The sequence below is a fragment of the Electrona antarctica genome, assembly GCF_951216825.1.
Source record: "Electrona antarctica genome assembly, chromosome: 12".
NCBI classification, from domain to species: domain Eukaryota; kingdom Metazoa; phylum Chordata; class Actinopteri; order Myctophiformes; family Myctophidae; genus Electrona; species Electrona antarctica.
Genome location: NC_136793.1, coordinates 28,393,749 through 28,516,942, shown reverse-complemented (window position 1 = coordinate 28,516,942; position 123,194 = coordinate 28,393,749). Strand labels below are relative to the sequence as shown.

The 123,194-nt window shown below is 42.6% G+C and overlaps 6 protein-coding genes across 9 annotated transcripts in view; 5 read left to right on the top strand and 1 right to left on the bottom strand.

The window, feature by feature from the left end:
* The first annotated feature begins 25,131 nt into the window (after window positions 1-25,131).
* Window positions 25,132-34,982, top strand: LOC306934241 (mothers against decapentaplegic homolog 4). 4 transcript variants are annotated; one of them, XM_079516807.1, is made up of 11 exons: window positions 25,132-25,476; window positions 26,416-26,451; window positions 26,560-26,874; window positions 27,740-27,914; window positions 28,264-28,509; window positions 28,794-28,901; window positions 29,008-29,058; window positions 30,145-30,328; window positions 30,807-30,975; window positions 31,258-31,396; window positions 33,495-34,982. In XM_079516807.1, the coding sequence occupies exons 3-11, from the start codon at window positions 26,635-26,637 to the stop codon at window positions 33,704-33,706; spliced, it is 1,524 nt and encodes a 507-aa protein (XP_079372933.1). In that variant the 5' UTR covers window positions 25,132-25,476; window positions 26,416-26,451; window positions 26,560-26,634; the 3' UTR covers window positions 33,707-34,982. The 4 variants fall into 4 exon arrangements, with proteins under 4 accessions (XP_079372933.1, XP_079372930.1, XP_079372931.1 ...); XM_079516804.1 differs by having other exon boundaries at window positions 28,246-28,509; XM_079516806.1 differs by having other exon boundaries at window positions 25,148-25,271; window positions 28,246-28,509.
* A 2,978-nt stretch (window positions 34,983-37,960) lies between these two features.
* LOC306933438 (RNA-binding protein MEX3B-like) lies at window positions 37,961-46,404 on the bottom strand. Its single transcript, XM_079515660.1, has 5 exons — window positions 45,620-46,404; window positions 44,450-44,697; window positions 44,208-44,253; window positions 42,238-42,956; window positions 37,961-42,019 (listed from the first exon to the last, which is right to left on the bottom strand). Exons 1-5 carry the CDS (start codon window positions 46,218-46,220, stop codon window positions 41,609-41,611), a joined length of 2,025 nt encoding a protein of 674 aa, XP_079371786.1. The 5' UTR covers window positions 46,221-46,404; the 3' UTR covers window positions 37,961-41,608.
* A 1,081-nt stretch (window positions 46,405-47,485) lies between these two features.
* tmed7 (transmembrane p24 trafficking protein 7) lies at window positions 47,486-57,660 on the top strand. Its single transcript, XM_079516795.1, has 4 exons — window positions 47,486-47,569; window positions 47,862-48,061; window positions 52,859-53,104; window positions 53,416-57,660. The coding sequence occupies exons 2-4, from the start codon at window positions 47,903-47,905 to the stop codon at window positions 53,650-53,652; spliced, it is 642 nt and encodes a 213-aa protein (XP_079372921.1). The 5' UTR covers window positions 47,486-47,569; window positions 47,862-47,902; the 3' UTR covers window positions 53,653-57,660.
* A 287-nt stretch (window positions 57,661-57,947) lies between these two features.
* Window positions 57,948-72,592, top strand: fem1c (fem-1 homolog c). The gene is made up of 6 exons (XM_079516793.1): window positions 57,948-59,539; window positions 64,856-65,025; window positions 65,683-65,871; window positions 67,726-68,237; window positions 68,897-69,073; window positions 69,768-72,592. Exons 1-6 carry the CDS (start codon window positions 58,996-58,998, stop codon window positions 70,030-70,032), a joined length of 1,857 nt encoding a protein of 618 aa, XP_079372919.1. The 5' UTR covers window positions 57,948-58,995; the 3' UTR covers window positions 70,033-72,592.
* A 23,123-nt stretch (window positions 72,593-95,715) lies between these two features.
* Window positions 95,716-105,923, top strand: ccdc112 (coiled-coil domain containing 112). The gene is made up of 14 exons (XM_079516280.1): window positions 95,716-95,778; window positions 96,457-96,551; window positions 97,030-97,151; window positions 97,350-97,439; window positions 98,998-99,073; window positions 99,352-99,478; window positions 99,987-100,103; window positions 100,300-100,437; window positions 100,752-100,864; window positions 100,994-101,135; window positions 101,846-102,013; window positions 103,363-103,461; window positions 104,657-104,775; window positions 105,185-105,923. Exons 2-14 carry the CDS (start codon window positions 96,505-96,507, stop codon window positions 105,213-105,215), a joined length of 1,389 nt encoding a protein of 462 aa, XP_079372406.1. The 5' UTR covers window positions 95,716-95,778; window positions 96,457-96,504; the 3' UTR covers window positions 105,216-105,923.
* A 1,244-nt stretch (window positions 105,924-107,167) lies between these two features.
* pggt1b (protein geranylgeranyltransferase type I, beta subunit) overlaps window positions 107,168-123,194 on the top strand; it is a 26,325-nt gene continuing 10,298 nt past the window's right edge. Inside the window, exons 1-6 of the mRNA XM_079517232.1 lie at window positions 107,168-107,340; window positions 107,915-108,033; window positions 112,449-112,513; window positions 112,890-113,041; window positions 114,262-114,394; window positions 119,445-119,490. Coding sequence (XP_079373358.1) covers window positions 107,213-107,340; window positions 107,915-108,033; window positions 112,449-112,513; window positions 112,890-113,041; window positions 114,262-114,394; window positions 119,445-119,490 — 643 coding nt within the window. The 5' untranslated portion in view covers window positions 107,168-107,212. The remainder of the gene's footprint in view (window positions 107,341-107,914; window positions 108,034-112,448; window positions 112,514-112,889; window positions 113,042-114,261; window positions 114,395-119,444; window positions 119,491-123,194) is intronic.

The window sequence follows — 123,194 nt, the reverse complement described above, 5'->3', positions numbered from 1 at the left end:
AATCGGCATAGTGTATTTTTGTCCTACACAAACATTAAATTCCCATTGACCATGAATGGAGAATTTCACGTTATAGTGTCTGAGCAAATAGGCATAATATCTATTTTACGATATGATGATGTACGATGATAAGACTCAGAGCGCCCCTCACTTCACACAGGTGTGATTTCTAATTGTTTATATGATGTTTTTGCAGAGTACTGTATATTTGCATGTCATTAAAGTTCAAATTAATTGAATATGAAGGACCCCAATGGAAACAAGCCATAGTGCTGATTTGCAATGATTGTTTTTTACTTTTGGGACTTTAAGTAGTCTATATTTTGATTTTGACTTTTGTACCAAGACTATATGTTTCCTCCACACAAAAGTGTTGCATTGCATTATGAGGCACCTTTTTTCCTCCTTCTTCTTTTCTTTCCATCCCATCATCAAGCACATGAAAGGACAGTTCTCTATCCAGCTACCATGCTGTGATAGAAGGCTGCCTGCATGTGTGGCTGCTCACTGCAGCATTAACACCAGTGAACTATCACTGCATGACATTAAAGCACAGTACAGTTCAAAGCCTATTATTATAAGCCTGATTCATACTTTGTCGTATGATGGTGATGCACGCTTAATATAGCTGATCCACAAGCTCACAATGGGTCACGATACAACAGAGTATAAACTAAGCATTATGGAAACTGCAGTATACAACTTTAGTATCCATGGAGGTCAAACATAGCACGAAGCATGGTCATATTTAGAGAGTCACACCGCCGAGGATCACAAATAACATTTTGATGAGGTAAGGTGAGGCTATTGCTTCCTTCTAACCAGGTGTTCTTTTTTAATGTCCTTTTATGAACCTGGTGGCCGGCTACCTCGACTTATAAGACCTTTTTAATAGCTCAAAAGAAAAAGACCATTACTGCATCAAAAGTAATCAACAAACTACAGTATAGTATGACCAAAATTGACCAAATTGTCAATTAATATAAGAGGCATAAATTGTGAAAATACCCGATCTACAAGCTCACGGCTCATAACTGAGCTTGTACATCTGCTATTATTTATCTGTAGAACCGAGTCGAAAAAAAGTTGAATGCCTCAACTCCTAAATTCCAAGTGCTTGTCAGTGTGGGGGCCTGGGGGTGTCCACACTTCAAATATGATTATTGGGGGGGGGTCACGTCCTGAAAAGGTTGAGAACCACTGTACTGGGTTAATTTACCGCGTGGGTCGTTTAGCTGGCAAGCTCCACAGATCAGTGTTAATTCCATTATAATAGTTTAGCACACATACAGGCTATGTATTGCCGAGCCTATGGGTCTACTGGGATCTTGGGTGTTAACGCTAGCTAGTGCTGATACCATAATGAGCATTAGCCCAGCCTTGGCAAGCACCGAAAGCCATTATAAAACCTAGATAGCTTTAACAAGGTCAGTACATGTGGGCCAATCGCTAGGCCTGCCCGGAGGTCACATGATAAAGACAAGGAGAGGGAGCTAAGCAGAGTGATATTGACTGATGTAACAAAATGTAAAATGTAGGTGAGAGGTGGCATGATACACAGAAACATACATTATTCATGAGTCTGGTTAAAGTGAAATACTGATAAATAAAGGCAGACATATCCACGCACGCACGCACGCACGCACGCACGCACGCACGCACGCACGCGCACACACACACACACACACACACACACACACACACACACACACACACACACACACACACACACACACACACACACACACACACACACACACACACACACTTTCTCTCTTTCTGCCTCACCCCTCCTCTCTTTCAAACAGGATATTGAGCTATAAGACTTGAAAGGAGGAGACAAACCTTTTCTGAATTAGCAGCATGTTGGACTTATTCCGCTCTTTAATGTGGAGGAAAGAGTGGGCTGAGGGGAGAGGAGAAGAAAGAGAAGGAAAGAGTGGAGGGAGAGATTTCAGCAGCTTTGTGGTTTTGAATGGAAAACCACTGTCCACATTTTTAACCCTTATTTAACCAGGGGAGGATACTGGGAAAACAGTGTTATAACTAACTTACTTATAGTCGTTCTCAAAGTGGGGTCTGGGGACTCCCCGAGGGGTCCATGAGGACGTTCCAGGGAGTCCCCGGCAAAATGAGGAACAATATCTCTTATAGTTTGCATGGATAAAAGTTCAGTCATTTGGATTCCATAGAAGCCAGCATGTCTTAAGTGGAAGCATGCTGCGCAGCTAAAATCTACAAGCTCGCAATGTGCTTGTTGCTATTGTGCTATTTTTGGTTATTATTTTACGGTTAGAGCATTTGGGACACTGCTGGCCCAAATGCTGGCCACTGATTAAGTCACAACCTTTGCTGCGTGTCACTCCGTTTCCTGTCTCTCTGACTCTCTCTACTGTGTACGAGCCCCTACAAATATATTACCTAAAAGAAAAAAATATTACAGCATTTGAGGTGGTCAAACTATAGCAATATGTTCAGAAGCATCTTTCATAAAACCCTAATGCTCTCAGCTACAGTACATCACAAAAGCAAAGGTTAAAAGCCTCAATCTGTGATTTCTTCGTCTGGTTGCCGCTATGTAGCGGCCGAGCTACACCAGGCTTTTCAAAGCGTGTGTATGTTGCGGACTTAAGCAGTTGCAGTTGCAGTTTTCTGGTCTGGAGGTTCAAAGCTGAGTGACCTTCCCACACAAACACACTTCTCTAAGGAGAAAGATAACCTCACCACAGAACAAGCTGAATCCCATATAGGGAACTACCAACAGCAAACAGATTCAACTCAGCAAGGAGGCACTGGGCAGGCACTGGGGAGGCACTGGGCAGACACTGGGGAGGCACTGGGCAGACACTGGGGAGGCACTGGGCGGACACTGGGGAGGCACTGGGCAAACACTTGGGGGACACTGGGCAGACACTGGGGAGGCACTGGGGAGGCATTGGGGATGCACTGGGGAGGCACTGGGCAGACACTGGGGAGGCACTGGGGAGGCATTGGGGATGCACTGGGGGGACACTGGGCAGACACTGGGCAGACACTGGGGAGGCACTGGGGAGGCATTGGGGATGCACTGGGCAGACACTGGGCAGACACTGGGGATGCACTGGGCAGACACTGGGGATGCACTGGGCAGACACTGGGGAGGCACTAGGCAGACACTGGGGAGGCACTGGGCAGACACTGGGGATGCACTGGGCAGACACTGGGGAGGCACTGGGCAGACACTGGGGATGCACTGGGCAGACACTGGGGAGGCACTGGGCAGACACTGGGGAGGCACTGGGGAGGCACTGGGCAGACACTGGGCAGACACTGGGGAGGCACTGGGCAGACACTGGGGATGCACTGGGGAGGCACTGGGCAGACACTGGGCAGACACTGGGGAGGCACTGGGCAGACACTGGGGAGGCACTGGGGAGGCACTGGGCAGACACTGGGCAGACACTGGGGAGGCACTGGGCAGACACTGGGCAGACACTGGGGAGGCACTGGGCAGACACTGGGGATGCACTGGGCAGACACTGGGGAGGCACTGGGCAGACACTGGGCAGACACTGGGGAGGCACTGGGGAGGCACTGGGCAGACACTGGGCAGACACTGGGCAGACACTGGGGAGGCACAGTCTTCAAGAACCCCCACAATCAAAACTGCATATTGCTATTTTTGAATTAGCATCTTTATCATGATTTATTATTCAGTCTTAGCACTGACTGCATTGGAGCTAGACGACAAACAGTTGCACCTATGTTTACAACATTATGAGATCTGCCTCTGCTCTTGTCCTATATATTATTATCTTCGTATAATATGTAAAATTATTTCATAGACCAGTGGGTCGGGACCCAGATGATAATGTGCAACATTGTTTTCTCACTCAACAGTAAACAAACCATCCATCCATCCATCCATCTTCAACCGCTTATCCGTAGTCGGGTCGCAGGGGCAACAGCTCCACCAGAGAGCTCTAGACTTCCCTCTCCAGAGCAACATTAGTAACTTCCTCCTGGGGGATCCCGAGACGTTCCAAGGCCAATGAGTCGATGTAATCCCTCCAACTGCGCCTTGGTCTGCCCTGGGGTCTCCTCCCACGCAGTGGGACGTGCATCGAGGACCTCCCTAGGGAGACGCTTGAAAGGAGCGTCTGGTTCGAGCATCGAACCCCTATCCCCTATCTCTAAGGGAGCCTAGACCCAAAAAAATTCGGCCGTATTTGCAACCTTTTTGTTTCGGTCATGACCCACACTTCATGAGCATAGGTGAGAGTAGGAACGAAGATTACTCGGCAGACAGAGAGCTTTGCCTTCTGGCTCAGCTCTCTTTTCGTCACAACAGTGCAATACAGTGACTACAATACCACCCCTGCCGTTCCGATTCTCCGATATTTATCTGTGGAACGAAGTCAAACTAAATCTCAGCTTTTACAATTCCAAGTGCTTGTCAGGGTGAGGGGGTCCCCTGTTCAAATAATATTATTTTGGGGAGTTGCAGCCACACGACTGACTATTGTGCTCTAGTGTAGCCTATTAATGCTACATGTGTCAGTTAGACTATTCTCTATGACACATACTGTATACACACTGGATATCATATCACTGATGAAGCTATTATTTCCAAAAGGTGGTTGCATCATGTGGCCCAGGGCCTTTGGTGTAAGTTAGCGTTTGTGTACATTCATGATGTATGTGTGTGTGTGTGTGTGTGTGTGTGTGTGTGTGTGTGTGTGCGTGTGCGTGTGTTCTTTGAAGACAAGGTTCTCACAAAGATCGAAAGATACAACATGAAAGAAAAGACATCTTACCGGGCCCTTAAGGTCATTCTTTATGCTTTAGTATAGGATCCCCCATTAGCTTCCACAAAGTGGTCGCTATAGTCTTCCTGGGGTCAGGTTGGGGTTATTTTAAGGTTAAGGTTAAAGGAAGACGTGCGGTTAGTAATGTATTGTTGAATATGACCTCTTGGGTTGAGGAATGAATGACTGTATGTGGGGTGTGGGGTAGCTCTGTTATTTGCACCCTGCCGTGGGCTAATCCGCCAAAACGGGAGCTGGCACAGAGCTGTATCACATCAAACGTGTGTGTGTGTGTGTGTGTGTGTGTGTGTGTGTGTGTGTGTGTGTGTGTGTGTGTGTGTGTGTGTGTGTGTGTGTGTGTGTGTGTGTGTGTGTGTGTGTGTGTGTGTGTGTGTGTGTGTGTGTGTGTGTGTGTGTGTGTGTGTAATCTCTATCACACGTGTGGTGGTTAAAGAGAGATTGTCCGTGTTGAGAACAAAGTGTCTCACTGACTGAGAGAGCGCATGCAAACACTGTTGACACAATGTGTGTGTGTGTGTGTGTGTGTGTGTGTGTGTGTGTGTGTGTGTGTGTGTGTGTGTGTGTGTGTGTGTGTGTGTGTGTGTGTGTGTGCGCGCGCGTGCGTGCGCGTGCATGGCCGCACTCGTGTATGTGTGTGCGTGCAAACTGTGCATTTAGGGAAGTGTGGTTTGCGTGTGCAAAACTCTCGCTGGGGAATCACAACCTAATATTACACAGACAGTCTGAAGTCCTAAGCAGACTTGGACAAGTGGGGTCTGGGGACCCCAGGGGCATAGACATATATAAAGGCTAGATGGCACAAGGCCTTGTCTCCGTTGTTGTTCACCGGCGGCCATCTTGCTACAGTCCTACATTCTGTGGTAGCTGGTGATCAGCTCAAACAAATATACCGATAACTTGCTCAAATGTTGACGGATTCACAAACGGTTTGGTTTATTACAAACGTTATCAACGTGGCTATGATTCAGGATGCTTATCTGCTTAATATTATTTTTCATATGAACGTCATATAAAAGCATATAAGTATGCTGACATCTCTGACGTTGTGACAACAAACCAAACCGTTTTAAAATCGGTTGAACATTGAGCAAGTTATGATTATTCAAAAAGTACATGCCCCATAGACACAATGTTATGAGCGGCGAGCTATACCTGAAGCAAGATGGCCGCCACATAGCGATGTCGCTCTCCATTGGCCAGCAGCCATCTAGCCTTTCTTCTATGCCCAGGGGTCCCTGAGGTGGTTCCAGGGAGCCCCCAGCAAAATGAGGAGTATAAATGATGAAGTATAAAAAAATCCCTATTTTATACTAAAAAATCACACCCGTGTGAACTGAGTGGTGTAAGGTCTTATATAGCCTGATCAGCTGTGGTCTGACCGTCGTAATGTCTGACGTAATGAAATCACACCCGGGATGACCGTAGCAACCATGCTCATTTTTTGAGCACAGACAGACAGACAGACAGACAGACAGACAGACAAACAAAGCCAGTCGTAGGAGTGGTTTACACCACTCAAAAATGGTGGAAATAAAAGATACAAACTCGATACATGTCGCGATGTGATGCTTTTCAAAATGGGTTTCCACAGCCTAATAGGTTATCTAGGTTAACCACTGAACTGGGAGATGGTATGATAGTGCAGGGGCTAACACAACAGGGGCCACTTTTCATGAATTGGTACCACCACCTATGGTGACCGTAACATTTCTATATTTTTGTATTCCTGCATGTCTCTAGTTTATATTTTGGTATGATAAGTCTTCCAATTTAGTAGCTTAATGACAGTTATCGCCAGTTATATGTGACCATACAAGGCCATACAAGGCACATTTTTCCAAATTTCATTATGCATGTGACATGTCAAACTAGGGGGTTTTCATGATTCTGAATCCATTCCAAGCATTAGTTTTGCACAAAGAACACTCCTTGGGCTAAAAACGGCCATAGCCTTCATCACAAATGTGATGAGGTCATCACATTTGGGCACATTTGGGCAAATGGCTATGGCTGAATTTGGGCCAAGGAGTGTTTTTCGTGCAAAACTAATGCTTGGAATGGATTCAGAATCATGAAAACCCTAGTTTGACACATCACATGCTACTTAAAGCATAATGAAAATGTAATGAAAACGTTGCCTTGTATAGGTTGTTAATAGTATAGTCACATGTAACTGGCGATAACTGGCATTAAGCTACTGAATTGGAAGACTTATCATACCAAAATATAAACTAGAACATGTAGGAATACCATTAGTGGTACCAAAATCTGTCTCTGCCCCTGGACTATGACAATTTGCTAATGGAGAGGTTTTTCAGTTTTTTGTTTTTCAGTTCCAAATCCTTAGCTATAGAGACCAGCAGCAACAACAAACACACATCATGCTTACATTTTTTTGACTTGAGAGCTACTTTCAAAATGACCAGTTCAACAAGATAAAACCAGAATAATGATTATCCCTTTGTTTGAAATATTTTAACGTTACGTAAGACACCACTTGGAACAGGAAATAGAGGGGGGGAAATGGAATTGGTAGGTTTTCTTGTATATAACTTTGTATAATGCTACTGACTTTGTGAGCGTGTGTGTGTGTGTGTGTGTGTGTGTGTGTGTGTGTGTGTGTGCATGCGCGCGTGCATGTCCGCGTGCATGAATGCGTGCGTGAATGCGTGCACAAATGTGTGTCTTTCAAAGGAAGCAGTGTACCTTTGACTCATAAGCCCCTTTATGAAACCCTGAGCAGTCAGATCCATTACAGAACCTGAAAACTGAGTCTTCAAGGAGGTTGGACGGTGGGGTGTTCACTGATGACGCACTGTGACTGTACCTATAGTTTCAGCTGCATCCCCGTCAGGGATATTGAATTTCAGCAGTCAAAACAATGTGCAAAACTCACTGTCAAACGTCCAGGCAGCCAAACACAAGCATTAACTTATTGTCCTTAAGCTAATGCCCGGACTGACCTCAACAACAGCTTCAGTGTTATTGTGATAATAAAGAGTGTATAGTACAAACGCTTACATTTGGTAACATTTGTGCACCCTATGTGGACAAAGTAACACTTTTACTGTGTGTGTAATGTTGCCGACCAAAGTTATGGGATTAAAATAACTTTTCACTTAGAGTTGAGGAAGAACTGCTTCCCTTACTTATTGTGCTTAGCATGTGCTTGGCATAAGCATTATAGCCTACAAATGCAACAATGAGAATGGTGTGGCCATTTGTCTGCATTCACATGCATGTGTGACTGAGCTTGCATGCGTGTGCATGTGCGACGTGCGTGTGTGAGCGTATGTGTGTATTTCCTGATTGTGGGTGGGCCCATTACCTCTAACAAGGGGGGGGGGGCACAACCTCACATTGCATTATGGGTCGGTGGTTTAGGAAAAAATGTTCCAAACCACCGCAACCACATACACACACTCACGTCAGGGTGTTTGGTTTATGTGAGCAATGTTTGTTATGATGTGTGTAGTTTGATCAGCGAGGAATGTGGTGTGTGTGTGCGTGCATGCATGCGTGCGTGCGTGCGTGCGTGCGTGCGTGCGTGCGCAAACACACACACACACACACATGCGCGCGCATGTGTGTTTGCACAAGCATGTCCTTTCACCAGTTTGTGTGTGTGTGTGTGTGTGTGTGTGTGTGTGTGTGTGTGTGTGTGTGTGTGTGTGTGTGTGTGTGTGTGTGTGTGTGTGTGTGTGTTGTCTAAGTCCTCCTTTATTGGGGTTTTATGATGAAACATGAAGACTGACCTTAATTCAAGCCATATGACAACGCATGTGTTTGATCTCTGCATGCTCTCTGAGTCACACAAGGGCTCACCGTGTGTGTGGTCACACGCTCACTCTCCACATGTGATAGGTTACTGGTCTCGCTCTCTAACACACACACACACACACACACACACACACACACACACACACACACACACACACACACACACACACACACACACACACACACGAGAGAGAGAGAGAGAGAGAGAGAGAACACAATTCAAGCATGCTGTGGTCATGGAGCAGACCAATGATATTAGATCAGTGGTTATCAACATTGGGTCTGGGGCCCACTGGTGGGCCATGAGGATATTGCAAGTGGGCCCCCAAATAATTGGCAAAACTAAGATTTTAGTTAGGCTAATCCAAAATTATTCTAAATTATTTTAAAAAATCTGACCCGTCTGAACTGAGTGGTACTGTACTGTACCTCCTCCCTGGCCTATGTGTGTGTGTTAGGCTGCGCAACAGTGACACTTGGTGATCAACAAATGCTATTTCCGTACTCGGACGGACATAGGGAGAGACATATGGACACACTGTCGATAGGAGTGGCTAACACCACTCAAAAATCATAAGAACTTAAAGTATACTGTTATAGTTTCATTGATCCAAGCGATCCACAATCGATTGATTGATTGATTGATTGATTGATTGATTGATTGATTGATTGATTGATTGATCGATCATTAAAATAACCTCATAATGCTCACGACCTGCATGTTAACTGGTCAGATGGGTGCAGGGCTCTGAGTACTGTTGGTTTTAATCTCAGGTCCGTGCCAAGTGTGAACATGTGAACCCATTCCAGTCTGAAGAACTCTTGAGGAAGGCACTGAAACAATTATCAGCTGCTAACCCTGTGCTTTCATCTCCCTTTGGAAATAATGTGCATGGCAAATGTTGTACTGTGTGTGTGTATGTGTGTGTGTGTGTGTGTGTGTGTGTGTGTGTGTGTGTGTGTGTGTGTGTGTGTGTGTGTGTGTGTGTGTGTGTGTGTGTGTGTGTGTGCGTGCGTGCGTGCGTGCGTGCGTGCGTGCGTGCGTGCGTGCGTGCGTGCGTGCGTGCGTGCGTGCGTGCGTGTGTGGTTGAGGATGATCGTTTGTATGTTTATCCGTCAATGTGTGCACATGGGTAACTGTATAACATGCTTTGAATGTGCATGTGTACACTGTAAATATTTGCCTGTTCATCCTGTTTTGTGCATGCATGTGTAGTGTGTCTGTGACTGTGTGTGCGTGCGTGCGTGCGTGCGTGCGTGCGTGCGTGCGTGCGTGCGTGCGTGCGTGCGTGCGTGCGTGCGTGCGTGCGTCCGTGCGTGTATATAGGTGATACTGTGTGCACGCGCATGCATGTGTGTTTGTGTAGTGTGTGTGGCTGTGTGCTTTACTCTATGAATACTAAAGATTATATTGTGTAGAGTCTACACAATATAATCTTCAGTATTCATTTAGGACCCTAGGAACCTTACAGGTTTGTCACTTTTCCGTTTACTACCTGGGAAGGAATATGCCAAGTGAGTGCGGTGCCCACTGTCGAGTCGTTCGGATATTTGTCCAGATGGCTTATTCTGAAGCTTATTCTGAAAACTGAAGCCCTTCTTGTTGGCACACCACACCAGGTTGATCATTCATGCCCCATGTCCCATCTCACCTTCGACGGCCAGGTTATCCCCTTCTCCTCCTCAGTCACAAACTTGGGTGTCAAGTTTGATCCTCACCTGACATTCAATGACCACATAAAGCATCTGTGCAGAGCCGCATTCTACCATCTCAAAAACATCTCCAAACTCCGCCCCCTTCTAACCCAGTCAGATGCAGAGAATCCATGCCTTTATCTCCTCTAGACTAGACTACTGCAACACCCTCTTCATTGGGATTCCTGGCAAAAATGTACAGAAGCTGCAGTACATTCAGAACAGCGCTGCCAGATCACATACAACTGCATAAATGGACACGCCCCTCCCTACCTACAGAAACTAATCAACCCTCCAAAAACAACCTCCACCCACACCCTCAGATCTTCAAACTAATTTCTGCTCCAGGTTCCTGACACCAATCTGCGCACCATGGGGGACCGGGCCTTTTCCTCGGCAGCACCACACCTATGGAACAGCCTCCCCATGGACTTGAGCGTGCCGCAGACTGTGGAATGTTTTAAAACAGGCCGGAAAACGTTCCTGTTTCGGAAGGCCTTTTCGTGTTGAACTGTTGTTTGATAACCCTGTTTTTAACCTTCTATGATTGATTATATGTTTTTAACCATGTAGCACTCTGGGATGTCTTGTGAATGAAAAGTGCAATACAAATAAAATTCATTATTATTATTATTCAACCGATATATCCATATAGGAGCATGCCAAATATATGGGCATATACTAGAGACATCAGGGATCTCCATATATGGGCATATACTAGAGACATCAGGGATCTCCATATATGGGCATATACTAGATACATGCAGCGATCTCCATATTATGAGCATATAAAAGGGACACAGGTCGACAGACAGATACAGAGTACTCCATATATGGGCACAAAGGGATGGGCTGTGCAACGTAGGGCCAGACTCTGGATGTGAGGGCTGATTTGGGACCGAACCTCTAGTGTGTACAAAATGTATCCAAATGGGCCTTTACAGAGTTTAATTTAACACAGAGGATTTTGATGGCTCCTCCTTGATGATGCCTTGCTTAAAAGATTAACCACTTGCACGCACGCACGCACGCACGCACGCACGCACGCACGCACGCACGCACGCACGCACGCACACACAGGGATATATACACAGAGAGACACACAAACAAAAACAATCGGTCCCAGAGGCACACAGCACTGCATGTTGTGTGCGTGTGGGGGGTTGGGTAAGAGAGAGAGCATGCACTTGTCTGTTCATATTTATTACACATTGGCTCTGAGCAACATAGTAATGATGCTTGTCATGTCACATTGGGATCACGCACGCACGCACGCACGCACACACGCACGCACGCACGCACGCACGCACGCACGCACGCACGCACGCACAGTCACACACACACAGTCACACACACACAGTCACACACACACACACATGCATGCAGTCAGTTGCGCGTGCATGTGTGTGTGTCATGGTGATGTGTCACCCATAGGTTCTCTCACACACAATGTCATCAGTGAAGGATGAGAGAGAGAGAGAGAGAGAGAGAGAGAGAGAGAGAGTTTATTTGTAATTTTATGTCTAAAAAAGAGAACGCTTTGCTATCGGCTGATTAGGGGATGCATGTGGTAGCCATTAGGAGGATTAGATCTGTCATAGACGTCAAGCACGACTAATTATTCTGTTAACACACTACACCGCAGGGAGGATGGATGGATGGATGGATGGAAGGGTGGGTGGGTGGATGGGGATGGATGGGTGGGTGGGTGGGTGGATGGATGGATGGATGGAAGGGTGGGTGGATGGATGGGGATGGATGGATGGATGGATGGATGGATGGATGGATGGATGGGTGGGTGGGTGGGTGGATCGATGGATGGATGGAAGGGTGGGTGAATGGATGGATGGATGGATGGATGGAGGGGTGGATGGATGGGTGGGTGGATGGGTGGATGGAAGAATGGATGGAGGCAGAAATCGAGAAGAGTGAGCTGTATAGCAGAAAGATATAATATAAAGTGTGTTGTGTGTGTGTGTGTGTGTATGTGCGTGCGTGCGTGCGTGCGTGCGTGCGTGCGTGCGTGCGTGCGTGCGTGCGTGCGTGCGTGCGTGCGTGCGTGCGTGCGTGCGTGCGTGCGTGCGTGCGTGCGTGCGTGGCTGCGTGCGTGCGTGCGTGCGTGGAGATAGAAAGCATCACTTGCACTCCAACCCTGCTTGGGGTGTTTGTGATGTTGAACTGTGAGTAATGCACACATACTTGTGGAACTCGTAAACAAACCGCACCACCACTCTCTCTCTCTCCGTCTCTCTCTACCCCCCCCCTCCCACACACACACACACACACACACACGCACAGACACTGGTTATATGTCCTGCCACGTTAGTACTAGTTGTCATAGACAGTGTTGTCCTCATGAAGCGATGAAAAGAGCGACAGAAAGAAAGAAAGAAAGAAAGAAAGAAAGAAAGAAAGAAAGAAAGTGTATGTCTGTACATATGTGTGTGTGGGGGGGTGACCTAGCTTATATCTGCACGGTTGACTGCATTTGTATCCAAACATCCCAACATGCAATGCTCTGCTCACCCCACAGCATGCCTTGCTGTGGGGCGCAAAGTGTGCATCAGCTGCATCTCTGTGTGTGTGTGTGTGTGTGTGTGTGTGTGTGTGTGTGTGTGTGTGTGTGTGTGTGTGTGTGTGTGTGTGTGTGTGTGTGTGTGTGTGTGTGTGTGTGTGCACACGCATCACACATTATTTATTATTTTCATAATGTTTAAGTGTCACTCTGTCTGTGTCTGCATGCATATGTGTGTGAAAATTACATTAGCGCACGTGCACACGCACACATAAAGGGGGCTTATGAGGCAAAGGTACACTGCTTCCTTTGAAAGACACACATGTGTGCATGCACGCACGCACGCACGCACGCACACACACACACAAGCAATTCTGCTTATGAGGTGTGGATGTCAAGGTGATATACTGTAGACATATAATCATCCAGTCAACCGTTGTACTATCACAATATTTTCCTCACTATTGTGTGTGTGTGTGTGTGTGTGTGTGTGTGTGTGTGTGTGTGTGTGTGTGTGTGTGTGTGTGTGTGTGTGTGTGTGTGTGTGTGTGTGTGTGTGTGTGGTAGAGCTGTTTACATTGCATGCTGTTAGATCATCTCTGACCAATGTGTCGGTAATCAGTAAACTGTCTGCTCAGTACTGATATTGACAGTGATGGAAGAAGTACTCACATGTTTTATTTAAGTAAAAGTACTGCAATGTAGCAGTACAATTACAAGTAAAATTCCAGTATTCAAAATTTATTTGAGAAATGGAAAAGCATTGGCATCAAAATATACCTAAAGTACCAAAAGTATAAGTTCTCATTGTGCAGAATGTCTCATTTCACAAGTTCAAAATGTCTTCTCTTGAAAATAGCAGATCTACAAGCTCACAATGCATCACATCGTGACACATTGACATTGTGAGCTTGTATATCAGCTATTTTCAAATGACCGAATTTTTTTTATTCGTGATAATAATCTAAATCGGCAAAGTAACTAGTAACTAAAGTTGTCAAATAATTGTGGTGGAGTAAAAAGTACAATATTTGCTTCTGAGACATATAGTGGAGTAGAAGTAAAAGTATTGAAAATAGTCAATACTGAAGAAAGTAAGAAATAGGCCTACCTCAAAATGACAGTACAGTACTTGAGTAAATGTACTTTACATCACTGGATATTGATAGGATGAGCTGCATTGATAACTTCAATTGTAGGCCTAGTTGGTCATTTGGTCATATGTTCCACCTGAAATACAAGATAACATTGCCATATCTTGGGACTTGGATCATATGTCTGCAAAGTAAAATACCTAGTGTTAATTTGACTCCGAAAGTGTAAAATTAGACCTGGAAGGGGACACTCTCAGAGTTACAAATGGATAAACTATGAGGATTGTAATCTTTTTCTGTCTGCATTCCCTGCCGGAGTGAGCGTGCATGCATTTGCGTGCATTTGTTGTGATATGTCTGAATAATTTGGCAATTGCTTGGGTTACACATACAGCCTGCATGAGTTCCTCGACAATGGCTCTTGATAAATTCACAGGAGCCCAGTAGCCACCCTTTCATCAATTTACAAACACAATTTGATTGATACTAAAAGAGGAAAACTGCAACGTAACATAATTATATGGAGTCTATTCTCACTCACAGTTAAAGTAAAACAGTTAAAGTGTGTTGTCACTGAGGATTTTACGTTCTAACATCGTGCAGTCAGACCCACCAACTGGCAATGTGCTCAATAACCTTTGCACCGTACAGCATCCACTTTATGAAATTAAATTATTTTGTTATCAGCACATCAACAGTTTTATCCATGTTCAGTATGGAAACCTTGTTGACAAAATACGCCATACTGGCTTAGTCAAATACACTTCATTCGTTTCAATAAAAGAAGAACATTTAGACGTTTTGCCCATAATGTAGGCTATAGCCTACGGAAGACCCAGCCTTACCAGCTCGAAACGTCATGTCCAATTGTGTAAAAGGAAGGAACTAATACATTGTAAAGTTTGGAGAATGGTCCAGTGTGTGGACTTCATTGTATGTGGATTCTGACCACTGCCCAGCTACTGGCTTTTAGTGAGTGCATGATATGCTTCCTTTATTTTGTTTCAGTAGCCTACTGTTTACAGATATTGTTGTGGGTTGTAAATATATTTGAGATAAGTGACTGGGAACACTCCATGGGCTGGTTATTACTGCCCTCTGCTGGTCATATAATAAATAATAATGAAAAACAATTATTCCTCATCATTCTCTAGCCCCTCTCAATTCATGCTACACTGTAGGGCTATATCTTGCGCCACCGCTTATCCCTTAACTTATTTTCCATTTTTTACTATTTTGAAAAACCTTTAATTTCTTTTAGGAATATTTATAAAATTATATGCACGTTTTTCACTGATTTTGCCCCCTATAGGGACCCCCTATAGAATGTTGCTCTATCTATCTGCAAAGTGTTTGTTTCATAAAAATCCACCATAGACATGTTATGAGCTACTTTATGTCAAGAAATTGCTTGCAGTGTTGGAGTTTGGAAGCGCTCCCTTTTAGTAACGCAACCTCCTGCTGCCTCCTGCATTATGTGCAAATTCAGAACAGGTGGTATGCAGGGCCGTTGAGTGATTATTCAATGAGCGCTTCCAAACTCCAATATTTAGAAAAAAATCACCTGCAAGGAATTTCTTGACATAAAGTAGCTCATAACATGTCTACTGTGGATTTTCATGAAACAAACACTTTGCAGATAGAATGAGGATAATTAAAGCTTTTCATACAGGTGCAATGTTGGTGAGTTTGACATAATTTAATACAATTAGATAGGACTTTGTCTGTTTGGATGTATGGGTGGTCATTGGCAAATATGGTCTATTGAGTATTCAAACATGAGTATTCTGAACATTTTGAGCATCTCAGAACATCTGTAGCTCCAACAGTTTAGAAGATAGAGGCATGTTTTAAGTGGTGGTTATTTTAAAAAGGGCGTGGTCATTTTTGGGTATTTCGCCCCGGATAAAGAATTTTTCACAGTTCCTAAGTTGTTCGCAGCGGTCATATTAGCCAAGAACAGTTGAGATATTCTCCGCTAAATGAAGCGCATACATATCTTAGCCAGGTCCTGGAGTATATTTATTTTGTTTCTTTTCCCTTTTTACCTCCTTTATGATGAATTCCTGTTCTGTCCTTTGTCTATATAGAAGTGTCTATTTGTACGTCTCTAAATGTTTTTGATGATTTGAACATGGTGGACCCTATTGGAAACAAGTGTAATTGGGTCGTCCACTCACAGTTAACAGCCTTTGTATTGAGTTTGTGCTTGAAATGTACTGTAATTCTGCAAACTGTTAATACATTTTTCAATCAATAAAAAAAAAAGATGGAAAACTCTGCGAAGACTCCAGGCGACTTCCTCTTTGCGGACGACTGCGCATTAAATGCCTCAAACCAGCTGGAAATGCAACAGAGCGCCGATAACTTTGCCACAGCATGCACAGACTTTGGCCTTTACTGCAATTCAATATACTCTGGTATGAGCAAGAAAGATATATCTCGCCTCCAGATGGTGCAGAACTCTGCGGCTCGCCTTCTCACCAACACAAGAAAACGTGAGCATATCACACCTATTTTAGCTACTCTTCACTGGCTCCCTGTGAGCTACATAATTGATTTTAAGATTTTATTGATTACTTTTAAAGCTCTACATGGTCTAGCTCCCATTTATATAACAGACTTGCTGAAACCCCATAACCCTGTGCGCTGCCTCAGATCTTCGGATATAGGGCCCTCCTAGTTCCTCTTGCAACACGTCTGGTCACTCGGGGTGACCGGGCCTTTGCGGCTCGGGCACCTTTGCTTTGGAACTCCCTGCCACTGGCTCTTAGGTTAGCAGAATCAGAGGGCCCTATTAAGCAAGACGAAAAACCCATGCGGTAATACAGATTTCGCCCTCGCTCTGCGCCTTTTCGTATTATGGAAGCCGTGGTGAGCGCTCACTCATATGGAATACCACGTTCCTGCATAATTTAGCATTGGGGGAGTGTCCATATGTTAATTATTTTCGCTTTGCGCTATTTTGCTATTAAGCCCCTTGACCTAAAAACACTCAGCGCATACCGATTCCGCCTGGGTCTGACCACGTCTTAAAAGCAAAAAGCACTGTTTGATTTTACACTTGAGCGGCTCTGGAGTGCTGCTGGAGTGTTGCCATGTCTGTTTGCTGTTTATTATAAGCGGCTTCTTTTTCTGCAAAGTTGCTTGTAAATATTGGTAGTTGTGGTTGCTTTTCTTGTTTCTAAAGTGCTTATTTGGGCTTTTCTCCTAATGTTGTTTGAACCAGTGATCCTCACACAGCGACATTCCCATGTCAAGGACCCCCAGATGAATGCATTTGCCCAACTAAGCCAGTGACCCCCATGACAGATTTGTGTTTTTAAATGTTTCAATAACATTTTTCAAAAATATTCTTATTGTCACTTTTTTCAAAGATTACTTTTGAAAATAGCAGATCTACCAGCTCACAATGCATCACATTCATTCATTAAAACAATGAACTCTGACTGCAGGGGGATATATATTTATATTTATAATGATCATTATAACAATGTGCAAGAAAATATGTAAAAAGAAGGAAGAACTTTTTATTTGTGGACAATCAAAATATGCTGGAAATTTTAATGTGGTGTCATTAAAAGGAATCTTGATATGGCAGACTCACTATCTAGAAAATAAAAACATGGCACTTAATTTAAAATAGGTTGTAGACCCCTGTTATATGCGATTCTTTTGGGAGTATGTTTATAGACCTATTTACTTGTTTCTATGAGACATGGCAACAGCGAGCTTTCTGGCTTTCTCGTTGAGATTATAAAGGGTCATATATCGCTCATTTCTAAACCTTTTTTAAAAATTAAAACATCTCCATAATCACTGGGAAGTTTGCTTTCATACGCTGTATCACACCCGACTCAATTCTTCTTCAATAAAATGCTACGAGCGAAGACCATAACATTGGGGCCGCAGCAATACGCATGGCGCACGTATGGCATTTCAACTCATTCCTTCTTCGTGACTCGAATGAAATAAAATAAAATAAACGTTATTTTACTGGTGTTTTTCAATAGAAACAAATAAAGAGCGTGTGTGCAACAGTCAGTGCATATACGTGCATGCACTATAGGCTATATTTCCTCCTTGTCGGGATGGTGAGCTGAGCTCTTCACAGCCCGTTTGTCTTTCATATTATTCTTATAATATTTGATATTATAAACACTCATGGTTCTCTCATTTCTCAACCGTTTTTTAAAATGTAAAAATCCCCACATTCCTTAGGAATCTTGCTTTCATTCGCTGTATGGTACATGGTTCTATTTTTATCGAATTAAACAATATCAAACGAACTTGTATGTTCGGGGGTTAGACGATTCTGGGAACATTACGCATGGATTGCCAATTTGCCAGCCAATGCTGCGTATCTACTCGCAGTTCCATTCCGATCTGAAAGGTATAGGTAGGTGCCATTTCAAAGGCTTAGTTATTCATTTATGAATCAAATGAACTAGAATAAAGATTTTTACAGCTGTTTTTCATGCTTAGAACAGAAACAAATGAAGTGATGATGTGCGTATATCTCCCTCCCTTAGCATATGGCTGCGCCGCTGTAATGACTTTCCAATGAACACTGCAAGTTACTTAACAAAATAGAGACATAGGCCTACAAGCTATGCACATCATGGCTGTGACAGCTTGTGGATCTGTTCTTTTGAGGCATAAAGGTGACAGCATGCAGTGCAATAGGAATAATTAACCCAAATGTGACAAAGTCATGTCATGTCTATGGTGCCAGTCTGCAGAAATGTAATACCACTTGCCGAAAAGGGCGCATTCCATGAGGACATCAGCTGGTGTCGTAAAGAGAATAGTACGGACATGTTCATTGGGTAAGCCTCAAAACTCCCTGAAACACTCCCATGACTAATTCAAGGCCGTTTTGCTCACACCACGGGGTGTCGAAAGCGCTTCTTACCTGGCCCATAATTGTAATATGACATTGCACACGCCCCCACGTCTTATAAACTGTAAAATGATATGTAATTAGATTCCACTTGCTTAATAGGGCCCTGAGAGTGTCTTCTTTTAAAACGCTTTTAAAAACACATCTATATGCCAAGTGTTTTTCCTAATATTGTTTTTAATTGTTTTATTGACCTGTTCTTTTCTTCATATTTCATTGTTTCTGATGTTTTGTTGTTTTGATGTTTTGATGTTTTTATGATTCCTGTTTTATAACCTGTCTGTAAAGCACTTTGTAACTATATGTTTGGAAAGGTGCTATACAAATAAAATTCATTCATTCATTACCATCAGTACCAAGAAGACAGAGGTGATGCACCAACCTGCTCCTGGTGCCTTGTACACTGAGCCCCTCATTAGTGTAAATGGTGAACATCTTAAGGCTGCCGAAAAGTTTGTCTACCTAGGTAGCACCCTGTCACGTGCGGCCACCATTGATGAGGAGGTCCTGCACAGGATAGCCCATGGAAGCGCTGCCTTCGGTAGACTCCGCACCTCTGAGTGGGAGCGTAGAGGGATCAGCCTACAGACTAAATTGAAAGTCTACCGTGCTGTTGTCCTCCCGAGTCCCGTCCCTGCTGTACGCCTGCGAGACATGGACTGTATATAGCCGGCATGCGAAGCAGCTCAATGCTTTTCACATGAGATGCCTCAGGAGGCTGCTCAACATCAAGTGGCAGGACAAGGTCCCAGACACAGAGGACCGACGTCCTCCACAGGGCTGAAATGGAGAGCATCTATGCCATGCTCAAGCACTCCCAGCTGAGATGGGCTGGCCATGTCTGCCGCATGCCAGATGAACGCTTACCAAAAAGGCTACTGTACGGCGAACTACAACATGGCAAGCGATCACGCGGCGGCCAGTGGAAACGCTATAAGGACACCCTAAAGGCCAGCCTCAAGAGCTGGATCCTGAGACCTGGGAGGCCGATGCCCAACACCGCACTGCAGTCAGACATGGAGTAGAGGACTCCGCCGCATTCAGGAAGCCAAACTGAAGCGTCAGCTCCGAAAAACCAGAGCCAGTTCCCCCCTCTCATCTAACCAGCCCCCAGACATCACATGCCCTCACAGCAATAGGACATTCCGTGCACGGACCGGCCTCATCAGACATCTTCGTACCCACAAGACGTGAAGTCAATTGGTCATCTTCGCTTGCGAAGGACGACCATGATGGAGAACAAGTTATAGAACTCAACATTTATGGCATTGATGGACTCATTCACTTTTGCACAATTTTTTGCAAAAAGGGTGAAGTGTCCCTTTAACAATCTGTGAGTTAATGTTTAAATTTACTTCCGTAACAAAACTAAATTACAATAGGGCACGCTGCTACAGTCCAAACCGCACAGCTCTTTACAGTCTGTGCCAAGGTGCCAACTGATTCTCAGAAAAGTGGTACAGTACAGTACAGTACAGTACCCGTCGGCAGGGCATCAAGCTGTATCTTTTTTTTATTTCCCACAAAAATATAAAGCAAGGATACTGTGAATGTGGAAACACGCACGCACGCACGCACACACACACACACACACACACACACACACACACACACACACACACACACACACACACACACACACACACACACACACACACACACACACACACACACACACACACACACACACACACACACGGCAGGTGAGGTAGGCACTATAGGCAGGCAGGCAGACCGACAGACTCACACACATAGCATAGCCACACGCATATGTCACACGCACGCACACACACAAACATAACGTACTGTTGTCCAGTGACTCGGTGGCCTTCCGCTTGATGTGATTGCTTCTGTTTTGTTCATGAGGATCATGCTAAATGGAATATATATATATATATATATATATATATATGCTAATAATAATGATAATATTAAGACACTGAGGTATATAGTGTAGGCCAAATTAGGACCTTTTGCTTGATAAAGCATTGACATAATATGCGATCACATTTTATTCACTGTTTAGTGTAGATAGCCTTTGAAAATGAAACAAGGGAATGATGGAAGGCCTTAAAAGTTACCCAGTGTGACAAATTTAGGTCAAATTAATCGGGGTGGGGCCTATCTTATAGATTTCAGAGCCAGTTGATGTTGAGGCTTAGAATATATACTCTAAGGGCAGTATTATGCGTGTCTTAAGTACCAGGTCTTATTACTTAACTTAAGACCTGGATGCGTGATCAATGCCATTTGGCTATTCTGAGTGGCCAAACAGCATTGACCACGCCTCCAGGTCTTAAGTTAAGTAATAAGACCTGGTACTTAAGACACGCATAATACTGTGTTGGCAGACACCGAGCGCTCGAGCGCTGTTGCAGCCTGAACTGAGACAAGCTGGAGTTGGAAATACATAGTTTTCAACGAGGGCGGCGCAAATAAGAGCTATTTTAAGCATGTGTGCAATATAACTGTTAAAAAGTATTGTACAGTAACAACTAAAGTCTCTTTAATGTTTATGTTGTACTATTACTAAACAATTTGAGGCTGGTCCGTCTCCTCTCAAGGCGCGTCCTTACGGCCTCAAATGAAGGCATAACCGCGACGTTGTGTGCCTGGTCCAGGATCTGATTTAATAACAACTTGTATGACAAGCATTATGCTACAGAAATTGTCATTACCTGGTCATAGACCCTTTTAGATGGGAGGGACGGATCTGCGGCCACCTGACGAAGCATTTACTCTATCAGACAGCCTGGGCACACTTGAACTTCCATGGGCGGCCAAAGGAAGCTGTCTTTTGCATCATTTCCGGGTTTTTAGACAGCTGGTGGATGGAAATGAAGCTCCACCCACGCGGCTGAATGTCGCTGGGGCCCAATACATTCTCTCATTTCGAACCATATTTATAACAGGTACCGGTATTGCCTGAACCACTTACACATACTTTGCTGGGCTAATGACTGTAGGCAATGCCACGGCTATTTAGGAAAGAAAGTAGGCTACTACCACGAGGTGCTGTCCTTTTATACTAGCCTACACATGTGATGTGCGTAAAAGTGATTTCCCTCTGCTAATTAATACAGGGTCTGTGCGTAAAACTGATTGGCCTGTAGGCCTGTAGGCAAGGAATTTCTTGACAGGAAGTAGCTCATACCATATCTACGGTGGATTTTTATGAAACAAACACTTTTCAGATAGTAAGAGGATAATTCAAGCTTTTCGTGCAGCTGCAATGTTGGTGAGTTTGACGTTGTTTAATACAATTAGATAGGACTTTTCTGTTTGGATGAATGGGCTGTCTATGGGAAGTTGCACCTAGTTAGCACCTTGCTGGCAAGATGGCAGCCGTGTGCATATCGTCAATAATCATCAGTGCAATCCATTATGCCCTCTGCCCATAGAGCACCGAAGTCTGACGTCAATATCGGTAGAGGCCGCAAATCCACGGGTTCATGTACTTTTTATTTGCATTGTAATCCCCATAGGGGGATTTTAGATTGCCTCATATAAGAACTGTGTTTGAAAAATAAACAAATCATCCAGGCCGCTTCACTCATAGATATGAAGAATCAACTGACTGAGAGAAAACGCTAATGTTACTGCTGAATTAGTTGCATTTTCGCTAGAAACAGACTGTATCATATATGAGTGACTGTCACAAACGATACAGAGACACCTCCCTGACAATAACACCGAGACAGCTTGTTTATTTTTGGACCACAATGCTTATAGTATAGACGATATTAAGATCACCCCATGTTATTCTCCATAGAGAAATTACTTCCGTGAACCAGGGCAATCGAGGGGATGAGCGAGTGACGTCAGGACTTCGGCGCTCTATGCAGGCCGTGGCCATCTTGCCAGCAAGGTGCTAACTGCAATTTCCTATTGACAGCCCATACATACAAACAGAAAAGTCCTAACAAGTAAAACAAAGTCAAACTCACCAACATTATTGCAGCATACGAAAAGCTTGAAGTGTTTGTTTCATAAAAATCCACAGTAGGCCTAGATATGTTACGAGCCACTTCCCGTCGAAATTCCTTGAGGGTGATTTTTTTTCTAAGGGTGCGGTCGAAAATACCGCACCGGAGCACACTCGCCTATAGTTTGCATTGCACAGTGCGCTCAGTGCGCTATTTCCGAACACGCCCTAAGTGTTGTAGTTTGGAAGCGCACGTTTTCAGTGAATCAACATCCTGCTGCCTCCTGCATGAGCAAATTCAAAACAGCTGGTAAGCAGGGCCGTTGAATGATACCCAACAAGCACTGTAAGGAATTTCTTAACAGGAAGTAGCTCATAACATATCTACGGTGGATTTTTATGAAACAAACACTTTGCAGATAGAAAGAGGATAATTCAAGCTTTTCGTACAGCTGCAATGTTTTTTTTTTTATTATTATTACATTTTTATGAGTTTGACATTGTTTAATACAATCAGATAGGACTTTTCTGTTTGGATGTATGGGCTGTCAATGGGAAATTGCATCTAGTTAGCGTCTTGCTGGCAAGATGGCCGCCGTCTGCATATGGTCAATAATTGACGATAACCATTCAGACCGCGGCCATCTTGCTAGCAAGGTGCTAACTAGGTGCAACTTCCTAGCCTGGTATCCAGCCTGCTTCGCTACGTTCGGCGGATTTTTTTTTCTCTCTTCGCTTATCAGTCTGGAAAGCCTCCTATCTCCAAGGGAGGCGGGACATGCCAAAAGCTTCGAAACCTAACGTGGCTTCTGATTGGTCTGTGGTGCGGGGCGGGACAAAGCACCAGTGAGACGTCATAGCAAAGCGCAGCTACTGCGTGTGAAAAGCATGGAGGGTGGCGCTGGCTGATGACGTAGGTTGCCTAACGCTACTCTCATTCGTTGGAACAACATCCAATCAGCAACGACGTTGACTACGTAACATATGTAGTTCTAGTGTAGTTCTGCAAAACCTCCCAATGGGAGGCTTTCCAGACTGATAAGCGAAGAGAGAAAAAAAAATCCGCCGAACGTAGCGAAGCAGGCTGGATACCAGGCTAGCAACTTCCCATTGACAGCCCATTCATCCAAACAGAAAAGTCCTATCTGATTGTATTAAACAATGTCAAACTTACCAACATTGCAGATGAGGATAATTCAAGCTTTTCGCACAGCTGCAAAATGTTTGTTTCATAAAAATCCACTGTAGACTTGTTATGAGCTACTTCCTGTCAAGATATTCCTTGCAGGTGTTTTTTTTTCCTAAGTAGGCCTATTGGAGTTTGGAAGCACTCGTTTTTAGTAAAGTAACCTCCTGCTGCCTCCTGCATTATGTGCAAAATTTGCAAATTCAAAACAGGTGGTAGGCACTACTAGGCAGATATCCAACGAGCACTCCCAAACTCTGACACTTTGAAGAAGAAAAAACCTGCACAGACTTTCTTGACAGGAAGTAGCTTGAGTCATTTTTATGAAACAAAAACTATACAGATTGAAAGAGGTCGGAGGATACAGCTGCAATGTTGGTGAGTTTGACATGGATGAATGGGCTGTCTATGTAGCCGGGGAGCCACAGGCCCAAAACCAGGATTAACCTCTGATGTCATGCCGTACTTTTTATTTGTGTTTTCTCTATTTACTTGGTCATTAGGTCCACAGAATGAGAGGCCTGCTCTACCAAAAACATTGCGAAAAAAGTTATGGACATTTTTGTATACCACACCATCCATAGACAACCAATAGACCGATAAGGCAAACATTTCCCAAATTTCATCATGCTTTAAGTAGCATGTGACATGTCAAACTAGGGGGTTTTCATGATTCTGAATCCATTCCAAGCATTTGTTTTGCACGAAAAACACTCCTTGGCCCAAAAAAGGCCATATCCATCATCACAAATGTGATGAGGTCAGCACCAAAATTATGAGGTCAGCACATTTTGGCAAGTGGCTATGGCCGAATTTAGGCCAAGGAGTGTTTTTCATGCAAAACTAATGCTTGGATTCTTGGAACCCCCTAATTTGACATGTCACAATTGTCACATGATACTTAAAGCATGATGAAATTTGGGAAATGTTGCCTTATTGTCTACTCTACAGTATGGTGTGGTATACAAAAATGGCCATGTTTCCAGCAGAGCAGGCCACTCATTCTGTGGAGTGCCCTTGAGCAAGGCATTGAACCACTACCATAAAATGTTCTATGAGCAGGGCCTGGCTGTAAACAAGTATCTGATGCTTATTAGTCCAGTTACCCTGGGTAAATATAGTAACTTTGCTTAACTTTGCTTTGGACCTTAATGACCAAATTAATAGAAAAAAACAAATAAAAAGTACAGCATGGCATCACAGGTCCTGTCCAATTTTGGGCCTGTGGCTCCCCGGCTAATGGGAAGTTGCACCCAGTTAGCACCTTGCTGGCAAGATGGCCGCGTTCTGCATATGGTCAATAGGCGGCGTTACGGCTATTTGGAACGGAACAGGAGGGTGTTTTGTTGACAGACACGAATAACCGTGATTTGATTTTAATGGTTCTATCGTGTGTGTGCATGTGCAGTGTGAACATGTTGGCGGCACGCGCGCTGCTCTAGCGATACATCTGCGCGAGCAGGGGGACTTAGGGGGTAGTTCACTGTTCGCTCTGAATCTATTGACCGTTTAAAGGATTCTTTAAGTGGATATAAATCCAAGACGAGAGGCACGCGCGCCCGTATGCACGGTAACTTCCACTCTCTCTCCTACTGCTAAAAAGCTACTACTATGCTAAACGCTCATTTACACTTCGTAGTCGGGCAGTGTCGTCCCGACAAAAATGACGTATTTTCAGGGAGGTTGTTGTTGTTTTAAAGTGTCACTGCGAGGCTCTACTATATTGCCCAGATTGGAAATAACCTCATTTTTGTGGCATTTGTTGACGATCGTGTGACGAAGTGTAAAGATCCTAGCCTTTTGCGTGATGCAGCGTCACAATAAGTGTTGTGGTTACATTATTAGCGATGTAATGTTGTTTTAACAGGGTTACAAAAAATAACCCTGCGAGTCTGCGACCGATTTGTTAAACAAGCGGACTGTCGTTATATAAAAGCGATCCCCGTGTTGTCTGTCAGTGCAATACGACGACACCAAAACAACCATGCTAATTTAGCTCGCAGCCTTAGCGTAGCTAGCTCGTTAGCAAAGTTGGTTAATAATACCACCCGCCAACCACGGTGCTAATAACAATGTCTTATTAATTGTCTATTAATACTGCCTTGCAAGTCGGTTTAGTTTTGACCCCGAGATAACGGTAGCACACTGAAATTGTCTACATAGCTTAAACTTGGAACATTTGGATTTCCAATCCACTTTGTGGTGCAGTGTTGTTTAGAGCTGCTGGGTGAGCAAGCAGAGATCTTTGGTCAAGCTGACAGAAATATTAGCATGCTTTCATTGACCCACGTTCAAAACAAACATTGTGATTGTTACATTGTTTTTTTTGTTTTTTTTAACACTGGCAATGCTATTATCATTGTTAATTAACTCAGGAGTGTACCAAATGGACCCTGGCTGTCACACTTATGAGTTAAAAATAATTCCACGTCCCATACAGTTAGCAGCTTTACTTGCACATAAGTAACTTATGTCACCCCTAAACTTTTGTTATCCCCCCCCTTTTCAGATCCACAAATACTGTATTTGATTCTGAACCTCACAGGTTTGTGGACACAAAGCAGCTACAACTTAACATTAAATGACCACCATAACCTTTTAGCTGTGCAAAGATGCTTCATGTCTAAACTCCTTCTAATATTGTGCTTCACAGAACAACGTGCCTATATCTGGGACAACAAAACTGTAATCCTCACCCCAAGTGCTACAGCGACATATATTATTCAATATGTCTATCACCAACACGCCTACAAGCAATGATGCCTGCTTGAGCATTGTGCACAGTTTGATGTGCCACAGACAGGGTGGTGAGAGTGAGACCTTTGCTAAGCGGGCAATTGAGAGCTTGGTGAAAAAGCTGAAGGAAAAGAAGGATGAGTTGGATTCTCTCATCACGGCCATCACCACCAACGGAGCCCATCCTAGCAAGTGCGTCACAATCCAGAGAACACTGGATGGAAGACTGCAGGTTTGAGCAATTAGTTGCAGTAATACCAAAATGAGCACCAGGTTGCTATTGTCATGGAAAATGTGGAAACGTTAAGGAATCAAATTGGCTGTTCTGGGCTTGGAAATTGTTACAAAATTATTATTGTTCTACACCTTGGACATTGGAATTAAATGGTAACCAAAAATCACACTTGTGTGAAGTGAGGGGTGCTCTTATCGTCATACATCATCATACACAAGTAAGACGCGCGAACGCGGGAAGCGAACGCAGCTCGTAAATTGCAAAAACAACAATTAGAATAAATTACGTATTTCTTTAAGGTTTTTTTTAAGTTCTCTTTTTTTTGTGTTTTTTAAGATTTTTTTTTTAAGTTTTCCCTTTTAAGTTTTTCCTTTTTAAGGTTTTTTTTTAAGTTAAGTTTTTTTTTAAGTTTTCCCTTTTAAGTTTTTCCTTTTTAATTTTTTTTTTTAAGTTAAGTTAGGTGTTACAGCGTGACACACACACAGACAGACAGACAGACATGATCTGCTGGGTCTCATAGTAAATGCTCACTGCGTTCGCAATCACATTCCGTGCTCAGCCAATCAAATCATCACTATGTGGTACACTCAAACACACAAAGCTGGGCCTAGGAGCGGCGCCCCTAAAAAGAAAACTAATATTTGAACATGGAACCTTTCATGTAGAAGAAACTAATATATCATATTCTATTGTTTTAGCATCTCTGGGAAATGTACTATTACCACCATGCTATTCAATTCAGTATAAAGTAGGCTACAAGTTCAAACTTGACCATTAAAATAGCGGATTAATTTCTTCTATGTCCATGGCTCTTGTCTTTTTGTGTGGAATTCCTGTTTTACTGAATTCCTGTTGTTCCCAGGTGGCGGGTCGCAAAGGTTTCCCCCATGTAATCTATGCCAGGTTGTGGAGGTGGCCAGATCTACATAAGAATGAGCTGAAGCACGTCAAATACTGCCAGTTTGCCTTTGACCTGAAGTGTGACAGCGTATGTGTCAACCCCTATCACTATGAGAGAGTGGTGTCTCCTGGTATAGGTGAGAAATAACGCCTTTTTTCTTGGCCAATTGATGTTTAGAGATATAAGTCACTGTCCCAACAACACAAGCCGACTCCAATTTTATAGACCTTGAGATTTACTGGCATAGTTAGGAAATCTTTAGTTTGGCTTTGCTGGAAGATTGGTTTCAATTGTATAACATCACGCAGTTGTCCATCTTGTAACACCTCACTTTATATCGACCTATCCAATCCATACACTAGGTCTATAGAAGTGGGTAGTCACTGGTCAGGGATTGAGATTGTTAATTTGAACTGCAAGGTTAGACAGCGTTAGTGATTCAATTTCACACTACTCATGTATAGTAGTTAATTTTAATTTTTCAGATCTGTCAGGGCTGACACTGACCAGTTCTGGGCTCAGCACAGGGCTGATGGTTAAGGACGAGTATGATTTTGACGGACAGCCCAGCCTGACCTCCATTGATGGAGGCCAGACCATCCAGCATCCCCCCTCCGGCATCCGCTCTGCCCCCTCAGAGACTTTTGGCTCCCCCACCCTGCTCCCACCCTCTGAGGCCTCTACGTCAGCCTCCACATCATCCTTCCCTGCCATTGTTGCTGGATCAGGAAGTAAGTTGAAATGTTGAAATGTACCGCCGGCAGCACATGCTTGGTCATCTGTCAATTTCTGTTTACGTTTGACTTTGTGAACAGCAGTGGTGGCATGTGTTTCTGCATGGCTGTCTGTTGTGTTTGTTTTTCATTGCAGGAGAGAGGATGTATTGTAAAAAGGTTTCTGTCTGTTTTGTGGTTGCACTGCATTGGTTACATTGGTCTGCCCCGTTATTATTACAGGGTGTGAAATAAGATTATAGTTGATATCAGTCTCTCCTCTGTCCCTTTGTTTCCCCCAGATGCCAGCTCCACCTGGTCAAGAAACAGCAGCTTCACCCCAAACTTGCCCCACCACACCAATGGCCATCTACAGCACCACCCTCCTTTGCCACTTCCCGGACACTACTGTAAGTACAAAAATGCACTCGCATACATGCCCACACAAGTTACGTTTTTCTTTGTAATGCTTCACACAACAAACACTTAGATCTTGGTGACTGTCGTCTCTTTTAGGGCCGGTGCACAATGAACTGGCGTTCCAGCCTCCCATATCCAATCACCCAGGTGAGAACAGACACACAACCGGTTTTCAATGGAAAACGGAAATGGTTCCCTTTTTTATCAGTAGTTAAAAGCAACAGTATTGTTTTCTCATAAATTTTTTCCTTTGCTGCTATACACATGATGTTTATTGTCTTAGCTTCCACATTCCTACTAAAGGCAATATGTGTTGCCTCTAGGAGTTTCCAATGTATTAAACTCATTCACTGCCATCTAGTGGTGGCTTAGAGTAGGGCAAGTGCCACCAATACAAAGTGAACGAGAGGTACCCTTAAATTGAAAGGGCTTTTGGCCGGAAACCGCTGAGTCAGGAAGTAAAATCCATGTCCCGCGATTGTCATTTAATCCAGCCAAAACATACTTTTGTTAGCGAAATACTATCGTTTGGATACATCAGACGCAAACCAAGCTTGCATTTTGGTCTGAAAAGTGATTCCGAGGTATTTACGCTCTAAGATGCTCTGTCCCATAGCAAGCATAAGCCAGCGCAGCATTGTTGGTGAGGGGTGCGTTAAGACAACCGGATTAAGGTTGGTGAGGGGTGCGTTAAGGGTTGGGAGAGGGTTAGGTGTAGGTGCCCTGTGGGAGGTTAGGGTTTGAGATGGGTTGTAGGACTAATGACTGGTCTAAACTAAGTACTGCACCCAGTTTGTACCAGATCCTTTCACCAGATCCTTTCACCGGATCGAAATGGGACTGTTATGGGGGGGAAAGTGGACACAGCCGAGCACCGTAATAAATTGATATTAAAAAAGCGTGATTGGCAATGCGGTACATACGCAAAAAGGCGACGAAAGGTGTCGTCTGGCACTCGGCAAAAAGGCGCCGAAAGGTGTCGTCTGGCACTCGGTGAGTTAAACATGCTGGATTTTCATGTTTGCAGCCTCCCTGATCTCCAGGGAGGCGTAGAGAGCAAGCAGATTCCCAATTTATTATGTTTCCTTGATTATTGACTTGGATGGGTAATGTTGTCACATCAGGGCGCAAAGTAACCCTTAACTTCTAATCAAGGATTCAGCTTTTACTTCTATCCTTCATTTTAGTTATTACTGCATGTGTATTATTGAAATGATGTTCCTTTTGTTACAGCCCCTGACTACTGGTGCTCTATCGCCTATTTTGAGATGGACGTTCAGGTCGGCGAGACATTTAAGGTTCCCTCTACCTGTCCAATTGTTACTGTGGATGGTTACGTTGATCCTTCAGGAGGAGACCGGTTCTGTCTGGGCCAGCTCAGTAACGTCCACCGGACCGAGGCCATCGAGAGAGCCAGGTAGGTGGCTCAGTCTAAGCACAGGGTTCCACTGATATAGGGTTTGTTTGTCTTTATATTTTTTCAGCAAAATTAAGGCCTTTTATGGCGCCCCTATGTCACTTTGATATATGACTTATGATGAGCTCTGGCAGTTCATTCAGTTACAGTATAACAAAAAACATCTTTGTTTGCTAGATCATTGAATCATTTTATTCATATAATTGGTGGTGATTAAATGCCATCATTAGTACAATGTAAAGCTAAATGTAAGTTGCTTCTATTACTGACCTCCAGGAGGAAAGCCTTAATGTCTATAGTATTTAATGACAAAAAGTCAGTAAATGAGACATTGTCTCATTTTACGTCTACATCATGCAGTGAGTTAATCTTTGTGTTTTTCTAGTAGACCTTATTTTAATATTGTTCATTACTTCATCAATCAATTCAAGTCATCGCTTTTCCTGTCTACTCTCCACCATGTCCATTTCTCTCTCAGGCTCCATATTGGTAAAGGGGTCCAGTTGGAGTGTAAGGGTGAGGGAGATGTGTGGGTGCGTTGCCTCAGTGACCATGCAGTGTTTGTTCAGAGTTACTACCTGGACAGAGAGGCGGGCCGTGCCCCAGGAGACGCTGTTCATAAAATCTACCCCAGCGCTTACATCAAGGTAAATCTATTTCTTCTCTTTATCTGAATATTCTCTTGGTACGGACCTTAAATACACAGTAAGGACAGTTATACTTAATATGTGGGTTCTAACTGAGTCATGTGTCATTTGTGTGTTGGATCACTGAATCCACTAAATTTGAGCCCTGTGCTGCTACAGAATTTCCGTATAATACTACATTGTCAAACAAATAATTCTGTCTGGCAGACAAGTGGGGAAATGTAGAATCCGCCACGTTGGTGGATTGCTGTGCTTTGAAAGTGTTGTACGTTTTCCTCCTAGGTGTTTGACCTACGCCAGTGTCACAGACAGATGCAGCAGCAGGCTGCCACTGCCCAGGCAGCAGCAGCAGCTCAGGCGGCCGCAGTGGCTGGGAACATACCTGGACCTGGATCAGTTGGAGGGATTGCTCCAGCTATCAGTAAGACAAGACAAAAGGGAAATTAATTGGCAGTAGCTGATCCCAGATCACACTCGGCCCGGGGTTAATGCCTGCTGTCTGGCACACAGGAGCAGAATTAGCCCTTTGCTAAATGCCACCCCAAGAAGTGATTGTCCAATGCCAATCCAAATAGTTTAGCAACTGTTGCTGTAGTGTACAGGTCACGCTTTCGCCACCTCATAGCTGTCAATGTTATTTTGCATGGTTGTTGTTGAACATATACATGGCTTAACGTCAAGAAAGTGACATGACTGACTCACCCAGGTGATGGCAATAATACCAATGACCGTAGTCTTACCGTGCAACATGAAAACAGGTTGTTAAAAGTTGATTTCTCCCTATGTCAGGTCTTTGTATTTCTAGTTTATTTAAACAATGTCATGCACATTTGTCCAGTGCATAGCCTACTGCAGGCCTGGTTGACTAGATTTAGAAGACATATTAAAGGTTTTGCTACCGAAATGATCGATTATTTATATGGAGAAATCCCGTCATTTAACAATTTGTGCCCAAGACGTCTCCAGACGTCCTAGGAATTAACATGTATCTCAATGGGGGAGAAGGACAGCTTGCCTTGTCTCCTCGCTAACGTGCCTATTGGACAAAGACGGGTTGGGGAGGTACTTAGCGAAGGGATAATTCCAGGCCATGATTAATTAATTATCAGGGTGCATAAACAAGGAAATGCCTTCTCAGGGGACATTTCGTAAGGTGTGGTAGGTAGTTGTGATTTGATGTATCATTTGGACCAGTCCATGAATAACTTCTTGGCAAGATTGATTCCTTGCCTACAATAGGAGTCAATTTTACACTTAAAATAACCTAGTAAAACTGGGAAAGCATCTGTCATTTTAGACGTTTGCGTTGGCTATTCAAAAATAGTAGATGTACAAGCTCACAGGGTCAGGATGTCACTTCGTGCTGCGAGCTTGTACATCTGCCATTTTTCATCTCTTCATATAATTGGTCCTCACTAATGTTCATGATAAAACACCACCATTTTCTCCTACTCAGTCTGTGTCTCATAGGAGGGCTTTGGGCAGTTCGGACACCCGTCCACCAGTGACCTCATCATTAGGCAGATTTTTTTTAAAACAAGATTTGTTTTAAAGGTGTAGTGAAATGATAAATACGTTTTTCACACTTTTAGACCATCTCCGTGGTCATCATATGAGCATACCTAACAATGGATGCCAAAGAAATGGGAAAATTCTCATTTTTGTGTGTTTTTATATCAAAAGTCCATACAAATATTTTTTGTATTACTTCCTGAAAACGAAAACGTGATGACGTGTCGAGGCCAACATCGATAAAAGCCAATAAAAATGAAGCTCACCCGTATCCTCTCCATATGTGCGCATCCGTGCAGCACAGCTGCTATTGATTACAGAAATCCTCCGTTTTCATTCCCATTCCAGATAACATCCAGACAGTGTATTACTCGGTTTCAACTTAATCATCACGCTAAAATATGTATCTGAAAACATTATAGGGTAGAAATAAGCCACATAACAGTAAACTGGTACAGTTTGGCCGTCTATTTCATTTGTAAACAAACACACACCACGCTGCTGCGTATAGCATAGCAACACTCCCTAGCTACCGTCCCATCGCCTGAAGGGATGCGACGCTCTGATTGGTTCAGAAACTTCAGACCGGTGTTTCAACTTGAAACCGTTTGAAACTTCATAATAAAATGTCCACCATTTCCGTTTCATTACACCTTTAAGATATATTTAGATTTTTATTATCGTGAGAACGATGGCTTCAACTTTTGCATTGCAACTTTTCAGGAAAAGAAAGCCTGCCGTTTCTATTAGCTTGGCTTCACCATCGATGATGTCACTGGTGGACGGGTTTCTGAACTGCCCACAGCCTTCCTATGAGACACAGACTGAGTAGGAATAAATGGTGGTATTTTATCATGAACATTAGTTAGGACCAATTATAGGAAGAGAAGTTGAAAAGTGGTGAAGTGGTCCTTTAACACTGACAACTTTGCTGTGCACATATACTTTCGAAAGAAGTTCAAATAGTAGAGATGGGGTGTGAATGTAACTGCCTTCTCTCCACCTAGGTCTGTCAGCGGCTGCAGGTATTGGAGTAGACGATCTGCGGAGGCTGTGTATTCTTAGGATGAGCTTCGTTAAGGGCTGGGGGCCTGATTACCCCCGCCAGAGCATCAAAGAGACACCGTGCTGGATTGAGATCCACCTGCACAGAGCGCTCCAGTTACTGGATGAGGTTCTGCACACGATGCCTATAGCTGACCCCCATCCTCTGGACTGAGGTTGTCCTAGGCTGGTATCATCCCCCGATCGGACCAGAAATCGCGATGGCTTAGGAATGGCATCCCTAAAGGAATCGGTTTGGTTGGGTGGGAAAGGCTTCCAAAGCAGTGCTCGTCACACTGCAACACCAGTGCTGTCCCTGTTGATTTATTTTGGGTGGGGTAGGTTGTGACCCCTTTCGCTTGCCTGTTAAAAGGCCAGTGTCGCTCGAACACTGGCCAAAGCCATATACGTAAACTAAAAGATACATTTAGTTTTTGATAGATGGCTTTGATGTTTGATGACTGGAATAGAGAATCACAGAGTTGGACAAGGATATTACTGAATCTGATCTAAAGTGGCAGGACAAAATCCACCATGCCATCAGCTGACCTGAAACGTCTGCATTTAAATAATGAACAATCAGGTACAACATGGACTACGTGGCACCCCTGGATTCAACTATCATTGACTTCTGGAAATTGTTTTTATAGATCTAAGAATGACCTTGACCCACTGTCAGTAGGACATTGCTGACAATCACGAATAACTGGATGAGGTTGTGCTATCATTGCAGAGCCTACAGAGCCACAACCAATACTACCCCTAGCACCAGTTTATCCCACAGCCCTCCACATGCTGAATGACATAATTCACACAATGCCTACACACTACACATACTGACCTGATTCATCAGGAACATGTCTACCATAGGTTATGGACTATATGCATCAGGGGTTCTTTGCATTTGGACCCATAAATAATGGTCACAGTGTCCGTCTGATACTGTATGTTTCCACTTGACAAATCCTAGTATCCTACTAGTATTTTCTTTTTTATATTAGACAGGGTCACAGAAATTTTAAGGATCTCAGCTCTACACTTTGGACTAGAAGTGTATTATAGACCACAAGAGTTTCTGCATTACACAGGATTCTAAATGCAATACTGTTATTTTATGGAGCACCTGTGATTTATCTAATCATATAGCTTGTTTATATTAGGTAGTTTTTTTGCTTTCAATGAACACGTTTTGATGAGAGAGTGCTCTGCTGGTTGATTTGTGTGACCTGTTAAAAAATAAATCAAACTACATTACTGGCCAATTTTCAACAGTGGCCACATCCCATTAGTTAGTTTGAGTCTTGTGATCTCAGTTTTGGAAAATGTACCAATGCTTTCATCAACTCTTCACCTCTTCTCTCTTTTACACTGAAGGAAAAAAAACACTTATAGTATGCAATGAGCTGTAATAAAATGGAAAAGAGGTGAAGCAGCTGAGTTCAGAATTTTGTCATTGAATCACGATACTGAAACGGGTTGTATCAACTTGATTGGTAAAGAGCCTTGTATGAACACATTTGAACCAGCATGCATAGGGAGCTTCTGAGCTTGATGTTTGATATTTGAACATTAAAGAAATGTATTTAAATTGACATTAAAACCATCTGAAGGCAAGTATGAGCATACTCCACAGCACACCAGTTGCAAATCATGTACTTAATGACTGGTCAGTGTCTAGACTCTAACCCTGTACTACTTGATCCAGGCATTGGCCCCTTATGTACAGTAGATAGTCTTGAAGATGATTTCCCAACAAGTGTTCTCTTGGTTTTTATTTTTGTTTGTTACTTAATGCTTTCATTAAGTAAAAGTATTTTATTTTTAGCACTTTATTTTGTTTTTCTTCTTGCTTTTAATACTATATTTTGTATTGTGCTGTGATGAATGAGGGAGTGGATAAGCCGCCTGTTAGGTTTTATGTATAATCGCGGCTACATTGTGATATGCGATATATAGGAGACACTCAACACTAAGACACCTTCGACAAGGTAAACATTTGCCCTCACAATAGACATTTTCATAGTTTCTTTCCCCCTTTTATTTTGAGTTGCCTTTTGAGCTTTTTTTCTTCATGTAAATAACTTTTACTTTTTGATGCATGTTTGCATGAATGAGTAGACGTATTGGGAAACTAATACCTCCCCCCCATACATACAGTATATTTATTGGTCCAGCATGTTGTCACAGAGATTCTCTGTCAGAAATCTAAAGCAATGACTCAAAGCGCATTGTCTCGATGCAGAAAACGTGTTTGGGTTATTTGAGCTTTTCATACTGTATCTGTAAATGTGGAAAGTCAAAGACTTGCTGATTAGCCAGGATTGCCCAGCTTGTAAAGATCATTAGGCCTTGGGGTCAGGGAAGAGAGACACATATGGATTTATAAGAGTAATAATTTGATTTAACCACTTCTAGACTACAAGGAAATTCAACCCCCAACTTTACCTGCATGATGGGACATTCTTATTTCATCACTTCATTACATAAATATCAGTTTGTTTAGAAGCCCCCATTCACATTAAAGGAGAATTTCAGACTAGAAGGTTTTCTTACATTTATTTGTAGTTACGTCCCCACCAAAGAGGTCCAGGTGTTATTTTGTGCAAAAACACATCATTGGTTATTTCCCCTACCATAAGCCCTCAATGGGGCGTTTGGTTTTAGTGCTAATTCGCTTATTTCCATCGAAATAAGTAGTAAAGTGTGCCGCTTGGGATACTATTTACATTATATATGAGGATATACCCAAAAATAAGATTTTTGACAGATGGAAATAAGCGAATTAGCACTAAAACCCAACACCCCATTGAGGGCTTATGGTAGGGGAAGTAGCCAATAATGGGTTTTTGCACAAAATAACACCTGGACCTCTATGGTGGGGACGTAACTACAAATAAATAAAGGTAAGAAACCCTTCTAGTCCAAAATTCTCCTTTTAAGTTGACACTGAGCTATAACAAAAAACAATTTATAAAGCCTTCAGCATATGAAACTAAAGTAGTTATTTGTTTTTTTCATAAATTAGTTTGTTGATATCCCTATAGAAAATTACTGTAAGGTTTGATTTTTTTATGTATGAAAATCTACCATTGCAGTTTGTTTACAGCTGAAGTGTTACAGGGAAGTTATGTTTCTGTTCAAATTAAGACATTTAGACCTTGCTTTGTTACTTGAGATTGCCTACTACCCAAGGAATGAATTAAGGTGATTTTTGTTTTAGTTGGACTCATGAGGGATCCCACCCCACCCTCTGATGTGCTTTTGGACAGCATTGTTAAAAAGCTGTTTGCTCTACATAAGTAAAATAATTGGACTTTGTATACATTAATTTACCAGTGTAATTATGCCTAAGCTTGAATGGCAAGAATGAGATGGTTTTCTGAATACCTGTTGCTGTTTATTTTGAGAAAATGATCTGCGCTCTAAGGTCATCACAAGTTATTACTTGCAGTATGGAGTTAGTACACAAACCTTTAGACACACAGCCAGGATGGGCTGATGGTCCTTAACAAATTACAGATATACATTTTACCTGTATTTCTTATGTGAGAATCTATTATTAAAATGGCCTGACATAACATTCTAGAGCTTGTTCTATGTTCATGCTTTACAGCACTTAAAGTAGATACTTTGTGTTCATTTATCATTATAGACCATAGCACAAGGCCATTCATTTTTCTCATCAATTATTTTAAGCCTAGAATCAAGCCAACGATGACAATAAAACCTTTGATTCTGTGAAAAAAAATTGATGGAAATATTTGTGTAAATCTATGGGAAAGATGGTCGATTTTCAGACCCCCAGGAACGCGCCCACGGGGCCGGGCCGGTTCCGGCGAACATCCAGACCCTCAGGAACGCACCCAGGGGGCCGTGTCGGTTCCGGCGAGCCGCCCCGCGTCCGAAACGGTAGAGAAATGACAGTTACCATGTGGGGGTCCCCGGGGGTGGGGCCCCCACCCCCGGGGACCCCCACATGGTAACTCTGTCACCACCTGTGCCTGGTGAAAAACAACCATGCTGTTTTCGTGCTCATACCCAGCCACCCACACACATAACTCCGTAAGGGAGTGGTTTGCACCACTCAAAAATAAACAATACTGTAGTTTGAGAACCTTGTGATCAGATTTGTGTATCCAGACATTGCCAACAATAGCAGATCTACAAGCTCACACGTCACGAGACATGTTAGCTATATCAGCTATTTTTGGCAATGAAGTATAAATCCGGCTTTAGTTTGAGTGACCACACTTGGACATCTTTAGAAATCAGATCTGAATTGCATTTCACACCACCTAAAAATGTCCAGAAAGGCCGACTGCCTTGTGGACAGGAGAGGTCTACAGATTAGACTACATAGACATAGACAATGCTGTACACAGAGGAACCAACCATTTCGGTTCTTAAATAATAGACAGGACTGCTGAGATGGCTTTAAATGAAACGGTCTTTATTAAGTAACTTTAATATCAGAAAAATAAAACTCTTAAATTCTCTTTACAGCAAATATATAATATCAGTGCTTTGGCCGCAATAACTTAAAAGGCCGTTACCATAAAATATAGTCTGCTTTTAAATTCCCGACTGAATTTGTAGAATTTATATGCCATAAGACTTCCCCCTACATATACATAACAAAAGTGTAGTAAAATTAGCAAATACTTTAAACTGTTTGTACAGCTTAATATATGTATATATTTATATAGAGATAATTAAGATCTATTTTACAGTATTCCATTCTAAAGCCTGATTTATACTTAGTTGTGTTGCCAGTAACACACCGGAAATAGAATATCTACAAGCTCAACGTGTCATGCTGTGAAGAAACACCTTGTAGATTTTCCATTTTCGGTGCACAACTCACGCATGCAACCAAGTCCAAATCAGGCTTTAATTTGGTGGCGTACAGACATAACAGGCAGCTTAGATCCTTGGCCTCTTTACAAACAGTTGCAGTGTAACGTTTTACATTGGCGGTACATTATGTAGACATGCTCGTGTTGCACATTCCATTTCCACTATGGTTAAACGGCAGCTAAATCACTTATCAATACTATTATCATCGTCAATACTGTAAACTACTAACTAGACTACAAGCAAATAGCACTGACACCCTCCTGCAACGCAGCGCTTCTTGGGTTTCCACCTCAACGCTCACTAATTCACTCACTTGATAAAAGTAAGAAATAAAAAAAAAATCTTATTTGTAAACATTTTAATATATATATATATTTATAGTCGTATATATGAAATGTAACAAAATAAAAAATAAAGTTCTGTATATATTTATCAGTCATTAACAGTAATAATATAATCCATACACAAAAATGTCAATAGAGATCCATCTCAAGAAACTGAGGGCCTACAGTGTATTGCATTCCCTCTGAGAGAGAGAAAGAGAGACCAACCCTTCTGAGAGCTATGCCTCCCAAATAAAAAGGACGGATAGATGGTTGAAACGTAGGGGGAAAGGCAACCAAGTCCAACACTATAAATTATTTTACAAGTATTTGAGCCTGGCTGTTCAAAGTGTGTGTGTGTTACAATGGTTGATTGCAATGAAACTGAATCATTCAAAGAAACAGAAATGCAATTGAAACAATGAGTAAATAGAGCTACGGAATTACATTACTACCAAATACTATTTCCACCCTAACTATAGCTGAAACGCTAGAGACTGTGATCCGATATCCACACTAGCATCATGCCGCATAGTAAAGCAATAGTATTGGCCTCAAGTAGTGTGTACATAGTTCAAGATTATCTAATTCCATTCACTTCCCCTTTAAAATGTTCACCCCTATAAAACAAAGTCTATAGACATTGGTGTTTAAAGCTAGAGTTTGAGATGATTTCCACTATACTGTACCTTTCTTTCCATTTTCAGTCAAGAGTGAACAAACATTTTGTAGAAAAAAAAAGGAAAAAATAATGTATCTTGATCAGCCGATAGTGACCGACTGATCAAGCTATGGGGAGGCTTGTGCTTGATCGGGCACAGAACATTACAATACAAAACAAGCTGAACACACATGAAGGCAACTCAAGTGAGAAGTATAGCTATGCAAGTGTGTACCAATTAAATGAGCCTGTCCCATCATTGCATTAGCACAGCCTAACAGAACTTGGTGTTATGGCCTATTTCAGGTTTTTCACATAAAGTATGAAGCAATGGGCAGCTTTCATTTGCACCATTGTGTCCCACCTGAATAACACAGAATGCTTACCAGGTGATACACAACATAGTTTCAACAAATTGGTAAGAGGCAAGAGCAGTGACATTCAGGTGAGGATGCTACTGGTATAGATAAAATGTCAGTTGCCTAATTGCCAACTATGGGACTGTGATCCAAATGACCTCAGTGGCACTGACAATGCAAATATTATAAAGGTGGAAACATAAAACAACATAGCACCACTTTGACAATATGGATGTTGTCAGAGGTGGTAAGGACCTAGCTGGCAGGTGACAACAATTCTTGGTTTTCTTAAATATGGGTGTGACTGGGACAAACAAAAACACATGCATGTGAAAAAGCCAACAGAAATGACCAGTAGTGATGTGCAGGAGTGTTGAAAATAAACTAAAAGTTACATCTCTCAGTGCAATACGTAAAATTTGTCCTGATAAATGGAAGGAGGGGGGCAACAAATATTAAGTAAAATTTAAATTAAAAATCTTAAATAACACCAAGAGGAAATTCACATGCCTGTAATAAGCTCTTTGATCCACCATGAAGCAATGGACGAAAGAAGATCTTAGTGCCAGAATGTGTTTAAGAAACTATAGTTTCTTAAACTAAGCTGAACACATTAAGACAAGTCCCATGTTAGTGTGAGTTCTTTCACCCGATGTAGTATGAATCCACCCATTTGATGCACACAAGTAATTTGTGTGCATTCATACTACATGTCCATCGGGTGGTTCTTTTGAGCATAGGTATGGTTTGGAGCGCTAGTGTTGTCCAGTAAATTACAGGCTTTCCAAAAAGGCCACATGTTTGCTATAATAAGACATAGTAACATACTGTATGTGTGTCCACTGAACCAGTTTTTGTTTGGATTACTCAGAATGGAATTAGGCACAGGTTTACTGTAAACAGATTTTTAAGAAGCAACGGAAAGCAACATGGCGGGAGAGAAGTGGTGCAGCATCTTGGTACTGGGAGGAGTTAACCACTTCCTGGTTCTGTTGTTGGAAGTCAAAAGAAAGAGGAATCAATGACGCAATGGGAATTTTCTTTTGGAGTGCAACCAATGTGCAGTAGCAGGATTTAGCCACTTTGTTTGAAAAGCCTCAGTGTGTTTACAAGCATGCCAACATCGCACTATTAAACAACATACCAAAAAGATACATTTTTGAATTGTAAACATCATGCTTACAAAAGCACAGATAAAACTTCTCAAACACAAAGAGGAAATCTTGGATAAGACAAGTTAATGCGTTGGTATCTGCTTTCCAAGTTTCCATAGAGGATCATTTGTTGCAGCAAAAATCAGCTACTATCTGGAATACTGTTATGTGTGCTTGTAATCCCCCTACATTAAGCACTATTTGTGAGAGGCAATGGGGCAGGACCAGAATTTCACATTTGAAAAGAAAGAAAAACTAGCAGCAAAAAAAATAAAAAAGTAAATAAAACAAAAACTGTTGGGATATTGAGAGAAATACATCAGAACTGTCCCTGGCCAACTTAAATCTTGATCCAAACGCCAGCTGAACAGTCAAAAGATAAAAATCCATACTTAATCAAAAATAATGAGCAGAGACAGGAAAAATAAATATCCTACCCCACACAATGCTACCAGAGGGTCACTGACCCTCCATTGATCAATCACCAATAGGAAGAAGACTTCACAATTGCGAGGACGTGCGTAGATGGGCTTCACACCCCACCCGCAAACGTACAGAACTTTGAACTTGAACAAAACATAGGGTGAAGATGCACGTAGATGCTGATAATGGGGTCACTTTTGTGATTTCCCCTACTAATGTTTTACGTTATGGAAGGTAGTGGGGATGCTGAACCCTCGTCAGACGTTACGGGCATCTTCAGAACAGGTGTTTGGGTTAAAATCACATGTTACGGAGCTGTATAGCCTGTGTGACTGGAGAGAGACACACAGGGCACACAGCCTCTGATCCCTGGCATATATGTGTGGCACACTCCATGCAGAAGAGGTTGTGCCCACAGGGAACCAAGGCAGCAATCACCTGACTCTCCATACAGTGGATGCAGATCTCCTGTCCTTTCCCCAACGATCCAAGCCCGGGCCGGTAGGGATGGGATGATTCGGGTGGGGAGGAGGAAGAGGCAGTGCTTTCACTGGAAGAGGAGAAGGCAGGGCCGTAGGCTGAGAAAGTGTGGGAGTCTAGGGCCCCGCCTGAGCATAGAGGCCCCCGTTGAACACGCTGGGCCTGGGGGTGCTCCAGAGCTTCCGTTCCAGGGAAGGTGGGTGAGTGCCGTGGAGTCCCTGGCTGACTGGTCTGGAGAATGTGACGGAATGAGCGTCATTCATTGGACTCTTTTTTTTAAAACACACTACATAGAACTGCAGCAAGATGAAAACCTTGTATCTCCGATAAAGTCTACATTTGAAGACCAAAAGAAAAAATAATTTTAATTTCTGTTCTCATGTGTCATGCATTTTCAAGACACTGGAAAGGCCTTATATTAAACATTAACATTAGATCAATGCACAAACCTGGGCTGGGCGGGCATCAAAGGCCTGGATGCCCTGTCGATCCACAAAGGGACTCCAGACCACATGAGGCTGAGGGACTGAGTGTGAGACCGGGGCAGTGGAGATGGTCAAGGGGTCAAATCCAGAGGAGGAACCTCCCAAACCAGCAAGCTCTTCAGATCCTGGGGGGAGAAGGTTGTCACCGAACCAGAAACTTGCACCACTGCCATTACTGTTGTTGTTGTTAGAGTTGGCATTGAACGGACAGGTCGGACTGAAATCCGCCATCCGGTTCCCATTCCCGCTGCCGTAGAATGAGTCGGCCGAACTGGACCCGCTGCCAAGGGAGCTGGAGCTGTCATTGCGGTAAGTGGAAGACATTCGAACGCTACCATTGATATTGCTGTTGATTCGCTGAGTACCAGTGACGTTCAGTGGCAGTACACTGCCGCCAGGTGATGGTGCACTCGCCTGAAGCCACGCCCCATCTCCTAAAGCCTGTGCCGCAGAGCTCTCAAAGCTGACATCCTTCCCGTTGAAATGAAAGTCGTTGTCATCTGTACCAGGAACCTCTATGCCACCACAGGTACCTGTGCGGAGAGCAATGTGTGCCTCAATTTCCTCCCTTGCCCGGTCGACATTCTCTGGCATGCCTGTGACCTCAAACACTGGCTCCTTGTCACGGCTCGGCGTAACAATGTATGTGTGTGTCTGCTGCTGGATTCGTTTGATGGTTGCACCTGAGAAAGAGAACCAGGACCCATAGTCATTCAACAGTGCTGGGCATTCAATGGTAGGTGACATCCTACATTATTTTAGACAACTTTCAGGAATTGGTTGGAAGGGGATAGGGCTGCAATGATATTGTATGTAAACATATGTTAATAATAACCAGGTAATTTGTACTATCCTATCCTGTAACTGATGATCACCACATCTCAACACAGTGTGATGATTTGGGATACGCATCAGTCACCTGATTTATCCGTCATCTGATTTTTTTACAATGGTATTGTCCAAATGGAGTTGCCTTTTCTTAGTCCTCTCCTCAGAATTAACACTCACAGCGCATAGCATTTATTGACAAATGATATAATTCACGCCAGCATTTTTCCCTGTTCAGCTCTTATTTTGAAGAGCCAAAAATCTAGACAGATGTTGTGAACTTATGTTGGGTTGTGTGACGATGTATCGTTCCATGTTTGCCACGGGTGCTGCTTTAACATGATGCAGAAGGATTGCATAGTCTGCTCTGGGCCCTGGAATAAACCTTGTTTTGACCAAAAATGCCATCTGGGACAAGGAATATGAGATACAGGCGATTGAAAGAAACAGAGAGAATGGGTGATTATGTCCACGATGATTTTAATGCCGCGATCCTGTGTAAGTAGCATTATGGCTTGATCGATCGAAAGCACTATTAAAGCGCAATTGCCACTGATCTACGGCAATGGCGTTGAGGGTTTTATTAAATAATGAGCTTTAATTGACGTAGATCTCGTCTGTATAAGTGTTAATATCTGAATTCCCCAAACAAAAAGGTAGGAGCACACACCAGTAGTGGGGAGGTGCTGACCGCAAGAGATAAAACTTTGACTAAGAAAGGAAAGAGGCCGCACAGCTTGTAGTCACGATGCTATAAACTTTATTTTACCAACGTTTCGGCAAACAGGTTGCCTTCTTCAGGGTATGATATAATATCTGAATTCCCATCACTTGACCTCCGTTTGCTTTTGAAAATATTCTGTATGTAGATCTTGAATCAGCTGCCATCTTCATCTGTCTCTCTCAAGTCTCCTTCCTTCCTTCTCTCACCTCATCTCTTGCCATCTATAACTGTTGCTGTCCATAGTGTTACAATATGGGAATACTTAAGAAAGACTTTGCAAACAAATACCGCACAACTACACATCAATGAGTATCTGCTAATTCCATAAAACACAATTTATGACAGAGATAGAGTTCATTTTGATTAATAAATTAGAACCTACCTTTTGGACCTACAACCAGTCCCACAACACGATATGGCACGCGTACCTGTAAGGAGGGAATTGTGTGGGAACAGGTTAACAACACATGGATAAAATAAGAGTAAACAATATTCCCATTACACAAAATGTCCACCAACGCTTCAATACAAAATACTAACAGCATTAGTCAGTCCAGATCCAAGCCACATTGTTTATATGTAATGATGTATATATGCTAATAACTTAATTCCACATTTACTGACCTGGATCGTTGTCTGACCAGGGAGAGTCGGTGCTCCTGGAAGTCCTGGTGCCCCCACAGAAGACAGAGGGCCAACCTTGTTTCTAGATGCTCTGATGAGGGAGAAGTGCTCTGCCGCAGATAAGATTTCTCTTTTGGCCATGGCCACATCTTCCTTCCGACCCGTTACAACGAAGACGGGCTGTTCTCCCCGTACAGGCGTCTTGATGTAGGTGTTGGTCTTGGCTCGCAGTGCCTTGATCTTACATCCTGAGATGGGCCGAGAGAGGGAGGAAGGGGTAAGAGAATAACTCGGTTCATAAAAACACAAAGTGGATATGTTAATTGTAGGTAGAGATGGGCATGACATAATGTCTAAAACCTAACAAAGTATCCAAATATATCTCATTCACATATTGTTGGCAGAAACATTTGACTCCCCCCCCCCACACACAGTTAGATAAATAAAAGAAACCGTGGGGGACAGTGTCCATTTCCACAACAAACTCTCCATGACATCTCCAATTGTAAAATGCATTTGTAATTGGCAATCTTCAAATAACATTAAAAAAATATATATATTTATTTCAGCTGTGACTGTGAGAGCAACACATCACTACCAGAGCTATTTCCTGTTGTTGTCAACATTGTGTGCGTGTGTGTGTGTGTCTACCCTCCCCCACTGTTCCAAATCCCGACTAAATAATAACACCATTATGCCAAACCTTATTATCACGGAATGCAAAGTTTAGGGAAAAAGACCTCGGATTTAGAAACGACAGTACAGATTGAAAAGATGTTTGTCGTTGGTCATGCCAGACTATGACAAAGAGCTAACTATAGCCTGTATGGCTGATGTGGCAATGTAATGGTGACCAACATATCTATTCATGTTCTGAAACAAAGCAGACCATGAGCTGCACAGCAGCAATACACATCGAATGACTAGTTTCACTGTGAACCAGAACAGACAAATGCTACTTTACGGGAGCAGAGACGGTCGAGTGTGTTACCGTTATTATACAACTTATGCAAAACTTTTTTTGTGGGGATAGGCGCGGATGACCCACTTAGAAACACTGCCAGTCTGCCAACGTATTTATACAAGAGCTCAATCTACAAGCACACAACGGTTGTATATGCAATTTAATTTATAAACGTAAAATGATAAATTAAAGGTTGAATAACTCACCCTGTCTACCCACGATCTCCGCGACGTGTTCGGAGCTCGGCACGGCCACACACTCCGTGGTGTTGACGCTCTTCCTCCGCATTAGCAGCGACTGCTGCTCCGCGTCGTAGCCCGGGTCTCCGTACACCAAGCCCGGGGCCGGCAGCACCATTATCCCGCTGTGAGGCGGCTGCAGGCCCGTCACATCATCCAGGTGATCGTCGGTGGTATTGTTGTTGTACAGCAGAATGGTGTCGGGTGCTGGTGGCTCCAGGGCCTGGTGGTGATGGTGGTGGTGTGCTAGCAGCGTGCTAACTGCACCGTTGTTCCCATTGTTGGAGGAAGAATCCCCAACTTGTGGATCTTCCTCCTCCGGGGGGTTTTGTTCTTCCGAAGGCGGCCGGTAGTGGTGCAGAGATAACGGCTTCAGGTCCAGGACTGTACCCAGAAGACTGAAGTGAGAGACGGGAGGAGGGAGCGGTTGATGATGATGGTGGTGGTGGTGATGGTCTGGTTGTTCTTCCAGGCCTAAGACACCGGTGAACCCACCATGCACGGCTAGCGGCGGCGGGACCTCCGACTCGCCCTCGTCGGCCTCCAACAGAGACGTGCTGCTAGGCATGGTGAAAAAACGTACCCAACGATCTGTCCCCTGTAGAACGCTGCAGCTCAATGCAAATCGATTGCGAATCTCAAGTTTTTTCGCCAATAAAGCGCCCGCGCCTGTTGCAAATGTGAGGGCTGTGTTTTGTCTCCCTCCCTCTTTTGTCTACTGCACTAGTCTCGTGGTGTTGATTTTCGCGTCAGACATGTATTCACGACAGTCACCAAGACTCACAGACCGCGCATGCTTTTTATTTTAGTTATTTTATTGAGAAATATGGCCTAGCAAGGTGAGCATTAAAGGAAGAAAGAAAGAAGACACATGTGAACCTCGCATCAATGATCAATATTAAACAATTTGATTATATGATATACGGTAATTGTATCGGAATAAAGTTTGAATTGAATGTTATATTGTTATTTAGCAGAGGTACAGGAATGCAAGGTTCAGAGCCACGAATGAAAAGTGAGCTGATAACAGAAAATGGTATTAACAGTTTGTTGAATGGGTACAGTTCAACGAAGTACAGGTCAATACACAGGATAAAAACAGAAAAAGCTTGATTGTTTACATTAGGATCCTACGAGGATGACTTGTCCTTTCTCAATTCATCAGAACATTTAAAGACGTATATACACTTCAATTAATCTTCTCCTGATCCAATGAATACATTCTCGTCCTAGATTCTACATTTAAATCCCTTGCACGGTTTGCAGTGTGCAGTTACTCAAGTAGTTCTCAAGTCAAAAGTGGGCCCCCAGGGTTCCCCGAGGGGGTTCCAAATGGACCCTTACTACTATCAATGATTATCTATTTCAGCGATTCTGACATTTGCAAAGTACAAGTCAGACTCTATAAAAAAAAAAATACATCTATGACAGTATTTATCCAAGGCTAGACCCGATCTGTAACTATGGGAGTTATGGGGGTCTGTCTGTACAATGTGGGTCCTACAAATGGTTTGAGAAGAGAAGGGAACCACTGCCTGCATCATTTCGTCCAATGCTTCATTTTCTAAAGAGATGACTTCCGCTTCCCCAGAGCCATAGGGCAGGCTGCGACATTGAGGGGGCAGAAAACAGCCCGGTCACGTCACGTGTCGCGCGAGCCCATAGACTCCAAATGCATTCCGTAAACTTCCGGTGTCCCTATTCGCCAACGTGGCTGGCCCTTATACTCTAAGGGCTGGCCCCATGAAGTGAACGGAGTTGTCGTCTATACTCTATGGCGCTGGCTCTGCCCAGAGCCATACCTATGTGGACCAATTAGGCGTAAGAAGCGTGCTCACTAGAAAATCAACCAATGACATCTCATGATGTTGATGCTACGTAAATCTGTATTTCGTACATCCGGGTAAGGGATTTGAGGTGAGTAACTGGTGCTGAGTGAAACAAAAGGTTTGATTAAATATTACAAACGTTCAGGTTTTATTCAACCCGGTCGCGATATTTATGGACATACAATTATGTCGTACAATACGACATCCATTAAAGATCATCCACCCTATAGTCGATTGCTTGCTGTAACCGGCATTGCCTGCTAGCTAGTTAGCCTCAAGCTATTTTGTCGCCAATGTCCGGGTTTGCTTTGTCACCATTTGTGTCATGTTGTCCCCCTGTATTGCCTTTTAGTAAATCTATTTGAATATGCTTTTGCCAGGTCCGTGACAGGTTCATTTTGGATACCTTGCCTCTCTGAAGATGTGCGGATCCATTCGGGTGCTGCTGCAAGTGTTATGGGCCCAGCTACTCTGTGGCTGGGTTCTGGGCTCCGAACTCACGTTCGAGCTGCCAGACAACGCTAAGCAGTGTTTCTACGAAGACATCATCATTGGTACCAAGTGTACACTGGAATTTCAGGTATGTGTCTTTTTGCTGTACATAACTGCTGTTTACTCATGGGTGGTGGTCCGGAATTAGGCCCAATCCCTAGCCCTAGAACGTCTCTCTGTTGTTACACACATTTCAAGTATTTCACATACCAGAGCCATAGAACACTTCCATAGACTTAGGGTTGCAGCGGCAGAACGGCGGCATAAATGTGGTTGGCACTCCGTGTGTACTCGCTCAATAAATAATTCCAAAGACTTGGGAGTCAGATATGGTCCTCAACTTTCATATCAATCTGGCAGAAAACGTTTGTTTAGTCAAATACCTCCACTTTTTCACGAGCTGCACACAGGCGACATTTTCTCCGGGCGAGAGGCCCGGAATGACTGATGGACCGAATTTAACAAAACTTCCTTTGGGAAGCACAAACGTCTTTGACTTTGACTTTTGTCATCACCAATTGACATGAGAAACACAAATGTTTGGGGCACACAATTGGCAGGTGCGTTGCAATAGGTGCTGGGTAATTAATCACACCACCTGCCAATTGTGTGCCCCAAACTTTTGTGGTTCCCTGATGACGTTTGTGATGATCAGAGGAAGTTTTGATAAATTCAGTCCAGCTGCCATTCCGGACCCCTTTGACCGGAGAGAAAGCTGTCCGGGTGCAGCTCGTGAAAAAGTGGAGATGGTAAACAAACGTTTTCTGCCAGAACTTTCACGTGGATATGAAAGTTGAGGACCATATCTGACTCCCAAGTCTTTGGAATTATTTATTGAGCGAGTACACACGGAGTGCCGACCACATTTATGCCGCCGCAACCGTAAGTCTATAGCAGTGTTATATGGCTCTGGTATGTAATACTTGCCAATGTATGTAACAACAGAGACATTCTAGGGCTATTGTTAAAGGGATCTGGATGTTTTTATGGAAAACCTTTAAACGGCAAAAACATAATGGAAGCCAAATTACAGAAGATTTTAAAAAGTAATATGCACTTTCCTTGAGGTAAAGAGAAAAAATAAACCTGCACACTCATCAGCTCCAGTGTAAGTCTCGAAACGTTGTCATTAAATTACATTGGAGTAGATGAGTGTGCAGGTTTATTCTTTTTCTTCATGATAATTTCCAACCCAGCAGCACCTCAACCGAGTGATGTGCATAACTGCATATTCTATACATTGTTGTTTCCTGCGGGTGCCTGGAGTATTTTATGTCAACTAGGGCGGCGTTGCAAAATAATAGTTTGGTCTCCGGTTGGCTGTCATTTTTGGGTTGAGTCGGTAGGGAATTTATTTTATTATATTTTTGTATTTTTCGCAGGAAGTATGGGTTGCAAGGATTTTTTTATTTTATTTATTTTTTCCTACGGCAATGATGGATAGGCTTCTTTTTAATAACTTCAATATTTGCCAGAGTATAGCTAGCTAGTGCTACAGGTTAAAAGACAAAAAACATAGCTAACGTTAGCTAGCTCACACACTACACAGTAGAGCTCTTCACGGGTAAAAAAAAGGTTCCGAAATCCAAAATAAATCAGTGAGTGTGACATTCCGAGAGACCAGCCAGACCCAGCCAGTCAGACATACATGTGGACAGACAGACAGAGAGAGAGGTTAGGGGACCTCTCTAGGTCCCTACAGGCTGCGTCGCATGCGTGCTGTAGTAGAGGGTGAGAGGAAAAAAAAGTCTTGTCTCTTTAGTTTTAGCAGAAGCAGATGCGTACCGCTCTTGGCTGAATGGAATATTAAGGCGCGACACTCAATGCACCTATAAACGGCTCCTACTTTGCCCTCTTCTTTATCCACGTGTGGAGAATGGGATACACAGGAGAGTTGTCATGGTTGCTTTAAACCTAGCTTTGCTAGTTAGCTTTAGGGCTGCACGATTAATCGAATTTTAATCGAAATCGCGATTTTTGGATTCGGACGATGTCGAAAATCGAAAATCGTTTTTCCCTTTAACTAGGGCATTTACGGTAAATCTCTCTCGCACTCGCCTGCAGGCTGCCGGGCTACCGTAGTTACTTCCTCCTCCCACTGCCGCGCAGAGAGAAAAGCTGAAAGCAGTGTTAGCATGTCTGCCACGGGGAGCGATAGGAACGAGGATTTAGTTGCTAAAATAGGCAAGACAATGTCTGTCGTCTGGAAATGGTTCAGCTTCTCCGTTTCAGATGTGGAGCAAACTACTCGTTGTAAAAAGGCGATGCACACGCGCTTTGCACACGCAGCTGTACTTGTATTTGTTTTCTGGGTGCTGGAGCAGGTTGGGACGCTCGTGTTGTTGCCGTCTCTCACAGGCAATAGGCACCGACTTTTTACGGGGACAGGCTTTAGTTCCGACATAGTGGAGGGTCGGTCCCTGTGGGAGACGGCAGCACGAGTGGCTTGTTCCAGTGCCTGGAGAATGGACAGGCATAGCGGCGAGTAGCTCTGGTCCATAGCCCTAATGCTAATTCTACCCTAGCATTAGGGCTATGGACCAGAGCTAAGCAGCGAGTGGGTGCTGCTGGAGAACATGAAGCTTTAATATCAGCGTGTCCCGACCTACTGTCCCTTATTATCGTAAAGTTGGGTAGTGTACACTGTTTATTTTGCATCGAGGAGCCAATAGCCATGTGTGTCTGACTCTGTGTTGACTGTGTACGTCGCCTCGGCTAAAAACAAAGGGGAAGCCTGTCTTATGTTTCGCCGTACGACCTGTTGCATCAGCGTGCTAAAAAATAGCTGATCTGCAAGCTCACAACGTGTCGCCTCCGCAACACGCTGTGAGCTAGTAGATCGGCTATTTTCAGCACGCGTAAAAATGGAGGATGAGACGTTCAGAAACGTTTGCCTTCACAGTACAAGCATCAGCTGTCACAAGTTGAAAAGAGATGTGGCATCATTATTTTTCACATGGCCCATATGACGAGACAGAATCAAAATGGAAAACGATAAGGCCTACAGATTCAGTGGCATTTCACATTGCAAAAGGGTGCAGGAAGAGCGGGCACCTAAACATTAAATTGGCTATTTTTTTAAGAATTAATTTGGACATAATGTAAACGTTTTCACTTGTTTAATCCCAAAGGGGATTTATCTTTCTTTGTTTAAAAGGATCCCTGGCCAGACAAATATGCCTTAAAACACTATACTTGCCCTCTATAACTAAAAATAAAAACACCTTAAATATTTGTATTTCTTTCATAAAATAAAGTTGGGTAGTGTACACTGTTTATCTTTCACTCAATAGGAACAGCTCCTGTCGCAAGTTGAGGATGTCATATGACATGTCCAGTCCATGTGTGGTCCAGCCCCAGGGAATGTATGGAATACTAATAAGTGCACATGCTAATAAAAAGTATTTAAATATTGCTTTGATGCTCATATTATTCTTAGGAAGTATTACGTTGTTTTTATTAGCATATGCATTCTATAGGGCTGGACCACACATCGAAAAGTAAGCCTGGGACCGAGGCTAACCACACATGGACATATATCAACCTGCGATGGGAGCAGTCCCTATTGATTGAAAGATTCTCTATTTATGAAAGAAATAAAATATTTATGTTTTTATTTATTTTTATTCATAGAGGGCAAGTGTAATGTTTTAAGGCATATTTGTCTTGTAGCCAGGGATCCTTTTAAGGTTTGGACTTTATTCCAATAGGAAAACATTTGTTTGCATTTAAAAAAAATATATATATATTTTGAGACAATGTATTTCTTTTACTGAAAAGAAACCGAAATCAAGGTTTCAGAGCAAAAAATCGAGGTTTTTGTTTTAGGCAAAATCGTGCAGCCCTAGTTAGCTTTCACCTCATTTAGGTCAACACTGTTGTCGGGATCCGTATATAAAGTATAATTGCACACCAGTGTTTTCATTCAAATCAGCGCAAGACAAACCAGTACAGTAACGTCAACTGTCAATCCACCCGTCGTGCTCTCCGGGACGGCGAAGCCGACGTTTCTCTCTCGTAGTAGCCTAAGTCGAGTACGTCGTTAAACAACTTGAAAAACCTTGGCTTTGGGCAGGTGTAGGCTACGTTTTGTTGGGCTGGTCGGATTTTTACTTTCTTTTTTTTTCATCTTTTTTTTTCACCAAATGCCAATAAAATAAGGAGAGAAAGGATGCACAATTTGGGTTGGGTTGACTTTTGTCCAGCACAGAACCTCATATTTGTCAAACAAAACCAGTGTGAAAATTGGTACCATGGAAAAACCTTGAAGGCCTATTTATACTGAACTCCAGAATGGATATGTATGTGTCCATACGTTCTGAACGCTTGCGCATTTGCTCGCGCACACATGGATACGGTCTTTATTGGGGCGAGCATATCTGAATGGGTCGATAGGCTGTCTGGAAAACAGAAGGTACCTGGTTCATGCCATACTGTATATTTGAAGACCTCACATGCATTTTAACTCCCTATAGCTGTGTCACTGATACACAGCACTGGGTGTGTTTCTTCTTCGCTGCGTACCATTCGATGGTCCATCTGGCAGGTGACAGAGCGTGTCTTTTCTTTTTTTCTTTCTTTTTCTCTGAAGCAAGATAAAACATAATATTAAAAAGGCTGTATATTTACATTGGTAAACAATATAAAATGCCAACAGTCTGAAAATCTTAAATACATCATGTGTGGACGCCCAAAATGAAAATATGACTTGACATGTTTGCGAAAAGGTCAATTCTGCTTCTCTGCTATTGCAATGACAATACAAATAGTATTCACCATACAGCTGCAGGGCATTGCACAGATATGACATTTAATTAGATGAAAGTTAGACATGTTTCTGAATAGATAGTTCTATAAACACATCTCCCCCTCTTTGTTTTCCCAGGTGGTCACTGGTGGCCATTATGATGTAGACTGTCGTTTGGAGGACCCAGACAGTACTGTTCTCTACAAGGAGATGAAGAAACAATATGACAGTTTTACCTTTACGGCGGCTAAGAATGGCACCTACAAGTTCTGCTTCAGCAACGAGTTCTCTACCTTCACGCACAAGACTGTCTATTTTGACTTCCAGGTTGGCGAAGACCCTCCACTGTTCCCCAATGAGAACAGAGTTACTGCTCTCACTCAGGTGAGTGGTGTCACTGGTGTGTGCATTTTATCCATGAGACACTGGATGTGTATCTGTCTTGACAAAAATGGAATTAAACAATATAGTACTGTTTTACATGGACTACTGTACACCATTATACACTACACAGGTCTATATTACACTATTGACAGTCAATAACCTATTTGGCTTTTTAATAATAGAGCCTCACTATTATCTGATCACTATTCTAATCATGATGTGGGTCAGACTAACCATTCCGGTTAAATTCACCTGCCTGGTGCATGTGTGGATTTCTTTCCTCTCAATTTGCCTCTGCTCCACATTACCAGATGGAGTCTGCCTGTGTTTCCATCCACGAGGCTCTTAAGTCTGTCATCGACTACCAGACTCACTTCCGCCTCCGGGAGGCCCAGGGACGCAGTCGGGCTGAGGATCTCAACACCCGTGTGGCATTCTGGTCCATTGGTGAGGCCTTCATCCTTCTGGTGGTCAGCATAAGTCAGGTGGTGCTGCTGAGAAGCTTCTTCTCTGACAAGAAGACCACCACAACACGTGTTGGATCATAACAACCTCTGAAGCCTCGGGTCCATTTTCAACCCTCTGTTCATCCAGACCTGGGCTCAAACGCATTAAGTTTGGTTTAAAAAATAGAACAAAATAATGCTTGTCTGAGACCATCTGACAAGGCCTTGGTTTCTAGATCTTTAGTTCTGTTATTAAACTTTATGCATATGCCCCCATGGCAAGCTAATTAAAAAGATGTGTCAAATGTTTTTGAGGAATTACAAAAAACTAACAACCACACAAACACTTAGTTTTGTTATTAAGTGTTCATTTTTCAGGTGGTTAGCCTATTGGTTCAAGCTGACCTCAAGTACTTCAGATGTTTGAAATTAGTTTTAGTTCGTTTTTTGCCCAGGTCTGCCTCCTTAATGTCAAATGTTGTTTCATATCGGTTATAGTTCCTTCAACCCAAAGTGTGTGTAATAGTAAAGGAGGAATTGCTATAAGCAATAATATGTCAAAATTTGAATGACTTTAGACAGCCAGCAATGGGTAAAACGCTCCCCAAAAAAAAGTAGTCTCTGTGACACATCTAGGGGCAGCAACCTGCATTCAAAGATTTTCCTTGAAGCTTTGTCATTTGTCGATTGGCCTGTCTACTTCCTGATTGGTTAGTCATTTCGACCGTTTTTTTTTTTCCTACCAATGACTAAAGACTTTTTGGGAGCGTTTTACTCATTGCTGGCTGTCTGAATACCAAAAATCACACATGTGTGAAGTGAGCGGTGCAACTGTACCGTGTGGTTTCCCGGGGAGTCCCCGCAACATCCAGACCCCCAGGAACCTTCCCACCAAGCCCCCAGGGAGGCTCTCCAATGTTGAAGCGCTCAGCCCTACTGGTTAGAGCGTGAACTGCAGGGGGACCCGTGGATTTATGATGAGGAAACCCTGGGGTTTAACATTGAGTGCTTGTTTGCACTTCTGCATTTGACCACCAAAATTTGGTGGTCAAATGCGGAAGTAGACCGTTCTTCTGGGTGCTTCAAAACGACACTGAGCAACTTCCACTGAAATTAATAGCGGGGGGCGGGGGTGTCGCTCCGGTTCGGCCTCTATCCTTTTTGTTACTCTATGCTTCCCACGTCCGAAATGGTCGAAGTGGCAGAGTTACCGTGTTGCAACTCTCTGTTCACAGACATGCATACATACTCGTACACATACGGACACACATAGCTGCGTAATAGGGGAGGCACCGCAAAAAAAAAAGTAATTCAAATTTTGACATTATTGCTTATAGCAGCTTTAAGGAATTGATTTGTCTGCACAGCACTGATCAGTGAAAGCAGCATAGGCAATGTAGATGGATGTTCCTATGGACTATACAAAAATGACTATTAGTCTCTGCATGTCCCTGGTTTCCAGGATGGCATATTTTTTTTGCTGTTCTATTTCAATGTCCCGTAGACTCGATTTGAACTTGAAATAAGTGGATGTGTTTCCGGTTCAAACCTGCTCTCGAGCCAATCAAACAATGCTATGTGAAAATCAATTGGAACAGGAAACTGGTATGCTACCTTCTGGAAACATGGGATTACAGTTGTGCACATACATGGCCTACTGGGCAAAACACTGTGTTCCGTTTTTATCCTTCATGCCATTTCAAATCGGTAACTTGATGGGAGAAAACCATAGACACTATAAAACTAAATCTTTAACCAGTTATTTGTTTAGTTCCATGATTAATGCCAGCTTTAATTCGGGCTATGGGGTAGCAATCAGGGATCCCACGGGAGCCAATGGCTCTCTCTCAACCAGTTTCTCCTTCTCAAGACAATTCCTTAAAACATAAATGTACAGTATAGCAGTTTTCTTTGTTTTTAGATTCCATTCGCTGAATTTGAAGTTTTAAATGTGTTCATCTTTTGAATTTACTTTTTAACACACCCTGGTAAAGTATTTCAGATTAGACTATGCCTTAGGGTGTTCTGTATTACATAATGTGAATGTTAGTATGACTGCTATGACATGGAGGACATGAAAACAAACTGTTTGGCAAAAAACACTTGATCGAAGTGGTATTGTGAGCAGTTCCAGATGCAACATCTTGTTTATTTGGCCCTTAACGGCAGCCATTGCTTTGCTATAGCTCTCATTCTGACATTTACTGTTAAAGTGTAATAACTTATTTATTATGTGGGTTCATATTGTTTTTGTTTTGTTTTTACAACACTGTTGTAAAATTAATATTGTTTTGTACAATACTGCCTGAATGTAAAAACATACCGGTAGGTTGGTTTGATGTTGTAATTTAAATGCTTACAAGAGATTTGGCTCTTCAGAGTTTCTTGAGAACTCTTAACATTTAAAACATGGGAATGGACTATGAGAAGGTAGCCTTCATTTTAGTGTGATTGTGTTGAGCTGGTAGCTCTGCTGTTTTCAGTGCATGACACTGGCCTGCAACTAAGTTTAAATCAGGCTTTAGGAATCATACATCAATTTTGGTCCTTTTCTCTCACTTTCCTAGTATGAAAGATTGTGTTGAAGAGACAAGGCTGCATGTTGATGTATTAACACAGCAGTTTTTTTTATCTCCAAATTTCACACTGTCTAATTGTGCTATCAAGACACCAGATGTGAAGGTTACCTGGCTGATAATAAATCCAGACTAGTTGTGTAACCATCTGGAAATGCCATGTTTAAACCTTGTAGCTGGGGAGCAAGCACCAAAAATCATGACCTACTTTTTATTTCTATTCACTTGGTCATTAGGTCCACAGAATGAGAGGTCTGCTCTGCCGGAAATATTGTGAAAAAAGTTATGGCCATTTTTGTATACCCCACCATAGACGACCAATATAAGGCAAAATTTCATCATACTTTATGTAGCATGTGAAATGTCAAACTAGGGGGTTTTCATGATTTCATCATTAGTTTGGCACGAAAAACACTCCTTGGCCTAAAAATGGCTATAGCCGTTATCACAGATGAGGGCAGCACATTTGGGCAAGTCTATATGGCCAAATTTAGGCCACGGAGTGTTTTTCGTGCAAAACTAATGCTTAGAATGGATTCAGAATCATGAAAACCCCCTAGTTTGACATGTCACATGCTACTTAAAGTATGATGACATTTTTGAGTGGTGTAAACCACTCCTACAACTGGCTTTTGTGTGCAGAAAAAAATTAGCATGGTTGCTATGTTCAAAATAATTTCTGACGTAATTAAATCACACCCGGGTGAACTGGATGACCGTAGCAACCATGGTCATTTTCTCTGCACAGAAAAAGCCAGTTGTGAAATCACATCCGGGTGTGATTTCATTACGTCAGATCAGAGCTGATCAGGCTACATAATACCTTACCTTATTTCATTACGTCAGACATTACGTCAGACCACAGCTGATCATGCTATATAAAACCTTACACCACTCAGTTCACACGGGTGTGATTTTTCCTTATATTGGTTGTCTATGATGTGGTATACAAAAATGGCCATAACTCTTTTTCGCGATGTTTCCGGCAGAGCAGACCTCATTCTGTGTACCTTTAATGACCAAGTGAATAGAAAAAAACACAAAGTATGTCATGACATCACAGGTTAATCCTTAACTGTTGAGCTTTTGGGCCTGTGGCTCCCCGGCTATTGTTACTGGGTTAGGGTTGTTACTGCAAACCAAATATATTTTTGTGACCATCCTTTTATACAATGTTTTTGGCATTATGGTTTGGCCTTTTTCTGGAAAACTCTTTCTATGGTTGTTTGAACTAACTCGAATCTTGTTTTTCCCTCAATTACAATTTAACAAATTCCTGTCTATGTATGCCTTGACCATAAGTTAATTTTGAAGTGTAGCTATCTTCTCATAGTAATATTTTGTTCTGATATAATTGGCTGAATATAAATCTTGTGTCATAAGATATATATATTTTATGACTTTCTTTATTCAAAGGTGTGATGGTGTTTTGTTTTGTGCACTATTTGACTTCATTCTCAACATTTAGAATCAGCTTTGAGGCACTCTTGGGACTTGTTTCCTTGCATAGCTGAATAAACTTTCTGGTATAAAACATGTTTTGGGTTTTTTTATACATTATGAATCAAGACACCGTTATACAGAAATGAATTGTACATTCATTGTACTGTATATGACGGATGGACATTTACTTCACCTTTATCTAGGATAAATGAAAAATATTTTTAGTAATTGAGAATTATTTCTCTGAAAGCATTATGTTTCGTAGTGCTTTCAACTTTCAGTCAGTAGGGGGTGATGTGGTCAAATGAATTAACATGCTACTTTTCAGAACTGTTTATGTGAGACACAAAATACAGAGGATCAGATATGACGTTTCATAAAATACAAAAATCAAATATATACCATTTTCAACCGAACATTTGTATTCCATTCACTCGGTTCTCCCTTTCGTTTCCTCTTGTTCAGCCCGATTTCATTGAACCCTTCCGCGACGCGTTGTGATGCTTGTAGATCGGCTATTTTCGGAGCGCGACTCCGTCGGACGACGAGGCACTCTACTACTTGTGGGTGACTACGTAGCTATCTAGCAGCTCGGTGATTGGAGCGTCCATGTGTCATTCTTACGACAGGTGGAAGGAGGGAAAAAAACACTGCATTGTTTTCGATTTGATAGAAGTGAGTCGTGATCGTCCAGCTGAGAGGTGGGAGGACGTTCAATCCGCCAGCATTTTACTGTCACTTTACACACAGGATTTACACGGAGTTAACGTCTTCATGTCCTGTTTGACGAGAGGGACAGAAACGTCGTTGTCAGCGAACAAAGCGTCCACCCGCCGCTGTCATTTCAACGTTTTGAGTTGAAAACGACGAAGAAAACACCGTTCTGTTGGCAGAAGAGAAGCTAAACTAGCAAGCAACGCTAAGCTAGCAGCAACACAGGAGAACGAGCGGGGGTGGATCGCCGTTCCTCGGCCCTGCGTATGTCGTTCGGTTGGGATATAAACATGACCAGAGATGACAACAACGGTGACAGTCGTGTCTGAATGAAACGGACGCCGCGGAGGTGGAAGTGGAACAGTTGAAACAACAAGACTCCCATGATTGGTCGATGAGGCTAAGCTAAATAGCTAATTAAGGAAGTTGGCTAGCGTCCCCAACATAGTTGTCTCCTTTGTGGCAAGGTTTTTCTTTATTTTTTAACTGTGGTTTTAAATGACACTTTCCTGCTTGTCATGATGATGGTTCTACCAACAAGCTGACATTAGAGTTTATATGAGGTTTGTTCCTACCCAAGTAACGTTAGCAACTTTAGCTAGGAAGTCTGCTGTAAACAAAGAGCCCTCCTTCTGTCCACCTACTGTGGTAGCTAGCGTTGTACTATAAATTATACGACATCGCTGCTCGTTTAGTTCCACGGCGAAGGGAAATGGATCTTAAGACGGCTGTGTTCAACGCGGCCAGGGATGGCAAGCTGCGGCTCCTTCAGAAGCTCCTGGAGAACAAAGATGGACACGAGGTGTCCAAGCTGATGGGGGAGAAGACGAACGGGGCCACCGTGCTCCTGATGGCCGCGCGATATGGACACCTGGACCTGGTGGAGTACCTTCTGGAATGCTGCTGTGCGCCCGTGGAAATAGGGGGTTCGGTCAACTTTGACGGGGAGACAATCGAGGGGGCGCCCCCCCTCTGGGCCGCGTCTGCTGCGGGCCACTTAAAAGTGGTCCAGTCTCTGTTGGGGCACGGGGCCTCTGTGAACAACACGACTCTGACCAACTCCACCCCGCTCAGAGCAGCCTGCTTCGACGGACACTTGGATATTGTGAAGTACCTGGTGGAGCATAAAGCTGATCTGGAGGTGGCGAACAGACATGGCCACACGTGTCTCATGATCTCCTGTTACAAAGGACACAAGGAAATAGCACAGTATTTACTGGAGAAAGGTGCAGATGTCAACAGGAAGAGTGTCAAAGGTGAGTGGATGGTTGAGCGGCGTGTGGGGGAGACATACATCTGTCCTCTGTGTGTACAGAGAACTTCATTTTAATGCGTGTGTAGGTAGAAACATTCACACATTCCCAAGACTTGTCACCTGAAGATAAGCGTTGTTTGACATGGCCTACTACGAGTTGTACAATTAGGCCTACTTGTTGTTTCCAGTGGTTTCTGTTCTGTTCAGCACTAGAACTTAAAGATGAAAGGTAGTATAATCTTTCACGTCACAGAATCTGTAGTTTGTACTAGAAATGTTTATGATAAAGAACATCTCTGACTGGGTACTCATTCTGTCTGTTAAGTTAACTTATTAAGTAGATATTTTAGGAACAGAACATCACATTTGGATGTGAGGATTTGTTTCCAACACAGCCAATGACTTATCCTTTTCAAAACCGTTTCTTAATTAATAATCTTTAAGTGACTCCTCAGTAGAAATCATGTCTCATCATGTAGTCTTTGTTTAGTGGGAAATTTGGTATATAGACTTATTTATTGGCCTAGAATATTGTCTATATACATACATACATTTTTTAATAGGGGTTTCATGTGGATTCATGAATGTATGTATATAGATAATATTTTAGGCCAATACAAAATACTCTATACCAAATTTCCCACCCCACAAGCCCGGCTGCCGGACTAATGTCACCATTAACTCCTTTAGACTGATCATCCAAAGTTCTTTGTATTGTTAACACTTAGCAGTAGTACATTTCACTCCAGCAAGGATAAGTAAGCATTTTTCTATTCTAACATCATTGTGATCCAGAGTTTTGAGTTTCATTATAGGCAAGCCTGGTGGCAAGGCAACTAGAGACCGGAATACAAGCCCAGTGGCGGCATGATTTAAATCTGACGGTACAGTAATCAGGCAACAACCCCACATTTTACAATCGTAAAGTCTACCAGTTATTTGTTTGGGACCAGGTAAAAAAAGAACTATCTCAGACTCAATGTAGCTTTAGGTCTGCATGACATGGGACATTAGGACATACCGGTAGGCTAATTTATAACGAGTAAGCAAGGCTACCCTGGTTTGGCCCTGTCTGATACAGAGGTGCATGGCCTCAGTTTGCATTGCTACTGGAGGGAACGGTGCCTAAATTACCCCGTTTGGGATAGAGGTTCTTCCATGGCCTACTGGGGGAGTGTGCGACTGTCCGTACTGATCGGCCTAACAGTTCAAAAGTCTGCTGCTGTTGATGGGTATATAGGTACATAGCTTGCCCATAGAAATATTCATTATCCATTTGAATATTATCACACTCAAGCAACCATTTGAAGCATTTGAAATAACTCACAAGAAATGGTTGATCTTGATCTGTCTGTCTGTAAAAAGACCTGTTTGAAAAATTAAATTGTACTTGGTCCCTGTGATTAATCTACTACCAAGAAGTACCTATTTGTACTTACATTTCTTTTATGTTTAACAAACATCCAGAACACGTAGAATCCCACCGCATTCGAATCACTTTTGGTTCGAGTATAAATTCCAAATATTGAAAGCATTGAGCTGGACACCAGCACAGGACTACAAGTCAGTGGCATACAGCATATAAAACCTAGGTTATGCTAAATCAAATTTCTCATTAAAAGAATTTGGAATAAACTACATGAATTTACAGAACATCATGGAAATTATGGAAAAACTATCATACTTAAACGTGTCCCTTTTTCTAAAGTCTGTCATGATGAAAATTAGCCTAATGATCAATATTAAAAAAAGAAAAAGCAAGCCAACGTTCACTCACTTTCCACCTGCACCTGTCCACCCACACAATAATAATGGCCACACATTCTATCTACATAACGGTATCTTAAGCAGTGTGACTAAGGCTATTGCCGTAAAAATGTGTGGTACTCTACCGACTATTTTAGTATAGCTTTATAACATTTGTGTCAGTACTGTATTGTCTGCAGGATTTGCTACTATAGAGACATACAAGACAAGAAAGATGTGCACTGTGTAGAGTATATCTCCGCCAAGCCAGGGTTGGTAAGAGGTTGAATGTGGAACTAGTAACCGGGATGATGTACGACATTGTGTCAAACTTACTAGAAAAATATTGCAAGGTTGAAATGTTGTATAGAGGGTATGCGCGTGACATCATCATCAAACCAGGAAGTTATGCAGGAAGGCCTACTGAGTGGCAAAAAAATACTTTCTGGCCTTGACAGCCCATACATCCAAACAGAACAGTCCTATCTGATTGCATTAAACAATGTTAAACTCACTTTGCATGTTGCTTTGCCACTCGATTTGCCACTCGATGTGCCATTCACTTTAAGCATGCGCATACTCTCTATAGCTGCTGCGAATACAAATTGGAGCATTTAAAAGTGAGTTGCGAGCTACAGTAAGCCACCCTTTGTTATTCGACATTGTGTCAAACCCAATTGCATATAGAGAGTATGCGCGTGACATCATCACCAAACCCGGAAGTTATGCAGGAATGCCTACTGAGTGGCAAAAAACTACTTTCTGGCCTTGAGACAGCCCATGCATCCAAACAGAAAAGTCCTGTCTGATTGCATTAAACAATGTTAAACTCACTTTGCCTGTTGCTTTGCCACTCGATGTGCCATTCACTTTAAGCATGCGCATACCCTCTATTGCTGGACACAAGCTCTTGCATTATAACTTATTAGGTGCTGCAACAATTCATGGATTTAACCAATTGTTAAAAAAAGAGGGGGGTGGGGGGAATATACAGTATATATTTTTTGCGGTCTCTATGTGGGCCACGTGCACATGTCATCTCTGTGTCTTTGTCTGTGAGCAGTGCTGTGCATGTGCACACCATAGGTGCTTAGGTGTGTCTGTGTTTTTGTCTGTGTGCAGTGCACTTGGTCTGTCTGTGTATCTCTATTATGACTTGTAAAACAATGGTATTATTAATTATACGCTTGTCTCCCTAGTAGATCCTGTCAGATGGCTCCACTCCATAACTTGACACACAGACACATGTACTAGTGTAGGAACGGTACATCATGAGTTTAGTAATTGACAAATGACATAGTTGTCAGTTTAGAAAACATTCACCAAATTGCGGAAGTAGACGGTTCTTCCGGGTGCTTCAAAACGCCACTGAACAACTTCCACTGAAATGAATACCGGGGGGCGGGGCTATCGCTCCGGTTCAGTCTCTATCCTTTTATTACTCTATGGTGCCAGCAAGTTTCAGACATGCTTGTGGATAGAAAAAAAGAAAAGTGACATGACTTATTTTATGCTCCATTGATATGGTTAAGCACCTGATGTGAGACTGCGTGCGTGTAGGGTTTGATTTAGCTTAAAATAAAATCCAGATGTTTTCTCTCTCTGAAAACTAAATTTTCATATTTTCGAGAAATACACTCGATACACTCTCAAATATGTTGTTTTTATTTTATTTTTAAAGAAAAGAAAAAAGACAAACAAATGTGACATTTTCTATTGGGAATAAAGTCCAAACCTATTGGGAATAAAGTCCAAAACCAAAGGCAAAAGTTTCTGAACGCCTCACATCCTGCAACCTATAAGCTCACAGCGTGTTGCGGAGGCAATGCGTTGTGTGCTTGCAGATCAATTTTCAGCATGCAACACGTCGCACAACGAAGCATAAGTCAGGCTTCACTTTTCTTTAAGCCAAGGCGACGTACACACATCGCTCCTTGATGCAAAATAAACGGTTAGTGTAAGGGACAGTAGGTAGTCTAGCAAATAGCACTGTAAACATTTGGAGATCCTCCTAGGGGGGTGCATGTGTGTGTGTCTTCTTTCAATGTGATTGATAGCATTGGCATCCTCAACAAGGCCAATCAAACAAGTCACTGATTGGATCATGAATTGTCTCACTATGTGTCATTGTGACTGATTGGATCATTGAATTATGAGTTGTCACTATATCCTTATAAATAAAGCACCACAACTCAATATTCTGATTCCTTAACTCATTCAGTGGCAAGAATATTTAACCAAAATAGCCCAAGTGCTTTTTTCATATTTACTTAGTTCATTTTTAACTCTAGCTCTAGCTGTTATCCACCAAGGACAGCGATTCTGGAGTCGGATTTACGGAGGTTTGAAAATCCTCCTTTCAACTGGTTTGCACTGAGATTATATTTGCAATCCCATAGTTGGAACGGTGGGGCGTTGCTATAGGAACCGGACCAATGTTAAAAGTATCAACCATTATATAGACGGAGTATACGTTGGGGTACGTATATATATATATATATATATATATATATATATATACATACACACACACACAGACCTGGGATATGACGCCACCTAGCGTCGACGTCCGTATATATATCCTTGGGAAAAATAGAGTTAAGTAGTCACAGAATATTCATCATCACTACGATCGCAACTGTCTATGAGAGAGCCATTCCCTGTGCGGTCGCGAAAAAATCTGCTTGTAAATCCGTCCATCTGTTCAGCAGTTAGAGCCCATTGAAAATGTAATAAGTGGTCACGCCAAAAGTGGAACGATACAGGAACAGAAATATGAGTGTTCCAAAAATTCTCTAACAAGGACGTGGATGAGAGGCAATCTTTGCGATCACGTGGTGGGTCGCTTTTCTAAGTACCCAAAGACCCTTTACATGAGGGGAGCTGGGGAGGAGAAAAAAATCACTTTATATAGGAACAAGAAATGATGACATAGTCATATTTGTCAGGTGAAACAAGCGCTGTCTCCTTTTTTTTTTCTGCTCTCCAAATAGCTCATAACTTTAGTTAGCCGGTGTTATCAGGCCCTCCGATCCTCGCTGCAGTGTTTATATATGTCTATGGTTGCAGAGTGTGGTCTGGGTGCAGAGTTCCACGGTGCCCGTGTCATAGCTTAGGAAGCAACCAATCATGACTAGGTCGCTACTACGCGATTAGCTGGCGGCGTTTCAGAGTATGGGGTCAGACTCCCATCGGCTTAGGGGGCATGGGACAGTCAATCATGACTAGGTCGCTATTAAAAACGGGCCTGTTGTATGTCAGGTTTCACCTGACACAAATTACTAAGAAAATGCTAAGACTAAGGAATAAAATCAATAAAAACAGTGGAATGATGAGAAAAGGGGTATGTGGAGTTAGCTGGGGAAAGCCATATTGAAGAGTGGTTTTCAGAGCGGTTTTGAGGGTGGGAGAGTGCATTCCACAGTGTTCATTAATTTCATTGTCATCTGACTGAAATGAAACCTATATCGATCCTCCTCAACAGCCACATTCTTGGTTCTTTTTTTAATGCAATAAAAAGTAAATAAGTTGAGGTAAGTCATGAGACTTACCTCCTCTATGTCTCCAATAGGCAACACAGCACTCCACGACTGTGCAGAGTCAGGCAGTCTGGAGATCATGCGGATGCTTCTGCAGTATGGGGCGTCCATGGAAAGGGATGGCTATGGCATGACACCGCTGCTCTCTGCAAGCGTCACTGGACACACCAACATTGTGGACTACTTGACAATGCACCAGCAGGTCAGGGATTCCAGCCCCACCAGAAATCGGAGGGCTTAACTTCAGATTTCTGATTTTCTGTTATTCTGAAATTGTTTTGACGCATGTAATTTGTTTGTATTTTTAACAATCTCTGCTCTACTGCAAATGGCATTTCACATAAATGCTTTATTGTACTTTGTTTAGTCAGTCAGCCAGCCATGTACCTGTAGGTGTCATCAACACAGGAAAATAATTCAAATTGGAATAATCTGCAAGTGGTGCTTGTACTTCTGACACTGTTGCTTTAATAGCAAAATAATTCACAGGGCGGCACCTCATCTAGTTCTAGCATGTGCCTCTGAAACCCCCACAAACTAAAGGTCCACTATCTGCAACCTACCTGCACCCCAAATACATTTTCCATGATGTTCTTTTGTGCAGAGTGCAGACTCTTAGCTCTGTGTGATCTGCGTGTGAACGTAACCTGACCCAGTCCACAGCTGGTAGCTGGATCATAGCTGGTATTACAACTATGATACCTACTATCAATGCCAGTAGGTGCAAGTGTTGCAATCCAGTGAGCCTCTAATAACTTTGTGGCTGGTGGATGCGGTCCAACTCATAGGCATATTGTGTGGCGTCTGAGAGATGTGAAAAGACAGAAGTCTAACAGGTGATGTCTTCTCCCCTCTGCAGACCAGCGAGAAGGAATGCATTGATGCTCTCGAACTGTTGGGCGCCACATTTGTGGACAAAAAAAGAGATTTGCTAGGAGCACTGAAATACTGGAAAAGAGCCATGGACCTCAGGTATATTGACAGTGGCAACATTGTCCATAAACCTGAACCAAAGCAGCTGATCATGGCATACGACTACGCCAGGGAGGTGAGTACCAGTTTGACGATTCCAAAATTGAGTCATGTTTTCTAGAAGTCAATCAAGACAGCATGCTGACCGTGGATTATACATGTCTCCCTTAGAAGGCATTTTCAATTATTTATTTCTTTTTTTCCCTTTTTATTAAAAACTAAAATCGGTTGATGCCAGGTTCACAGACCAGACAGTTGGGTCAGTATAATGGCAGAAATCCATCCACCAGCACCAGAAACCCTTTACAGAAAGCAAAATGACTTATTACAAAAAGTATGATGGAAACAACATAATGTATGAATTAAACAACCATAGTTTCTTCTAAGCAGGGCTCGACAGTGCGACTAGGTACTCGCATTTGCTACTTAAAATATCACCGTGCGAGTTGTAAAATTCACTTTGTAGCACCGGTGCAACTACAGAATTTGACCATTCAATCGTGATAAAGACAAGGCTCTACAGCAAGTGCACATTCTATAGTCTCGGTTCTATACCTACATTTATTATTTCTATAGTACGGCGGTGTCGTTCGCCAAAAAGAGCAGATCTACAAGCTAACAACGTGTCGAGGCTCAATGCGGTGTTCATTTGAAGATCTGTCCCTTTTGCTCCCACCGCCCCGCCCCTCCATGTGTTGCTTCTCAGTTCTCTTCCCTGTCAGCAGCGGAGCGAACGCAGCAGGATAGCATGATAGCACAGAAGGAGTTGCTTGGACCCCGACACGTTGAATACTAAAGTTATTTGGAAAGTTTAATGTTCAAACATCACTCGATATAACTTTTAACCAAACGTGGGTGAAACAGCGTGCACGTGCGCACGCACATGGAGTGGACGGATTCTAACAAAACAACCCTCGCTCAGCACCTCGCTTACAAAAGCGTGTGCGCAGCGCAAATGATAATACGAATGACCGACTTGGCTGGATACATATTAGTCAGTAGCCTGCATAACGAGCGCTGGAAAAAAAGGCAAAGATCCCCCCACCACCTCCTTCCACCACGCCGAGGTGTATATGTACGATGGTCTGAACTGAAGAAGTCCAAGCCAAGGAGAATGTTACAATACTAATTCACCATCGAGTAGCCTGCGCCCTGCACCGAATCTCACACGATAGAACAGCAGGATAAAAACGGATAGAAAGTCTGTCTGTCTGTCTGTCTGTCTGTCTGTCTGTCTGTCTGTCTGTCTGTCTGTCTGTCCATCCATCCATACATGAGCAACATACAATGAATTGATTATCCATCTATCTATCCATCTATCCCTCTATCTATTTGCATACAAAACTAATAGTCTATCAGCATCAAAACTAATTGATTATATAGGTTATATAAAAACAAACAAATCCAGATGAATATCAATATTGTGATCTTTTCTGAAAGATATTGTGATTTAATATTTTTTCATATTGCCCGCCCCCTACCTCATATCACTGTATTAAAGAAAAATCACACCTGTGTGAAGTGAGGGGCGCTCTTATCATCATACATCATCATGAATCATCTCATACTGACCAATCAGAATGCCTGTTGCCTGTGATTGGTTAGCTGATTTGCTCGTTTACATATGACATACATTGTCCTATCAATATTTAGCGGAATTTTGACCTAATTTCTCCGTTCATTGTCAATGGCAAATATTGAGACGTGTGGGGACTAAAGCTGTATATAGGAGGGGCTAGCGCCCCTCAAAAACACATTATTTGATAACTTTTCATCGTGCTCCTAAAATAATTTGTGTGCTACTAGCACACGTGCTACTTGGAAAAATGCTAAGCGTCGAGCCCTGCTTCTAAGACGTTTTCAGCTCTTTTCAAGTAAAACCCACACTTGTCATCATCTCAAACTTACCACCTTGTAATCCTCCTCCTAGGTAACCAATGCAGAGGAGCTTGACAGTCTGATCTCTGACCCAGATGAGATGCGCATGCAGGCGCTGTTGATCAGGGAGAGGATCCTCGGCCCGCAGCACCCAGACACATCCTACTACATCCGCTACCGCGGCGCTGTGTATGCAGACTCAGGCAACTTTGCACGCTGCATAAACCTGTGGAAGTACGCGCTGGACATGCAGCAGAGCAACCTGGACCCACTCAGCCCCATGACAGCCTCCAGCCTGCTGTCTTTCGCCGAACTCTTCTCCTTCATGCTGCAGGACCGGGCCAAGGGACTCCTGGGGACCTCGGTGTCATTCGAGGACCTGATGGGGATCCTCTCCAAGAGTGTGCTGGAAATTGAGCGAGCGGTTAAGCAGAGTGGGCCGGTGCCGCCGGACCCCACCCAGCTCAGCAAAGCTTTGTCAATCATACTGCACCTCATTTGCCTCTTGGAGAAGGTGCCTTGTACAGCTGAGCAGGACCACTTCAAGAAGGAAACGATCTATAGGTGTGTATGAACAGGATTATGTTTTGTGTTAACCCATTTAGGCCTGATGTCGAAATAAAAAAAACGTTCGCTCTGAAAGAATATATACCTCAAAGATTTGTGCCGCATTTTTACGATTTTTCAAAAATAGCAGACCTACAAGTGGCGCGCTATGAGCTTGTAGATCTGCTATTTTTCAATAGCTAAAGAATGCTTGAAACACCAAAAGGGGTTCCCGCCCAAAATGGGTTAAATGACTAACGAGTAACAATGGTTTGTCCTCTGTGGAAAAGAATTAAATTATACAGGGAGATAGCGTGTGTGTGCAAGCTTAAAGTGATGGTTGTGAAATTAAAAAGAACTGATCAAAGAACAGATCACGGAAACACATCCGCAGTATATTTTCTGCCTATATTAGCCAAACCATCCAACTATCCAGTATTTTTGATAGTTCTTTGAGTTTGAACTCTTGTTAATGAAACCTTACAAACGAAGAATTTGTTTCAGGATCATATTCACTCTAGGAGGTGTCTCAAGCCCAATGGGTCTTGGTTATTATGTGCAATGTTCTGTGATGGCATATTGCAATCAAGGTAGTATTTCTGACAGTATGGTATCTGACATTACCATAACTGCCCTGAATGAATGGGTACCACCAGTAACTAATTTCTTCCCTGCAGGTTCCTTAAGCTTCAGCCATGTGGTAAGAGCGGTTACAGCCCTCTTCACCTGGCTGTCGACCGCAACACCACCTGCGTAGGTCGCTACCCTGTCTGCAAGTTCCCCTCCCTGACGGTGGCCTCCATCCTCTTGGAGTGCGGAGCAGATGTCAACAGCCGAGATGAAGATGACAACAGGTGCCTTTCTCCCCATTTTCATCTCTTCTAAATTCCATAGCCCTTTAACGGTTTCAACTTGATCAACATTTGTTTGTGAAAGTGTGAAACGCCCTCTTTATTTGTCCTTTAGATATTACTTATAATATACTGTACATGTACCTGTAATGTAATGTAATGTGATGTGTAATCATCAATTCCAACCCACCAGCCTCATGTGGTGGAATCTTGATGTTTATGGATTGGAGTCACTAATGTAGTATTACAAGATTGTTCTCGCTCTAATCATCAGCAGCCTTTTTTCCAGCCACCTGGAAAAAAGTAGAGTCGTTCTATTTGTTTGGGTCCGGGTAGCTCAATCGGCAGAGCTCTCGCTTTTGGACCACAAGTTCATGGGTTCGATCCCGGGCACCGCCAACTCACCGAATGAGTAGTACAGCTTGGTGCAGCAAGTTGTGCAGGAAGTACTGGGAGCTGATGGTAGGTGTGGCGCTCCACCTCAGCAATCCATCTCCCAGGGGTCTAACGCATTGCAACGGGGATAGACTCCCGCGTGTTACCGGCTGATACCGACAATAAGCCACTCCTGACCTACTTCTTCTATTGCTCTATTTAATTTATTTCCTCTCTCATCCTGAACCTGTTCAATACCAACCATTTCTCAGCACTGACTTTGGCATAGTATAATAAACTATTTTGTCTTACACCCCACCAGTCCTCTCCACGTGGCGGCCTCCAATGGACACCCGGACATCATGAACCTGCTTATCTCGTATGGAACGCACTTTGACAGCACCAACGCCTTTCAGCAGACGGCCTGCGATCTGCTGGATGAGAAGGAGCTGGCCAGGAACGTGATTCAACCCATCAACCACACCACACTGCAGTGCCTCGCCGCCAGGGCTATCATCAAGCACAGCCTGGACTACCGGGGAAACATCCCAGAGAAGCTGGAGGCCTTTGTCCTGCTCCACAGATAGTGGCATCCTGACAGTCTGAGAGAGGACAACGGAACTAATGGATGGATGCAGACGGCTGTGAGTAGACAGATTGATGGGGCCAGGAGGCAACTGATTGGCAAGCCTAACAGGTGGACGCCTGACTCGTTAACTATCCGTGGATTGAAAGACACAATGTTGAATATTGGAGCAACCAATGACTTCAGAGCATGATTTGTCCATGCAGAAACATTATAACTCAGTCTGGAAACAAGACTTTGCTCCCTCTTTGTTCCTCCTTTTACAGAGCCACAGCTGATGACTTTTTGCGATTGTGTATTTGAAGGGGACTGCAACACAATGTCCCTGGATGAACTGAGTAGTGGGTTTACGAATTGTTGCTTTTTTATTTTGCATATTCCACAATGCTATTTATTGAATTAACATTGAGAGATCTTTCTCCATGCTGGCCCCCAACTTCGTCTCAACTCTGCCTGCTTCTCTCTCAGAGTAAAGACAGACACATTTCAACACATGCTGGGACTTCAGGTTAATTCTTTTTTTTTCTTTGTCCCATCACTGTTGCCAATAGTCATGGACCCTTTCTCTGTCATTATTAGGTATCTTTGTCTTTAATGCATTTAGTTACACTGTCATATAAATTTGGATATGTGAGACTAAATATGAATTGTGTGAATCCTAGTATATGGGCTCATTTGTCACTGTTTTCATTGTAGTGTATTACAAAGCTTTATGAGAAGGGTTTAAAGTCTGCAAACACCACAAGTGCTTTATTCTTCCTATTCACAGGCCAGGCTGTTGGAAAGAGAGACTGTTGTGTTCTGTGCCGGCTCTTGTCTGTGCAATATCTTATTATAATTTTTCTTTCTTGGTTTACTTCCTTGCTGCCGTTTTTCTTTTTATCTCTATATTTTTTTGCAAAGAACAGGATGCAAAACCATTGTATTAGAGTGTGTGTGTACGTGTGTACGTGTGTGTGTGTGTGTGTGTGTGTGTGTGTGTGTGTGTGTGTGTGTGTGTGTGTGTGTGTGTGTGTACGCGCGCACGCACACTTGTCTGTTGGAGCATGTGGGATGTATAAGTGAGTTGTAGATTGTTTTTGTTTTATGAGTACTCGACCATTGACTATCAGGAGTATGGTCAGGCCGTACTTGGATAACACTATCATGCAGGACTATGGAGCTTAGGACTTCCACTAGAAACTGCAGTGGCCATACTTTGCTATGGGAGAGTATGGGCTTGTATACAGAAGTGACCTCTTATCATGCTTTTTTACATGGCTGATCTTTAAATGCCGTTCTTTACCAAGCTTGATCAAAAAAGTCTGGGTTCTAACACAGCTGACTGTGCATGTGCAGGTTAAAAATATTTTTCCTTTACTTTTTTTTTTTTTACAGGAATTATTAACATCTTTCAAAGATTTGTAACATTGTATGGTATTTCAACCAGTCACTGTAGAATATTTTTTACTAGCTCTCAGAGACACCTGTTGTAGGGTGAAGTTGCCTTTAGGAAGTGACTTGGGCCCCATTTAAACTGGTGGCCAAATCCAGCCTGAATCAGATCATGTCATGTGACATGTTAGACTCATTTAAACCAATCGGATTTCAATCTCGGTGTGGCATCTGATTCAGGCTAGATTTGTCTGCCAGTGTAAATGGGGCCTTAGAGGGTGCAAGGCTGCATAATTACCTCCCTCAAGCACAACCATGTCAAACTCACCAACATTGCAGCTGTAAGGAAAGCTTGAATTATCCTCTTTCAATCTGTACATTTTTTGTTTCATAAAAATCCACCATAGACATTTTATGAGCTACTTCTTTTTTTCCTAAGTATTGGAGTTTGGAAGCACTCGTTTTCAGTAAAGCAACCTCCTGCTGCCTCCTGCATTATGTGCAAATGCAAAACCGGTGGTACGCAGGGCTGTCCAACGAGCACTCCCAAACTCTGACACAAGTTACCTGCACAGAATGTCTTGACAGGAAGTAGGATGTCTAAAGTGGATTTTTATGAAACAAAAACTTTTTTTTATCCCCATGTTCGAATGCCCCCGCGTCCCTGTAAAAAAATGCTAAAGTGGCTAAAACAAAAGAAAGCAGCAAATGAAAAAAAATAACACTCATCTTTTACTTTCTCTAATAACCTAAAACGCCTGGCAGGCTGCCAAGTTGACAGCTAAAGGCGACTTCACCCTAGAGAGTGAGAAACTCAAAGTTGAGCTAGGATACTTCTGTCCATCTTATACAACTGTTGCCCAATTGTATCCCAATTACAGATTAAGAGAGTGATAGGGGGAGGTTGCCTTGTCGTAAAGACTTTTCAAGCTTTGTAAAATATCTTTTGCACATGAGCTTTAGATGTGTGGTTAAAAAAGGGCTTTTCATAATTCTTAGGATTTCATATCATGTATTTAACCTGATGGTTCAAAACCAGACAGAATATGTATGAGGACTCCCAGGGCAACTTGCTTTAAATCTGCACTTTACTACAACAGAGTTTAAGATTTCATATGGCATCAATCAAAGTCATGTCTTAAGAACCAGTTTGAGAATTAACGGACAATAAACCCATGTTGCACATATCTGTTTGTTCACGTTTGTTTATTTAGCAATGTCTCCAATGTGTTTTGTTTTGGTGAGATGTAGTGCTCAAGAAATGTCTTAATTGTTTGGGTTACTGTCCTAGAACCTGACATCTTTATGGGTCCTATATCAAAATTTCTATCCCATCTATGCTTCTCTGCCTTGAAAATATCCTCGGGAATCTGAAATACTTGTATGTGATGTAATACGTATTTAATAGAAAGGCAAAGGTAAGTGGCCGTCACACACGTTTCTGTGTTCAAAGCTTGACATAAGTTCTACAACGCTGTGTTAAAATGACTTGTCCCTTCTGTCAGCGTTTTTGCAATATAGTGTTTCTATTTGTTGATCACATCACTTGGGTTGACATTCTGCACTAGAGCATGGAGGTCTAGAATGTCACACCTATTCTGAATGTTCTCTGCCCCTGTATCGTGTGTGTGTGTGTGTGTGTGTGTGTGTGTGTGTGTGTGTGTGTGTGTGTGTGTGTGTGTGTGTGTGTGTGTGTGTGTGTGTGTGTGTGTGTGTGTGTGTGTGTGTGTGTGTGTGTGTGTGTGTGTGTGTGTGTGTGTGTGTGTGTGTGTGTGTGTGTGTGTGTGTGTGTGTGTGTGTGTGTGTGTGTGTGTGTGTGTGTGTGTGTGTGTGTGTGTGTGTGTGTGTGTGTGTGTGTGTGTGTGTGTGTGTGTGTGTGTGTGTGTGTGTGTGTGTGTGTGTGTGTGTGTGTGTGTGTGTGTGTGTGTGTGTGTGTGTGTGTGTGTGTGTGTGTGTGTGTGTGTGTGTGTGGAGAGAGATATACACTTGGGAGGGCCAAAAGTAGCATTTTTGAGAAATTAACATTGTGAGGACAATTTACTTGGTCACAAGATAAATAGTTGTTTTATGATTAAAGAAGTTTGGGGGCGCAATTAGGATTAGATTCGGCTTGGGGATAGATAGGTTAGGCGTTGCAGTTAGGGGTGATTTATACTGTACTTGGCTGTGCCCACTGCCCCGGTGGTTCATAATTCTTAGATGTGCAAATCAACAGTTTGAATTGATGTTTGGCAGTTTGCATGCACATGTATCCGTGTTCCATTTGGGAAAGACTGCTGCTAAAGAATAATTATACTCCATTGCATGATGGTGTCACTTGCCAAAAACAACAGATTTTCTCCAGCCAACTTTAGTTTTAAAATCAGTTCTGGTCCGCAAGTGGAAATTAGGCACTTTGAACTATGCTGTGTCATGTCCTCCACGCCCACAACCCAGTTGTGAATTGAAGGATATCATTTGGTGGGAAACATTTGATTATTTCACTTTTACACAAGTTTTCCACATCTTGAATACTGTATAATGGGAACAGGACTTTTCTGAAAAGCCGGCAACTTTATTGCACATTGATTTAATGGCCAGAAGGAAACGACTAATTATTATGTTTAGGTTCGCTTTGGATCCATGTTCAATATTGTGATTATTTTCTTTTACTTCTTCTCTCTTTCATTCTTTTCCTTTACTTTCCTTTTTTGGTTTCACATCATGGGTTGGGTGAACACCTGGGTGGGTGTGGCGGTGAAATGAAAACTGTTTGCGTGTTACTGTCAATGTATTCTAACCCTACACACTTAATATAGTATAAATATGTTAAAATAATGTTGGCAACATACAGTGAAAATATTGGGGCGTAGTCAAGTTGGGACATAATAGGCCTACCTTAGGGCTGTCAAACGATTAAACATTTTAATCTGATTAATCACAGATGAATAATTAATTATGATTAATCACCATTCATAACCCAAAATATGCCAATTTTCTCTGCATACAATATTTTTATGGGAACAAAGTTTAAAGACTCACTATCTGCCAGCAGAGAAGAGTGACGACTAGTCCAGAGTGGGTGGAATTGTGGGATGTTTGGGATAAATAATTTGCGCATGCATTAATTGTGTTAACTTTTTGATGGGCGCTACCCCCTCCTATATCCAGCTTTTAGTGCATGTTCACAAACTTCCCATTGACAATGAATGGAACATTTTACGTCATACTGTGAGCAAATAGACTTGGGGCTCCATGATAAACCCCTTATGCCTAAACTACTTTGCTTTTTTACTATTTTGATTTTTTTTATTTTAATTTGAACTATTCAAGAATGTTTTTCAAATTAGTAAAAAAAAAAAAAAGGGCAAAGTAGTTTAGGGATAAGGGGTTTATCATCGACGAGAATAGAGCCCATAGTGTCTATTTTACGTCATGATGATGTACGATGATAGGAGCACCCCTCACTTCACACGGGTGTGATTTTTTAAATCGAATTGATTCCATGAATTAATGAACTCAATTAACTTAATGATATTAATACAAATACAGTACATACACACACAGGATCTGTTGCACGTTGATGTAAAAAATCACACCCGTGTGAACTGAGTGGTGTAAGGTTTTATATAGCATGATCAGCTATGGTCTGACGTAATAAGGTATTATATAGCCTGATCAGCTCTGATCTGACGTAATGAAATCACACCCGGATGTGATTTCACAACTGGCTTTTTTTGTGCAGAGAAAATGACCACGGTTGCTACGGTCATCCAGTTCACCCGGGTGTGATTTAATTACGTCAGAAATTATTTTGAACATAGCAACCATGCTCATTTTTTTCTGCACACAAAAGCCAGTTGTAGGAGTGGTTTACACCACTCAAAAAGTGAGGAAAAACGGTGAAAAGTATTAGTGTTGCTGTCAACGTTTTCTTTTCTTTTTTTGAGTGGTGCTAGCCACTATACGCAGCTATGTGTGACTGTATGTATGTATGTACAGTACGTGTACGCGGCCAAGCACGGATACGCGGCCGAGCACGGACACATGAAACACCTCGCTAGGAAGTTGTGTAAAGTGTGTGTGCGTCAGTGGGCTGCACAGGGACAGTGAATGAAAATATCTATGATGGTGTCACGGTAGAAGGGAGAGTGATTGAGGAAGATAGAGATAGAGCGAGAGAGAAAGCTGTTTTATAGCATAGAATTCCTCCCTCCCGGCTCCCTCTGTAATTCATTAGCTCGTCAGGTACTGGAGGTGCAGTGCATGGTAATCATTGTGGATTCAGATACAACCGCTCCGCATAGGACAGTGGTTCTCAAATGTTTTCATGTCAAGGACCCCCAAATTAATATATATTTGACCACGGAACTCCATCTGAAAATATTTTGCGCAGGGACCCCTGAAGAAGATTTGTGTACTGAAAAACTAAATCAACATTTTCCAAAAAAGTACCGGTATACAAGCTCACATGATCGGATATTTTTGAATATCTCAAGTAGAAAATAGGGTTAAAGTGGTTAACCTTATATTGATGATATTTTTCTGGGCCCCCCTGGGGTTCCCCGGACTCCACTTTGAGAACCATTGATCTAGGATTCAAGTCCATGAACTTGTACACAGTGTGTGTATTTTCACTGTCTCACTCACTCAGTGGTTGTCTCAGTGGTTGTCTGATGCAAACAAACACGGTCCCTTCTTTGAAACCCTATAGTGGCTAGGGCTTCAAAGAAGGGGCCGTGTTTGCATCAGTGTGAAGCCTGAATACTTAGCTGCACGCTGGTGTCGCCCACCGAAAATAGCAGATCAACACGAAGCACAACCAAGTATAAATCAGGCTTAAGTTACACCATGTTTTGTGAGTTCATGTCATTTTACAAGAAAACGGATGCCCAGTGAAACTATGAGTAACACATAATATCTTCACGCAATGGACAGGAAATACACTAGAGAGTGATGAGACATGGCCTGTGTCTTTGATGTTGCAAGTTACAGTTAGTAGCTGAGCTGACTAACCTGTTGAGCCATGGCTAGGCTGTCATGTTAGTGTATGAAAATGAATAACACACACACACACACACACTAACATTTCTGGCCTTTTGGCAGGGCTGTTAGCTCAGCCCACTTCTGCCCGCTCTATTTTTAGGCTTAAATAATGCCCCACAGGAAGCCTGGCCTACATTAAGTGTGCTCCTCTGTCTGTCTCTGAGTCCCAGCAGGTGAACCTGCTCCAGTCACCAGACACCTTTCTGTATGCTGCTGTCTTTAACTCTCTCTGGTTCATTTACTTTAGATCAGTGGTTTTCAAGTGGGGTCCGAGGACCCTTGAGGGGGTTCCAGGGGGTCCCCAGCAAAATTATGTATCATCTAAATAAGTTTAAGCACTTTATTTAATCAATTTTTTAATACTTCAACTATTCAAAAAAAGCCAATCTACAAGCTCACAACCTGTCATGTGATGCGATGTGTAGATCTGCTATTTTTGAAAAACCTTGAGAAGTTTTAAACAAATATGAAGAATTTAGAATAATTTGAATTGGGGGTTTCCAAAAAAACTGGCACAAAATATTTTCAAGTGGGGGTACGCAGCCAAATGCATATAAATTTGGGTGCCGACTTGCCACGTCCAACTCTACTAACTTGAATAACACTGTCACTGTTTGACTTGACCTCTCTCTCTCTCTCTCTCTCTCTCTCTCTCTCTCTCTCTCTCTCAAACTGACTCCTTTTCTTTGTTTCATGTTTAGCTCACACACTTTCTTTGTGTCGTGTTTAGCAACTATCTAAATAGTCTACCATTCACCTGCTCTCAATGTGACCTTGCATGGCATATACTGTATGTAGAGGCATACCAGGGCAATAAAGTAGGTATTTGTTGTTTGATTCTTTGCTCTGATAACACAGAGTGTGCCATTCATTGTAGATTAGGGAAGCACGTAAAAACCTTTACAATTTGGAAGAGGTAATTGAAGAAAACATGACTGATTACATAAGATGCTCCCTGGCCCTGCAGTTTAAATAGATAGGCAAGGCATTAACATGGGGGATAACTCTGGCTTGAACTTGATACAGGTCCGGGGTGGACCAGGGTCACATACACACTGGCACACTCATACTCTTTGCGACTGGATTAGGGTTACATGTGGCACTTTGAAAATGCCAACAGAGAATTTAATAGGCATTCTGTGTGTGTGTGTGTGTGTGTGTGTGTGTGTGTGTGTGTGTGTGTGTGTGAGAGACATTGTGAGGACAATTTTCCCTCTCCTCTTCTTCCCTGTCTGTCTGTCTGTCTGTCTGTCTGTCTGTCTGTCTGTCTGTCTGTCTTTGCACATTGATTGATTGAGGATATCTGTATATTGTTGCGAATGCAGGTCGCATTTACTATGAGTCACCCACCCCACACCTCCATATATGGTCATGCCTCGTGACATCACGTGACATATTAAGCCCATATATGGGACATTTGGGAATGTCCACATATGGAGATCCCTGATGTCATCAATATTGACCAGCTGACCTATTCTGACATTCCATATGTTGATCCTTCCCCATCCATCCTTCCTCTTCGATGTCTCCCTTTTGACTGATACCTGTCCATTCAAACTCTAGACAGGCCTGCCCCAAAGTTATTAGTGCAGCCGCGCCCAGCAGCCGGCGAAAACTAGAGTTCTCAACAGGCCCAAAAATCTATGCCCGGCCTTACCTGGGCCCTCATCAAACCCTGTACACTTAAGACACTGCTCCCACTGCCACCCTTAGATTTCCATATATGGAGCTGACCTGTTCTGACATTCCATATGTTGATCTGACCTCATCAAACCCTGTGCACTCAAGACACGCTCCATATATGGCCAGTACAGAATTCATTCCATATGTTGAGCTGACCTCCCATGCCAAAGTGCCAGCCCTCGCCCAGCAGTCTGCGCGCGAGCGCGTGCGTGCGTGTGTGTGTGTGTATGTGTGTGTGTGTGTGTGTGTGCATGACCGCGATAGTGTCGCTAGACTCATTGCTCCCTATGAGTCCAAGACTTTGCACTCAGTGTCAGCTGTCACAACAAGCATATAAATAGAGAATGAATTAGGTGGCATGGCAATGATTATAACACAAAGATACAGCTTCAGAATACAGAATACAGTCCCCCTCTGTCTGTCTGTCTGTCTGTCTGTCTGTCTGTCTGTCTGTCTGTCTGTCTGTCTGTCTGTCTGTCTGTCTGTCTGTCTGTCTGTCTGTCTGTCCGTCCGTCCGTCCGTCCGTCCGTCCGTCCGTCCGTCCGTCCGTCCGTCCGTCCGTCCGTCCGTCCGTCCGTCCGTCCGTCCGTCCGTCCGTCCGTCCGTCCGTCCGTCCGTCTGTCTGTCTCTTGCACGCACTCACATACATGCACGCAGAACCATTTATCCTTCCACTGTAGATAAGAACCATTCAGCCAGCCAGTTCATTTTGTGTGATAACAGATACTTGGAGAAACAATAAACACCACCTTACACGCACGCACGCACGCACGCACGCACGCACGCACGCACGCACGCACGCACGCACGCACGCACGCACACCATCATATTTCAGAGGTCTATTTTAGTCTGTCCTTCCAGCTTCCACTGAACTGTCCATAAGGATGCACTGATACTTATCAGGGCAGTTTTTGCCAAAATCATCTTAGTACTAAGATAATTTTCATTGGTGCCGCCCTAGTGTAGTGCTTAGTTAGAGCATATGCCTTTCATATGGAAGGTTGTTGGTTCGAATTAACCCTGTCTGGGGTCGACGTCAGCAATGGCATGCGGTCGCAACGGGTTCCTAACACCAAATCAAATGGGTTCTGAGTCAAGTCTCCAGAGAAGGCACATCTGAAGCCTGTCCTGGATGGGGTATCCGGACGTAAAAACAAATCCACTAAGATTATTTTCGTTCCATTTTAATATAAAGCTGAAAAGCTCCCCTTTGTTCCACTTTTATTTTCCAACATTCACTGCCGCTATTGATTTTTTTTTTCTATCAATTATTTCACACATTCCACATTATCTAGCGTTGTGTTGGATATATTGATCCCAAACCACCCGCCCCAAAACTATTGTGAAGTGCCTGCATGCTCACCACCATGGAGGTTATGGGTTTGAATCCACCGTGGACCTGTGGTGCCTTGCCCGTGTTCGGGGGAGGGTGATGGAGTACTCTAACGGGCTGGGTCCGCACCTGGCAGCAGCAGGGACTGTTGGTTGGGAGGAGTAAGATGAAGGCACACTACATCCTCCTGGTGGGGGCTCCTCACAGGCAGGAGGTGAGATACAACACTACATCCTCCTGGTGGGGGCTCCTCACAGGCAGGAGGCACACTACATCCTCCTGGTGGGGGCTCCTCACAGGCAGGAGGTGAGATACATCCTCCTGGTGGGGGCTCCTCACAGGCAGGAGGTGAGATACAACAGCAGTGAGTGAGAGGAATTAATTGGCATAGCGACTAAATTGGGGAGAAAAATCTAATGTAATGTAATGTAATCTAACTCCACTACTGTTTGGGTGTCAGAAGCATGATTTTTTATTTTTATTTTAATGTTTATTGGTAGAAAGTTTCAACAAGTTAAAACAGTTTGAACATACCATTTTTTTCCATTTTCTCCCTCATCCCCACTGTTATCGTCATATTCTTTTTTTCCTTCAACACAATATAAAAAATAAATAATAATAAGAGTAGACACAAACAGAAGCATGATTTTCAGGCCGATGGAGTTGATAAATAAAATGTGTGTCTATAGAGACAGTCATCTGTATGTGCACCAGGCATATATCTTCTCATCATATTTATCTTACTCTGACAAAATTCCCATTTAATTTCTCATTGTGCATAAAGTTGTTTCACCCTAACCATGGATAGAGGATTTTTCCTTCATCTTTCGGGAGGGTTTTCTGTCCTCATCTTCTCACATGATTTTGTATCCACAGTTCCACACCACCCCTCTGTTCAAGACTCTTGGAATGTGCCAACCACCCCATTGTAGCACTGCGGTGATCAAGCACAAGGGTTGCCTACCAATGTACCTACATATCTAGTCAACATGTGCTCACTCTGTCTTAATATGTGGCTTTCCCGTGCTACGAAAGACAGACAGCCTTATAGCACTAAGGTACCGGTATGTATGCAGGCAATGTTTGGATGAAGATGTAGTCATGCCAGGAACTGCATGGAGCATGTATTAGAATGTGTGATTGTGAACGTGTGACACAGCAGCTAAAAGTTAGTGTTTGTGTTGGCCAATGAACTAGCCTGTTCAGTTCTGTTCTGTTCTGTTCTGTTCTGTTCTGTTCTGTTCTGTTCTGTTCTGTTCTGTTCTGTTCTGTTCTGTTCTGGTCCGGACCCAGACACTGACCCTGACACTGACACTGACATGGACTGATCTGCAGGCCAGAGGACAGACAAACAGGCAAGTGGTGTCCATTACTCATGATCACACTGTTACAGTTGATACCTCAGTCTCTACCTTCACCTACCTACCTACCTACCTGTCTGTCTGTCTGTCTGTCTGTCTGTCTGTCTGTCTGTCTGTCTGTCTGTCTGTCTGTCTGTCTGTCACACACACACACACACACACTCACACACACACACACACACACACACACACACACACACACACACACACACACACACACACACACACACACCAACTGCAGGCATAAAGTCAAGCTTATATCATTAGCAGGCAGATACACAGACATCAGATGGTCAGCAAGATGATTGTTTTCATTGCCGTTTTCATCACAACTTCTGTGAAATCACCTTAAGGTTTATTGTTAGAAAAAGGAGCATACACTCACTGTATGTTGAAATTCTATTCAGCAGCATGCAATTCTGTGCTTTTGCAGAGGATATGTTAAACATACTCCTCCTGATACTGCTTTAGAAACAAGTATTTTTGTTCTCCATCGCAGTTAAGTCAAAAGAGCAAAGCCTTTTAAGCACAGAACGGGTTTAGTTGTCAACAAAGAGGTCTTGAGCTTTTTATTATTATCATTACAACAGCCACCAGGACTCAAATGATCACACACCAACTGGTAGGGCAAGAAATACAACTCCAAACTCTAGCATAATGTGACAATCACCACGTGCCTGATCAAAAGATATGTATGTGTGTGTTGAGTTAAAGGGGGACGGAATGTCCAATTAGCAGATTGAGACAGCTAGTAGAATCCTTTCATTCATTTAACCATGTGTTAAATCAGCCTACTGTGTAGTACTGTAGGCCTAGAAAGATATTATTTAGGAAAGCATTTTTAGGAGTTGCGTTCTCCCGGCTGGAGTGAAAAAGAACCTGGCAGAGAGCACAGGCACATGTACACATGGGATTAGGTTTCTGGCACAGGTACAGACCAGGGCTGCCATTTTAATGCATGCCATTCACTGTTAAACCTAATTAGCACGGATGACGTTAATATCATCAGCAGTGTTGCCATTTCTGCTTATTATAAGCAAGTGTTTTTCTGTAAAATCGGTAGTGTGTTTTTTTTGGGCCGTTTCTAAAGTGTCATGGTCCGCTCTTGTGCCCTTGGACATTGACTGTCTGTGGTTCAGTATATTCTGTATTAGTATTTTATTCTGTTACTCTGTTATCTTATTTTGTACTACTAGTCCTTACCCGTTCTAATATAAGTGCTCATGTGGCCTAGTCGCTTCTTTTGGGCTGGTTTTCATAGACCTGGTTACTTATTTCTCTCGCAAAATCTGGCAACACTGATCAGGTCTTCTTCCTTGTCAGGACCATATACAGTTATATATAAGGTCAGGACATGTGACCAAAAAACTGGGTCAGCAACACACTAAAGCTTGATTTATTTTCCATCGCACGACGGAAAAAAGCAGATCTTACAAGTTGTGAGCTCGACTTCAGAAACGGCCTCGAATGACACACAGCCCTTATTTCCTCACGTATCTTAGGCTAAGGCTACAACGTCTTGACTGACACCAGGATGGGTGGGGTGTGTGTGGGGTAGGGCCTGTATAAACGGGGACTTGAAAGCTTGAAAAGGTCTGTCCAAAAATAATTGGTCATTTTGGTTACATTTGCGCTGCGCTGAGGATTTTGCTGTGTTAGTCTTGACTCTAACATTACTCTCCCACTCCCAGGCAACCCCAAGGGTTAGAGAACTTCTGGGAACTCAGATGAGAGTGACAACAACCATGAACTTGAAGCGGCAGGCCTGTGCAGGCCACTGATCGGCTCATCAACACACACCGCAATGTGCACACACACACACACACACACACACACACACACACACACACACACACACACACACACACACACACACACACACACACACACACACACACACACACACACACACACAGGGAAAGAGAGCGACTTGAGTGGTATGTCTGCAATCAGCTCTTCTCTCAGCCCCCACAGGTTGCCTCTGTAACTCTATCAGCTCTCCCTCTCTTCCTTTCACATGCACACGTGCGCTTAAGCACGCATACAGTACATACACACACTCATGCACAAACAAACACGCACGCACGCACGCAGGCGCGCACACGCACACACACACACACACACACACACACACACACACACACACACACACACACACACACACACACACACACACACACACACACACACACACACACACACACACACACAGAGAGAGAGTATATGACTGGTAGAACCTGTCCTGTACTGTTTTGAATTCTAGAGAACAAATAGCCCTAATACCGGCCGGCTCCACACATGCCATCCTAAATTCTATGCTGTACTGATTGCTTTTTTTATGACGCACCAAGTACTGCATGTCAGAACCAGAGCACACCTGTTGCGTATAATTCAATTTCTGTTTGGAGTGGACATTTAACTGTGATTGAGTAAGCCTACTTGTAGTCACTCAAGATGATGTACGTATGGCAGTGATATTTTGGGGTGTCAAATACCTCCACATGACTGTGTTTCAACATCTTGTCACAGCTGATGCTGTATGGGGACAGTATATGTCCAGTTATTAGTTCACGGTGAGTGACTAATGTAAATAATGCATTCACGTAGAAGAAAGGACTCACACACACTGTTTTCTTTACTTTGGGAACAGAAAAGGTTTCAGTACACAGACCTTCATCAGATTATCTGAATGTATACATTCAATCACTCCCCCCCCCCCCCCCCCCCCCCACATTCAATCACTCCCCCTCCACAGGGGCCTGTTTTCGCTCTCGTCTACAGTTCTACAGACTAGCTTAGATCACATCATCACAACCCGTTGTCACTGGCCAAATGTTCACCCCAGAATAGGGTTGATAGGGTTTATAAATATGATATTGTTGCTGTAGGGCAGAAATCTCTTTTCTACCTTTTTATGTTTCTTCACCCAACTTTGTCATTTTACAGTGTCACACAAAAATGAGCTTGTAAATGTGCCATTTTTGCTACTTTTGCATTCTGAAAACATCTCTCTCTTTCTTCTGATTCATTTCACAGTATTATCGTACTACCTAACTTAAAGCAACCTCATGGATCACAGATCATGGGTCAGTCTGTAGTCTAACATAACAAACAGTACATTTTACTCTCCTAGTTACAGGCACTGTATTCTGAAAATATTAGATTCCATTTAAATACATCAAATGTTTTTGTGGTCCAAAAAACATGTGACTGTGAAGATGCAGCTAAAATGTGTAGATCACCTCGATGGCTGATGGTACATTATGGTATCAGAGAATAATCTCTTTAAAGATTTGGCATAGAGTAGACCCCATTTCTGACAGCAACAGTGACCCATTTGCTGCCTAATATAGCCATGACATGTGACACCCCTGGCACCCCTGGGCATTGTCTTTAATCTTATCCTTGTGTTCTTCAATTAGAAATGGCTACCTCACTGTTTAGGATAGACTTACATTATGTGGCTTTATAGCAAAAGAAACATTGAAAAGTGTACAAGGAATGGAGGATGTCAAATTTTGCATCAGTGGCTCCAAATGAGTCAATATTGATATTGTTTTTAATAAATGAATACATTTATGTTCCATGAATCGTGTTTGGTACACTTTTATGATCAGTACTTTATTTGGATTTTTTACAAATACAGAAAACAGAAAAAACGAACACAGGCAACAACAACAACAACAGAATACGTATGCATGGACATTATGTATGAGGTACACATGTCTCTTGATTTATTATTTGGCAATTGGATTAATTTGTTTATGAACTAAAAAAATAATTATATATTTGCATGTTTATTTCAAGGCAAGGGGTGGGACGGTATTAAAGTCTGGTCTGTTTTTAAGTCTCTTTGTCCTGAATACATTTCATGCTGCGACTCTTTATCTTTCTTGAATGTCTTTACGATCTAAAGGGGGCAAAAAAACCTAACCCATGAGGTTAGCTAAGGACATTAGGGTGCAGGGGTTATGTGGGGCAAGGCTAAGGACATTAGGGTGCAGGGGTTATGTGGGGCAAGGCTAAGGACATTAGGGTGCAGGGGTTATGTGGGGCAAGGCTCTTTGGATAAGAACCTCAGTTAAACACCAGTCAGAAAAGAGCTGCTCGCACACAGAGAGAGGGAGAGAGAGAGAGAGAGAGAGAGAGAGAGAGAGGGAGAGAGAGAGAGAGAGACGGGTCTGGATTCATAAGGCTTCTAAAATGGGACTGCGCTGATTCAAGGTAATTGAATGAAAGAGGAGTTTCCTCCTGGAGTTGATCGCAACACTGGTCAGTTGACCAACTGTTCTAAGATCAGTATTTACAAACCATGACCATGAGGGTCATGGGTTGTTAAAATGGCATTACATATGCACCAATAGTGCACATTACTTACTGTGGTTACATACATACAGTACAGTTAACTATTTAGAAAAATGGAGACAGGTTGTGTGTTGAGTGTCCGTCATGGGAGCACACCATGTGTTTGTGCATGTGCATGTTCATCATACGTATGCTGGGCTGTCTGGAGAGACTACTCACCATGTGCAGGCCAGGCTACAACCAGATCATATGGCGCTGTTAGCACCATATACACTTACAACACTGGTCAGGTGTCAGAGAAGGGCTTGTAGTGTGTGTGTGTGTGTGTGTGTGTGTGTGTGTGTGTGTGTGTGTGTGTGTGTGTGTGTGTGTGTGCGTGCGCGCGTGCGCGTGTGCATGAGGTTTCTGTAAGTCAAGGTACATAGATTAACCCTTATCTGACCAGAAAAACTGACCAAGAACCCATTGTTACATCAAAATCCTGATGAGGATTAGTTTCACACACATTCATCATGCCTGACGGGCTATATTGTAGATAAGCACCCGTGTGTGTGCTATACAGTGTAGTATGTATGTTTATGATGTATGTAATATCTGGCTGTCAGCCATCACCTAAGAGAGGAAGACATAATTATGGCATAAACCCGGACACACACACACACACACACACACACACACACACACACACACACACACACACACACACACACACACACACACATACACACACCACCTGGCAAGTAAACATATCAACTTCAAGCAACAGTTAGGGGGAGGGGGGCTAGGTTTCGAATTATGGGGAATGAGTGAATGTGATCAAGAATGCGGAGGAACTTGCAAAATATGCATAACTTTGCAAAATATGAGTAACATTTAGCAGTTTATTTTGATTCATTTCATAATAAAGGTCAAAGTTCAAAGCAAAGGTCAAAGTTCAAAGCAGATTGCAATATCTTTCTATTTCTGACAAGGCATAGTGTATAGAATATAACATCTCATCAAGAATAATAATAATCTCTCCCATACTACGCCTATTGTCTTAAATTCTAATAGAATAAACAATAGTTTTTAATTGCGTTATTTGTATACTTATATACTTAAACTGGAACTCTCACACTATGCAAAAGCACGTGTTTCTCACCTGCTGTTATGCCAACCTGTTAAATGTTAATCTATAAATCCAATTTATCATTTTATAAAAATTAAATGGATGTCAGGGCTGATGACGAACAGAGAACTGTAACACTTTATATAAGTGGTTATTTGTGTTGCTCTCCACCCATGGGAGAGACCATCCCAAATATCTGGACTCAATAATGGATTCAGAATTCTATTTATACTTTGTCACCCTCTCTCTGGCTTATTATCCCCCCCCCCCCCCTCTCTCTCTCAATCTTTCACTTGGCCAGCTATCAAAGTAATTATAGCTGCTGGCTATCATAAAAGTGCTGCCGTAGATATAGCCTAGGTCTCTGAGGACATCATAGCCAAAGTGTATTAGGGGTTTGTTTATCTCTGCCAGGCCAAAAGCCAGGGACAGAGATTATGTTTTCGCTTGTGTCTCTCTCTGTGTGCGTGATTCTGTTCCTAATCTCGCAACACTGCCGTAGGCCAAGAAAGACACTCCACCCCCCCCCCAAATCAACCTGTACTATGCAGCTCGCTTTGCATTTTGGCCTATAACTCTTGAACTCCTTGGATCATGATTCTATTCTATATATTCCATCCCAGCAAGCCAAATGACGTCATGATGATGTTATGACGTCCTCCGATGACTCCAGTGACGTTCAGGACTAGGCCAGATCACAGCCCATATGGGGATGATCTTTACGTAATTTCCAGGACGTCTTCATGAGTTGAAATAATAGCCTATAGCTTATTCTGGGCCAGATCTGACTAGTTATGTTATGACTTAAGTTGATTTGGCCACGATCTGACTCTTTCTGATTCATCCAGGGACATTCGTCTTAGTGTCGTTTTAGTGAGCAGAATTGATGTTGGTTGAAATCAGGTGATATTCTGGGCCAGATCTGACTAGTCTTGGTTTGATTTGGCCCCAATCGAGACGTCCAGGTCCTGACCTGCTTGCTGGGATATATACGGAGTGTGTAGACATAAATTATACCATCGTATAATGAGCATAGAGGACCAATTTTACGAAGATAGGTTGAATCAGGATTGGGTATATTATTATCTTATTTTTTTTCCACTTAAACATTAAGTGAAAGTATTTTGTGGAAATGTTTATTTGATGCCCTGGCATTTGTGCCCTCAAAACATTTGACAACACTAAAGGCCATGTGGCCTTGCCCCTAAATGATGAAATTCCAGACCTAGTCTGCACTCTAGTCAATGTAGCCTGCATTCTTTTAAACGCTTCCCTAAATGTAATACTGCACATCAAAGTTACAAATGACCTCCTGTGGCACCGGCTCACTCAACATCCTTCTTGACATCAGTGCTGCATTTGACACCATCTCATGCCTCGAGTCAAATCCACGGCACTGAGTTGCGTTAAAGTGTGCTAGGTGCATCATCTACAGCACATCACCCACAACTTGTGTGTAGATTATTCAATTGGCAAAAAAGAGGAAAAAAAATCGTATTGGGGGGGGGGGGGGGGGGGGGGGGGGGCATGCAGGAATCGATAAACCCATACAGTACAAGAGTTTTGACAAGATTTTGGAAAGATTTTTAAAAGACTAAATTAGACTAGAATGTAGTCTTTTAAAAATCTTTCCAAAACCTTGTCAAAACTCTTGTAGTGTATGGCTTATGGACATTTAAGTCCATCTGGCATTTGCCCTAACTCACTTGGCTATCAGGTCCTACAACAAAATGTTTACTTGTCAGAGAGCATTAGGCTAGTAGTTGTTGAGCGTCAATAAGGAAAGTCAAGAAAGAGCATAGACCTTTTACAGTCCATTTTCTTATTTGTATTAAGATGAAAACATGACTGTAAAAGCTACTAGGCAAGAATGTTTCCTAGTCGCAAGTTAGGCTGTCCTTGAAAATTGTAATTTCACTAGAACAGTGGCATTTTATTTTCAGAATCAGCCACAAGGTTTCTCATCCACTATTTTAAAAAGCAGGTGGCTTGCACACATCCAGTTCCTGGCTGGTGCCGGACCAAGGCAAGTACAGTGAAAAGAAGAGAGTCCGCACACAGGATTGCTCCAATGGTGTTCTTTTAAACACCATAGTTAAGACACAGCGTTTCGACCGCAGGCGGCCTTCATCAGGTGAGGGTGATCACCTGATGAAGGCCGCCTGCGGTCGAAACGTTGTGTCTTAACTATGGTGTTTCAATAAAAGAACACCATTGGAGCAATCCTGTGTGCGGACTCTCTTCTTGTCACTTCTCATCCACTATCCCATGCCAGTTTGACAATGTCCTAGCAGTGCTGGCCAAAAATGACTAGTTTAAATAGTGTCATGACAAATACATTGTATTCAATAGCTGGCACAATTGCAAAATAACCTCAAGGATGAGTTGAATGTTTATTTAATTTTATTAAATATCACAGTAAAATGTATGTGAGAACAGAGCTGTGACTTGGTCAATGTGAGGATGGAACCCTACAAAGACATTCCTCTTACTCTTGGACGTTACCAGGCTCCAGGCTCTCAGCACAGCTTGGTTTGAGATCTTGCAGAGTGAACCATCATTTCAGCAGCATGAAGTGCGTGTTCCTCCAGGACACTGTACCTCTTCTTTCGGACACAGAGACAATAGGGAGTCTGATCTGAACGCAAACCCAGCATAGAGTGGTTCAGTGAATCTGGATGCGTCCCAGGTGTGCAGGTGTGCCCGTGTGTCAGAGGAGACTATGTAGAATGACAGGGTGCCAGCAGGCCAGTCCAGATACACTCCTACTCTGTTGGAGCCAGGGTGAGCAGAGAGGACAGTGTTCTCTCCATTGTGACGGAAAGTGTACTTGTTACCATCATCCTCACATAGCAGACGCCAGGACTTGTCATCGGATCCAAACAGACTGTTTGGATCGTTTCCTTTCCTGTTTATTCCTGCGTATGTCACTGCTATATGAACCGCTCCACGCCACCGTACCTCCCAGTAATAACAGCCTTCAGATAGTGCCTCTTTACACAGAACCTGCTTCCTCATAACAAATCTGTCTGGGTGATGTTCATATTTATGATCTTTGCTCACCTGTGCCACCTCTTTATTGTTCTCAGACACGGAGAGCCTGCTGTGTGCCGTGTTCCGGTCCAGTGTGAGTTCATAGAAGTGAGTCACCAGCTGCACATTCTGCATCTTCTCCATCTTGTTCATGTCCTCCTCCTCATGCTCTGCAGAGATCAGTTGTCTCTCCTCCACCTCCCATTTCTTTCTCTCTTCCCTCCTCTCTTCCTCCATGGATTTATGCATCTCTAATAGTTGCAAGGCCTTGTGCTCTGCCACCTTCATCTGGTTCTGCACGTCTTCGACCTCCTTCTTTGCAGTGAGGAACTTGTTCTCTGTTGACTCCATCTCGTTGCGCATGTCTTTAATCTGCTGCTCTGCGGAATGGGCCTTGTTCTCTGCCACCTTCATCTGGTTCTGCACGTCTTCGACCTCCTTCTTTGCAGTGAGGAACTTGTTCTCTGTTGACTCCATCTCGTTGCGAATGTCTTTAATCTGCTGCTCTGCGGAATGGGCCTCGTTTACTGCCGCCGTCATCCGGTTCTGCAGGTCTTCGACTACCTCCTTCTTTGCAGTGAGGAACTTGTTCTCTGTTGACTCCATCTCGTTGCGCATGTCTTTAATCTGCTGCTCTGCGGAATGGGCCTCGTTTACTGCCGCCGTCATCCGGTTCTGCATGTCTTCAGTCTTCTGCTCTGCAGTGAGTAACTTGTTCTCTGTTGACTCCATCTCGTTGCGCATGTCTTTAATCTGCTGCTCTGCGGAATGGGCCTCGTTTACTGCCGCCGTCATCCGGTTCTGCATGTCTTCAGTCTTCTGCTCTGCAGTGAGTAACTTGTTCTCGGTTGACTTCATCTCGTTCTGCATTTCTTTAATCTGCTGCTCTGCGGAAAGGGCCTTGTTTTCTGCCGTTGTCATCCTGTTCTGCATGTCTTCAGTCTTCTGCTCTGCAGTGAGTAACTTGTTCTCGGTTGACTTCATCTCGTTCTGCATTTCTTTAATCTGCTGCTCTGCGGAAAGGGCCTTGTTTTCTGCCGTTGTCATCCGGTTCTGCATGTCCTGAAGCTTCTGCTCTGCAGCGAGACACTTTTGTGACAAAGCCTGTTTGTCTCTAATGAGTTGCAGTCTCTCCTCCTGCCATTTTTTCATCTCCTCCGTCCGCTCTTCATTGAGGGCTGCAATCACCTGGCATTTCCTTTTCTCCTCTGCTTCCACTTCCTCCAACTTCTTTTCCATTTTCAGGATTTGAATCTGTCCAGTCTTCCTCTCTTCCTCCATGTCTTTAATCTTCTCTTCTTGCGAAAGGAGCCTTTCACTCAATTTGTCCTTATTCTCCTCCCATTCATTCTTCTCCTTGGTGATGGTGTGGTTCAGTTCCTCCACAGCAGCCTTCAGGAGGTTGTTCTGTTGTCTTACTCTTTTCTGAACATATGCCACCATAAGTGTCGATGCCACTGATGCCAGGCCAACACCTACTAGCTTCTCATGAAACATGATTGTAATTGTTTCTGAAAGAGAGCTGCAACCACTGGTGAAAATATACAAATCATTCACTTCAACACTGACACACATATATATGCACTCAAACTCTCCCAATGTTTGTGCATCCCAGCTGCGTGCTGATTGGGCAGAGCTGCGTGCTGATTGGGCAGAGGTCAAATTGATGTGAAATAGGTCTAAACGAGGCAATCCTTCTGTGAATCTGTCACTTGTCATGCATGACAATAAGTGGAGAAGAGACACAGGAGCAGATACAATGGCCCCATTTACATGCAGAAATTAATTTGGAATGAATGGATTAATTCCAGTCATCAGAATAAAAATCACACCCGTGTGAACTGAGTGGTGCAATGTCTTATATAGCCTGATCAGCTGTGGTCTGACGTAATGTCAGTGACCAAACTGACCATAGTAACCATGCTAATTTTTTTGGGTCCCACGTACAGGTACACACATACACACATACACGGACACAAACATAGATACAGACAAAGCTGGTTGTTGGAGTGGTTTGCACCACTCAAAAATGCTCATGTAAACACCTCAATTGGAATAGAATATCCCATTCCGAATGAATTTTGTGTGTGTGGATTCAGATTTTAGGGGGCCAGTTTCGAATTGCAGCCATCCGTAGGTGCCCTTTGAGAGCGGTTTTGAAGGAGTCAAGGGATTCGCATGTCTTAATGACTGTTCGTAGGGCGTTCCACATTTTGGTGGCATAGGAGCGAAAATAATTTAGTCCCTTGTTTGTGCCGAATCTGGGTTGTACATGGTTCGTTGCACTCCCTCTGGTGTTGTGGGTGTGGACTTCGTTAACATTAAGGAAGTATCTAGACAGGTACATGGGTATCTTGGTGGTGTATCGAATCTTGTGGACCAGACCCATTGCAAGATGCTGTACTCTGTCGTCGACCCTAAGCCATTCCAGCCTGTCAAAGTGGGCAGGGGTGAGGTGGGTTCGGGGGGTGAGGCCAAGTAGGAGCCTGACCAGTGGTGTGATGAACGCTAGAGCGTGCCCTTGCGCGAGGGAAGTGAGGGACTCGAGGAGTGAAGCGAGAAGCTCGGGGCGTGCTTCAGAAAGGAGGGGGTAGTGTAACGAGTCAACGATCCTGCAAAAGACCCGGCCGTAACTTGCTTCTCCAAGGGAGTTAGCTCTCTTGGCATGGCTTGTTGCTTGCCTGGTCTACTGAGTTGGAGATCGGGGTTCGACTCCAGCTCAGGGTGCTAAACGTCACAATACAAAGGGAAGACATCATTGCACATAACAACCACACCAAGGAGTCTAATGAAGTAGGCATATTGTCACCTCATATAACACATGAAAAACTGGAAAAAATACATAAATCACGGCACTCCATCTTTAAGTTTAACTTAACTGTAATGTGGTAGACTTGATTGTATAAAAGGCGGCCTGATAAAAACAAATGGAGTTATATGGAACATGCTGCACGTCACCATGTCAATTTTCCATTTCTTTTCTGGTAACGTTTGGTTTTGGTGAGTTTTGGTTGCACTCTACCTTTCGGGCCAGCCTAACAGGTGTGACAAAGGGATTCATTGAGAAGTGCCAGCGTATTGTTGCATAGTGTAGATCCAATATCGGCCTAGTAGTTTATGAGATCAAGCAGCTACACACGCACGCACGCACGCACGCACGCACGCACGCACGCACGCACGCACGCACGCACACACACACACACACACACACACACACACACACACACACACACAGCTATAAATGTGAACAGTAATCTTTGAAACACTGGAGTTTTATTTGAGTTAATTTGAGCCACGGTAAGGGCAACTGTCACAACACAAATAGTCTGTTTATTCATAGTAGCCTACATCACTATCAGTGGTTCTCAAACATTCAAGGACCCCCAAATTCATTATGTAATAAGAAAAGATGGGGGTCTGGTGTGCCAGGTCAAGAGACGATTTGTGGTTATTATATATATTATTTTATTGTATTATATCCAAAGAATAAAATAGGGTTATAGTAATTAAACTGATTTTAGCTGGGGCCCCTTGATCCCCATAGGACCCCTAGGGTTGCCAGTTCAGATCACTGTGTACCCAGAGATGGGCAGTATTTGAAATACATGTATTTGAAATACGTATTTGAAATACTTTTTTGTATTTTGTAATTTGTATTTTGCTGGGATGGAAGAAATGAGATGTATTTTGTATCTAGATACTTTCAGATCTAGTATTTTCTGTATTTCAAATACATAAAATACTTTTTAATGTCATTTTACACAGCCTCAGGTTTAAACTGTAGGGGCAAAACACATAACCTGACTCCGCCAGATGGGGCAGCAGAGAGTACACTGGGTTCCCCCCTCCTGCTCCCATCTGGGAACTCTCAGGCAGACTTGATGCCCGGCCACAAAACGGCCTGGCCAATCAGCAGCAGCTAGAGGCGGGATAGCCGCTGCTGATTGGCCAGGCCGTTTGAGGCCTGGCAAGGAACGGTGAGCACAGGGCGGGCGGAGCCGTGGGGGCTTTTTACGTTATTTGCGCAGTGAGTGTAACGCTGCTCAATGGTGAAATCTTCCGCCAACAGCGTACCTTAGTGATCAGAATCAAGGACAGGCCTATCGTAGTAGACATTTCCACCACGTGGAAACGCCCCCCTTTCAAAGTGGGGGGCGGCGGGGGTGTGTATATATATATATATATATATATATATATATATATACACAATTGAGTTTTTTTTTATCCTTGTGTTTGTATCTATAATTTCCAGGGGCTATGCTTAAGTTTGTGACTAAAGCCACAACACAGCCTCCCCACTGGGAGCACTGTTTATACCAGTCAGTCTGTCATACCATCCCTCCCCACTGGGGGCGCTGTTTATACCAGTCTCTCTGTCATACCATCCCTCCCCACTGGGGGCGCTGTTTATACCAGTCAGTCTGTCATATCATCCCTCCCCACTGGGGGCGCTGTTTATACCATCCCTCTACACTGGGGGTGCTGTTTATACCATCCCTCCCCACTGGGGACGCTGTTTATACCAGTCTCTCTGGCATAGCATCCCTCTCCACTGGGGGCACTGTTTATACCAGTCAGTCTGTCATACCATCCCTCCCCACTGGGGGCGCTGTTTATACCAGTCAGTCTGTCATACCATCCCTCCCCACTGGGGGCGCTGTTTATACCATCCCTCTACACTGGGGGTGCTGTTTATACCATCCCTCCCCACTGGGGACGCTGTTTATACCAGTCTCTCTGTCATAGCATCCCTCTCCACTGGGGGCACTGTTTATACCAGTCAGTCTGTCATACCATCTCTCCCCACTGGGGGCGCTGTTTATACCATCCCTCTACACTGGGGGTGCTGTTTATACCATCCCTCCCCACTGGGGACGCTGTTTATACCAGTCTCTCTGTCATAGCATCCCTCTCCACTGGGGGCACTGTTTATACCAGTCTGTCATACCATCCCTCCCCACTGGGGGCGCTGTTTATACCAGTCTGTCATACCATCCCTCCCCACTGGGGGCGCTGTTTATACCAGTCTGTCATACCATCCCTCTACACTGGGGGCGCTGTTTATACCAGTCTGTCATACCATCCCTCCCCACTGGGGGCGCTGTTTATACCAGTCTGTCATACCATCCCTCTACACCGGGGGCGCTGTTTATACCAGTCAGTCTGTCATACACAGACAGACAGACAGACAGACAGACAGACAGACAGACAGACAGACAATAAATGTTTATACCTTATTCTGCTCTGTTTGTCTACTTAAAACTGTTTTAAACTGTTTCAAAACCCCCCATTTTTTCATGGGGGGCCCCCTTGCTACAATCATGCTTAGGGCCCCTTGGAGGCCAGAATCGGCACTGCATGTACACATCTTGTTACCGGGGAAGACCGGGGGGTTTTCCAAATCACTGAATGCTCCTTTAATTGATAATCTATTCATCTTAGTCATTAGTATCTTGTTTACTTATCTTGTTTTTTATTGTTGGTTTAAATGTAAATTGGTGGTAGGCCTAATCAATCAATCAATCAATCAATCAATCTATCAATCAATCAATCTCTTTCTACATTTTTCTTGAGGTAGAAGTCAAAGAGGAGTGACAGTGATGAATCAGATGGCCAATCCATTCCTTTGTGGGTCCTGTTTGATACAGTTATAGCACATTGATTTGCTTAAAATATAAAGTGTATCATTCTTAATAACCTTCAATGTATTAGACATTCTGACAGGTCATTAATTTAATATTTGGCAATTAATTATGAATTTACTTATCATTATATACATTTTAATGAAAATGTATTTTCATGTATTTTCAAAATACAAAATACGTATTTGTATCTCAAATACATTTCTCAGACCAGTATTTGTATTTTGTATTTAAATACATTCTGTGACCCAGTATTTGTATTTTGTAACAAAATACATTTTCAATGTATTTTGCCCATCTCTGTGTGTACCCAGGCAGGCTTTTATTTTCGTTCACATTCTCAGGAGAACAATCGTGGCCTAGGAGGAGAGAGCTTGGATTTGACCTTATAGGCTACTGACGCATTTTTATTTTCATTTTTTATGTGATTTCACCTAGATGTGGACTAGTGCGTGTTCCTGCAGGGATCTGGACTAGTGGACCAGCTGTCCACTGCGCTCTGCACCCTTTGGTATATAGTCAGAACAAAAATGCGGTCAGAGAAACATAACAAACCCCAGTTTAAGGCTTTCCATATAGGCTACATGCATATTTACATATGATGATCTATATTTCCAAGTCGTTCCATGGACGACTTGGGTTTAAACTATCATAGTTACCTGTATCTCAACGTATCTGCAGCTATTAAAACAACCTTCACCCAAAAGTGAACACATTCAGCATGAATGGGTAACTAACAGCGTCCTCTGCTGGCGGAGAATAATTACGTTACAAGTTACAACAGGTGTTTCTGTTTTACAAATAAAGTTTCTATGGCAGATTCAATGGCCGCCCTAGCAACCATCCACACTGTGGGCAAACAAACACGTCGAAGTTGTCGCTGGTAACGTTTGCATTTATGTTTTTACTCATTTATATGGTGTTCTAGCCTTGGATCAAGACTATCGATGTAGTGCTATTTTTATTGAGTCTGCCTTTTATAATTACTTTCGTAAAAGTAAAAGTCAGACTCGATAAAATATCTATGAATAAGTCTTGATCCAAGGCTAATGGCAGTTAATACTATTATTAAGGGGCAGTCTTGTTGGCCCATAGAGATTAGAGACAGTAGTAGTCTATGAACCAATCAACCCCAATTTCTACCTCGTCTGACTGTGATTACAGCGGTGTCGCTTCACTTATTCTACAATGGAACTGGATTACTGGAAGCACTTGTCTTGTGAGGTTGTAGATTGGCTATTTTCGTGTGTTTGGCACGCTTGCCAGTTGCCAGTGCCACCACAGATGTATTCGTAGGATGACATGCAGTGCAGCTAGCCTGAATGGTAATGATATTCCATATTGCATGTATGCCATGAGAGAGTGCATGGAAAGATTACCACAGACAGTCATTCTAGGGCAGACCGAAAAGGTGACCTCGTTTCCCTTAGTGCGCCCCCTGCATATGGTCTACTCTAAATAAGGCAGTGGTTCTCAGAGAGAGAGAGAGAGAGAGAGAGAGGCTCAAATGATATTGACAGACAGTGTGAAGTGATGTATAAAGTATAATGCATTCTTTCAGAATGATGGGGATTTCAGCACAGGTCCACGTGGTCAAGAAGCGCATGAGATGAAAGCCTCAGAGTTCCTCAGAGAAGCTGAGGCGTCAAAACGACTGTGAGTTCACTTTGTTGTGTTGAACCTATTCTGCGACTAATAGAATAGGGAACGCAAATCTATAAGCTCACTAGTACTACATGTTGTTTTGTGATGCGCTGTGAGCTTGTAGATCTGTTATTTTTACCAAATATATTTATTATTTTGTAGAACAGCTGGTTCTCAATCTCAAACGTTTTATTTCAACTCCATAACTGAGAGTGTACAAATGCCATTTGGTTAGTTTTGTACACTCTCAGAGCTATTTGTATATGGACCTGTAATGGCACATTTGGAACCCCCTCAAGGAACCCCAATGGTCCCCCTGACCCCACTTTAAGAACCACTGGTGTTACTTGTAGAGCAAAAACTTTAGGATAAAGCCCATGCGAATCTAAAATATTTATTCAGTGCCTTTGTATAAGTTGAAATCTTACATGATTTGTTGTTGTTTTGTTTGCTTTATATTTAACACATGTGAGTTTCTTTGCTGTTCCAGTGTGGAGAAGTTACAGAAAGAGAGGAGCCTGAGTGCTCAGTGCAGAAAGAATGGCTGGACAGATATTAGTGGAGAACTGGAAGAGTTTGAAAGGGTGCTGCACCAGTCAAGAAATGTTGAAAGTGAGTTGTATTTCCTCTTCATGATTTATAGTCTTAACATTCATATTTACAACCAATTTTATATTACAAAGCATAGAAATAGAAAGCACTTAAATTTGCCCCAAACCACCCTTTCCCCCCCTGTTACTATCATATGTATAAGGCCTATAGCCTTATACACTGTCTAAATAATCATTTTAATGTTAATTCTTCCCATAGAGATGACTATTCAGAATCAACTGGAGAAGATTCATAATGGCGTGAAGAAGTTCCAGAGACAGATAACTGACGTGAAGCCAACAGCTGAGTGTAAGTCACACTAGGGTTGGCGCAAAATCAAATATATGATTTAAAAATATATATATATCTCTGTTGATATTTTTACATAATAATAACATTGTATTGTGACCATAATATTGGAAGAAGAAATTAACACATTTTTGAAACCAGACGATATGTAGTCTGACATCACAATATCATGCCCAGCCCTAATAATAATAATAATAACTTGAATTGATATAGCGCCTTTCAAGAAACCCAAGGATGCTTTACAATACAGAAAAAACAAACAAACTAATTGCCAAAAGTCTGAGTGAACAAATGTCTCTTCAGTGCCGACTTGAAAGAGTCCAATGTAGGCATCTGGCGAATCTCCAAGGGGAGAGAGTTCCAAAGGGCAGGGGCTGCCACAAAGAAGGCTCTATCGCCGAGGGTCCGCTTTTTAGCGTGACGGATGGTGAGGAGCTCCATGTCCGAGGATCTCAAGTTCCGCTCAGGGGTGTAGTCCTTGAGGAGGTCAGACAGATACTGTGGGGCAAGGTCAGAGGGATTTGTAGGTGAGGAGGAGCAGTTTGTAGGTGATGCAGAACTTAACCGGAAGCCAGTGGAGGTGTTTGAGGGTGGGGGTGATGTGCTGCCAGCGTTGTGTACGGGTGAGCACTCTGGCAGCCGAGTTTTGGACATACTGTAATCTGTCAAGGGCCTTGTTGGGGAGGCCGAACAGGACACCATTACAGTAATCCAGACGGGAGGAGATGAAAGCGTGAATGAGGGTCTCTGCAACAGAGTCTGGGAGTGATGGCCGGAGTCTGGAAATGTTTTTGAGGTGGAAGAAGGCGGATTTGGTAACAGATTTGATGTGGGATTGAAAGGAGAGAGTAGAGTCCAGGATGACACCCAGGTTGCGCGCTTTGGGGGATGGAGAGATGGAACAGCCATCCACCTAGAGAAGAAAATGTCCGATCTTCTCAAGCTGAGCCTTGGGACCCATGACCATGAGCTCTGTTTTCTTGCTGTTGAGTTTGAGGAGGTTGGTGGTCATCCAGGTCTTTATTTCATGAAGGCAGTTGACAATGGACTGTGGAGGGAGCAGAGTGGTTGGTGTAGTGCTGAGATACAGCTGTGTATCATCAGCATAGCAGTGGAACCGTAGATTGTGTTGACGGATGATCGGACCGAGTGGAAGCATGTAGATGGTGAAAAGGATGGGACCAAGTACAGAGCCTTGTGGCACTCCATGGTTTACTGGCGCATGGTGGGAGCTGGATCCATTGATGGAGACAAACTGCTGCCTGTTGGACAGGTATGAGTGGAACCAGGAGTGAACAGATCCGGTGAGTCCGAGGTGGATGGAAAGGCGATTGAGGAGGATGGAATGGGAGACGGTGTCGAAAGCTTCAGAGAGATCAAGAAGAACAGTCTGGCTATGCCTGGCATACTTGTGCCTTTTTTATAACCCCAGTAACAAATAACTGTTGGTGTTTATGTGTCAGTCTGCAATAGTGGTAGAAAATGTTAGCTGTATCATGAGAATACTGTGAGGAGAACGAGTTGTTTTCAGCCATAGTCTTTGTGTTTCTATTTTCAGTGATTGGGAAACTAAAGGAAATAATGACAGAGGTGGAAGTCTCAATTAACACTTTCAAGGAGGACCACCGCTTACGGTAAAAGGACAAAATAAATAATTATTTATGACTAATTCATATAACAGATTTGAACTTGCATATAATAGACTTTTATGTAACGTTTTCAGTGTGCCAAAGTCTGTGATAAGTGGACAGAAAATGTTTTCCAATCTTTTAATATTTAATTAAAATTTTAACTTTCCTGTTGTTCTCTTCTGTTTTTATTAATCTCTCCTTTTGAGGTTTATATAAAAAAAGGAACACAATAATGATAATACTATGAATATTAGCCCTGTCTGTTTATCTGCCCCTCTCAGCTTTGAGGAGCTTTTGAAGGAGGAGAGGATTTGTTATCAGGAGATCGCTGCCTATGAGAAGAAACTTGAAACATGGACCTTGGCCATCAAGTTGGACCCTAAATTGCACCCAGCTCCTCTAGTCAAGGTCTTGTCTCCATTCGGCCCTTCCTTTCACTCTATGCTTTGCATTAGTCAAAGAGAATAATCTACAAATGTAGTTTTGTACAATTAACTACTCGCTGAATGTTCACCTATTATGACATGCTCATAATAGGGAATAGGGATGTTAGGGTTTGAGTGGTTAACAACTTAAGTCCTGTATACTTTGTTGTATGACGAATAGCGAAAATAGCCCAGGTTTTAGGTCAGCTATTTTAGAAAAAAATAATTAAACTCAAAGTTGAACTTTGTTAAAGGGTGTAACAATAGCGACAGATAATCAGTGATTTTTGGGGTTTTTTCATCATCTCATGTAAAGCTGTTTGTCAAATCAATCCTTAGATATTCATCTACTATTAATACTATGATTACTATACCTAAAGTCTGTCTCTTAAATCTTTTTGTGACATGATGATATTGACTGATTGGTAATTTTCAGAATTTACATGACTGTAATATAGTTGTACTTTTGATTTTGCTTATTTTTTTTCTAGGTGTCCAAACCCGATGGGGACATCCCTTCAGAGGTCAGGGCCCTGGAGTCTTTTCTGCAGAAGACAGGAGGTCCTTATGGAGGCTGGGACCAATACGACCACCAAGCCTTCCTCAAAGTAATTGATTTAACCTGAAATACGCAAATGTTATTTATATGCGTGGCCCAGCGTCTTACATTCAGGGAAATCATTTATTTTTTATTTTAGCCCTCAAATTAGATTTAGATCTATCCACCCCCAGCTCATAATACTTATCCTATTAATTAATTTAACTTATGTTGAATACTGAATGCTGAATACCATTGAAATAAAGGTGTGGACCAAGCACAGTGGACGACCGGCCTTCAGAAAAGAAGCTAGGCTGTACCTGCCTGGTAAAAGTTTGGAGGAGATTGAGCAGCACAAGGAATGGTATCAGGAACTGAACCGCCTGCAGGACAAGAAGAGAGAGGTACAGTAGAGATAGCGAAAAGTGTGTAGGTGTGCAATATGTGTTAAGAAAGCACTTTAAACTTCATGAGAACTGATCCCTGCTGCCTCAAATGAGGTAGAAGTAGAAGGGGGGCGGGGGTCCCCTTCAGTAACAGCTATCTATCCATCTATCCAACTCTTTAGTCTCCCGTTTCACCAACTCTTTAGTCAACAGAAAATACATTTTCGGGTCGATTTTATCCAGTCAGGAGAGAGAACCCCACAAAGAATATTCAGCTCCAGTTCCAGTTAAAAATGTGTCTGCTTTTCTTGTTCTTCAATCTACATCACCAGGCCATCCAGCAGTGGAAGGCCAGCAAGCAGCAGGAGCGCCAGGCCAGGATCCAGAGCCAAGAGGAGGCTCATAGGAGGGAGAGAGAGAACAAGACCCAGACCCAGCAACACGGGTGAGGAGAACATACTAGAACAAATAGTAGGGGATTTCTGGGCCGTTAATGTGTAACAGATCCCACAATTGTCTCCTGTGAGCTCACTTGTATTTCATGCAAAACATTTGCATTTGTTTGCTCTTTAAGGGCCGAGGAGGAGAGGAGAGAAGCGGAACATCGTTTGGAAGAGTGGAGGGAACAGCAGAGGAAAAAAGAGCAGCAAATACAGGAGCAGAGACTGGCTGAGGAGATCTACCAGATGAGACAGGCCAAGGTGGGGTTACTTGGAGTGAGTGTGGCATTGTGGGGGTGTGTGTTAATATATTTTATTGCCATGAGCAACTACATATGACATAAATCTTGTACCTGGGGAACACACATCCAATTTCTCCACAACTAACTTCTGTAATGGCCCCCAAAGTAGTGATTTCGTTGGATAGCAGACAATTGGATAGCAGACATTGACAGTGAAAGAGAGACAGGGAGGGGAGGCTTTACAGTCAGGCAGTTTTACAACCCTGATGTCCGTTATCAGAAAGTAGTTTCTGATAACATTTTAGATGAGAAATGGTCCATGCATTTCCTCTATATTGATTCATTTCACATTTACAATGGCTAGATTAAAAGTTTGTTAACAATATTCGGTAGAAGAAATACATTTTGTATCAACATTTCACAGTGATGAATTGTTTTGTGAATATGTATTTTTGAGCACAGAAATTTTACTTTCAAAGAAAATACAGCAATAATCAGATAATGCAGACTTAGTCACAGCGACGTTCAATATGTCCAGGCCTTTGGAAATTATCAGGTCTAGAGTGTGTCCCTAACTCTGGCGGTCATGTGTTTGCTCCATAGTTATCAAGAACACAATACAGCTGTTTTGACAACCAACCCACCTGTTCATGGGTGCATGACTGGCGTTTTCTGGAGCAAATCTAATTTTCTTTGCTGGTATGTTCTTCCTTTTAAAACGGACATTTATTTCCTGTCCATCAGGAGGAGCGTCGCCGCCAGTTGGAGGTCAAACTGGCCATTGAGGAGCAGCTTCGTCAGAGAAGGGAGGCGGAGGAAGCTCAGGAGAGGAGCAGGAGAGAGGAGGAGCAGAGACAGCTAGGGGAGCGGAGGAAGGTGGCAACAATGGGCATCAAACGTTTCCAGGAGAGGGTAAAAATTTGAGAAATTATAGAAATGTAGTGAGTGAAGGCATGGCAACAAGAGCGATCAAAAGAGTAAATCAAAGGACAAGATTATTGGGCAGAATCTCCTCCTTTGTTAACAAGAGGGCTCTCAGGACATTAGCTGGAGCTCTTATTCAGCCCTGGTTCTCTAACATCTCAATGTCACAGTCACAGAAAAGAAAACTAAGCTCCAGACCTCCCAAAACAAACTAATCCAACTTCTTTTAGGCCTAGGGCCCATGACCCACCTTTGTGCAACATAATTTGATAGCATAGGTTGGCTCAGGGTAGAAGACAGAGTGAAGCAATTGAAAATGTGACCGACATTCAAAATTGTAAATGCAGCTCTGCCCTCCATGCCATCAGTGCCCATTTACTTGACTGATTACCTCAACTCTCACAGCCACAGCACTAGAATAATGATCTGGTGCCACCCACCTTTAGAACAAATATGTGTAAATTCACCTTCCACAGCACTGCCACTCAGGTGTGGAATGCCCTGCCCCCTTCCCTCAAAACAAGCAAATTACTTTCCTTTAAAAAAGTTCTGAAAATTCACCTGTCACTGTCATCAGGTCAAAGGGAGAGAAGGTGATTGCCCCACCTCTTTATCCCCCCCCTCCAATTTATTTCTATTCCAACCTGTAAATAGATTTAATATTTTTGAGATATCTCAATTGTTGTCATTGTTGTTATTGTGAATGAATGCCTGGGACCCGATCGGAAACAAGACCGCAAGGTCTTTCTTCGCTGCTGTCCTTTTGGACCAATGTGCTTGACTGTACCCTGTACTGTTTTCATTTTATTGTCTAATTGCGACTGTAGGTCGCATTTACTATGAAAACCTGTATCTCCCACCCATCAGTTAGTTCAGTTAGTTACCGTAGTTAGTTAGTTAGTCAGTTAGTCAGTCACCCCACAGTCTAAGAAGACTGGATCATCACCTAGATCTGCATATATGGAGCCGGCCAGCAACTCTACATCTGACCTCAAACCCTGTTCTGACATTCTATATGTTGATCCTACCCCACCCGTCCTTCCTGTTTTGACACTCCATCTGACCTCATCAAACCCTGTACACTCAATACACGCTCCATATATGGCCAGTACAGAAATCATTCTATATGTTGATCTAACCCCCCATGCCAAAGCGCCAGCGCTCGCCCAGCAGTCTGCTCGCCCTTTAGGGGGCGAGGTCGCTTCTTGCTCTCAGGGCGTCTTCCTGGTAAAGTTATCATTACAATTTTATTTTAACTAGACCACAGTGTATGACAAAGATGACACAAACATTATGTCAATCCTAATTGATCATTGATTCTCTATTGTTCTGTATAGGATCTCCACAAAGTAGAGAAAAAGATTCAGGAGAGACAGCTGAGTGAGCAACAGGAAATGGAGAAACAGAAGAGAATTGCTGCCAGGATCAAAGAGAAGGTGACTTTTATGCCTAAATGTTTTGACTGGGTTGCTCAAATAAACCCATATGGGTTTGGAGTGACATCCACTATATGGACCATCCATATGAATCATCTACATAAAAGGAGAAAACTAAAAAATGTTGTAGCGTCTACAACATTTTTTCTTTTTTGTTTCTTTTAAAATGTCCTCCTCCACAGGCAGACTCTTCACATACTAGAGCATGTCTGAAATAAGTGTCAGAGCTGAAATCGACATGTAAATATGAAATAAATGCTTAAACATGTAGCTAGGTGTAATGTTAGAGACCACAGAAGTGAACCTTTCAAGCCTGTTTTCTCAACTCGCTGTTTTCTGCAAGACATTACTCTATAAGCCATATCTCCAAAACTGGTGGGTCAAACTGAACAACCAATATGTCAATTTGAAGCTATGATTCCCTGCTTTCATATGGCGAAAATTAAAAAAAAATCCAATGGCAGTCCCTCAGTCAAATTTAGTCACATTTAGTCATAAACAATTCTCCCACATGAATTGTCCCTTTCAATGTCCCTTGTTGTTGGCTTGGGGACAGAACAGTAATAGAAGTCCATGTGCTTCCTCCGATGAGCATATGGAGTTACCAGCCTCTTCTTTTCACATAACATGTGTAGGCTAATGCACAGGTTCACTAGTCTACCTCCTCCACATCCCCTCTGGCTGAGGCAGAGGCACCACGACCAGCCAGCAGGGGTCACTAGTGCAGTCACAACTTAGGACACATTACCTTGCTGCCTGGCAAATTAACCCTGGTCTATCTGGGTCGGGATGTCTTACCTTGATACTCTGCAAGGTCTATCCCAACATGTCCTGATGACACCACAGCTTTAGACTAGTCCGTTTATCACACAGGAAGCCTTGATCTTTGCAAGATCAAATGTCATAAACCAGTCTGAAAATGATATGACTTATTCTGCCCAGTGTCCCCATGCATTTGGTCTGTTGTTCAGTAAGGCCTGGCTCACACCTTCACAACAGATTGATGTATAGCTGATGCATGAGACTTATTGACTGATGCAAGCTCACAATGCATTTCCAATGGGAGTCACATGGTTTGACACATTTGTGTTGTACGGCTTTCGGCTGTATCTGTTGTGCCCGTGTGAGTCAGGCCTTACACTTACAGTTGTTTGTTTCCTGCAGATAATAAATAATAACTTTGTTGCACATTCAGGTGGAGGTCCACATCAGTCGAAACCCCTCCAGACTGACCCAACCCACTAAAGGGTGGGAAGAGCGAATGAAACACATTGGGCCCTCTGGGGGCGGTCCTGTCCTGCACATGTTTCACAGGTCACTTTATAGTTCTAATTAACCTGCTACTTGTTTTGGGGGGAAATAGTGGTGGTTAGTTGTTGTTTGATTACACAAAATTATTCTTGGGTAGAAAAATGCATCTTGTCTGAGTCTTGTCTGAATTTGAATACATTTTATTTGAGATTTAATATAGTTTTCCAAGAACAGTATTTGTGTGTGTGTGTGTGTGTGTGTGTGTGTGTGTGTGTGTGTGTGTGTGTGTGTGTGTGTGTGTGTGTGTGTGTGTGTGTGCGTGTGCGTGTGCGTGTGCGTGTGCGTGTCCGTGATCTGTATCCTGAAGCACTTAGAGTTTTCCAAGTTTGCGCATCCACTATTGTTTGTGTTCAAGAATTTCTTGTAAAATGTGAATGCAAATAAAGATGGTGTGTGTTTTGTTTTGTTGCAGAGCTGTTCCAAGTTGGAGACAAGGCCTTTGATTACCACCAGTGGAAATCACCCGGACAGTTCTTATTGTTTATCAAGAAGATTACATAACGTTTTTTTGCATAACCTATTTGTTTTTACGGTGTCCCAGCTAGGAGTGGCATTGGTTCATTAAGTAGAGCGGTTGCTTGGGAATTGGAACGATCCCGGCTCCCCGGGTTAGTGTCAAAGTGTCCTTGAAAGCAAGACACTTGGTCCTAGCCGCAATTTGCAACTCTAGATTTTTTTATAATGGGATGAATCTAGAGTTGCAATACCCTCCATTGACTCCCCACTCATCATTTTGCGTTTGCGATCTGCTGGTCTTAAACGACGTTAAACTCACCAACATTGCAGCTGTAGTCCAAGCTTGAATTTTGCTCTTTCAATCTGCAAAGCTTGTTTTTCATAAAAATCCCCCGTAGACATGTTATGAGCTACTTTCTGTCAAGAAATTCTGTGCAAGTGATTATTTTTCTAAGTGCTGGAGTTTGGAAGCGCTCGTCGTAAGTCACTGAACGTCCCTGCATGCATCTGTTTCGCATTTGCACATAATGCAGGAGGCAGCAGCGCGACCCCTTAATACAAACGAGCGCTTCCAAACTCCAACATTTCTTCTTCTTGACAGAAAGTAGCTCATAACATGTCTACGGGGGATTTTTATGAAAAACAAGCTTTGCAGATTGAAAGAGCAAAATTCAAGCTTGGACTACAGCTGCAATGTTGGTGAGTTTAACGTCGTTTAAGACCAGCAGATCGCAAACGCAAAATGATGAGTGGGGAGTCAATGGAGGGTATTGCAACTCTAGATTCATCCCATTATAAAAAAATCTAGAGTTGCAAATTGCGGCTAACTTGGTCCCTAACTTCTCCCGAAGAGTGGTTTGGACTCTGTTTGGTGCTTGTATGGCTTCCTTCACCATCGGTGTGTGAACTGAATCTTTATGTGAAGAGGTGAATATGCATGCACCTTAGAAAGTGCTTCGGAGAAAGGTGTCAGGCGTGTCTGTCTGTGCCTAATCACCCAAACCAATGGACCAATTTTCTTGTGCATGCTGTCAGTGTCAGTATGCCAAAGAAGTAAATCCCCAATATTTTTCACATATTGTGAATTCATAATCTCTGATCCAGTCTCAATCCCTCCATATTTGGGCAAGAATAACACCATGAATATGAGTGACATCAACAGCAAAGTGTCAGCGAACCACAGGGATGCCAGTTGCCACGCTGTTATTACACCTCCCTATCTTGTTTAAAACCGACCTGCAGAGTTGGGACCTACATTGTGCCTTTTGATTAGTTAACTTGTAGACTATGCTGCATGATCGACAAACCATGTGCAACCCAGATTCGGCACAAACAAGGGACTTAATTAATTTCGCTCCTATGCCACCAAAATGTGGAACGCCCTACCAACAGTCATTAAGACATGATGCGAATCCCTTGACTCCTTCAAAACCGCCCTCAAAGGGTACCTACGGACGGCTGCAATTCGAAACTGGCCCCCGTAATATCTGAATCCCCCACCCACCCCTTTCGCCCTCACTGTATAAGTTTCTTTTCCCTTTTCCCTTTTTTACCTGTTTTGACTACATAGTTGTGTACTGTATATTCATACGTCTCTAATTGTTTTGATGAATTGAAAAATGGTGGGTCCTATTGTCCTATTGTCCTATTACAAGTGTAATGCTTTATGGTGTCCTCCACTCACAGTTAACAGTTGTTGTATTGAGTTGTAGGCCTACTTGAAATGTACTGTAAATTCTGCAAACTGTTAATCAATCAATCAAATCGATGTGCTCCCAGTTTGTGCAATCATGATTCATGAATATAAACAACTTTTAAATTATGAAATGAGAAATACATATTGATTTGTTTCTTAATTGTGTTTTTCTTTCCTTTGTGGCCCTACAATTTGGTTAAAAGTTGAGTGGTGCTGGAACTACTCGATGCTTTTATTTTGAAGAATACGCCGACCGGAAAATAATGCGGACGTAAAGATGCAGTAAAGATGGCGGAAGAAGAGAGCCACTTAGAAGAATTTGAGCAAATAGACTTTTTAAGAGATAGACATGTACGATTCTTTCAACGATCGCTGCAGGTATTACCTGAGAGCTTTTCCTCCCTAGAAACGACTCGGTAAGTTGACTGGAATATATCATCAGTATTGTTGAACAACTTGACTAAGCAGCAAGCTAGCTTGCTAGCCGTTTGAATGGGAGGCTAATAATGTGACTATATGTCGCTAATAATAACAATGATGTCTGTCACACGTTAAATTGACCTCGTTAAACTGTCACACACATGATGCTGTAAGTATGATGTACTTTATTTAGCTTCCAGTTTACCAGAATAATACATTCTCGGGATAATTATATTCGGGAGTCGGAATGTACAGACAGAAATCACAGAATAGTTCCTAACTTCCTATGCAGACTTGCCAAACAGTCTAATGTAAACGTCTGTAGTTGAAGTGTGGATGTGTGTGCTACTGATGATGTGTGTTACAGGAGTGCTTATTGACCTGTAACCTTGCCAATGACAGTTATTAGCCTGTTTTGATTTATTTTATGGTCATGTTCAGTGCTAGTTCGTTGCATTTGTCTATATGTTGCACCACAACGTTCGATTAGAATGAACATTTATGAAATAATGTACTATTGACTATTGTACTTCTTTTCCCCACGACATCTCCTCTATGCCGTATCTGCAGATTGACCATTGTGTTTTTTGCGCTGTCTGGTCTGGACGTGTTGGATGCTCTGGATGTAATCGATAAGAACAACATGATCGAGTGGATATATTCCCTACAGGTTTTACCCACAGAAGATAGTAAGTATTATTCAGTGTTCAATAATTATAATTATGGCTATGTTATACATGTTAATGTTGTACAACTAAATGTATATCTAGATGGGTAAACTCAGGGCTTAAAGTTCTCAGTCCTGGGGACTGATTTCAGTCCTGAGGATTTCATAGGGGTCATTCAATGAGATCAGTGCAGATTTGCAAAAAAACATTTTCAGTCTTGGGATTTTTTTGGCTTTAAGCCCTGGGTAAACTTCACTGAATATGATAACATTATGACATGAGATATATATTTAGGACGACTGTCGAGCCAATTCTACTCTATGGCTCCGAGACATCAACACTTTCAAAGAAATTAGAGAAACGGCTGGATGGCACTTACACCCACCTGCCTTCCAATGAGAGCGCAAAATCTAATCTATATATATATATATATATATATATATATATATATATATATATATATATATATATATATATCCTAATTTAGAGTTCGTTTTGCTTTCAGGTTGACCCACTTTATTAAATACTAGAGCAGTGCCCGTGGGGCCTCTACAGCGGTGCCTGTTGGGCACTGGCTTACTTGGAACGATGCAAGTTGGATATGCATGCCCCACCCAGATATTATGTTTGTGTTCCTTTTATGCCCATATATGGAGTTCTTTGTCAGGCATGCCCAAATATGGAGTCTATGCAGACGTCAGAATGATGTCAGAACAGGCCAGCTCCATATATGGACCACGGGAAGGGACCCGGGCAGAGGCCTTTTTGGGTCGGTTCTGGACAACTGTGGGTCCGACCGACTCGAAACCGGGCACTGCACCCCCTGCGGCGGTGTGGAACACGTGTGTCGAATTTGAAGTCGGTGGGGCTAACGGTACTCGAGTTACGTGGATTACAGACGTACAGACATAGACATGGTGCATTTATACATAATGTATGTTATTTATGAAGAACAATGCTACCTTTCCCCACGATAGTCACTTTGAAAGACAAGAATGATTGCTAGTTATCATGATTGCTAGTTATCGGCAGTTATCAGCTGGATTTAACATTAATTTACTCTACAAGTGCAAATTTTACCTATCGTTTTTATAATTTGCTTTTACTTTTCGGGCAAGTGGGCATGACCTTTGGGCAAGTAGAACTTGACCTGTGCACAAATGGCAAGTGCCTCTGAGACCTGTCGACGCCTAGTAACATTTCAGAAATCTGTAATACTTTGCAGTTGGTGTAAATTGGAGATTAATTGGGCATGCAACCACACCCCCTCCCCAAAGTGTCCCACCTATCTGTTCAAAACATAAAGTCTGAATCTGAATATTTAATGACTTGGGTTTCATTTGCTTTTGAATATCTCTAACCAGGCACCTTCTGCCATCTGTTAAGTTGTCTAGGCTGGTAATTATTCAGAATAGCATCATAAATTATGTTGGTACAGTGATGGCTGATTGGGCTAAGTATGCTGCTGCCATATGTTTAGTGCCTGGCTGTTTGCTCATTACATTACAGCTGAGAGAGTACAAGGTGTGTACTTGTGTACTTGAGTTCATGTTAATCATCATTAACACAGGGAGGGAAGACATTCGGTATCCGGAGAACTCTCCAGTTTACCAACTCGCCGCAATTTAGTGCGTTTTCGTTTTACTTTACCTTCATTTAAATTGCATTGAAGAGGATAGTTGTTTAGAGTTAACACTAGAGAAAGTAGGAATGCTAAAAGTTTAAACACCAAAGTACCGAAACAATGTAATTCATTAGTAAACAATTCCTGAAATGGTAGGCCTACTTATCATTGGTATTCACATACTCGCCTTTTTATCATCATCTAGCTGACCATTATTTTAATTGCACAAAATAATTTGATCACTTTGGAAATTAACTATAACATCTGTGAGTTTGACATACTACACTGATAAAGACAGCATGTTAGCATAACGATGAAGACATTGATGAAGAATTTTCACTGTGGCGAGTTTTTTTTTTATCAATTTTTTATTTATTTTATATTTTCTAACGAGACGAACATGTAAATCACCAATGCACATAGGTGGCCTTACACAGGGACAGCTAAAACAATGAAACAAAGACAATAAAAAAGGGGTGGAAATAAGACAAACAAACAAAATCGATATTCATATATAAATATACTATAACTCGAAAAACTCATGAGTCAGCAAAATATAATAGGATTTGTTTTTGTTAAAAAAAAAGAAGGAAAAAAACAACAAAAGCAAAAAAAACATACAGACACTACAGACCAGTACAAGACAAACACAGACAAGGGCGAGACAAGACAAATAAGACATGTACAGTACAAGGGCTACAGATACAGACAAGGGAGCCAAAAGCAAACTGTTGGTCAATTAAAGAATTAATTGAACTGCGTCAAGACTAAGAGCTTTGGACCAGTTGTCCACAGTGTCCGCTCTGGCGCCATTCATCTTGGCAGTAGAACGCTCCAGTAAACAAATATCAGAAAAGCAATTAAGCTAATTTCTCTTCAAGTTAACAGTCGGTTCAAACCAGTTTTTGATAATTGTTTTCTTAGCAGCAGTTGAGGCAGCTAATAATATGCGTACCGTGGCGAGTTCTCCGGTATCCAGACATCCATGTGTGAAGATATGCTGGAGGTGTTTTCCAGCAGGGCATTGGAGGTTAGAGTGACTTTGACTCCTCATACACGCATACAGCTCCAACCGACGAGAACAGCAACAGAACACACACAAGCCCTTTACTTGCAGAGGCACAAAAATGGGTTTACGCTTTCGTTATACTGCAGGAGGTGGGTTGCGATCGAGTCCTTTGCAGCACCGCTTCAATATCATTTATTAATTTCATTCTACATTGATAAGATAGGCCTACACCCTACACATCAGCAGCAGGAATTAATGCGTTAACTTAAATTTCTAATGAATATTAATAAGGCATTTTTCCACTTTTCCACTTGGTCACCCCACAGTGTGGGGTGACCAAAACCTTTCCCTCATAAAATGGGGTTGTGGTATAAAAACATTTGAGAACCCCTACTGTAGACTCAAAAGCACAGTTTCACAAACCCATATGTGGGCTGTGGACCAATTTGTATGGGACGTGAGTAAATGCCATTTATTTCTTGTTTCCTAGATTTGTTTTTGAGGGGCAAAGCCCCTCCTATATACAGGTTTAATGTTTGTCTTTAGTTCAATGTTTGTTTTGTAAACGCCATTGACAATGAAGGGAAAATTACGTCATAACAATGTGCCTCATGTCATATTGTTAATGGCATTTAATGTTTGTGTTGGCACCGTTTGTTTCACATCACCATTACATCACCTAATCAAGATGAGTAAGACTTTAATATATTAGCGCCCCTCACTTCACACGGGTGTACCATTGCTGAAAATAGTTTAAATATATAATGTACCTGGGGGGGCTTTGGAATAGGGAGGGGGGAGAAATTATGACAGGCAGTTTCTGCTGTCAAAATATGTCCCCCCCCCGTATTTAACTTAAACGCCCAATGCATTCTCAATGGCAATAGCACAAACTGTGGCATGCTACTAGTCCTACATACTTACACCTAGAAACCCCATTCAAACCTATTTAGGTTCATCTTACGGTGGACATGTTTGCCTGAAAATAAATCTTTGAAATGTTTCATAGTTTTAGGGGGGGGGGGGGGGGGGGGGTAGGGGCTGGTGTTACATAGGCTACAGTAAGTCATAAGACAAACACACTTGGAATGGGAAATAGAAGGAAAATAGAATTGGTAGGGTTTTTCTTTCTACCGACAGTGTGTACGGTAATATTTTATATGTGGAAAGTGAGTAAACTACCTCGACGCACCCAAGGTCTCCTGTCTTGCTGTTTCCTTACTCCACAGTATATAACTTTCTAATGCTACGGACGTTTGTGCACAACAATCTTGAAAACAAAGTAATACATTGTGGGTTTGAGCTGACAGGCCCTTCTAAATGTCAATCAAGTCACCTTAATTCAAGTGGCAAAATTTAAATTAAATATATTTTTTTAGGGGCATGTAATGTGATCTACCTGCACAGCCCTTGTGATCTACTGGTAGATCGCAATCTACCTTTTGGGCACCCCTGGGTTAAACATTTGACTAATGTCCTACCTCTCTTGCAGCTGGTAATAACTATTCCCACTAGGTGGCAACAGCACACCCTGTTCATATTAGCTAGGTCTCCCAAGTTGTGCATTGTGCAGCCAATTATGCACCACACTGCTGAGTGCTGAAGGTCAGTGGGCACAGATTTAGTCCTTCGTCCTGCGATCGTCATTTGGAGATGATGATGTAGCATTACATACAGACATTTATTTGTTTTATTTTTATCCCCCCCCCCTCCTTGATGTCTGCATTTCAATACTTCCAGTATATATAAATTAATCTTTCCCTTTATTTTCTCCCCCCTCCCCCCTTTTTCCTTTTCTCCAAGAATCTAATTTAAGTCATTGTGGCTTTCGGGGCTCCTCGCATATTGGACTTCCCTACAGCTCAAAGGTACTGGCGTTCTAAACCCTTCACCTTTTTACATCTAGATCTGTCTATTGTAGTCAAGTTTGACCAAATTATGTCACTCATAAAGCATTTCTCACAATAAACACTGGCAAAAAGATTTTCTTGGGTCACTCTACCCCTACGTTTCTGTATGCTACTACATACTCTGTCAGAATTGATGTATAATACATTTTGTAATTGGAAAAATAATCTTTATGGTCAAAGTCTTGTCGTCAATCTATTTGGCTCTGTTTTGTCTGGAGCAGCATTTGACTATTTTGTCATAGGCTGTGCCACATGCAGGTGTGGGCATATATATTGTTTCCAGTTTGTTCTATACAGTATGTCCTGATTTGTATATGTTCTGTTAATGCTCCAGGGCCCAGGGATTTCCCATCCGTATGACAGCGGTCACATAGCCATGACCTACACCGGCCTGGCCTCTCTAGTAATACTAGGAGATGATCTGGGCAGAATCGACAAACAGGCCTGTCTGACTGGCCTTAAAGCACTGCAGCTAGAGGACGGCAGGTACACACACACACACACACACACACACACACACACACACACACACACACACACACACACACACGCATGCATGCACACACTTAATTCATCCTAGCTTGCCCATGCCTGTATCTCATTAAACTGTCACTGCTACAGTAGGTTCACAGAAGGTTTAGCATTCATAAAGGCAAGCGCCGCCGCCATTCAAATCCACATTTGGCCTTACACTTGTACCCAACACTTAGGCTTGTAGATGTATGCTCACTTTTAATCACAGTTTGGTATGCATGTCCAGGGTAGTCTCGCAGTACTCGGACAATTCAATATCTAGCGGTGCAGAACTATGGAAAAGTGACCGACCGACCTCAGAACAATCATAGACTTCCATTACAGCCCAGCCAATTAGAGGCCTACCTCTGATTATTGTTTAGTTATTATCAACATACATTCATGTTGATAATATTTATTTAACATTTATTTTATATTTAGTTTCTGTCGGGAGGAAACCATCTAACGCCATTTTTTTAGTTAGGTGGTTTCTGTGGGGAAGAAAACCACTTAACTCCAAAATGTTCATCTTCCAGGAAATTAAAAATATATTTCTTTCAGGAAATGAAGAAGACCTTATATTTCGAAAACAAAGCAATTCTGCCTAATCAAAGTTTATATATTGTCAATTACTTCCATGAGAGGGGGAGAAGTGGTGGAGTTAGTTTTAGCAGTCAGTTTGAGGGTCCAATGGAGTTAAGAGGTTTTGTCCCAAGCGCTTTTACTACTTTTCATTGGTTCAATATTTTCAAAACGACACACAGACGTAAAGGGTGTTCAATAGCACTGATTTACGCAAAAAAAAAAGTTAGGGGCATGTTTTGCACAACAACATAGTCTTTTCATTATGTCTGCCCATGATCTCTGTGATTTATACGTTTGTTACCTCTGAGTCACTGACACTAAAATCTGATGTTTTAATTGTTTCTATGAACCTGTGACTTGACATCCACACTGTTATAAAACCAAAAGAAAAAGATTTTGAAAAGAAAAATGGAGTTAGGTGGTTTCCTCCCGACAGCAACGATTGGATCTTATTTCAATGTATGTTAATTATTTGTCTTTGCTTTATTGTATTAATGCCTGATTTGCCACCGCGTAGAGAATCTTAAATTGATATTGATTGTGTATGTGTGTCTGTCTGCGTATGCGTGTCTGTCTGCGTATGCATGTCTGTCTCTGTCTGCGTCCAGCTTCTACGCTGTACCAGAAGGAAGTGAAAATGACATGCGCTTTGTCTACTGCGCTGCCTGTATCTGCTACATGCTGGACGACTGGTCGGGCATTGACATCCAGAAAGCCATTGAGTACATCAGGAGAAGTGTGGTGAGTAGAGACCCTGCTAGAGTTGCCAGTGTTTGAGCATAAAAGTGGTTGTGTGCATAATTGGATTTTTGTTTCTCACTATAGTTCATCTGTGGTTGCTTGGTGGGAGTTCTGTGGGGGTTTTTTGTGCTACACCATAGCTAAATTAATATAGATAGAGTAACCGTCGTTCATTATTCTGATTCACACAGTGTTCAACCCTTCAGGCCATTCTGTAGTTGGAGCATTATCACTATAGGCCAGCTGAGCAGAAAAGGCTCTTTAGTATCCTTTAAAATAGCTCCATTGTAGATTATACTGTATTAAATAATAAACGGTGTATTGAAATTAGATTACAAGTAGGAAATTAATCGAAATTGCCCACTACCAATAAAAATGAAGGAACCGATAAAACCCTAATGATTTAGGTGGGTGTCCGATAAATAACAAAATTGACAATTGGTTTTGGTTAATTTAAACACCAGTATTTACAGGCCAAAAAGTTGCCGCACTGGCTTCATCTCAGGTATTACTAATATGCACAGTTGTACTAGTAATCATAAATGAGATGAGATGAGATGAGATTCAATTTATTGTCAATGTACAGTACAAGTACAGCACAGCGAAAAGTATTTTCGCATCTCACCAAAAGTGCAAACATGTCAGCAAGGAGGAGGATACATTCAATTCAGTAGTACAGTAGTAACAGTAGATATGGGCTGAACAGAAGTAATTTAAATAAATAAATAAGGATATGAGAAGGAAGAGAAAAAACCTGATCTGTCCATATTGCACGTAGCCCTTATTGCACGTGGCCCAATGCACAAAGTGCTAAACTAAGGTCCACAGACCACATTCCACAAGTCCAGTGGCCATATCGCAGTCCACATAGTGCAAGACTAGGATGAGTCCAGAGTCTCGGATACGACAGGGATGATGGATGGGTTGGGGGCTGACACTGGAGGGGGGAGAGGAGTGGATGAGGAGTTTAGGTAGATGACAGTGGAGGGGAAGAAGCTGTTCCTAAGTCTGCTGGACTTGGAACCAAGGTTCCTAAAACGTCTCCCAGAGGGGAGGAGGGCAAACAGACTGTGGTTGGGGTGAGAGGGGTCTTTTATGATGTTATGAGCCTTCCTCAGGCACCGTCTGTCATAGATGGACTTAATGACAGGGAGACATGTTCCGGTGATGCGTTGGGCAGTTTTCACCACCCTCTGCAGTGCCTTCCGGTCAGAGGCTGTACAGTTTTCCATACCAGACCGTGGTGCAGTACGTGAGGATGCTCTCGATGGCACAGCGGTAGAAATTCCCCAGTATCTGAGGAGATAGGTGTGCTTTCCTCAGTCTCCTCAAGAAGAAGAGACGCTGGTGGGCCTTCTTGACCAGAGGGTCCAGGAGAGGTCCTCAGAGATGTGGTAATGAAGGTAGTTTTGTTACCTTAACATTTGACCTCATTTGACCTCATTTTCTTACCATTATGTAACCGAAACGGGGTATTGGTAATTGCAACCAGATTTGATTGGCAAACGGAGTCAGAATCGATAAAATCTTAACGATACCCATGGGGGTGAGCTTTAATGAGCTGCCACTCCGTTTCTTTTTTTTTTTAGGGATGGGCGTGAAAAGTAGACTAGTATGGAACTGGAGTGGACTATCACATTACTGCTAGTGGTCGGCTGTAGGGATGGAAATGTTGACCGTGAGACTGCAAGCTCCGTTGCAATCTGACACTCAGCACAGCAGAGAAAGCAAATCAAAATAACCTTTTCTTGAATGAGTCATGCATTTCACCCAATGAAAAACCAAACCGTTACAAGCGGCTGGCCGTCCATATGTCGATGGAATATTTCATTTTGGAGCGGATTTAATAGGCGGACTAGCGTAAGGCCCAAACGCTTCCATTCTAAGGTGCAGAGGGACTCTGAGGGGACTGGGGGAAATGGCCAAGATTGACCCATATGAAAAATATCACTTCTACTGGTCTGGACAGAACATCAAGACAACAGAATAAGGTGAAAGGACTATTTTTGGCGGAACTCTCCTTTAAGGAGTAACTGGTGATATCTGCTCTTACCTCTGGTCCAGTCTGAGTTTTCCACTGAGGTGCAGGTGGTCACCAGGATCCATACATGCCTATCCATTGAATATTCAGTATGTGATTGTCTTAGACTTAGACCAATTTAGCATTTCTTTAATTATTATTAATTTGGAATGTCTTTTAATTTGGTGAAATCTGGCTTAGTATCACATAATGTATGGTGCACATAATCTAGCACATTGTCTACAGAGAGAAGGGGAAAAAAAGGAAAAGATAATGTGTTTTTAATTTTGTTTGTTGCTCATGTTATGGACCCATCTGGTCATTTAGGCTTTGATTTCAGTTGCATTATCCATCAGTGGATGGCAGTGACCACAAAACTGTTGGAGAGCAATTTATTCACAGACAACATGCTACATATGTCTACAATGTAGATATCTGTACTATAGAGTGTGTGAATAAACAGGTCATCACCATGACCTGTCAAAGACGTCCACGTTGAAATATTGGCTTTCTGTTGGGACTAGTATGCAGTGCATTCCTCTCTTTTAATAGTTTTAGAATTCTTCCGTGGCCAACACCTCACAATAGGCTTTTGGGCCTTGCCTCCATTGAATAAATTGCGACACTTGTTGGATCTTGCTACGGACACTACTTATTATGATGGAGAGCTGCTGGGGATTATGATCTATGTAAAACTGCTGAATGGAAGAGTTTCATTTCTGGTTTTAAGTTATGTTTGAGGATGGCAGTGGCTCAGGGGGTGAGTGGCTATCTGGGAGCTGGAAGGTTCCCAGTTGGTCCCTGATTCATTTCCTCGTGCCCGGCACTGAACCCCAACTGCTCCCCATGAGCCGGTTGATGACTCCATAACCGTGTTACACTCTTGTGGTATTTGAATGTGAAGTACATTGTAAATTGCGATTAACTGGTCAGAAACACAAGAGAAGGTGCAGTCCATTTACTTTCCAACCAACCACCTAATCGTGTTTTGAGTTGATAATATAAATAGTCCATTGTTAACTGATCTTTAACTCAAACCTTTTAGCCTGGCAGATTGTCTTCAATTGCAAGGTCTACTATGGGATCTGTGTCAACAGCATTGTCTTTCAATAGAGGGGGTCTAGTGAATAGAACGGGACCTGTCTCCCTCGTCAATGGTGTCTCTTTCACAACCAAAGTCTCCAGAGACACAGAGTCTCATTGACTTGTAAACTGAAATGTATGCAATGTGTGACTGTGACCTTATCACAAACTTCCTGAGTGTTTTATTACACTGTGTATTCTGCTTGGGGGGGGGGGGGGTGCGGGGGGGGCACGTGCATTTCCTCCAGCCAGACAGATGCTGTATATTTCAGATGTGCTCAAACATTTTCATGTCAAGGATGCCAAATTGATACATATTAAATTGTGAAAATAATTGGTGCCATGCAGGGAGTCAGGGACCCCCATAAGATAAATAATTGGTGCCATGCAGGGAGTCGGGGACCCCCATAAGATAAATAATTGGTGCCATGCAGGGAGTCAGGGACCCCCATAAGATAAATAATTGGTGCCAAGCAGGGAGTCAGGGACCCCCATAAGATAAATAATTGGTGCCATGCAGGGAGTCGGGGACCCCCATAAGAGAAGATCTTAGTTGTATTTAGTATAGAAATGTACAGCTGTATATGCTGTAGGTAGGGAGACAAAAACCTATGATCTGAATAATCATCGTTTATTATACGTTAATAGATTCTCTCATTGGATGATAGGCTGGCAAAATTATAGTAAAGTTAACCACTTTCATAGGAAAACATCTTAAAAAAAGGTGAAAATAATTCATGTTGTGATCTTGTAAATTGGCTATTTTTGAAATTATCCACAAGCAAGCATTTCATTGTATGATGTGTTTCCAGGATTGGTTTAAAGTTGTAATTGACAATGATGCATCTGATAAGTAAAGCAAGCCTCCTACTTTTATTGCCCCAGTCCTTTATTTCATAGTGGATTTGTGACCCATTTTAAGTCCCAAACTGTGATTCTAGGGGGCTGATAATCTGTTATCAGTTGTTTAGTTGCTCTGTTCTATAAATAGTAAGTGCAGTCTTTATGCCTCCCAGTGCCTCTTCAAAATCATAAGCCTCTTAGACAGGCAAATACAGTTGCCCTTTAAACATTATTTATACCACTGGAGGTCAACATTACCGACACTATCTATTGGTGCAGTTAATGGTATGCAAACATGGAAGAGATAAACGTAACCCTTGCTAAATACTAGGACTCACATGGTGGTATTCTAAACAAAGAGGGAAATGGGGTAGCTTAATATAGATTATATCATTACTCGTCTCACTGGTGATCATCCATGCCTGGGGAATTTCATACATGAAATGATTTCACTGCATGACCTGAATCTTAAACACCATTATTGTCTTAGATAATTCTAGGTCTGTATTGCGTATTTTCTGTTCTCACATAAAACAATTGTCTAGAGCAGCTCAAAATTATTATGTGGCTCTCTGGCATCTGCCTCTTTTGCCTCTCTCTCATATCACCTTTTTGTTAATGACTTTCTTTACATAATCTCTCCCTAATCATTTACATCCGTCGTGACATGTCTTGAAAAACAGTAACACAGATGTTAATTTGTTGTTTATGATGGAAAGGGATATTTTGAGCTGATTTGTAACAGAAGATAGCTGTTCATTATTTGTGTGCTGTGCCTAGGGTTCATTAACAGCATAAAGTATGTTTGTAGTTGGCACTGCACTGGCAGGCTATGTTTTCTAGAGATAGGAATTAAAACGTTGCCTACTGTATGCTTTTTTTATCAGGTAGACCATTTTTTGTCCTTTATCCACAGTGCAATATTATTATGCTGTTTTCCTGTGTCACGTTATGTTGTGTGCCCTGGATACTGTGAAGGATTTTAAATAGAAATCTGGTTTTATTGTATTTTTATGTAATGACGTGATGAAGTAAGAAATATACTTTGTTGGTGGCTCAAATATTTAGAATGTAATTAAATGCTTATTGTTGTGCTCTTCACAGTCATATGACAATGGGATTGGCCAAGGAGCTGGGTTGGAGTCTCATGGTGAGTCTAATGGTCTTATATTAATACATTGGTATTGTTATGACCCACCTTAAACCTATAACTTAATATATGTTACACCTTAATTTATGTTACTGTATCATGTAATGTTACTGTATGAAGATTGTCTAAATAAACTAAATTAAATGAAGATTGTTGATTGCACTTGTGGGCACTGTTGAATTATACAGGCTGGGTTTATTTGATACCTGCGTGCACAAAAAGTAGGCAAACCAATCCATTATGGTGCAGTATGGATCTTATGTCAGATCTGTTGAGAATAAAAGTCATATCGGAAACAAAACCTCTGTCATACAAAACTACCTCAACTGTCGGTGTCAGATGTAAATCTTTTACTTTTTTTTTAAAATTTCATGTCCTTTTAATTTAACATTAATTTAACATTTCCTGGTGGTGGATGGGGGTAAGACCCACTGGTTTGACCATTAAATTTCCCCCCGACTAAATACGATTGCCTCATTTATCTCCTCCACCCAAATTAAACCCTGTTCTTCAAACACAGATCCACAACGTTAATAACTTTCTGGCATGATACAGGAAGGAGTTGTGTCATGGTAGAAGATACAGTATGGCAGTACATTGGAAGTTAACTGCAAAGGGCAAACTGTGGCAATTCCCTTTCTGTACTAGTTTAATTCTGTGATTACAGGATTCATGCAAGCTTATTTCAACCACCGCCAAACCCACTTTCTGTCTGGCGACTGATTATATATAAGGATAGATGGATGCCTATTACCCACCCACTCGTGTGTGTATCCGAGTGGTGTGGTGTGGTGTCAACTCAAGACCTCCTGCACTCAGGTGTGTGTGTGTGTGTGTGTGTGTGTGTGTGTGTGTGTGTGTGTGTGTGTGTGTGTGTGTGTGTGTGTGTGTGTGTGTGTGTGTGTGTGTGTGTGTGTGTGTGTGTGTGTGTGTGTGTGTGTGTGTGTGTGTGTGTGGAGTCAAGACCTCTGCTGTGTCTAAAGTGAACAGTTGATGCCTTTTGTACGCAAGTGTTTGTTCTATAGCGAATAGCTAGACCATGGTATTGTACAAAGTGCATTGAAGTGTTCCACCCAGGGTTGGAAAATGGAATAAGAGCCGTCCCAGGACACAAGTGTTTTATTTCCCCTCTCGGATGGCACTGTGCCTGAAGGCAGAAAACACAATATAAGTGTTGATGATAGGAGGGGAAGACACGTAGGGTAGATTTATACCCCTCACTCTTTCCGTGTCTATACCTCCCTTTCCTGCTCCACACATCTCTTGGATAAGTAGCTCTGTAATAGGGGTAATGTATAGGGAAGTGATGATGGTGATGATGGTCTATACACTGACAGCTGGAAAACAGTTGTTGATGGATGGCTGATCCCTGTGGCTATACTGATTACCGCCCTGTTTGTAGATAAACAAGCAAAGCACATGCATGCATATACATTGCATACTACTGCCTCTTCTTGCGGACACAGGTCTAAACTGTTGCCCCTACACAGTAAAATCCAGAGTATTCATTTAACCACTTAAATCCTATATGCTTAATCTACAAGTTTAGAAGAACGGTATATCCCTAAGTGATATGCCTTTGTAAAAAAGAAAATACATTAAGAAAACATATTTGTAATCATTTAGTTAGAGGGCAATTATATTGTATTAAGGCATATAAGGATTATTAGCCAGGGATCCTTTTAAGTAACCGCAGTCTCACCATCTCTCCAGCTGTTAACTACAATTAAAGATTGGAGTTTATCCAGTCAATAGATGGAACTCCACAAATATAATTTAACACCTTCACTTTCGCTTGTTTTCCTGACCTGTATGCCATATTAGTTCTCTCTCCTGATGGGATTCAATTGGTAACAAACACTATAGCAGTGACTGCTATCCGAATATAGTTGGTTAACAGTTAACACTTACTTCACGACTTCACGTACACCTACACACCCCCTTTAACTCGGCAGAGTGTACAAATGTAACCAGGTTTTGGGGCTTGTACACTTGAGTTACAAACTCAACACTGAGATTGTACTGTGTATAAGTGTTGATTTTGTCAACTAAAACTCTGATAAAGTGTTTGTTGACTACCTTTTTTTCACTGACAAAAACTAAAATGTTAATGACGTAGGGAAATAAAAAATATGTATTTCCCCCTTATAGAGCATATCCGTGGTCATCATGGGCATACCTAACAATATATGCCAAAACAATGGGAACTGTTCCATTTTTGTGTGTTTTTTTTTTATATCAAAAGTCCATAAAATCCGATTTGAACTACTGTACTTCCTTTTGCGGGCCGGGGTTGAGCCTTGGGGGGGAGGTTGGGTGATCATCATCACACTGCAAATTATCATTTATAGTCCTCGGTTTAGGTCGGATCAGGGATGTTCACATATCATACAACTGATATAAAGGTTATTCTTTTTTTTAAAGGTATGATTGACGGTGCCCAAGTTTCAACATGTACAGCTAGCTACTATTGACTGATTGTGAACTCTCGCACGCATGCACGCATGCACGCACACACGCACACACGCACACACGCGCACACACACACACACACACACACACACACACACACACACACACACACACACACACACACACACACACACGACCACAGAGCACGCTGCTCATCCCCTCCCCTCTTCCCGGAGAGAGTTTGGGGAAAATAGGCAGCGGGTCCGCCACGAAAAAACAACCGGTTTTAACTATATTGTTTAGTTCTTTGTCTATCTGCTAATTTATCAACCGTGTGTGTGTGTGTGTTTAGTCCACAATCAGCGTCAGCGACGGCGTTCTGGTCACCATGCTTAGCTTCGGTGAGAACCGGGGGGTCTGACTGTAGGGCACTTCACCCCAGCTACTGTGCCATTCCACTGGGAGAGAACTGGGTCGCAAGTGACCCAGTGACCCAGTGACACACAACCAGTTTTCACCGCTTCGACAACTTGTTGCTCATATTTGTATTTCTTTCCATAAATATGCTATGTTCTTGCCAAATAATCATTCATATTACATATAGTCATATACAGCCCTTATTGAAAAAGTAAATTTAATTCGATCTCGGTGTGGTCAGCTTTGGTCAGAGGTTTTCTGCTCTTGTCAAATGAGCTAAACTCCGCCTTCTCAAACCACGCTGTGCTCTGATTGGCTAGAAGCAGCTTCTTGAAGCCAGAACCCAGCTTTTAAAAGCTGCGTCAAAGTTACGTTTTCAGGAGAAAAAAAGCACACACACACAAAAAAAAGCTATTTCATTCCAAGCTTCAAAACGAAAACGCTGGTATGCATAGAGATAACATGGGAGCACGAAGCAAGAAGCTGCTTCTAGCTTCCTTGGTGTGAACGCGGCTTAATACTACGCCAAAATCAACACTGCTGTGTATGAAGAAGCTAAAGTACTGTAACGGCACTCCCTCACACGCGCGCACACACACACACACACAATCTCTTAGCCTCCTTTTCTGTGCCCTCTCATTATGCAGTTACAGTAGTCTTTCTGTCGGCAGATAATTTCCAGGCGGATGAACACCGTGAGACTGCGTGACATCCTTGTACGATTTTTCAAGTTCAAACCGTTACAACAAAGTATTTTTTGTATTTAATGTTTTTCATTAACTTTGTCTGGCTGCCCAGGTGCACAGCAAATTCCAGAATGTTAAGTTAAAGGGTTATTTACAGCCCGAAGTGGATGCTAAACTGACCCCAGAAGT

Excerpts from the sequence above, each read along its gene's own strand:
- tmed7 (XM_079516795.1), top strand. The coding sequence starts at position 47,903 with ATGTGCGGATCCATTCGGGTGCTGCTGCAAGTGTTATGGGCCCAGCTA. Across the intron at positions 48,062-52,858 it reads AGTGTACACTGGAATTTCAG|GTGGTCACTGGTGGCCATTA; the intron begins GTATGTGTCTTT and ends TTGTTTTCCCAG. Across the intron at positions 53,105-53,415 it reads GAGTTACTGCTCTCACTCAG|ATGGAGTCTGCCTGTGTTTC; the intron begins GTGAGTGGTGTC and ends CCACATTACCAG.
- LOC306934241 (XM_079516805.1), top strand. The coding sequence starts at position 26,635 with ATGTCTATCACCAACACGCCTACAAGCAATGATGCCTGCTTGAGCATT. Across the intron at positions 28,902-29,007 it reads GCCACTTCCCGGACACTACT|GGCCGGTGCACAATGAACTG; the intron begins GTAAGTACAAAA and ends CGTCTCTTTTAG. Across the intron at positions 31,397-33,494 it reads AGGGATTGCTCCAGCTATCA|GTCTGTCAGCGGCTGCAGGT; the intron begins GTAAGACAAGAC and ends CTCTCCACCTAG.
- LOC306933438 (XM_079515660.1), bottom strand. The coding sequence starts at position 46,220 with ATGCCTAGCAGCACGTCTCTGTTGGAGGCCGACGAGGGCGAGTCGGAG. Across the intron at positions 44,698-45,619 it reads GGAGATCGTGGGTAGACAGG|GATGTAAGATCAAGGCACTG; the intron begins GTGAGTTATTCA and ends GGCCCATCTCAG. Across the intron at positions 42,020-42,237 it reads TTGATGCCCGCCCAGCCCAG|ACCAGTCAGCCAGGGACTCC; the intron begins GTTTGTGCATTG and ends CACATTCTCCAG.
- ccdc112 (XM_079516280.1), top strand. The coding sequence starts at position 96,505 with ATGAAAGCCTCAGAGTTCCTCAGAGAAGCTGAGGCGTCAAAACGACT. Across the intron at positions 99,479-99,986 it reads ACCCAGCTCCTCTAGTCAAG|GTGTCCAAACCCGATGGGGA; the intron begins GTCTTGTCTCCA and ends TTTTTTTTCTAG. Across the intron at positions 104,776-105,184 it reads GTCCTGCACATGTTTCACAG|AGCTGTTCCAAGTTGGAGAC; the intron begins GTCACTTTATAG and ends GTTTTGTTGCAG.
- fem1c (XM_079516793.1), top strand. The coding sequence starts at position 58,996 with ATGGATCTTAAGACGGCTGTGTTCAACGCGGCCAGGGATGGCAAGCTG. Across the intron at positions 59,540-64,855 it reads CAACAGGAAGAGTGTCAAAG|GCAACACAGCACTCCACGAC; the intron begins GTGAGTGGATGG and ends TGTCTCCAATAG. Across the intron at positions 65,872-67,725 it reads CATACGACTACGCCAGGGAG|GTAACCAATGCAGAGGAGCT; the intron begins GTGAGTACCAGT and ends TCCTCCTCCTAG.